This window comes from Ciconia boyciana, chromosome 1 (assembly GCF_034638445.1).
Source record: "Ciconia boyciana chromosome 1, ASM3463844v1, whole genome shotgun sequence".
Lineage (NCBI taxonomy): Eukaryota > Metazoa > Chordata > Aves > Ciconiiformes > Ciconiidae > Ciconia > Ciconia boyciana.
The window spans coordinates 78,787,570-78,892,329 of record NC_132934.1 but is presented as its reverse complement, the minus strand read 5'-3'; the positions used below and the strand labels follow the sequence as shown (position 1 = coordinate 78,892,329).

Genomic DNA, 104,760 nt, shown 5'->3' with positions numbered 1-104,760 from the left:
CTAGGGGAGGGACAGGCTGTGGAAAATTTTAAGGGTTTGTTGGGGTTTTTTTGGAAATTTGATTCCTTTTTAAGATTTTGTTGGATTTTAGCACATTTGGGAAGCGTTTAGCATTAGCCTGAGAAAATCCCAGTGCGCCTGCTTGTTTCACTAGCTAGTCTTCCTGATACTGCAAGGGTCCGCCTGGCCCCCGTCGGCCACAGGCCCCCCATCACCCTGCGGCCTGCCCGGGAAGGTAGTGATGGGCACCCCGGTTTTTCTCAACGTCGCACACACACCAGATGCCATCGTCTCTGTCGTTTATGAGTTCTCCGTCAATTAGCACAACAGGTACTTAAGGAAAGCGAGAAGCCACCAGAGCATGACACAAGGCTAGTCTCTCACATCAGCATATCACATGGTGCCGAATATCTTTTTTTTTTAAATAAAAAACCCATGAGGGACTGGCTTTTTCCATCGCCCATCACTAGGCAGCACATGGTCCCTTCAACCATTTTCACAACTCCGGGAGAAACTGTGCAGTACTATACAAATCTATTTTAATACACAACACTCGGTTGAACAAGATTTTTATATTCTTTTATTGATGAACAAAGTGAACTAAGTAAAACACAATTGTTATACATTGGTTATTGTATGCCAATTATGCATTCTAACGTGGCTTGCAATGTAAATGTTTTCAGATTTAATGATTTTTTTTCCTTCTCAGACAAATAAAAAAAAGGAAAAGCGTGGAAGGTTGAATATGTGAAGAATTTCTGAAGAAGTGTCTTGGACTGTTAAAAGTAGTTATTTTGCAAAGGGGACTGTCCAGTGGATAGTGTGCATAGAAAAAAAAAGTGTTTGTCTTAAATATGCCAATGTAGTTTTACTTCTTTATGATGCATTAAACTTGATTGACAATTTAATGGCATTGTCGTCGTCGTGATATCCGCTGCTGAGGGGACGTAGCGTGGCCTGCCCAGGGCTCACTGCTGTGACCCCTTCCCCGGCCAGACTCTGGCTGAGGGCAGGAAGTGACCAGTGCTGACTTCTCCACCGCTGTCTTCAATTTTCAGATTTAAACGATGCCAGAATGACTACAATACTTTCCTTCTTCCAGGAAGATGGCCTCTTCCTTGAGGCCATCATGTCTCCCAGGCAGGGGCACCTCGTCCACTCCCTTTCTTGGCTTCCCACCTCTTGGAATAATTTCCCGTCCCAGTCTTCCCCAGATCTGTATGCAGAGATGTTGGCGGTACTTCAGATCTCTCCCTTTTCCTCTTGCATCTCTTGTGGGTTGCATTTTTAAAGTCTTCACCAGGCTTTAAACACTGCAGTGGGCTTGGCCCAAATTGAGATGAACTGAGTCAGCTTGGGAGCAAGCCTAGGGTTCCGAGATGGAAAAAAGGTTACCACAGGGTAACACGTTGCCGTGTGTCAGCCAAGCTGTTGCGTGTGCTCCTTACATCCTTCGTGCACGTTGCAGGCAGCAGGTTCCTGGAGAGAGACTTGCTGCAGCCCGAGGACGCACAGTTGGCTGCAGCAGATCTGCTGGCAGACCCATGGGCTTTGGTTTCAGACCCACACTTTCAGGTCCCCTGCCAATGTGTGGTGGGCCCATTTTATTAAGTTGTTTATAACTCGGTGTGTAAGCCTAGTAATTACAGAATGAGAGATAGGTCCCTCGCAGGAGTTGTCTGGTTTCAGGCCAGTGGAAGGGACAGAACTTCCCAATAAAATGAATCAAATGAAAGCAAGACAACGTTACAGTTGTATAAAACCTACCACAGTGACTAATGCTTATGCAGAGCAGAAGCAGGGTTGGTTTTTTTCTTTGCCGGGGTAAGGAGAAAGGGTATTTTTTTGTTGGGGGGGGGGTGTTGCCTTGTCTTCACTCCCTGGCAGGGTCACCATTTAATTTCGGGCTGCAGTTCGGGTTCAGCTCAGCACTGAGTCCTTGCTTCCCCTGCAGCAAGGCTGCCTCCTCCTCCCTCCTGGCCTCTGCTACGGGAAGGGCACCCTGATTTTTCCTAACATTGCTTCCAATTTTAGAAGACACCTCACCCCCAAACCAGCAAACCCAGAAATGGTATGCAATCATCATCCTCCTCCTTCTGCCACCACCCTAACCTACAAACTCGGTGCTGTGCTAACAGACAGGAGCCAATTACAGAGCTCTGCATGTTGCCTTAATAATTAATGCGGTTGCAAGGAAGTGTAGGCTTATGCTAGTCTTTAATCTTCGATAGTAATTTAAATTAAGGTTTTGGTGGAGATTTGTAGGAGCCACGGTAGCCTCCATGTTCCTTGCTGCAGCACCGGGCATTGTCTTTGAAAAGAATCGGGAGCCGCGGGGTTCTCAGCCTCTCCTCCCAAGCGAAAGTTATTTTTACACCTATGCCAGACTTCACAGCTTCAGAGCTCTTTATTTTAACATGACAGACTGTTTTCTGTGCATAGGACCTTTTCACATGCCATTAGTTATCTTGCAGAGGAGCTGCTCTGCAAATAGCCATTGGAACGAAATGTGTTGTCTCCAAGCCTGTCAGTTTTATATTTGCACCTCTTCAAATGTAATTTCACCTACTCGTCCTTCTCGCACTGTCTCCCCTTCCTCAGAAATGAGAGGAAAAGGAACTCTCCTGTCTGTTGGGAAGTAACATGGAGTGATGCCAGCCCTTCCCAGCAACCAGAATGAGGAACGCTGGCATGGCTTGTTTGTGTCAGGATCTCAGATGTTTTCAGGCTTCCTACTCTTAGAGGGAGAAGGCACAATGGATCCACTATGCCCTAACGGCTCAAAAATCAGGAAACAAAGCCAAGACCCCTCAATTCTTTTTATATTTAGTTCACGATCACTGGCAGCAATTTTTGCACGACGGATTTAACGGTAGCGTCAGTCCAGCTAGTGGCTTCTCTTGTGGTAGACCTCTATGTAAGGATGATGGCACAAACGCTACAACAGCTGTATGAGGAGTTTATTCTACATGCTGACATACCCATCGCATGCTGGTTTCCTAGCAGTTTGATGGCCTATTAGGAACACTTAAACTTTTAGAAGAGTGCATTATAAACGAATGCATACTTTTTGTTCTGTGTTCTGCAGGTCCTCTGTAGTTGAAAAGAGAGACATTACACTGAAATGAGTGGCAACAGCCACATCAGATAAAACTCCATTCACTTTAATCAGGTTTTGCCAACTGCAGTTTATTTTGCTTAGAAAACGAAGCCTGGCTTCTGAGATCAATCACTAGCGACTGACTGGTGCAAACAGAAAATGCCAGACTCCGCTTCTGTGAGCCACTTTTAAGTTCACCATGGTAAATATCATGAAAGCAAAAGTTTTTTTTTCCTCCCTTAAAAAAAGCAAACAAAAAATTAAATTGTCATGAAAGAAAAAATACTACAAAGCATACACAGGCATATAGAGATTCTAGCCAGGGAGAAGAAAAAAAAAAGATGCCATTGCTCTTTGAAGTTGTTGTTTGCACTTGTACTGGTGGATTGCAGATGAATTCTGTGCTGCTTAAACGCAGCAGAAATGCTACACCCCAACCTTTGATTATCAGCCTCGCTCATTAAGCAGTTACACAGAAATTTCAATTCACTTTTGCATTTCATCTTTGGGCTTGAGCTGCAGCAGTAAATAGCCTTTCCCCTCAATATTCATGCTGGAAACATAGCTGACCAGCAGTCTAGTTGCTGTTGACAAAGCAATCTTCCAGCTGCTGAGATGTAAACTTCGCCATGAGCATCTTGGTGCTTGTGCTTTGTCCGTTCTGCGTGGGAATGGCACTATTTCATTGATCGTGTGCTCCTGCCCCCCACTACGGTTGTGGCTAGACTGCAGAGCAGAAGTGCTCCGGTGATTGCGGCTCTCCATCGCCTGCCGGGGCGGTGGGCCGGCCCGGCGAGCGGGTGGTCTGGCTCACTCATTGCACTCTTGAACTCCTGCACGCTTACCTCCCTCTCAGAAAGCCAAAGGGAAATGTAAGGAGAGCCCAGGGTGCCGAGCAAGAATCATGGCTAAGGCATTGCCCTGAAAATCAGAGTGATGTTAGGTTCATTATTTTCCATGTGAGGAGGCTTGAAACAATAATTTCATGAGTGAGCCCAATATCTCTTTAAAAATTACATCTCTCCCCCCTCCTCTACACACACTCCTCATTTTCTGAAGTGGGGAGGTTTGCTGCAGCAGCACAAGGGAGAATGAGAGACACACACAGCCCCACGAAGGGACTTGGTGTCCCTGCACGGGTGAGCAAAGCTCCAAGCCTGTGAGCGACAGGCGCTGGGCAGCACCAGCGGCGAGCCCTCCTCCCTTGGTAGCCAAGCACAGGCAACCTCTAAGGTACCAGAGGAGTTAGGAGATCTTTAAAAAAACCCCAAAGCCTTCTTTCTCCATCATCCCAAGGCATCTCTTTGTCCCTTCTGCCAATGATGTGCTCTACGTTATTGAAACCCAGGGTTGTGGTTTAAGCTCTAGCTGCTGAAAAAAAATGGTTGCGCCATTGTCGGATGTGGACATGAGCATCCATAACCCTGATGGGCTTTCGTGTCCCTTCACAGCAGAACTTCCCAGTTGTCTTCATCTGCTTCTCGGGGCCACTTCTGCTTTGTTTGGCCATGGAAATGTTGTTGCTTTGTCTTAGTTAAAAACCCAAGGACAATTAAGAAGGGTGGCATTAGAAATAAGTGCATGAAGCAGCAAACAGAGAAAAATGAAATTCTGGTGTGGCTATTACGTTATTGTTTAAAGTGCACTTGCATAACTCAGAAATTTTCTAATGGTTTGAAATTGCATGGTAAAAAAAAAAAAATGCGTTGAGCCACTGACTATGTGTTACATTCTTCTTATCTTCCTCAATTACTTCATGACTGCAAAAAATAAACCAAGTTCCACCCCGTAGTTCACTTCATCTGGGGGTGCCACCTGGATCATCGCAGCATTATTCCTGGGTCCTGTTCTTGGACCGTGGAGGAGGTCAATGGTGCATCATTTCTAGCTGCAAACTTGCTGGGCCAAACTAAGTACCCAACTTCTCTGTGGCTTGGGAGGTTCCTTGCCATGGGACTGACCATGGGCGACAGCCACTGCAGCACGCCCCTGTTGCCAGCTGAAGGCTGGACTCCATGTCTGTGCTGGCGTGGCTGCAGAAGAAAGAGCTGCATTAGGGAACATCAGCACGAGTCTTAGCAGCTCAGGAGCTAATCCCTGTGCTATTGCCACAGGATGCTGTTAAGGACTTTTAAGCAATTCCAGTGAGAGCTTTTGCTTACATCTATGTGTTTGTACTTTACCTATGAAGGCTCCTCTGTTTTATACAGCTTCTCTTAAGCTCATGGCTAGACAAGGGAGCAATTAATGGCTTCCCAGCTGATGGTTTGAATACACTTTGGAAGAGCTCCGAAGAAGTTTAAGTCTCTACTTCCTTGGTTTGTTTTTTTTTTTTTTTGTGCTCCACCTCGCACATGGCTTTGAATGCTACCCAGGACCTCAGTGTAATGCTGACCTTGAGAAGTTTTTCTAAAAAGGACTATACTTGCCACAGGGGTCCTGAGGGGTTCCCCAGTTTACTGGCCCAGCCCATCCCATTCTTACAAACTGACATCCTCATCATGCTTTGAAAGAATAAAATTTATTTTCTGCCAGTGAAGCCAAAGCATCAAGCTGGGAGGGGAAGGGAGAGCCCAACACGTCCCTTCTTCCTCACAGACATTGACAGAAGCAGCAGTAGCTCCATCACCATCACCTGTGGGGATGATTTGCCCAGATATGGATGTGACCAAGCCCCGTTGGCCATATCCAGTGGCAAGGCTCATTCATCCGACCCTGCTCAGCTCTGAGAGGCTCTGGCCTGATGGAAATGGCTGATTCCAAGGACTTTTCACACAACATATTTCTACATGGTTTTTTTGGTTTTGTTTTTTTTTTCTGTACTCCCAGTGCTATTTGTCTCAGGGTCTCCAAGCATCTGGGGAAGAGCTGGGATGGCACTGGGCACTGCTGCCCCAGCAGCTCTTCCCCTCTCCCTCTGCTGAGGGGCTCCAAGGGCTTCATCCAGCCGGCACTGGGGGGAAGAGAGACACACAACTGGCCAAGTGCAGATTGCATGAATTTGCCTGGGTTGGGATTTGATTTTATGTCAGCTGTCTGGTGGCTTCATGCTGTGCAGTGTTGAAATGGGGCTAGAAAAGGCTGGGGCGGCAACACTGGTTTGATGTGATTTTTCCAAAGCAAAACCAGCCACTGTCATGGTCAAATATGACATATTTAAAGGAAAGGAGAGGCTCCTCTGGTGCACAGCCACCTCCTGCTTCTCCCCACTGCTCCTCAAGTCAGTTGGGTTGGAAGAGGGTGAGCGAGAGCAGGATTTGGCCCTTAGGCAAAAGGAAATTTGCTTTAGCAAACCCTCATGTCTAGCATTAACTCCTGTACAGCGACTCAGGGCCGTTGCTTCCAGCAAACACTTGTGGTCTCTCTCCATTTCCTCCTCTTTCCCCTGTTTATTGAAAAGCCTGCAGTTGGCCCAGGGACAAGGTATTTCTGGGTTCAAAACCAGCACGAGGAGTGTTGCTCTTTAAGTCAGTCTGGGACATAAGCCTCAGGGGTGAAGGTGCGCTTTCAAGAAATGGCAAACAGGGGAAGAAATCAGCAGGTGCCAGCGTGGTGGGGGGGTAGAGCAGGGGCAAGGCGAATCAGCAGAAAATTAAACAAAATTGTGATGGTCTGTGCATGCTAACCCTCCTGGCTCTGGGCAGGCTCCAATTTTGTAAGAGGCAGTCTCCAGGCAGTCCCTCCACTCCACGCAGTCCGTGCAAGGCAGATGCATCTCAAATGCTTTAGACTGTCAGGCCCTTAGGAATATCTGTCTGATAGCTCAGGATCCCTTCCCTACCGCTCACTTTTTTAACAGCTGAAGAACATTAAGCCAAGTCTTTTTTTTTTATTTTTGGGTTAACTAAGAATAAAAAGTGTTTAATTGGCCACAAAACAAGCACCATCTACAAACCCATAGCACGAAGGGCTCTTTGAAGGCCACCAGCGTTCAGAGTAGAGGTATTAGTAGGTCTACAAGCAGCAATGCATCAACCTGATCTCTCTGCAAAAGTGCCTGCCCTGGCCAGGCCGGGCAGTGTCCGGCACGACAAGGTGAAGCGTGTTTTGTGTCAGTGCTTTGGACAGAAGAAGGGACAGAGACAGACACACACAGAGCACCGCCCACACAGGATGGTCACCTCTGTCTTTGGGCTCTTGCCTGGGATGGGTTAAAACCTCATGGGAAGGGGGAAAAGTGCTTCAGTCTCTGTGTTCCCTGTCTGGTGTTCCCAAAGCAGCTTTTCTGCACGAACAGCTCAAAGCCACTCAAACTGGTGGGATTCCTGCTGGGTTGTGCTGGGTGGGGAATGAAAGATTGTGGTGAGAGCACTCACGGTAGGATGTGAACAACCCTTGTCAAATGCTCTGGCAGGGTACGATGGCTGCTGGCAGCTCTCCGGCTGCTCCCTGCAGATTCACTGATGCAAACTCTGCTTTCTTATTTTGCCCATGGCTGAGACGCATGGCAGCAATCCTCACGTGCCTAACTGAAGGCAAAAGGGTCCCAGCTGGGAACCATGTCGCCAGCTGTCAAGCATGGGTTGGGGCATCAAGACAAAGTAAGGATTAACAGGCTGTGAAAACAGCGTTTCCTTTGATGGGGGATCTGCCTGCACCACAGGATCTGTCTGCTCCAGGGGATCTGCCTTTGCTGGGCGATCTGCCTTTGCTCTACAGGGCTCATCCCATCCACACAGATAAGCAAGAAGCCTCCTCCGTCAACTCCGCCTGACGGGTGGTTGGCCATCCTTGTCAATCTGCCCATGCTCCACCAAGGCACATGGGGAAACGGTCAACAGACCCGCTGGGCTGAGAGCTCGGCAGCAGCAGCCTCTCTCCGCTCCCACTCGCGCGCATCCTGCCACTCCCAAGTAGGGACCAAAACTCTGGACAAAATCCTCTCTGATCCAGCTCTGAACTTGGAGGCTTTCACAGCACAAAGCCAGCAGAGAACAACACTGGGACTTCTCTCGACGCCTATTACCTCATTCATGCAGATTCACTTCCCACCTCCCCCTGCCTCATGCACATTTGCAGCGCTCAAGCTCAGCTTTCTGTAGGGAAGCAAAAGCCACGTTAAGAAAACCAAGTCCGGTCCCTGGGCATGTGCCATTAGCCATGCACAAGTTTATTGCCCTTCAAAGCTCTTCACGAAATGAATCCATCAGCACTGGAACTGCAGTCAGAGTTTTCCTTCCACACACCAAGCTAATGCTTGTCTCCCAAAGTCGGTTGTTCTCTTTGTTTTCGCTTCTGGGTACCAGAAAATTGTCCTTAGTGACACTCCACCAACTCCAATCACAAGCCACACTCCACAGAAGGTTCAAAGTCTTTCACCATCCTCAGGCAAAATGCTACTACTGCTCTGGCAAGCAGAAGCGGTGGAAAAGGAGAGCAGGGGGGAAGATGCTCTTGAAAGCAGAACCTGTGGGGATGGGGAGAAATGGCAGCATCAGATCCTACCAGATGCTACAAGAAATGGAGCCTACAGGACTCCCCTTGTTTCTAACCCACCTTAAAAACACCTCTCAGTTTTTTCTTCGGATACCTTGGTTTCTTTCCAGTTCAACACTAAGCAGCAACAGACTTGGAGGACTAATCCATTGGAAAGACGATACTCTACCTGTTGTCTCCTTCCAACGCTGAAAAGCATCGGCTGCTTTCCAGACAGCAGAAACAGTGTGAACAAACCTCTGAAGGTTGCACCCTTATACCCATCCATTACCAACCAAAACCGAGTATGACTGGCAATCATCTAGTTTCATCACCAAAAGATAAGGCGACACACAAGTGGCAGGTAGACTTGCCTTTTACTTTCAAAAAACACACCAGAGGGGAGTTTTAAAATTCTTGCTTTGACCATGACAGTGACAGAACTACCAGGTTTTTTTTAAGGTGAAATTACAAACATCAGAGAACTAGACAAACACAAGTCAAAACAAAGCAAGAATTAACAGGCTGTGCAAACGGTGTTTCCTTCGACGGGGAATCTGCCTGCGCCGGAGGATCTGCCTGCGCCGGGGAATCCGTCTGCTGCGGGTGTTCTGCCTGCGCCGGGGGATCTGCCTTTGCCAGGGGATCTGCCTTTGCTCCACAGGGCTTGTTCCATCCAAGGGCAAGAAGCCTCCTCCTCCTCCAACTCCACCTGACGGGTGGCCGTCCATCCTTGCCCATCTACGCAGCATGGCTACCCAGGCCACTCGGAGACGCAGATGCCGTGCCAGCGATGCCACAGGACACAGGGAAGGCATGGAAGCGCTCCTCCAGCTCCTGGGCTGGGGGAACCAGAGAGCCGCCTCTCTCGCCTCCTCCCACCTCCGCGGTCGCTCTAGGAGTGCGAGCAATGGCCAGCAGCTCCCGACGTCACAGCCCAGGCCCCTGTGACACACCAGCCCCGCCGATGATGCGCCAGGGAGCAAAGGCTCCTGGGAAATGCCGCAAGCAGCCAATGGGGTTCCACATGCAAGTGAGCACGGTGACACTGGCCACCGGCACGGCCTCAGGCCCGGGCCGCGGGACCCGGGGGTTGCCAGCCAGACCCTTCTCCACGGCCTCTCCTTGGAGACCCCCTGCCTCCATGGCCCCTGGACAGGCTCCCGAGAGCACACAGCTCCCGCCATAACCTCCCCAACACCTTCTGAACCCCGGCGCCAGTTCCGGCCACGCCTGGCCAGGAAGGGAAGTCCCACGGGCAATGTCTACCCAGAAGCACCACGGAAACAGAGGCGCAGCGAAGAAACTCTCTGTTCAAGGCCTCTGGTGCAGGGCGAGGGTGAAGCCTGAACTCACCTGTACGAACCACAGAATCCACCTGGAAAAACAAACACAAAGTACCCACGGGCCCAACTGGCCCAAAAGCTAGTCCTGCGCCACCAGCCAAGAGACAAGGGAAGGACCTGGCAGGTGGCATCCCTTCTCCCGTCACACACAAGCGATCCCCGCCTCGGCCTCAGCGCCACTGACTGTGGGAGCCTAACACAGGCACGCATAGAACAAACCTGATGAGAGATTTGGTAAAGCAGCATTGGCTTCCCCTTCTGTAAGACGTCACACTGAGTTTTATCACACAAGTTTCCCTACGCTGCCATCCTCCATCAAATCCCTTAGAGACCCCTATTTTAGAGACATTTCTGGCTCTTGCTAGAAGCCTTTGGGAAAGCCCCTGCAAGTGACTGGGGGATCACGACAACCGGCCTGGCTACCCAAGCATGGCAAGGGACTCTTCTGCAGGCTCCGCAGGGGAACTGCCAATGCGTTGCTCCTCGACAGCTCAACAGCCACACAGCCTGCTTCTCCCCATCCCATTCCTGAAGCAGCTACAGGCAAGGAGGCAGGAACACCAAAATCCTTACCCCCAGTTGCCTTCCCGTACTCGAGCATTATGCCAGGGTTTTGTGCTTTCACCCAAAAAGCCACTCTTATGAGGAGCGGCTGAGGGAACTGGGGTTGTTTAGCCTGGAGAAAAGGAGGCTGAGGGGAGACCTCATCACTCTCTACAACTACCTGAAAGGAGGTTGTAGAGAGGTGGGGGTCGGTCTCTTCTCCCAGGTAACAAGTGATAGGATGAGAGGAAATGGCCTCAAGTTGCACCAGGGGAGGTTTAGATGGAGTACTAGGAAAAATTTCTTCACTGAAAGGGTTGTCAAGCATTGGAACAGGCTGCCCAGGGAAGTGGTTGAGTCGCCGTCCCTGGAGGTATTTAAAAGGCATGTAGATGTGGTGCTTAGGGACATGGTTTAGTGGTGGACTTGGCAGTGTTAGGTTTACGGTTGGACTTGATGATCTTAAGGGTCTTTTCCAACCTAAATGACTCTGTTATTGTATCATCACCTCTCCGCAGGGCCCTGGGCATTTGGGGCTGCCATGGGGCTGCCTCGCACAGGGGTACCCAGTGTGCTGGGGCCAGAGGGGCACTTTTTTTGAGGCAATGCTGCCCTGGGTATGTGTCTGTGACCTGTTTCATTTAACCGTACTCAGACCAGAGCTGGGAGGTGAATCCCGGCAATGCCCGTCACCCGCCGGGCAGCCGCCAACTCATGCCCTGCCCATGTAGCACTGGAGCAGTAACTAAACACCACAGCCTAATAAGAATTGAAAGGCACATGTAAAGGCCTCAGACATGAAATAATAATGAAACAAAAAAACAGATCAAAGCTTTTAATTTCACTCTAAGTACTTTACTCTCACTCTCAGAAATTCTTATCAAAGACAGGCAGATGTCACTGCCTCCAGGGGTCTCAACTCAGTGGTTCCCGATTTGCATTTACTCCACAAATTTGCCTTCAAAACTGGAGACCTACGGTGTAAAAGTAGTGGTGGGTTTTGCTGTGGCGAAACCACATGCTGAAATTTAAAAGCACCACGGAGATGGGTAAGGCTTTCCAGTACTGATTCACTGCTGTACAATTGTAAACACAAATAAATCCCTGTACAAATGCCATCAAGCCTCCGCATACTGGTAAGATGAAGTATTATGAAGTAACATAAATGTTTATTTTCATGGTAAAATGCTAGCACAAGCCTTCCTTTTTGGGCTGTATATTAGGCAGGAGTGGGTTCGTGAGGTTTATAAATAAATTGTGCTCCCAGCCCCACCATGCCATGGGCTGGGCACCCACTCCTGTGGCGCTCAGCCTGCGTTAGTCCCCTTTTTCTCCAGATGAAAGTGGGGATTGCTGGGCTTTCAAGGGAGGTGGTTTGTCTGGTTTTCTCTTTTACCCCTCTGGTCATCGAATTGCTTTCCTCAGTCAAAAGCTCACTTAATGAGCGACACAAGTAATTAGTGTATTGGAAATGGCATTGCAAGGGCCAGCTGGGAGCAGGGCAGGGGCAGGTCACCCAGGGAGGGCACCCTGAATTTGGGACATTTCCCCTTGAAATCTGGACTCATCCTGGCTTGGCCGGACAGGCTGGCAGCCTCTGTGAAGGTGACATCAATGCAACCACGTCATCAGGGAGCACAAAACCATCATGTGCTCAGAGGAGCAGGAGGTGCTGTGGCTGTGCCGAGCCTATGTGGCTCTCAAGGGGGCGTTGATGTGTGGGTACCACTCGTTCGTGGCAGCAACTTGCTGAGGAGGTCATTAGCGTGAATATGCAGAGATCATGTTATAGAGACGCTAGCAGTGGCCTGTCTGTAACTAATAAGGGTCTCCCTGGGAACAGAAAGGACTGAGGACAGATGGATGGACGGCCCCACATGCTTCCCCAACCAGCAGGCAGAAGGGGGTCTTCCTTCATCCCTCGATGGAGCCAGGCCACCAGTTCACCCACCACCAGCTGCTCCAGCCTCCAGGAGATGCCTGAAGGGTGGTGTGACTCCCCACCATCACAGCTGCAAGAAGCCAGGGATGCGCCCTCCTGAATTTTGGAAGATGAGGTTGCATGGGGCAACGCCAGGTCACTGGGATAACTCCTCGGTTGCCTGCAGTGGTCCAGCTGAGTTGTTTCTCTGCAGCAATGCTATGAGAGGGCCACATGGTGCCAGCCCAAAGGGTATCAGGCAGGGGTGGGTTGGACAGACCTTGTTTCTGAGCTCAACTAACAGCCTACAAAAATAAACCGCACTTTAAATCCTCTTGGAGAGAAAAAAGCAACATCCCATGTGTTATCAGGGCATAATAATAATACTAGCGGTGCCACAGATGTGCATCTTCAAAGAAAATAGTGCAGAAAGTAATTGAGGGCTAACCTAAAAGCCTGGGGTGCTGCTCCCTGGCTTTGGCAGTGCTTCCCAGCAGTGGGGTCTCCCCAGGGCCCTGCTGCCTTAAGCTTGTGATGAACATCAGGATTTTTGATTCAGGCAGGTTTTAAAGCACCAAGAGTGAAGTTGACTCTTCTTGAACTATCAGGACCCGTTCACCAGCTGTTAGAACAGTTGGAGGAGCACAGGAGCTACAGTGCCAGGAGCTGGGGATGCCCAGCCATGTGTTGGAGGAGGTCACGAGAGCTTTATGCTTCTCCTTTAGTGGCTCTGGGCAAACACTTGGACCTCCAGGAAAAGCTACAAAAAGGGTGTAGACTTGCTTTTCTCTGCCCAGACAGAAACAAATCACCACCCCCAGATCATCATGATTACACCACAGCTAAAAATAAATTTACCTGCTTAAGCCTTGGTTTCCTTTGGTGTCTGCAGTGTGATGTGGTCAGCAGATACCAGGGGTCCAAGCACTCCCCAGGGTCACCCTGGGACTGGTGCTGGCAGAGACAGGATTAACCCTGAGGGATCATAGTACCAAAGCCGCCCTCTGCTAACACCAGAGATTTCAGTCTGAAAAACACCCGTGCAAGCCCAGCCAGCTAGCTAGGGACCATGGCCGTGACACACACTGATTTTTGCCAGGCAGATGCCCTTGTGTGCCCATAAAGCTCTGCTTCAGTTTGCATCCTGCCCCCTCCCAGACCCAGGGAGAAACTAAGCATTTAAGCAATGCATGTGGGTGCATGTCTTGTGTTGTAGGTGCTGGCTCGAGCTGCCAGGCTGTTGTTTTATATCATCTCAGTTGTTCCCATGAAATAAATATTAAATTCCGGGCGCCAAGTTCAGATGCTCCCAGTTGGAGGTGAGATTTGACTCCTGCCCTTCGGCTGCCGGCACCGTCCTGCTGGGCTGGTGGAGGGACCTTGTGCTGGGAGTGCTTCAGAGCTCCTGGTAAAGATGGATGTACCGGGGACCCTCCCATCACAGCTTCCCCCTCTCCCCTAAACAACCACGCAGAGAAAGTATTTCGCCATTTTGCAGCAGTCCTTCCCCAAGGCGCTGCTGCCCTGGCTCTGAGCACTGGTTCCTGGTGCACGCTAGAGCCCCGGCCCCTGGGGGGTGCGGGCACAGACCCACAGCGGGCAGGCAGTGCCACGGCCCCAGTGCCGGCAGCCGGTGAGCGGGGGCACCGCTGGGCAGAGCTACCACTGCTGCGCTCATCTGCAGCCGGTGGAGATGAGAAGCTGTCAGGCAGCCATCAGCCGCCACGCCAGAGCTTCTGTCTAAAGTAATCCTGAATGAAAAACTAATGATAGTTTTCTTTGATAGCTCATTTTTGATAGCGCAGCCGGAGAAAAACCAGCCACAAAGGGAATTCAATTTTTTTAAAATAATTAATTTGACTCTCTTTACTAGATGATTTCTGGGTATTTTCAGTCGTTTTTTAAATTCCTCTCTGTACAACATGAAGGAGGAATTCTTTGGCGAATAAAATGATTGTCAAAGTCCTGGGCAAGGGAAGATGCGGGAATGAAAAATTTCCCAGTGTGCTGATATTAGCTTATCAGCCAGCCTTGCTCTCCATGGACAAAGAATGGAGCAAATGGGGTGGGAGCAAATGGGATTAGGCCCAGACAAAGCACCTGGTTTAGAGACCAAGGCTGGCTTCATGAGGAGGAGGTTGGTTGGATACTTGCAGTGAAGGCAAGAAGCAGGATGCGCTAGTGTGCAGGGGACCAAATCTGGCACAGCCCAGGTGGAGATGCCTAGCCAGCTGTCATAAAATGGTTATGCTTCCCACTCACAGCATTTAGCGAGTATTCACCAGAAATGTGTCTGTCCAGGTGCTTTCCCTTTTCCACCTCGCCTTCTCCTCTCCTTTAGAAGTTGAAGCAGCTTGGAGCTGCGAGCAACAAGCACAGCCTATGGCCAGTTTTGGGGCTCTCACTGGCAAGAGGCAGGGCAGGGCACCACAAACCTCTTATGGGTAGATGGAGAAGTTCGCTGGCATGAAGGACAACCAGAAGTGCCTTTGAAAAATCCTCTCCCCAGCACCTGATCATTTGCTCATGATAATCAAATCAACAGTTAATTTGCACTTGGCTATACTCATGTGCGCAAAGACAGAAGGAATGCGCCCAAGAAGTGTTGGGTATATAAAAGTGTATGGTACATGTTCTGATACGCATCGTTAGCTTAATGGTGTCTTTTCTTCTGCTGCTCAACTGTGGAACCCCTAATGGAAAGACCAAAAGAGGTGTGATGCAAGATGTGTGTATAAAGAGCTTGACATACCACATCTAACGTCGATCCACTCATACTTGACACATAGTCAATTCTCGGATTTGGTGACAGTCAATTCTAGCAGAGCAGCTTTGGCTGTCTGCTGTGGCAGATGGACACTTGCACCAATCCGGATACTGTCTAATGATCGTATTTAAACAAATTAAGAACGATTTAATGTATTGCTGTTGAAATGCTTTCTGTCCAGATCATGTTTAGTCTAAAACCTCCCCAACCCAAACCGCTATGATCACAGAGCATAAGCAGTGTGTGATAGGCATCAGCTCCAGCTGATTTACCAGGCTAACTAGGAGCAGACACCCAGGGAACCCCACCAAAGCAATCCACTCCTGTGGTACCGCATTTTATTAGTGTCGATGCCTCTTAGCTTCCATCTGATGACTGCTGTGATGACTTTCAGGTGGCATTTCTCATGTACAATTTTACTGCGTTTTGTTAAATTTAGTTGGAGATACAAGGGCGTTCAAAACAATTATTAGGCCAAAATGCATTTTTCCAGCAGTTGTGATAGGGCTGAATTAAAGGGTCATTAAGAGACCGGTATCTGGCCTGCTGTAATCTGCCTTGGCCAGCATGTACCACTTTATTTTGTTTTCACTGTACCTATCAACCAAAACATTGGTTGTTTAGAAGAACCAAAAAGGTGCCAGTGCCTGTGGTTAGGTGCACAGAGCAGTGAAGACGTGCTGGGCTGTTTCAGGAGCTTGAGGGGTTTGCCACTGGTTTTATCACCCTGGTTGTGCTGTTAGCCAGGTAGCTTTGGTTTCCTTATCTGCCCCATCCTTTCCTGCTCTTCACTTCTATCATGATTCTTGCAAGGGGGAGGAACCACCTCTCCATCTCTGCACTATCCATCGTCTTCAGTGCCTCAGTGCAACGGGGTTTCCTATAGGGAAATCACTTGATTTCTGAGGCAGCCTCAAACAACTTGTCCTCCAAGATGGTGCTTCCACAGCCAGGTCCCCACTGACGGCCGTGGATGCAGGACATGCAGCGACTATAGAAAATACAGCCATCACGCTGGGAGCAGAGTCCTATTAACTTTCAAGTGGTAATTATACAGAGAAGTTGTGATACTGTGACATGCAGAGAATGGGGTGTTTATTGCCTTCCCGGCAGGAGCATGCCGAGTGTCAGGGCTTGTGAGCAAGCTCTACAAAGCCTCTCATTATTTTCATCCTCTCATTTATATTATTTTGTACAAGCTCTTTTGGTGCAGAAGACAGTGATATTATCTTACTGAATTTTAACGTTATTTTGTAATGGAATGGATTCATTTTGTCCTTGTGCTGTGGCCACTTACCCATCAGGGCTGGCAGCGTGCACTCTGGACCCTGGAAGGCTTTTGCCGCAGTATTGCTTCGGAGGTCAGCCACAAGCCAAAGATAAGAAAAAAAAAGATTTATTCAAGCTTCAGAATAGAATGTGGGGAGGGGAATAGAATGTAGGTCTGCTAATCCTTCTGCAAAGGTGGAAGTGGTTTGTGATAGTTCAACATCTTGCTTGCGTAGTTGTTTTGCAGCAGCATTAAGTATTCCATGCAGATCGGACTAACATGAAAGCATCTGGGGCTAGTGACTGCTGCTGTTTGGTAGCCCAGTGAGCATGAGGGAGCTCCTGTATGAGAGGGAAAGGGAGGAGGGAGGCAAGTCCTCTCTACAACGCCTAACATGGAACAAGGCAGACACCGACACCAGCCTGTGCCTTGCTCAGCTCTATGCATGTGTTCAGAGTGGAGAGCTACGCAGCCTGATGAGATGCTGTTTCTATTTTGGGCATGGTTATTAAATACAATATTAGCTTTACTGGACATCAGCTGTGGCTGCATTGCATGTATGCACCAGTCTAGCAGGTTTTTCAAAAGATAGAGGCTGATGAGGAAGGCTGGGAGTGGTGGGAAATATGGAAAGGGAAATATGGAAAGGAAAAGATCTTCCTAACTTCCTTCCTTCTTTTTCCCTTCATCACAACAAGTGTTTTTAGATAGAAAAGCTTAATCTAGTTATCAAAAGCATAACCATCTTTCTGCTTCAGAGATGGGGGAAACATGATTTGGGCCATTTCACTCTCTTGAACACTGTAATCTGAAACTTCCCTGCAGAACCAAACCTTTTGGGTTTCCCAGTTTATCCAGCTGCAGAACGGCTACGAGAGACTCAGATCATTCCTATCCTCGCAAAAATGCAGTGGGGGGCACATACGTGAGCACCATCCCCCAGCTTACGCAGACTGCTGACAGACTGCAGATGAAGGATGTAAATGGCAACAGGCAGAGGATGCAGCTTTAAAGGGGTGGGAAATACATAGAAAAAAAAAGACAACACTGGCAGGTGAAGCAGGAGGAGAACTTTTTCTTTGGAAGCTTTTGAAACAGAAAAACTAAGTACCTTACTACTGCCCTTACTATTTTTATAGCTTTGGGTCACGAAATTCTTGGGTGAAGTGTCAAAAATCCACCCATCTGAAGACTCTTCCATGACTGCTGCAGAAATCCAGTTTAGACACTAAAGATGATGCCATTTGGTGCATTTTACAGTTGCTTTTTATTGTCCCATTAATTAAGGGGATAATTTTCATGGCAGAAGAGTAAGAGGCCGTAAACTGCTTTTGTGGGCAATTAAAGGTTGAAGCGCAGAAATAATTTGAGAGTAGAATTCAGTATTGGGGAACACAATCTATGTAATAGAGAAAAAACCCCAAAAGATAGAAATCCTGATTTCGTATTAGGCTTGAGGAGGTTGGCATTAGTATCTGGGCTAGCAGTAGCTTAAATGAGTAAGTTTTTGAGGCTCGAAGCAAAAGAAAATGAAGCAGGTAGTAGACTGGGCTGTGTTTCGGAGAAGCATGTTTCCATGTTGCAGTCTGCAGTTTTGCCCCCCGAGCATTTGGGTCAGGCATGGGACCTAGCCGCTCCCACCTACAGGCGCAAGCTCTAACCCTCTGAGTGACAAGCTCGTGCTCTGGGGACCACAGACTGCCCGTCAGGAAAGCAGTTTCTGCATGATTATTGCACCATGGAGAAATCAGGGCTGCAGAAAAAATGTCAGTTTTAATGATCAGTCAGCTATGCGTGTTGTCTCCCTCGGCTCCAGCAGAATTCCCTCCTTAACTCTGGCAATAACTGCAACGCTGTGTGCGGAAAGGTGATGCCATCTCAAAAGAGGCCATGAATGGGAAGCAGCGATGCTCGTTTCCCCCGCCCCGGAGCACTGCAGTGGCTGGCAGAGCCGGAGCCAGGCCCTGGGCGAGCCTGGGGGTCCATGGCTCAGAGGCACGCAGGCAGCTTTCTGGAAGAACGTAATGATTTCTGAAAGAACAGCACCAAACCCGAGCCTTTTAAGGAAATTATTTTATTTTTTGTTGAGTGAGCATGTTCCAGCAGAAATATTTTTCCAATCAGTTAATTATTTTTAAGGCTAAACTTCTACCAGCTATTCTAGAGAGGAAAGGCAGGATAGTAGGGCTATGGTCCTTCTGTGTACGATTACCATGGCTTTCCTAACACTACAGGCAACAGACCTCAGTTAGTAAGAAACAGGAGAACTCACATACCATCGTGTGTTTGTGTATCTCCAGCTCAGAGAGGCAAACCAAGACTCTCTTCCCTTGGAGTGACAGTTCTGGGTAACACTTTTTAGGTGCTGACAAGGCCTGCTGTGGAAAAGGGCTTTTTTCCTGGTTGTATTTGAAAGTTTCCTTCTTAGCCTCCAGGCCAGTTCACCGTCCAAACCCCCAACCTAACCCCAAAGAAATCTCATCGGTTAAGGCACTCCTTTCTCAAGCTTTCTAGTTGGCAAGAAAGAAGACAGCGCTTGCAGCACCCCACTACAATCCTCCACTGCTCTCAGATGATGCTGGAGGACACTGGAATCCTTTGCTACGTTAGGTGCAATACACTGAAATGGCTTTCCAGGATGTGCACAGATAAAGACAAAAATCAAACTCTTCAGAGGGTGAAAACGAGTATTACTCCACCGGGAAAGGCAGAACACCTTTCACACGCCAGCCACGTACAAATTTAACACACCATTTACATACTTCTCACAGTCATATCTTTGGCTTCAATGGAGATGTGCCTACTTAAAGCAGGGTATGTTTGCTTCTGACTTCTCTTTGTAGGTAAAAACATGTTAGAAATGAATGGAGTATGGGCAGAGCGTGACCGGCCAGTAGAGCTTCAACTGAACATGAGCTTCTCACTTCACAAATTACAGGTGCTGGCAGTAACTTGCCCTGACTTTCTTCCCCCATGCCCCAACACCCCCATGGCCACTTGAAAAGTTGGAGTGTTGGCAAAGTGACATTTTCCAGGGTTGTGAAGACAAACTGTTCAGGAAATGAAGCGGCGGGTGGTGACTGTACCATCAATCCCATTAAAAGTGCAACTTGCTACCTAACTACACTTTTACCATGTGAATAAAATATCTGGGGCTTTTCTATTATTAGTCTCCTCATGAGTGGATGAATATGTTAAAGTTTGTAAGACTCAGAGATTCTGCGATGGATGCTGCTCGAGGAGTGCAGCACACACAGACAGATCAACTGCACACATGTAAGTGATAGTCAGTTATGGAAGTTTTTTGTAAGAACTGTAAAGACCCCCCTCAGTTAATGACATTGTTCAATCTTCTTACATTTCTTCATAGATACAGGGTAGAAAAGCATTCCCTTCCCCCTTCGGTGCTTGTTGCTAGAGGCATCCTGATAATCAGACTAATCTTGGGACCAATTTTCAACTCCTAGCAGCTCAGTAAACTAAAATGCTTAGGCAATTTATTCTCTGTATATTGTCAGCTAGGTAACACTTGATTTCTCATTCCATGACTGCATTTTATTGTTTTAAACTGAAATCCAGCATGTGTGTTTCCAACAGATTATCTCCATAATCACTTTCTTTTTGCTATGGAAATGATCTGAAAATTGTTCTTTGATATGAGAGAAGAGTTCACAAGGCCACACTGTACAAAAGCTCGAATCGTGCAATTATCATTTGTAAAGAGAAACTGTTATCAAAGTAACTGCAGGGGACACCTCCAGGACTCCTCTTAGAGTCAGGAAATTTGAAACATCTATTTCTCTAACATGAATTTCACTCCAAACCCTTCTGAATAATTCATGAGAGCTGATTGAATGTCATAGTTAAGTCTGGCACTCAGGACGGAGATCGGGGGCTTCTGCGGCAGATGGAGGATTTCGCCAGTTCCTTTGGGGTAGGGGGGACAGAGCTGGGGTCTCAGCACCAGGAGGGCTTTGCTACCCAGGTGCCTTTGATTTGGGAAAGTCCCTTCCCCAGGACGAGCAGGCTTGCGGGGAAAGGCTGGGGTGGAGGTGTACCTTCCTTGCTTCTGTCTCGGGCTGCCTGCTGGGGAGGCAGGAAGGTAAAGGGGAGCGGGAGCCCCCGTCCCCTGCCTCACTCTGCCCCCACCAGTGCTAATGGCAATCAGAGCCAGAGCCTCTACTTCTCTTAAGCAGCATCAAATTACCCCCACTGGCAGAGAACAGATGTTATCTGTTCTTTAAAGGGAGAAGGCACCTTGAGATGGGAAAACGCCATTTTGTTCTTCATTCACTAAATGAGAGGAGCTATAAATTGCTGGAAAATGGTAGTTTACAAAGCACTAAAAGGAAGACCTGCAGCTTGGCGTGTGACCAATACCGAAAGAGTGCGTCTGGTTTTAACTACCATCGTGTGTGTCTACAGCCAGGCAAATCAGCTGAAGGGATGGTCGTTGCTTGTACTTTTTCCTTGTATAAGTGAAGGGGTCAGAGACAGCTGTGCCGTGAGGGCTCACTTCACCAGCAGGACTGCTGCAGCCAAATTCCCACTCTCTCCCAACCTAGGATGAGTTAGAGAACTAAATCTGTGAGGGAGCCCCCTCCCCAGGCTCTGGGGACTTTTTGAGCAAAGCTGACTTCTGTGAAGTCAAGATGTCACCCCCCACAGGGCTCTGGTACGTTACTGTGCTAAAACTATGCAGGACTCACATTCCCATTACGCAGTATAACCTGAAGACTAAATGCCATTTGATGTTGCCAGATTTTTGGAAGAGAACATGGGGAAATGGAAAACCACCATTTTATAGGACTTACCAGCATTTAATCCCAAAGCACTTTTCTAATGCCAGGTGCTGCCTCTTTTTACAGACAGCGAAACTAAGGCATATGTATTTTGACCAAGGTCAGAGACTGGCAAAATACTCAGATTTTGTTAATTTCCAGAGGCCAAATTCCTCCCCTATAAGAACAGGGTGCTGATGCACAGAGCCATGCTGCCAAGCTGCTGAGCGGTGCTGGGCATAATTGTGTTTATTTTTCATAATACAACAAGCTATGACGCTGTCACTGATAACTCAGATGTAAAACTGATGAGTTGCAATACAAAGCTATGACAGTTTTATCCTTGGCCATCTCATTTTGCTGAAATGCAATAGTCATGTATACTTGTTAATTATTCTCTTTGTATTATGCAAGATTTTCTACTTAAATAGGAGTCATGTGTGGTTATTACTTACAGATATTCAAAAGCCAAAAAGTTGTCTTTAATACAACTGAGGAACTGGGGAACACACACAACTGTGAAGTGAGAAGTTGGTCCTAACACATCTTGGTCTAAAGCCTCTGTATTTTTCAAATGTTAATCATTGCCTAATGCTATAGATGACACCTACTGGGCAAATGAAGGCCTGGCACATCCAGCATTTCACAGCCTTCTGAATACTTGGTTATTTCCCAAAATTGCTGACAAGAATGAATCCCTTTTACCCACTGCAATAAGATTTTGTTGTACCCTTTACACGGGTAGGCAATTCGTAACTGCTAAGAGGAAGGCCAGAAGTACAGGCCCTCAACTTGCTAGAACCTACAGGATAAAAAGTGGTTCTGTGCAGAGGACGGGATGCCTAAATTGTCCTCCTGAGACTATTACTTTTATTGAAGTCTAAATAGTCCCTCTGTTTTGTAAGCTTTATACAGAAGCAGGAAGACCAGAGCATTAGGGAAAATACTGCTTACCTTTTTTTTACCACTGGTTAATTTTCTTTTGCTTTGCAGGCAACTATAATGATAACTTCGTTACACCACCCCATTACCAATCAGTGTTAAACAATGAAATAGCAGTGTGTTAGAGTTCATCAAATACAAGCGATATTAATAGCATAGTTAGAAAGAAAGCACTGAAAACTCTCCCTTTATGTTGGCTAATTATTCACATTGGGACTAATAATAGACCTTCAATGATATTAGGTATATTATCCAAGTTGTTGCTCTTACTGCTTTCTAGAGAAACTGATTTGAAGAGGAAATTTCTATCAACTCAAACTGCAAAAGCATGCAACCCAAACATCAGGGGTACTCTTCTCAAAGTTAGTCTATATTCTGTATTATGCACTCACTGATATAACTCCACTGATGAAAATTCCAAGTATTTAGAGAAAAAAAATAGTAAGATTATTGCTCCCCATTTGAACTTAATAGTAAGAAAAAAACCCTTCCACACACTTTGCATGTGCAGCTACAGTGATTAACTGCATATATTAGATATTTGCAAGCATAATTAGTTCGCTGTCTGCACAACTCAAATTACCCAGGAAATACTTTATTCTCCATGGTAATTGCAAACCTGATGTGCCACAACTGCCCACACCTTTTTGTGTAAAACAAGACACTTAAATATATGGAAAAACAGTTTAGAAATTTTAGTATCTTAAAAATTGATTCCATCTTTTATTAACTTAATAGGGACATTTCTAACAAACTTGTATTCAAATAAAAAAATAAAAAAAAGAAGAAACCTGTACATTCAGGAGTGGTCCAGAACTTAGCTCTGCATGGTCCCAGAAAATAATGCCAGGTAGTAAGGTCTCCAGATTCCCAAATAAATGACAGACTGGCACGTAGTGTCATGATTGTTTTTAACATACCAGCTTTTGTCAGCTGCTCAAATTTAATAAGGGGATTCACTTTGACCTATTGGGCTTTGAATGTTCACGTACATATTCTCCCCCATGTGATGAGAATATATGGGGCAGTGTGCTTCTCCCAACATCTTTGGTATTTGGAAAGCTATAGAAACTTTACTCTGTATTGAAAGTTTTCTTCGCAGGAGAGAGCCCTGAATATAAAGCTCCCACCAGCTGAGGCAGAGACCTTTCCCTCAGGCAGCCATACTCCATTTTCCTTTCTGGGAGCATTAAGGTAAGATCTCACCAGGCACTGTTCGGGAGTTGAATATATTTGTGTAGAAATCTATCAGTAGTTCAGTGAAGAGATTCAGAGGTACTAGAGCACTCAGGGAGGCTGTTCCTTTTGACGGCCAGACCAAATTCAAGCCAAAGACACAGGCCAGGCTGGATGCTGTCATTCTGTTATATATGCTCTCCTGTGAAACCTGGAAAAACATAAACATGAATATGAATAGGTATATGCAGACATGTCCCCCAGAGAGTGAGAGACAAGAGGCCATCCTGTATTGAGGATGAACCAAGGATGGGAATAGATGCCAGCCACAGGTGCATCACTGGCTTCTTAACAGCCTCAGGGCTGACTATGCAGCCTAGAGCTATGGGGCCACTGGAGTCTGTGTCCCTCAAGTACAAGATAAGATGTCAGTAAGTCAAGCAAAAAGGCTGAATTGTTTCCTTATGCTAGGAAAATTAATTGTTTTCAATCCTGCTATATGGAATCTATTGTTATCTCTGCTGGGGGACAGGGAAGGACAGAATAAACAAACAACTATCCCATCTGCTTCGATACTAAGTCCTCTATAGAATAAACCTTGAGGGCTTCAAGTTGTTTGCGAGGGTTTAGAAGGATTTTTTTTTTCTCCCACTGATGCATGACTTCACTTCCAAGAACCTCCACATGCACCCAATTCCTCTGAAGCAATGGAGGTGAAAATGGGCTGTAGGTAAAACACACAGCACTGAAATCTGTTCTGCACCTGGATGATGTGTCCTACTTCTATCTGTGGACGTGAGCCCAGAACTGTGTAGCCGGAGTATTTTTTTTTCCTCTGTGTGAGCTTGGCAGGGAATTTGTGTGTGTTTTGCTCTCCTGCATTGCATGGCTGGTATCTAAAGCCCAATGTGGTCTGGGTGTCCTATCTGACAAGTTCTCTGTTACTGTAAAGAGCCAGCAAGCTGAAGGCGCTCTGGATTCCTCCTGACCTAGGTAATTCAGCCAGTTCTTCTCAGGCTGATGGCTGCAGTTGTTGATCAGTAATCTGTCATGGGGGTGACTGGGGGGACCTCTGCATCTGACCATGCAGTCACAAACTGCAATGTACAGGTTACTCTGAAGCTGTTATCTCAGAACAGAACAAGAAATTATTGGGCAAAATCTCCTGTGTATTCTTCCTGCTACAATTTCAAGTGGAATAGGAAAGCAAAAATTCTACTTCTCAGTGTCTCTCCATTTCTACCTTGCCATAAAGCCTCCTGAAAAGGCAGCTCTATAGTACTATGAAAAGCCTGAGGACACTAAAGGAAAATCTAAGAAACATTATGCTCCTGTGAACACTTCTTAGCATATGCATAAACTCTAGTTTGCCCTCTGCCCAGTAACACAGGTTTCATTCCCCTCTATCTCCTACCGCACAGTCCCACTCTCCTTGGTGTTTTACCTAGCAAGGAGCCTATTTGCTCTGCCATGAGGGGATATAATGCCCTTTAGACATGTGCGCAGGATGGAAGTCTTTTCCTTGGGGGACATGAAGAGGCACTTATGTGCCCAAAAGCATAACATTTTCTTCCTAACCATATTAATTTTTCCAATAATAGGTACTATTTTTCTAGTAGCTACTGTGACGCTACTTCTGCTACAAATATTAAAGGCTTCAATTGTTTTTAAGGTCATGAAGCAGGGCTGGATAAAGGAAGGAGATATTAATAAGGAGATACTGGTGCCATAACCACCTTTTCAAAGGATTGACTTCACAACTTGAGAATAAAGAGTCATCACATTAAACAGCAATGCCTGCTTCATGACCTTATGCAAAACCCACATCATTCTCGCTAGAGTACGAACCACGTATAGCATGCTGACCTTCACATACTGCTCTCAATGCACTATTTAACTACACAGAAAAACCAACAAGCCCATCTCGTTCATTTTATCTGCTTCAGATGAGATCAGCTCAAATAAGAGTTCATTATATTACAGCAATGTAGCAAAAGCTAAACTACTACCAAAATAACTGATGAGGGAAAACAATTGGGACAACGTTAACAGGAGTACCCTGTTAACAAGGAGACATAGACCTAGGTATTACCCTGAAGGTAGCTGGACAATGAAGCTGGCATTTGGATACTGCTAAACATAACAAGGTTAGGGACTGCGTTCTGGCCCTTGGGTCAAGTGGCTCATACTGGCTGCATCCACACTGTGTAATGTTGTACTGTGAAACCCCTGTGGATCGAGGACAAATTATTTTTTGGTGTTTCTTTCAGCTGAAAGTCTCTAAAATAACCTGAGAGCTACAGCCCATCATGCTGTGTTTTCTATAGCACAAAACCAAAGATATGTGCTGTATATCCTAAGGCAGGTACCTTAAGTGTATACAGGGCAGGTACCCTGTGATGGCACAGAAGCATGTGGTATAGTAGTGGAGGACAGTGGAAGGTGGAAGGAGCCAAACCTGTTGCAGTTGTCTTCCCCCGGTTTTTGGGAGTGCTCCCTGACACACTCCATCCCGCAAGTCCTGTACAGGTGCTGTCTTCAAGCACTAGTTGAAACGCACCCACCTTAACCTAGCCGCTGCCTTTGAAGGCCAACGTTTCAGCAACACCACTGCAAGTTGCTGGTAGAGCTAGATTTTTCTCTTTAGGCCAACTATTTCAAAGAATGTTTCTAACTCCAAGATGAAACCATCTCTTCCCACCCGCCACCACTCTGAACATTTCAAGGAGACAGTCAATGTTGAAATGATCAACAAAAATACCCATGACACAGCCTCTCCCCTGAGAGAGAAAATCCTTAAGATAAAATGAACCAGTGATTATATCATCTGAGGCAGAGCTACACTAAGCCTTATCTGTGAGTCATCAATCACGCTGACAGTTAGGAATTCAAGGGAGACACGGCACATTGCTTCACTCCAAAATGCACAGCAATCCCTTCCTCAGCAGATCCAAGAAGTAGCGTGCAACTGAATCCAACTCTCTCTCCACAAGAATCTTTGCCAGCTCATCAAGAGCTGCAAGCAAGGAAGCCTTGTCACACCAGTGGCAATGGCTTTATCCCTCCCCGAGGGGATCAGGCTTCACGCTATCTCAACCCTGCCACTACTCCAATGCCAGATTTCTTTCTTGAACAACATGAACACATCCACTTCATCTACAACACTATCATGAGCAGCTGTTTTCTTCCAACACTAGACCACATAAGGGCAGCATGCAGTCAGCCAACCTCTTCATGGGCTACCCCTCTAAATAACTGCACCCAAACCTACGTTCTAAGAAATACAAATTACATCTTTAGCGTTTGGACTAACCCCCTTGACTCCTTCTTTGATTCCCTCACGAAGTTAGTAACTGTCATCTCTGTTTCAAGTGAAAATACACTTGCTCTGTCAATTTGACAAGCTAATAAAAGACAACTCTCAAGGGATCTAGATCGTATCTTTGAAGGAATCATCTGAACATCACAGAAAACTATTACGACAAAGAACTACGCAGCTCCAGTTTGCTGGGTTTTTTCCCCCCTTTCATTGGAACATATATAGAAAAAATCATTAAGTAATGACAGCTTATATTGAAAGAAAGTCCTCTAGAAAGATAAAACTTGTACATTGCAAAACTCATCATTGGGAACAAACACTGAAGATCTAGTGCCACATCAACAAATGCAAAATATACATCTTCACTATCCCCAAATAAACACCCAGCTCCCCCTAGCAAAATTGTGACAATTTTTTTGGGATTCCACACACTTGCATCCCAGCACCCTCATTGATACCGCAGGATTGAAACCAGACAGCCACTACACTACCTAATGCACTTAAACAGTGAAATACAGAGGGTAGAAACAGCCAATTACCATCACGTTTTAAAAATACAAGGACATCACCATCTCTTTTGCTTCTCAGTCGCAATGCTGAAAGGAACTCCACAAAACATTTTCAAAAGAAAATTACTAGATATTAAAATGCCTGCACAAACTCACTGGAAATATAAGTTTCTATCCCCCACTCTCAGCTACCTTGCAGACATGCCAACTGCTTGTATCTGCTCCATGAGGCTTAGTCATCTAATCCTTCCCAACGGGCCCTCTCATCTCCAGCCACCCCCAAGCTTTGCTGGTGCTAATTACACTTTTCAATTGGACAAGCGATTGAGACAAAAGATTAATTCAGAGCATTTTTTTTTCCAGCTTGTACCTGGCTTTAACTTTGCTGCTTCAGTTACAGATCTGAAGCATAGCTCATGGGCCCCAAAACCTTGTCCACTTTTTCTAGTTGGTCCAAGTTTGATGTTCTGAATTTGGCAGGTTTTTACAATGGTTCTTTCAGCCAGTCAGCCACCCTTCCTCTGCATCAGGTGCGACTGCAGGGACAGAAATAAGCAGCAGAGAGGGAAAGTGTGCAAGCGTAGGGAGGGGGCTGTTATCAGCTGGTACCAAAGCGAAAGACATGGTTGTAAAAACACAATCTAGACGATATTATTGCCTCTACAAACTTTCCTGATTGTTTAGCCTTGGACTGTCATGGAAAACTACGATTATAGTTTTCTACTAAATGGTTTCTGGCTTCAGAACTGGGTAACTGTAGCCCTCAGCATGCTTTGCCAAGTAATTTGCAGGAAGACTTCTTTGAGCCCTTTAAGTTTGCATGTGCGTTCATAAATCCACTTCACTGCATGTGCAACACAAGGCTTGTGGAACACAAACACTTGTTTGTGCACACTCATCTCTTGTGAGATCAGCTGAGCAAGCACAAACACTTTTTTACAGACATAATTCAGGGACTGACTTGTGAAAACCGGTCTTTGTTTTCGCTCTTGCTCCTGGTTGCCCAGTGCTGCCTAGGCACCTCAGTCCACTGCAACTCCAAGGGGACCCTGCAAATCCCTCTCTAGTGGCCAGATGCACTGCAAAGTGGAAATGGACAGCTTATTCCTTTCACAGCATGCTGGGCTCATTACCGGCAAAATCATTGCTAATCTAAGGTTAAAGAATTTGGACCTATTTTTGAAATTCAAGTCTTTTACTTCTATAGGAGTTGCACTGTCTTGCACCCTTGGACTAGAAGGAGCTGTTTCATTAAGTAAGGGGGTTGAGACTGCAGAGAAAATATGGATTATTTTTTTTTTTTTCTTCTTCCACAAGCCTGTATCAAACCTGGAGTGTTCAAAACCTGTATCTAGTGATTACATCCCACTTCATGAAATTACCACAAGTACCTCTTGCACTACTCAAGGCTGAGCTCATGGAAGAATTAAATTGCCTCTTATATGTAAGGAGGTTGATGCTTGCAGGTAAAAACTAGGATTATTGGTAAAGTGCTCTGTTAAAGTTTGAATTGTGGCAGCTTGTGCAGCACACCGATCTGCAATGAATAGAAATCTCTAGCTCCTAGATTGTTTTACGTTCCCTTGACCTTTCCAAATGCAAATATTCCCTGAGACATTAAGGATGAGAAGTCATGGATCAGCAAAAATTGCAGATCTGAGCACTAGTATCAACTTGACGCTGTGCTTTACATAACAAGGCATACTCAAAAATAATGCTATGTTCTGTTGCCCAATTACAGAAAACACTATATAGTACTTTTGCACACCTCATTAACACCTCAAGTGCTCAGCTCTTAAGTGTGTTGAGATGGTGCATCTATTATTGGAACAAAGTCACTTACACGATTCATAACACTGAGGAGAGATATCAGTTGCTAAAATAATAGCAAACGACATGAGGATTTCCTTAATAGCATTAGAGTTCAGCTAAGCAACAGTAAACGAACGAGTGGGTATTACAGGAACCCTGCAAGTACTGTCTGAGTGAGGGTCATATCAATGTGTTTCCTTTAATCTTGCTTTTCTGTAGTGTTTTGATAGAAAAAAGGATTGTTTCTGAAATATGCTACTGGCTAGAATATGGCAAACATGATTGTAGCCCAAGAACAGTTACTGAGAGCTAATTCCTCCACTGGTGAAAATCAGCATCATTCCACATACATGATTGCTTTGGTGGGCTCTGAGGACTTCTGAAGGCTAGATCACTTTAATTAGGTGTCAATACACCCTGATCCTCAATTTTAGGCACCTGGGTTTGAAAAATGCAATCTGGAAAAGGCAGTGCATTGGATAAGGCAGAAGGAAGGGAAATTTACACTCCTATTACTGTCTTTTCCCACACATAAACTGGCAACCAAAGGATGTCACTAGGCTAACTGTAGTTTGTAATGGATGTTCCCCAAACCCTCAACACTTGTGGGGTTTCCAAAAATGCATTTAAAAAATATCAGCAAATTAAAAAGTAGGACAAGAGACACATGATTTCATTTATTCTGAAGCATACCAAGAATCCTTGCAAAATGGCATGGTCGAAGTTTTTCATTTAACACTGTAGTAAATTACAGGATGAAAGGCTATTTTAAACAGGAAAATGTTATTTGTAAGATTTAAGATAAAATATTTTGGTGATTGTTGTTCTAAAGCTCATTAATATTTGTATCATTTTCTAAACTGACACTAATTTATTTGGTGTTTTAGTTGCTCAAGATTTATACTTTGGAGGAAAAAAAAAAAGGTAATTTCAACTATTTTTTCTCTGGCACTGAAAATTACACGACCACTATTTTCAGGCTTTTTTCCGCTCCAAAATAGGAAAAACCCAAAACCTAAATCAATAAACATACATTTGTGAATGTGGAGTCGGGGGGACAGGACTTTTAAATGTTCCAGTACAAGCACAGTTCCATTTAAATTTACACAGTAGTTTTCATTACACCTGAAGAATTTCATGGTGAAGGGATGGCCAGACCATTGCTTAGCAGTGATTCTTATTAGAACCGGAGGGTTCTGCATCCTGAGTTCACTCTGTTGGCAAGTACTGCACCACCACCTCACCATATTTTAAAAATTCTTCAGTTTTATTGTCTGTGGAGATTTTAAATGTTGAATTATCAAGAACAGATTTAGAAAAAAAAGACTGGCACTACTTTGTAAGTGTTGCCTATACTTACCATATGGAGAAAGCATATCAGATATTTCAGAACAATGTAATTGTGTTCAGGAAGTCCTTGAATGATTTGCTTACATCTGGTGACTCGTAAACTGCTCTCCACACCTGCAATGTCAAAGTCAGTCTTAAGTCCAAAACATCAGCTATTACCAGGAAATAATACCTTATTTATATCTGCTGGAATTACTTTAGATATCTGTCTGTAAAACTGACCACAACATTCAGCTCTACTAACCTCCACGACCACAGTAACAGGCTTATCCCTTTGAATGACCCTATCATATTTTGTATTATCATATATCTGGTTAAGACTAACCTCCAGCGTATTTTCTCAATTCAGTGAAATTGCCAAAATAATTTGTTTGCTAGAGAGGACTTTCCAAGGTCTTGATTTGTATCCTGTTATCTCTCCACGCACTGAATCCAGATGTCTACTTTTTATGCTTTGATTTTATTCTTGCTGAGACATAGTCCTGCCCAAAATGCTCTTTTGGCACTCTACTAACTTTAAAAACACTTTTGTGATTCTGCAGGAAACTATTCTCTCTTGCCAAAAATTTATCAGATGGCCACTTGGGTGGGTAAGAATTTTCTCGAGATGAAGCTAAGCAGGTTTATTAACTCATTTCTACAGATGGGCAAAACCAGAACTGGACCCCAAACTCCTTGCATCATCTAGACAGTCTGGGTGAGAATTATGCTAACACTGGATAATATTTCAGATGCTGTTCTAACTGACTTTTTTTTTTTCCTGGAATATTGTAATTATTTTAGTACTGGAAGTTTAACACCAATTTGGAGAAAGGTTTGATGATTATGATCATGCCTGACCTAACCAGGTCATCTGTGATGGTATTTTTTTTGCATTTGTTGCATTTCTCTCTCCCTCTCCCTGACACAGCTAGAGGTGCGTGTAAGTATGCGTGCATGCACAAAATTCCAGCATGTTAAATGTTCCCTTAAGCTCTGGATTAAATACATGACACAGTGTATTAAATACACAGTGTATACTGTGGTGAGCTGTGTTGACATTTTTCCTACTGTAAAGCTACCAGTTCCCATAAGACACAATAATCTGAATCCCAAGAATTTTTTTGTCAGCCTTCTGCAGAGAAAATAATGCAGGAAGTGTAGCAATACTGGGTAAAGGAACTCTTGTTAGCAGTTTTCATGACCTGCCAAAGAAGAAGTTATTTGACAATTACAAACAAGGTTTTATTAATCTTTTTAGTCAGTCACTTGGCTAATTTATTTCACAGCTCTCATCAATAACTCTTTAAAAAATGTTTCAGATGAGACACTGAAGAGAAAAGTGTCACTATTTTTTCAAAGTACTGCAAAGCAGAGATACTGTATTTCTGGGTTTGCAGGTTAAGAGATGTAATAGATACATCACACACTGCTCTGGCGTCTTCCAGAAGACAGAATGAGAATTTTCAAACCATCCCAAGACAGCTGTCTGCGATCACACCTCTTCAAAGCTCCCTTCTGCACTGTATTCACAGAGAATATGCCTTTGCTGCAGTCCAGCTTGGCTCTCAAGCTTAAGACCTTTTAAAATCAGGATATCACCACAGCATAAGGAAAAGATAGTGGACATCACACTGCATAACAAGAAAGCCCAAGAAGAAATTATCTTAAACTCCACTTTTCAACATACTTTGTCAACATTTAAAACGCCAGTAAACAAAAATAACATAGAATGAACGTTTCACAGGCGCTTTGCCAAGCAAAACTTCCCAGTGTTCCTAGGACAATGCATTGCTCTCAGATTCTTTTCAGACTTGTTCTCATTTTTCACTTAGCTCTATCACAAAGTAATATCATGTCCAGAAAGTCAGCACAAGATTAATTCGGTAAAAATTAGCATTTATACATCCTTTTTCCAAATTTCCCCTATTCTTTCCAGTTCTGAGTGACTATCCTTAGTCCTTCCATTTCTACCACCTTCCTATGAATAGACCTGTTTTTCTCAATGCCCTGAGATATTTATTGTGTGAACAGATGAATCCTTGATTTGGAAGGTGGTGACCTACAGACTTGCAAAGAGCAAAACACTACAGAACTTCAGAGGATTCTGAACATGACCTGATTAAGTTTTTTAATGGAAATACATGAATAAAGTTGACAGGAAACAGTATGCGCAGATGCTAGTGACGGGCACAGTATAAGAATTTTAGCTAGAATACAGTATAGCTAGGTACAGTAATTGCTGTACTTCTACACTTTACAAACATGTAGCACTTGAGATTTATCCCCAGTCTGAATTATTTTAGTGCCCTACCCCAACAGCACCAGTCATTATAGCGATGATAACCTACGCTTTACAACAGCACCAGCCCATGGTTACCAGAGGTACACTAACAGACTGTTGGAAGCCGTACTCCATTTAGATATAATTTCCTCAAAAAGCAGGTTTTGGAAAAATGTGTGCTTGTGACTGGAAGCCCTATGGGTTCCCTGCTAGCTTGAGTATAGCCTGGATGGCAAAATGCCAGCCTCTACACGTACTAGGTACTAACTCCCAGATATTCTGGGATCTCAGATATTCAAGCCTCATGTATTAGGGGGTTGCCTTGCCAGCATTATAAACTCCTAGGCCCTGACAAAGGCCACATAATTAAAGTTTTATAATTCATAGTTTCATGTGGTACCAGATCTTTAGATAATCAATGTCTTCTCACAGCTTTAGATCCTTTTTTCCCCAATATGTTATCCCATGGGAATAGCTGCAATAAAAACAATCCCCTTCCCACAAAAAGGAAAGAAGCATACAAATGACCAACTAAATCTTGTTTCCACAATTCTGCCAATGCTGCTGCTAAAACTAAAGCTGCTTTGACATAACTTGTGTCACTGAGACTGACTCAGTGCTGTGCCGTGAAATGAAAATGGAGCCCTGACAGTGAGAAGTCTGGTCCAATTCTTAATAATACAGTATGATATACAGATAAACCAGTAAACCTTGTAAAAAGCAGAGAGGGTCTTGGTAACCCTGACCACCTTGCTCTGGTACAGATTATGAGGTTGTCCATCCATGGCTGCAGTGAAGCACTAATAATATTATATACCTGCAACTGCGTCATGGTTAGCAAACAGCAGTGATTATGAATTAACCAGGTCCAGTTCAACTTGCTATATAAATTTTTCTAAAACTTATTTATACTCACTGGTGATTCCAAGGATATGATCATAACACTCAAATGTTAGTAATGGCTGAGGGAGTTCCCTAAGGAAAGTCTTTAGGATAACAGCAGGAATATGGATATCATTATAATCATCAAAATTCACAGACTTGCCTAAAAGGAGAAAGAAAGGAAAAAAGGTGTTCAATAATATGTTGTACTTTTTCTTTAAACTACTGCTTAAAAACTGTTTCACACTACATTTTGAACAGAAAACCTCTTGGCTTTCTGCTGCTGGTAACTCCTGGTATTTTATTTTTGTATTTTTCATAGTTTTATTAATCTTGCTGTAAGAGATTCTCCCCATAAAGGCATTTCATAAAGTGACTTCACAGGGAAGTCAGTGACTTTCAAAATTACTTCACTACATTTCATATATTAGGTAAAATTATAGTTCTTTGCCATAGCCATGGAAAAACACCAGAGGCAAAATGACCCAGAGACATTGTACTTCATAACTACAGTAATTCATTAGCTGCTACAGATTTTGTAAGCTCTGACCTGACATCAACTGATGACTTGCTATTCAGTAAACGTTAAGTACCTGTTGCTGTCTTTCAGGTTTCTGTACTAGTGCTCTTATTATTTTATGTTACAAATGGTTTTATGATTAACTAATTATAAGAAAGCTAGCATTTCTGCTTTACCAACAAAACCAAGATCAACAAAGCCCTCGCACTATTACTGGCAATGGTATGATGACGACTTACCCTGATTGTAGAGTTTCTGAACATCTTTGATAGTCTGGATGCTGGCTGACCTTCTGAAGAGGCCCTCTACTTGTAGTCCTGTAAAAACAATTAATGCAGGTCTCATCTGTCAAAGCTGTCACTCTCTTGTTGTTCTCTATAGGTTCAGTTGAAAACAGAACAGAGGGAGAAGGTTTGGGCGCAAAGCCACTTGATACACTCATTTTTTGGAAATAAAGTCATTGAGAATAGAATGTAGGATCAAATCGTGTTTCTGCATTGCCTACGGCACTTTCTTTAACATGTCTCATAGAAATACTACCACCTTTTCTTAAGTGTTTTAGAGTGTCTTGCCAACTACAATTTTTCTTTAAAAGTAGCTTTCAATTGCACCTAATGACATAGAAGCAGGAGATTTAGATTTACCAGGCTGCTTATGTACCCACTCTCACTGAGCATATTTGCAAACTGAGCCCCAAACCATGCCTGTAAATCTATTGAAGTAAATTTTCATAGACACGTTTCAGAGACTTTTGCACAGAACCCCAAGCTCTACTTGAAAGTGCTCCACTGACTAGATTTAGAGTCTTAGCTGGAGTTTAGCTGAATACAGCTCCTAGTTACTTTCTAAGCATTTATGCCCTTGCCTGTTAAATTCCAGGTTGAATATTAAAACTTCAGTCCATGCACTCAGTTCGAGAAGGAGTATGACATCTCAAACTACAATACCTAAGAAAGACATGTGTGGTTACTAAAGGAACCAAATGGACAAAAACGATTATCTATTTGACCACTTGCTTTATTCCCGACCAGGTCATGTTTCAGTTGAATAAAGTTATGGCAAATGGCATCACTGTAGTAAAACTGTTCCATTAGATTTATAGCGCAACCTGTCTGAAGGCATGGTTTTTGAAGTGGCAGCTGTGAACAGCTAGCTCGTCAAGGCATTGCCCTCAGCAAACAAGAAGTGCAATAATTTCCCGAGAATTTGTCAAATATTATGCTGGCTGTCAGTGGACTAGAGGTTTTCTGTAGAAACAAGTCTTTCAGAAAATGGACATCATAAACGCTTGCAATTCGGTTTGCAGGAATTGGTTTAATGGTTAATGCTTTAATCTAATGTGAATCTCACTGTATAAACTACAATGTAATAAATATCAATTTTTAACATGTTTATGCCTTTATTGGCTAAGCTTTCAAGAGTCTAATTAAAGACATTAATCTGTAGTGTAGACAGCAGCTGTACTTGTCTGGCCCTGCATCCCATCAATGTTACTGTAATGGCACATAACGCTAAGCTCGTGCTGGATATGTTTTTTGGAGGTCTGAGGGGGAAAAAGCAACTTTTATCCTCATCTGCAGAAATCTGGAATACAGGCAATATCCGTGCTTCTTCCAGAATTCATTTTCCAGGTCAGCTGAAATGGAATAAACATACAGCAATTTGTTTGATCACAGGTGGCAACAAGCCAACTACCAAAGCAGATATCTCCAATCCTTCTTACATTTGTAGGCAACCTATCCAAATGACGTGACACTAATTAAATGCAGGTTAGTGCAATTGCTAGGAAAAAAGAAAAAGCTATATTCTCCTTCTAAAGCAAAAGAACCTCAACAGCAAAAGAGCCACATCTTTTTTGCATAAAAGATGCTCGGACCAGAAAATAATATATTATAGCAATTTTTAAATAAAGCATGGGGTCATAACTTCAGCCTACTGGTAAACAGAAATATGAGTCAACAGCAATTATGCTATTCAAGGGGGAAAACAGTGAGCCTGGGTACAGAGACAGCCCTTTTGCAATATATTTTTCTGACTTCTGTGATGCATTCAAACTGAGCAGGATACTTTTTTTAGAAGTCTGTAAGTCTATTAATTGCTCTCAGTGCTTTCTGTGCTTAGGCAGGGCAAGGGAAAGCTACCTGAAAAAATGACTTGAATGATGGTGTTTCCCATGTCACATAACCTGAGCAGCATTAGCATATGCCCCCAACTGGGGTCTCATAATAAGGCATGGGAAGGAGGAAAGGCACTTGAAGCCTCTCGTTTATTCCACTGTTTTGGATAAATACACAACCTTACACAGAGTCAGGAAATACTTTCTCCAAACCTGCCTCCTCTTTTTCAGACACTACAAGAAAAAAGCTCCAGTTCTTGGAACTATGATAATTAAGCTAACACAAGGTGCCTGCACTAAAATAAAATTAATCACTTTGTCTTCTTTTTGCAGACAAAATACATGCCAGAGCCACCAGAGTTATGGGATGAGGAAACAAAATTGGCTGAAGACAATCCTGGTCATTGCAGCTCAAAGCATTTATTTTTGTCCTTTTAAAAAAATAATTTTGAAATAGCCTATTTAATTTTTGTTAGTAGTGTTCTTCAATCAAATCCCGTTTACAGCATGACTCATGTCAGCTGTCCCTTTAAAGAGAAATGGGTTTTTTTGTGTACAAGTTGAACTATTTTGCCATTAATAGCATGGGTAACACAGTCCATAGAGAAGACCAACCCTGCAGCAGCAGTGCTTGCCAGAACACGGCTAGGGGTTGATGGACATGAGCAGCTAGCCTGGGCTTCTCAGTTCTGATAAACACGCAGCTGCACGTCACTCACATATTCTATCAATGCTACAGAGCCTCTGTTGAGATAACTCAGCACAAACTGCTCCCTGCCCCTCACCAAAAAAAATACAGATAGATAGATATAGAGATCAGTGGACTTTTGCTACCCTGCACTAAACTCTCCAGAACAAAAAGAGCGAAATTTTGTTTTAAATATTAAGTGCTATACAGAAAAACGTAGTATGTGACTAGTGAAGAAGCCATCTGTATTCAAGAAAAAGTGATTCTGCAATTGAGAACTTAACGGAGTAATTATTTAAATGTCAGTAATCATAAATGAAAACAGGCAGGCACTTCATTCCACATTGAAATAAGATGGCTTTTACCACAGTAGACAAAATTTCACAGTGCAATGACACAACTGTGTCACACTCCGAATTAATAAACTGTTGCTAAAAATACTTAACCCCCTTCTACCCCCCCGATCAGTTGTCCCACAGGAAAGACACAGAAAATCAAAACTGATAAAGATAAATTAAAGCAACACATGCTGTCACATTGCTGCAAACTTGTCAAAGAAAGAGAGATGAGAAAATTACATTCTTTTTCTTTCAATCATCCTTGATTTGAGGGTTGCTGGCATCAAAAACCTCTGTTAATTTTGCTATTTCTCTTCTGAAAGTAGACAAGAGTGAGCATCTGAATTCCTTCTGTCCCAAATTGAGTTTGGAAATGTTTCTTTTCACTGGGGTCCTGCCAAGTCTCAGGAAGTGTCCATCCTGATTTGGAAGCAGTTTTCATTCTCATTAATACAACTGAGTTAGACATCTTCTTGCAGATTACCTAATTCTAGTAAGATTCCTTTTTAAAAATTAGAACTAATTTATTTCTAATATGAGAACTGATGAGTTTATAGCATATTTTAATTGTCCATCTTCAATGTAACATCTTAAATGCCCAAAGTGGTGGCAATTGTGAATTTTTATGCTTAAGACAAATTCGAGATTTTTTTTTTTTAAAGCTAGAATACAGTGCAAGTTTGAGGAAGAGATTGCACAGCCTTCCTTTCCCTTGTATTCTGTGCAATGAATAAAGAACAAAATGAGCATGATGTCTGCAGTTTGTAAAGATGATTTGCACTGCAAGAAGGTGCACAGCAGATCAAGGGCAGAGGGGAAGAGAAGGGACAGTTCCAGCCCTACTGAAAAGCTGAGCAGCAGCAGCAAGGATGTAGAACTGTGCATCCTCCACAGAAGCCAAAGTGTATTTGTGTCCTTGCAGTTTTGAACGGCATAGTCTCTAGCCTTTGGATTTATGAATGAATATTCTCAGTTTACACTTGGCACCTCTGAACATAATTTATTTACAATGCCTGAGCACCAAAATCACAGACTGTGCTTATTACAAGGTTCATTTTTATTTGATGGCACACGAACCAGTCTTGGGATTTATCTCATCTCCATGAACCCTAGGTAAAAACACTCACATGAAAACAAAGGAGCCAAGAACTCAGAAATGCTTATATGGCCAATGTCAAGCTTTCTCGGTGTTGCATTTTTAAAAGATATTTGATTGATCACAAGAAGTGGAGGCCAGGAGGCAAACTCGCTAAGCTGCAGCAATCCAAACGTATTCAGAATGCATAACCATCCATCTCTACCCATTCTGACTATCACCATCAGGATGTATTCATTCACATTAAAAAATGGAACCCAAACTTTCTCCATCAGCAAGATTTGTTGTGCTTCATGGAGGGGATGAGGAGGAAAGATTAATCACTGTTTACCACTGCTTCTGCTATTGAACAGATAAAGGACAGCTTTAGTTGTCACCATAATCGTACCATAGGACATTTACTACTTTATCATTAAACTTCTATAGCATGGTTATTACCATTTCATTTACAAGTCTTAGTCATCGCCCAGGACTCTCCTGTGGTACCAGGAGACAACATCAAACAAAAACTTTGTGGTGCAAAGCCCTTCCAGTCAACAAAAGAGATGAGGTAAGAGAGACTCGGCAAGGGGGGCTACTGCAAGATAATTTTCCTACAGGGCACAGTTATCTTGTCTGCTTTATAATTCTGTAGTGTGATTCCTTCACCATGAGTTTATTGTCCCATCACTTCTGAGCCACTGCTGATCTCACATGGTCTCTTTAGTAATCAGTTCTCTATGCAATTTTTTTGTAGCTGTTTCCTTATATGGCCATTCTGTAGAATGCAAATGTTACCAAATTTTGGAAATTTTTACTAATAATCCCAGCAGGTTAGCTTGGTTTTAAATTGTTTAAAACACGGACAAGCATGCCATTTATACCTTTGGGGATACTCTCTAAAACATAACATACATTAACAATAATAATCCTACCTATGTATTTCAAACTGGTATTTTGCATAAGACCAATACAAATGACAGTGTATTAATATTTGAGATAGGCTTGAACAACATTCCTGCCCTTTGTAACCTATTTGACATCTTCATGCAGGTCTGAACAGTGCAGTTTATACCCACCATAATGAATCAAATAAAAATTCCCTTAAAAGCTGTTGCCTGACCTCCAGATGTTGGGGGGGTTTGCAAACAAAATACGGATTTTGCCATGCAGTTCTATTTTTAGTGTGTATCAGTTAGTAGACTCAAACCGCAGGTCAGAGTTTAAAAACTGAGAGAGCATGGTGAATTGTACTAATACTGACCTAAACAAACACCAAAACCACCAGCCACACACCAGTTAGCTTTTAATTTATCACGATACCTTATATCCAGCCTGTAACCTGCTTTTCTAGAAGAAAAGACATGTAAGTAAAAGACACGAAAGGGAACTTCTGCTGTGACATCTTATTAGAGTGTAAAAGCAGAAGTGCATTTCTGAATCCTAAAGCCTACAACAGATAAAACCGCCTCGGAGGCTGGGCAGCTCTGAAGCAAAGCGGGCCCCTCTGCCCTGCCGGATTGGTGTGGGCAGCACCAGCAGCTTCAGCCACCTGCACAACCCCGTCCCTGAGCGTTACAGAAGCCATACACACAAAGATGCATCCTGCATAGCATGGCATTACTTATATTCCCGGTTACCAAAATCATCGGTTAGAAGTGACAGCCCCCATTTACAGTCTCACTTCAGCACAGAATAGGTTGCTGAGGACATGTGGGGTCATACCAACCAGAGAAAGAAAATTACTACCCGGTGGCTCCATAAGCTGGGCTTTTTGGAGAAAGGGCCTGTGAGCAAAGCATCAAGATCATTACCGCCAAAGGAATGACACCAGGTTAAAAACACTTACGAATTGTTCTGACAAGAGAGTGAATATTTAATTAAGGAAGGTAATTTCTCACGGCATGGTAGAGATAAGGTAGTAAAAAAAAAAAGAAATCTTATTTAGTGCAACTGCAAGTCAACCCTTGCATTTATAAACTAGACAGATGAACAGGTTGTGGTTTTGAGGCTGAGCATTGAAAAAAAGTGTCCTCTGGTTTGCTGGTTACTATGAAGATCTAGTCACAAATGTGCTATGTTAAACCTACCCTTCCTCTTTGGCCTGACTAAAACATAGCTGGGTTCAGGGTGATACTGACACCTTACTTCTGAAATTAAGAGCACTTCTGTGGTTTGGTCCAGAAGATGAGCTCTGAGGCTTAGTCTTAATGAGGTGATGATTTTCTCAGATACTCAGAACTCATTTTAGGAAACCAATTCTTCCCCTGTGAAGGTTAGCAGGAACTGAAATTAAGCATTTTTAAAATTCGGTATTAAAAACTTTAAAACATTTTTTGCTCTAAAGTGGAGCTAGAATGAAAGTGGTGAAATGGCTACTTTCTCTTCATTTGTTGAAAAAATAACATGAAAATTATTATAGACATTAAGAAACTTAGTTTATTGTGTTTATTGTAATAGTGTCTGAGGCATCAGCCATAATAGATCTCATTTATATAATGCAAACAGATGTAGAGGAATCTCTGCTTATGGTAGATTCTTTAGTCTCTGTTAAGGTACTGGGTGACTTAAGAACTGGATCCAGTGAGAGTCATCTTGCTTAGAAACAGCTATCTAAATATGCAGTCGGATAAATATACGAGGAAGAAACCCGCGCTCACTGTCATAACTCTAGTTTGGCAGTTAGGGATGAGGACATGCTTGCTGCTGTCAGAGCCCACTCAATAACTCAGTACAAGAAGGGAAGTTTTGGCTCATTTGTACAGATGAGGATGCCTCCGCACTGGGAAGAACACCTCTGCCAACAGTGTTGTCTGAAACTGAGGCAGAAAATTTAAACATCAAGGAGGAAAAATGTGACATGAAGCAATCTGTCAAAGGGATTGGAGTCATTAAGATGGAAAAGGCCGGGTGAACTTTAGAGACTCAAAGTTTCCTTAGCCTGGTAGCATACTATTGCAGGCTGGTGCCTAGTTTGAATACCAGCACAGCTCCTGCATCAGATCTGTTCAAGAAATAAGAGCCTAAGCAGTACAGAATGGACTTAACAGCTGTCAGAGGGTCTCTGATATTTCCAGAAATCTTAACCCTGTGGATGATTTTGCAGAAGCTTTGGTGATCTACGCCAGAGTTTCAGGAACTGATTTCAGGTACATAGATGTGAAAATGTAGCAATGGAAAGAAAGAGTGGATATACTGCACCTAGGGTGAAAAACAAAACCCACTCCCTGCTAATTCTGCAAGGCTGGAAACTATGCCAAAATCAAATGGAATAGGGTAATGACAGTGAATTTTTGTCATTTCCGGAAGATGAACTGAAGCTCTCACTGTGCTCACGGCCACGTCTGGAGTGCAAACAACGCTGCCAGTCAGCCTCCTGGGCCTGCCAGCATGGGAACCGACACTCGCTGAAGCTGATGGCAGAATTGAGATATTCCAGATTTAGAGAAAGAATTAAAACCATAGCAGACAGCAGGTACAACAGATACCTGCACACTTATAATCAAGTGCAAAAAAATGCATGTCTATCACCTACTGCTTAACAGCCTTGGCATGGCAGGTACTTGGCTTTCAAGCATCAGCTGGCTGAGAATGTCAGAAAACACTCTACCTGACAAGCCATCTCTCCTTAGAAATCTGGTTTGTGGAGATCTCCTTATGATTGGGAATATGACAGCTCTGAGCAAACCTGGGCTTGGTTGGAAAATATCAATGTTGACAGAGCCCATGCCCTTCCTTCCTGGGGGCACAGGACAGGGAGCTGGGGAAAAAAAATGAGACAGTCCGGCTCACAAGTGCATGGCTGGACTACATATCAGTGGCCAGCATTAACATACCACTAACTTGCAGAGATGCCTAAAGTAGGACAAGGGCTTTGTTCAGAAGTATCATCACATTTCCTCAGAGACTATTCTTTACAAACTGTGCTGATGCTGCACCGAACAGATAAGTTTTTAGCCAAAAAAAGATGAAGTTTGGAGAAAACCCAAGGATGATTACTGCTTTCAGAATAACAGACATTTCATCTAGGAGAAATTCTGTGATGACAAGGTTGAGCCAACCCTTTCTTTTATCACAACCATGAGAGCTAAAACTTGCTTTTTTCCCCCCCTGTACTGCACAGTTGGCATTGCTGCTTCAGAAAACTGTGGGTATCTGAGCTAGACTCAGCAGTTGCTGAGAGGGAAGAGTATGGGACTGGTGCAATAGTGATGAGACCAAACACCCAGAAGGAACAAAAGCAAGACATGGAGGAGTTTTTGTGTCAGATTGGTGCAAGAATTACTAGTTATTGGTCAGCAGCACAATATAATGATGGCCATAAACCTCCTATTTCTTTAAAATCTTTAAATATGTCCAAGGAAGTGCCAGATATGCAAAGCCTTCCTCCCAAGCACAGCCAAAAGTTTAAATCAATTAACATTTCAGTGACTAAATTTTCACTCAATTTCTAAATAATAACAGCTGTGAGAAGTAATGATGTCAGTGCACATTCATCCTCATTTTAGCTCTCTTGGCTCCTGTGATTAGTGAGGAAGAGGTATTTGCCTATTAAGATAAGCTAAATATATGTAAGGATGATTGTTTTGTAACAATTTAAAACATGAAAAAGTCTGGCTTTCATCTGCAGATGGGGCATGCACTGATACACTACAAGCTCTAATTATCCACTTACAATTATAATTACAGGGATTGTCTCAAGCTGCCAGTCACTCGCCTTCAACATTCTTAGTAGTGAACTATTTACATTCCCTGTATCCAACCATAATATTTGATACAAGCTACACCTGCAAAGTTTTCATTAGCACCAGTCTGGAAACAGCACATCCAAACAGCTTTATGGGCTTGAGTGGAAATCCTGAATTTGGACCAAGAGGCCTGCAATAAAGTCTATTAGGAACTCTTCATTTACTGCAGATCAGTAGGTACCTTTAATAGCAGAACTGGCCCCACTCCAGTACTTGGCCTTGGCTGCTGCAGGTATTTTGAAGATAAATCAGCAATTTTAAGAGGCAAGGAGCTAGCTGTTCTGTACACAAGCATCCCTATAGATGCTGTGCTCCACTGCTTGCAAACTGTAAACAGGTATCCACTGCAGTGGATATCTCTCTCATTTTCCTACACGTATCATTAATCAACTTCACTCAAGGTATGAAACCCAAACAAAAATAAAATGGGCAGTTATTTAATGTTCTTATTTACCATGGGGTAAGCTAAAATACGAAGGAGCATAGCCTACCAATGAGGGCAAGATACTAAGTGTCTAGTCTGTCCTCATTTAAATCAGTATGATCTTGCACTGATTTAAATGAAGCCAGGATTTCTCTTGAGAATCAGCAATAAAGCTGAGAAGCAACATTTTTCTTGCCCCCCCCCAGTTTTCTCTTCACAACTGTGAAGTCTATTCAGTACAAGTTTTTAAAAAGTTTGAAATTTCTCACTTAGGGTTCAAATAAACTCAAACTCAGACCAATCCCTAGTGGCAATAGTTAAAATGAACAGAGATCAATGATGCATACTATTTGAATACTGAAAGCAAAGTGTACCTTGTTCAGAATGACAGCTCAAGGATACAAATTAAGAATTGGGAATATTGTGGGATATAGGTTTTGGGTGAGCCTGTCTACAGAATACTATAATTTACTCAATTTATGTTTTATATTATTTGTGTTCTGTCAATACAAATAGCTCTTTAAATGAAGAAAATCTCAGATAAAACTCATTTAACAGCAATATAGAGATCTGAGTCTGGTTTTTGTCTTAACAAAAATCATGCTGATCCTCAAAATTTGTTCAAACATTAACCAAATTTTATGGCATATTAAACACCAGTGATGTTTCCTTTTTTTTTTTTAAATAACTGAACCAAACACATTTTTATTTTCTTCATTTGACACACCTATTAAAAATTCACACCCTTCTTTCAGGGATCTTAGGAATCATTCCCAGTTCTGCCACCGTGTAATGTTGTGCCAGTCACATAACTGTGTTATGCTCTGTTTCTGTTCTGTCACCTGTAATATAAATGTACCTAGGCTATAGATTTGATACTGTAAGATTTAGCAAACATTTGTGAAACTCTGAGGCCTTGGAGCACAAAGGGCTATGAAAACATTGCTGTGATTGCCTTAAAAATTAGGAATCAAAACGTAAAAATCACATTACATTGGGAAAAGGAATTTCAAGACTGCAGCCTTATCTCTGACTTTCTCCCTGCATGCACCTTTGTCCCTATGTAGGGAATACAGTGCACTTACCCTACAGATACCACCTGATATTTGGTCCTTTATGTTGGTCAGGTATGCACTGGGGAGCTCAGTGGTATAGCCAGCAGTTCGAAGTCTACCCTCTCTTTGCCCTGTACATGAAGGTGATATAGAGAACTCAGATTTGGACACTCCCATTTTAAATATGGGTCTTTGTAATCTGTATCTCTGTATAATGTAACTATAGATAGGAACTGCAGTCAAAGGGTCTGTAAATGCCAGTAAAAATATTTTGTGAAGGGAGGACTTCAGACTTACTCTTGCAAAACACGTTTTTTCAGTGAGTTTTTACGGCCATCGGTTCTATTAAAAAAATTGTTTTTTACTGGGAGCTCTAATTAAAACCAACAATATGATACGGGTTGACAATGTGTATTTCAAGACATCTCCTCTCATTTGCTATTCCCTAATTAATCCTAAATGCGAAAAGTTTTTGAGGGTTTTTTCACAGTGGGACAATAATCTGATAATAAGTATTCCCTATCCATCAAAGCTCTCAAGGCAGTACCCAATTGCCACTCAGGCTTTCAGGATATAAACATATCCTGTGTAGCTGTAAGCTTTGCTGAATCAGGCGCTGGGCATTATACGGTTTCATACTATTGTCCTTGTTCTGAAAGACATATCCTCTTTTGACACAAAACTCACCTTTTCTTTTTAGGTAGGATACAGTTTCCTTCATTACTGGGGGGATTAGTTCGCCTTTATTTTTGTCCTTGATACTGTTAGGGAAAAAAAAAAACAATGAAAAAGTAACAGCCTTTAAATGCATTGATAGACAAAGAGTCAAAACCAAGACAGAACAGTCTCAGCAAAAACCTGAGTGATATCTGAGAGCATATGTTAAATTCCACAAACTAAGGAGCCTGCAGCAAACACAAGAGTCCTCCACAACTCTAACAGGCTCTGAACAAGCCATTGAAACAAGTGACTTGGACTTCTATTCAAAGAGCCATTCCTAAAGACTTTCTTCTTGCTAGAAAAGCTGTATAACTGCAACAGCGCCGAGTAATAAATAAGTGCTATTTATTGTACTGAAGGGGAGTCAAGGACAGAGCAGCAGAATAATGTTCCAGGCTAACTTTGCCCCTACTTGAGATTGGTTTTGCTCTAGTTTTGTTCCCCTCGCTTGGCGTGCTCCAGCAGGGCTGCATTTAACCATGATGCAGTGATGGCAGTGGTGGTGGCTCCGATTGGATTTGGATGGACGCCGTTGGTGGAATGGCGATTCAAGGCAGCTTAGAGGCAGGCGAGGAAGGAGTATGCAGCGAATGCTTCACAGTAAGTCTTGATCAAGGGGTGCTGCAAGTTTAGGAGCCTTTTATCATGCAGATTTTTCTTTGTCATTTGTCTCTTTTTAAGCCACAGTGTATGTATAATTAAAAGGATATTGTACTATTTATTTTGAAGGCAAAGTGGTGCAGCGAGATTATTAACGCTTTGAATGATTCCCATGAAATGAGATTTCTTTCTCTTTCATGAGTGAACAGTTGAGGCAAAAAAAAAAATCGAACATACCATTTTCTTGATCTAGACAGCGCAGAAAATTCTGCAATTATCTTCCTTATTTAAAAAAAAGTCTTTGGCAATTTAAAAAGTATAACAAAAGAGATGGTCAGTATCTGCTGAGTATTCTGCTACATTTTTATAGTAATCAACCACAAAATAAAGGGCCAATCTCAGATTTTAAAGTAGACGTAATGTATATTTATGTGTACGATTTCATATTTGATATTTAAAAGGTGACCAGCTTTACTGACAAACTCTAAAGCACCAGCACAAAACAGCACAGAGATCTTTGACTGTATCATGAGAGGCTGCAAATGCTGCAGCTCATCCACAGAAAATGCAAGATGTTTATACAACATGTAACATAGCCTTAACCTAGTGTTGCTAGCTGAGGTTGCATCTGCAGAGGAGAATGATTCTTAGAGTCTTTCTTTTCCAAGTACTGTGATTTCTTCTCTTTCTGTCTAGGCTTGCTTATTACTTTATTAACATAAAACAACTGATAATAACTGGAGTGTATTTGATACAACTTCTGTAACATTGTTGCATGGAATGAGCAATCCAGGATTATATTTTGTGTTTAAACTACACATAAAAACTAGTTTAAAATCATGGAGGAGTAGGGAAATTGTCAAATCCTCCCCTCTCCCTCACATTTTCTCTACGCCTATGAAGGGAGTTAGAAGAGGATATGCAGACTGGTTACTTTTGGACCTCCAAGCTTAGGGAGGTTATTCACCCCAGCTTCACATATGGGGGCGGTGGGGTCGTTCCTCCAACGGGAGGACTCAGAGCAGGATCCTGACTTCGGTACTGAATCACCCTGTGGTTTTGCCTTACTCATAAACTGACAGGGGAATATACTTCATGCTGTTCAGTCATTCAGCCATCAAACATTTTGATCTCATTCATCACTCCAGGAACACAATGCTGAGCCACCAGTGCCACTTCTTCCAGTTGCAGTTTTGTTGCCCACCCAGTCCTACTCTTCCTCTTCCCTTTTTTTCCTCTTTCATGTCTTGCATGTTATTTCCCCAGGTGCTATGTAAAACAATACAACTTGTTATATGATTGCAAAAAACTTGTTAATCCAGCTCCCAGAGCTCCTTCTACTATTTCAAATACCTAGACCACCCTGCTGTTTGAAAGGAAATAAATTGTTCCTTCAGCTGCAGAATTAATGAAGTTGATCTGCTATGGATTCGTATCCTACGTCCTACCTGTTTCCTCATCATAGTAGTCCGAGATAATTTCCTTATGTCTTCTATAGCCTCACTTCCCTTACCTAGTATTTTAATTTCCTCTCCTCTTTACCTTGTATTTCCTCATAAGGTAAAGAGTAGCTCATAATTAATCATCATCTAAACACTAACTGGTGCACCAGCAGACCAAAGACAACAGAAAACTGAATTCCTGCTACAGTTTCTATCCTTCCAGCCAATGATTTTTAAAAGCTTATAGTATTTGTGAGAGTTCCACTCCTCTGTCAAATTTGGTTGACATAAGCCCATAGCTCTTCCGTGAACCTAACTAAAAATCAATCAATTGAACAATTTTTTCCTGCTCTTTTTCAACAAAGTATCCATACCAGAATCTAAAGTGTACAAAATTCAATACTGCTCTATGTGTGGGTTAATACTACTTCACGGACACTGCTGTATCTCTATCTAACAGGAACTGTTTAGGAAAGGGGAATTTTCCTTGATGTAAACATACATAAGAGTTTTGATAGAAAATATAGCCAAGTTTCACAGAACCATGTTCTTAACATGGTAATTTTAGCCATTTGACCAAATAAATTCTACAATGTATGCAATGCACTTCCAGAAAGAAAGACTACCAGCAAGGAACGAGTTTAATTCAAATAATCCTAAAGTATCATCTTTTATATGTTAGTAATTCTCATAATTTGCTGCTGCTTGCAAGTACGATCTTCAGATGAAATGATACAACTTCTTGACCTTACACACTGGCAAGGCACCATTAATTCAATATGAAACAGTACTGGACTTGCTGGAGTAATCATTCTCTGCAGTATACCACCACCACGATAATGGCCAGAAGATTTATGACCTGACTTGTAAGACCAAGTCCAACCTCAATCTTCCCCATTACCACAGACATCTTACAACAGCTAAACCAGAGGCCATAAGTGCTTCATGAAAAAAAACCTCACTGACTAGAGAAGGCCATGGCTTGAAATGCTACCAGGACCAATTTTATGACCTAGTCCTCAGAGCAGCATCCTCTTCTTACCCACAGGGACAATCAGGTACCTCTGTAAAATATCTCTCCTAGCAGCAAAATTCTCTCAGCCCCTTTTAGGATATGTATCCCGTCACTCCTAGTCTCTCCTGCTCTTTCCAGCTTCAACAATCTTACAACAGTTTCATGCATGATGGTGACACTGTAGAGCAGAAGGTCAGTGTTAGTGTTACAACCATGCAGGAGTTGTGCAGTGCTCTCAGACCAGCTCCGAGACCCAGATTGTTCTCCCCTCCCCCCTGCCTTCTACCTAGACCCTGGAGAGGAAAAATTAATAACTAACTTTGCTTCAGTACCATCAGCTCTCATACCAGCCCCTGCAAAAGTTGGCCACAGCAAAGGGAACAGAGCCACACAAACACAGAACACGTGAACCCCCCTACCCTGCTCTGAAAGGCAGCTTCTGTATGTGAATTATTTTCTCTCGCAGCAGATCAGTGTTGTATAACAACCCTGCTGCAACAACATAGAACAAAACAGGCAGTGAGACTGTGCAGCCCCATAAATAAATTAGCCTTGCTAATAAACCACACAAGGAAGGAAGTTGTAGGGGTTCTTTGCACAGCATGCAAAGTTGAAATCCCCAGTGAAATGATATCCCCTGGTAAGGGACTAAACAAGAAAAGGGGCTTGGAGATGAGGTCAGTACCAAGGTCAGTGTTCAGGATACCAGCGAGGAAAACCCTGCAGCTTTCAAGGTAAGGGAAAAACACCCCCACATTTCTTTTAGCCTTTCTAATAGGGGAGTTATAACACACTCCTTGTGTGTCAAATAATTTTGTTTCGTGTATTCAGATCAGTACCCTAAACATTTAGGGCAACTTTTATTAAAATTAGTTGAAAGCCTAATTCACTTAAATGGGAACATCATCAAGACTTTAATTTGCTTGGAAGCTGTTACATCTTTATTATTGACAATTTAAGCTCATGGAACCCATTCTCAGCCTCTCCAAAGTTGCACTGATTGTTTTTGCTTTCTTACAGCTGCTCACTCCAGAGGCACCAAATAGCAACCCAGCAGCTTTTATAAATGTTTTCTAATTATTATTGTTACCCATAAATGTGTTTCCCATTTCAGTGTATAAATAGCAAACTGATTATTTACAGCACTTGCTCCTGCTGAGCACTAGTTTATCTGTCAGAGAGGTGAGACAAATAACAGGCTATAATTTGTAATAATAAAACCTACACATCATTTTTCTTTTTCTAGGAAGAAAGATACAGTTTCTGCACTTCTACAATTTTCTACAGGATTCCTGTTTCCCTTGAAAGAAAGGTTCCATTCCCAGTACAATGAAAGAGGTCCTCAAGATAAACGGTATTTTAAAACAGAGTAGGATATTCATTGAAAGTCACATGTAAAGGATTGTTCTGTTTTTGCAACACTGAGGAAAGCTGGGATGCATATATTCATAGCATTTCACAATGTGGGACACAGCGTTCAGTTTACTGGACCTAAGGTGACAGAAAATAATAGGGACATTACTTCAGCTAATGTAAATCAGACTGGCTCAGAGGTCAATGAAATTACCCCGCTATCCTCTCTTTGTGGATCCTGTCAAGTAATCTGCATTTTTCTTGCCTTGTTCAGGATGGTGTAATGAACAGCTGTGCTTTATGATGGACAATGCAAACCGACATTGGAGATCAGGCACTACTATGGGCAATTTGAAATGAGAGATCTCTTACTCTTTCTGCTTAAGAGACGAGCATAACAGAGCATTTCAGTGCACAATACGGTTTTCTGTAACTGATTCACAGATCTGAATCGTATTGCAGCAACACGTCAGATTCCAGAGGGATCTATTCTGGTAAACACAGTAGCCAGGGAGAATGAGTACTCCTCACTATAGGATATATGATTAGTTGCTGCAACACATTATATACCCAATGACTCATTTCTAGACAGTGGACAGTTATCACGAAAGGCCTTTACACATTGTTCTGAAGTGTCATTAAGTATTCTTGGCTGATAATCTTTCTCTCTCTCTGCTTTTCCTCTCCTTTTCATTTTTTCCCTGCTGAGACCTGCTGAGATTTGGTTTAGAATGCATTCTTCCTCCCTGGTCACACATGCACAGCATGCACAAGCAGAAAGATTATGACCAAAAGGAAAGCACCCTGAAATGTTTATGATAACAATTCAACAAGCAAAAGCTGTACAGTTGTGGCAATTTTGTGCATTTTCTCCGCCCCCTCGCCCCAACCATAGCAACAGATAGAAAAACAAAACATTTCCTCTCTTCCCACAAAAGATATTTAATTTTAGATTTTAAAACCAATCAGAGAAAACAGAACAATGTCAATAGATAGTCAAGGTCAACTCTGTGCTCTGTGCTGGAGCTCAGCTGTAGCCTTCCTTGATTACAGAGGCAATTGGGTGCAGCAACAGGGGTTTATAGGAGCTTGCTGAACATACAGCAGAGGACAATGATGCTGCTTGGCCCGTATAGTCTATTACTAATTCCTTCAAAGTGTTGCAAATTTAGGAAGCTTCATTCATGCATTTTAACTGTATTTATCTGATCAACATAAGCAGAGGGTCCCCCAAATTTTTCTTTGCCTTTTTAAACATAAAATCTTTACTAATGGCTTTTAGAATAAAAATCCTACTTTTCACCCTGACACGCAGTGCAAACTAGTGAGGATATATACTGAATAGCTATTTCCTGCTGCTCTACATTTTATGCGTGAAGGTAGCATTGCTGAAAGAACAGAAAAATTGTCTTGCTATATCCACACAATACATGAACATTCTTAGAAATGTCTGGATCTATAAAAGTGATAGCTACTGGTGAGTAACAGAAAGTCATTTCCATAGTATTGTAGTACTCTCCTCTGTCAGTCTCTGATCACTACAAGCTGGGACATTATACCCGAGGAACTACCACTGTACGCTTGCCCTGTTCTAACACCGCTCCCTGCTAACATCTGATATTGCCCTCTATTGGAGACATGATGTGAGGCTTGATAAACCTTTAAACTAGCTCATTACGGTTGTTATTATCCTCACTCTATCTGCACATAAGAAGCCTGAATTAGCAAGTTAGAGAAGGACATAATAAACACTAAACATGCAAACTATCCCACCCATTCTGTGCTACACATTCTTGAGTACCTGTTAAATCCGAGCACGTATTCCCATTAAATTATAACTGAAAAATTAAGTGTGGACAAAATCTCCTCAGGAGGACTGTTCTGTCTGATATCCCCATGAAGGTGAACATTAGTTTCAGTTGTGTTATTTTATATTTTCAAGAAAATCACATAGTTTTTAACATGAGTTCAAACCTCTAAAGGTGCAATTTGGCAACCAGGCAATCCAGGCTGGGGATCAGAAATGCTATGGCAGGACTGCCATTCAGTAAACTGGGCAAATCTGCTCTGTACCCGTAGGCATAAAGAATTAAACAGGGAGACAGCCAATCTTTTTTGGTCCCCCACACTTTATTCTAAAGACATCCTATAAGCCAGCTTTGGATGATTTAACTGCCTTTACTAAGCTCATTTATTATTGTTTGAACTAGCGCAGTTTCAGTGGAAACTTCAGGACAACTTAGTACTAGATTCAAGTTCTAGCTGCAAAGACCAAATTATTGAGTCCTCACAGGAGATCACAATGAGGAAGGTTTTCCACTTCACATCTGTGCCTACCATAAAGTACACGCTTAAATCCCAGACAAGTAAATGTAAATAAAGCTGGATGGACACTTAAGATGAAGTCAGCTTGGTGTGTGTTTGTTTTTTCCTCCCCACAAAGAGTTCAGGGTGACACTGAGGGGTTAAAGAGATCAAATGCAGCCATTTTAAAATCAGATTTTGGATCCTGAGTGGATAGGGGTAACATAAGAAAGAAAAGTTTTGAACTAACCTGATAATAAGCCCTTCAGCTTGCTCATAAATTAAACCCAATTCAGTATAGATAACATTTCAAAGAATTATATTCCCAGCTCTCATAGACCTTCTATGATTTTTAAATGCCCAGTTGCCTTACGTCATTTTGAAAATCTGACTCTACAAGGTTAAAAATGTCTTTGTGAGTTAACGGATTCCTCCAAGATGAGGCACTGGTCCCAGACAGTCATTTATCAGTGTGTAGGTGGAAACTTCCTTCAGCTTCATTTTGCTGTTCTAACAAAACAGGAGTTTTTCCCCCCTGCCTGTTGGACAAAAGTGAGAACCAACACTTAGTTACTTTTTGCTCTTCTAGTTTTTAATTATAGCTCTGGAAAGCAAATGTATTAACCAATATAAACTGAGAAAAAAGTTAAATGAGGAAGTGTTACCAGAGGCAGCATTACCCACTGCTTTTAGGGAAGCACATTCAAAAGGGTATGGTTTTACCACCTTCCACAGCCAGAAGTCATTGGGATACCATTATCAAACATCTTATCAAATTAGACCACCTATGAAGGCTTTGGACAGATCTCATTCACCAACCTTTTACTGACCGAATAAAAATCATCGTCCCAGAAGTACTGAATCTGATGAAACCCCAGGCCTATGGGCCTTATTGTTTCTTTTCTTAAACTAAAGAAAAAGACTCCATGAGAAACAGTCCTTTAACGACAGTAGCTTTCTCTCAGCAGCATCTGACAGTACAATTTTTACTAACTGTAATGGAATACACAGCACACATATTCCCATAAGTCTATACAAAATAAAATCAGGGTCTCCCTGTAGCGCTCTCCTAAAAATGGAAGAGCCTCACCCAGGAGAAGACTTCAAACCTGCCTCTTTGTTAGACAGGTGGGAGGTCACTGCCATTTTGCCATTACAGTCTACAGACATCATAAAAGGAGAGGGAATTAGCAACAGCAATTCATTCATCAAGATGGAAGTTAATACTTTTTTTTGGTTCAGATTTTAGAAGCTCTCCACACATATCATTCCCTCTCCTCCATTAACTTTACCTTTCTTCACATACACAGTCTAAATTAAGTCCTTTATTTCTCATTTAGAGGTCATAGGAGATTTGTTTAGTTGTGATTTTTACGTGGTGATGCAGCACTGTCTCTTCTGCAAGAGGGAATTTGGACAAGCGTGGGCAAACAGAAGGAATATCCCCGTGTACGTCCATTTCGGACACCCGAGCGCTGTGAACTGCACCCACACAGGGAGGGTGTCCGTCCGTCAGCACCTCCATCACCAGTGCTGGAACTCTCTGGGTCAAAAGTGATAGTAATGCCTCGCTCAGTGTTTCTCCACCCACAGATCTTGCACAGAAAAGCTCTTTGTACATAGCCACCCTTTTTACACTTGGGAAAGGACATGGTTTGCTGACGGTAACGCAGCTGGAAAGCAGTGGAGCCAGGAAGGGTGGCCACCACACCCTCACCACATGCAGCCCAGCAAAAGACACTGTTTACTGTTCAGGCAGAGTCAGAGAAATAAAATATGACTAGCAGATGGTAAGAGTGGCACACAACATGCTGTCTGATCACATAAGCCTGCGAGAAGTTCGATAGAGCTGCTTGAGCAGCCAGGCTGGGCTGGAGGCAAGTGACAGTGTGCCCGGATGCCTGCAAACAGTCCTGGTTTTACTACTGCAGCAGCGGCATAAAGCATTGTCCTTCTTAATGACCCAGTGGAGCCCACCTAAAAGATATTCTCTGAATTAGGGAAGTGAGTTAGCCATGTTTCAAGTGTTAGGGTGAACTCTAAAGAGGTATCATAAAAGTTAATGTCATAGTAGCTCTTACACAATAGATATTGATTGTTCTAATTTCAGGCCTTCCAGAGAGGACTAATGCTTAACATTTAAACAGGAGAAAATTATATTTTATATCTCATTTACAGCTGAATCATTAGAACCAGAAAAATAGACTGGGGGTGGGAGGAGATTCGACAAATGTCCATGTATCAGACAGCCTAAATTGCCTTTGCTGAATGTGAACAATATTCTTCGGCTGTTTTTGAGAAGGATGCCATAGAAAGATGGTTTTCCATAGCTCTCAGAAATGACAGAAATGACTGTAGGTAGGGAGCTAGAAGGTTTTGCAGGTGTTTTTTTTGTTTTGTGGTTTGTTTTTGGTTTTCTTTTTTTTTTTTTTTTTAACCAAAATTGAATCTCGCAAATACTATTGCCATCCCATTCCTTCTGTAAAGTAAATAATTTTTTATACCACATACAGTGCTGTAATCTATGTAAACAGCTGTCAGGGCATTTCTGGAAGAGAGTGATTTTATTCACTTCATAAAACTCTGATCAGAACAATATGTGAGCAGCAAAACAACAATATATAAAGGCTCAAGCATCCATTTTAGCTTTATGCAGCCATTTTGGAGCCTGAAGCTTTGTTTTGGCTTTGCTATCCACCATCTAAATATCTCCAAAACACTTTCATACTGCCAGCATCCACCAGCAATAGATTAGCTTGGGGCTCTATCATATATGGGCAAATTTCTGTCCACTGCGAGAAAAACTGTGCAGCCGTGCTAGCACTAACTACCACAAACATACTGTAAACATGAAGACCAGGCAGATCACTGGGAGTGAGAGACTTGTCCTGAATTCATAAAACCTATGTCTAGCCTCACAGTTCCGTGGCTTTCAAAGAGAATGAGAAACTAAACATATAATAAACAAAATATTTGCAGACGTTCTGTCCAGTGAATCTGCACATTACAGAAGGCTGCAGGGTATAGAAATCTCATATTTTAGAAATCTCGTGGCTTACTATTGCAGGCTGACTCCAAATTGCTGGGTAGGTAGAGGTGGCCGTGGTGGAGGAACCTTAACTACAGGTGGCAGTTTTCCCTTCTGTTTCCTCCGAAGATTTTCATCATGTCTGCAAAAATCAAGAAATCATTGATTTTCTGTACACCATGGCTGACAAACTGTATATATGAACAGCTACCAGTCTTGCTCATGATGCTGATCTCCTGACAATAGTCTATATGCTGCAGGTCTTACAGAACTTGCATTTAATTTAAGCATTAGGGAAATGTGTAAGTAGTATTTGTGGTAGAATACTTAAGCAAGATATAGAAGAGCTCTTTTGCTTCAGCCAATGGAGTATAGTAATAAATGTGTCCAAAAAATAGGAACACACTATAATTTAACAGCAAAATTCAAATATATTTCCTACTCAAAATACACCTCCCCTTTCTTTGGCAACCATGCAATCCAATTTATAACCTTAGAGCTGTAAGGTATTTTTTGTTATTCCATATTTACACAAAAGGTGTGTAAAAACCCACCAGGCATCAGTAACAGCCATAATCAAAGCTTCCAGTTACTTTCATTCAGCAGTGACATAAAATCACTTCCTGTCAGTACATCAAAGCATTTCCATGTACAGCGCTCTGTCGAAAAGACTGTTATTGATACTAATACTGGCACCTGACAGTTGCAGCCCTATGCATTTCTTTCTTTTCCTCTCCTGCCCCCTCTCCAATAATCCTCCCTAACACACATACACGCATGATACAAAAGTAATGAATCCGCTAACAATAGATGTATCCATAAAGTTTAAAATCAATCAACACTTTGCTGACTGGGAATGCTCTTAGCAAAAGGAAGTTACTTAATCTGTTACAATACGCAAGCAAAGAGGTCAGGATTATATTTTTGCCCATGAACATTACGTGATACTCATAAGCAGTAATGACATGGATTGGTTTTGCTAACACTCACACAGAAGCTGCAATTATACTAAGAAAATGTTCCACAGCTGAGATGGAGATGTTCCAAATCTGTAGAAAACTATATAGCGTTCTCTTCTCTAAACACCTGACGCACTTCAGCACGTCTTTGATGGCAATGCAGCTTTCAGAATTAAATCCAGCCAAGCACAAATAAGTAAATTAGACTTCAAATCATTGAAGAAATAGGATTAGATTCTGCTTGGAATACAGTGAACAGGATGCAACTCTACCTGAGAAAAGTTGAGACAACATATTTTAAACTTGCCACGTACCGGATGACTTCTTGAGGGATATTTAGCTGGTCATATTTGAGATGCTCTCTCAGGTCACTTAAATAGTTCAAGTAGGTGATTTTTTTCCCAAACTTATGGCTAAAAAAAAAAAAAAAAATTAATAAAAAAATCACAAAGTAGTATAAAAATCAGCATGGGAGGAACATTTATGAAGGGTTTAGTTTCTATTACAAAAATGTAAGTGCTGATGCAACTCAAAATTAGACTGTAATTGAAGCAGCAGGAGACATAAGATGTATTTCATTTCATATGATCAAACATATACAGTGCATGCCTGAGAGTCTGATTTGAATAAAAATAACTGACTTCCATCTGAATGTTTTGTGATTTGCATAGATATGAAAAACACTGCTTTAAAAGCCACTGAAAAACAGCTTTCACACAGCATTAGAAAGCTTACTAAAAGAACTGTTAACTTTGGAGAAAATGTTACATGGCCAACAGAACAACATGTTTGTGTTATTTAGGTATTCCTCCCTGCCAAAAGACAAAATAAGGGGGCTGTAGACACAAACAATAAAGTAGTAAGTGACAGGCGAGATTTTCAAAACGTGGATAATGTATACCCTTGAAGTGTTGGGCCGTCAGCTTTATCTATTTTGAAAAGGGTTGGATAGCTTCTAGGAAACATCTTGAATAATAAGGTTTTTCTATGAGTTGCACAAAACAGATTTCCAAATTTGAAGCACCAAGTATCACTAGTTAGGTCTTGAGTTTCAGCCAGAATATACTACTTAGAGGCTGAGGTGTTCAAACAAGGTTCAGCGACACATTTACACACATGGTCTGAAACAATTTCATATTTTTCCACAACACAAAATATCTGTCCTGTAATGAGGTGTCAAGCAAAATAATAGGTGTTTATCATAAGAAGTGTACTTTGCTGCAACTTACTTTGATAGTAAAACCGGAGAAAAATTCTCTTGCATTAATGACTTTATCCCTGTACTGTCAAATACACATACACACACTCCCTCTAGTGGGAGATGGTACAAATATAAGTCACTTCAGCATTTTCGAACCTTTAATTGAAATAAGCTAAAGTTTGCTAACAGGCAAGCGATTTTGGGACACTGATGGGTATCAGTCTGTGTGTGTACAACTCCAGAGCTCTTCAGTGTGTCTTCTGTCCAAAACAGCCTGCGATTTCAACATCTTACCTAAGCCACGGGCTAGCACAGAATTCTCTGTAACTAATCACCTCGGTAATACATGACATGTTACAGAACACATAATTTGTAACTAAGTTGTGGACAATTAGGAATTATTGCTGTTCCTTAAAAATGCCACATCACCACCACCACCTAAATGTATATTATTTTGATAACAGATGGGTGGCTTCTGTTAGCTCACACATAGAAATGTGCTGCTCTTACAGGTTTTTTGCAGTTTGGAAAAATATGTGACTTAACCCATTACCTTCTTGCTCATCTCTTTTGGGACTGGAAAGGAGATCAATCAACTTCTGAGGCTTGAAAAAATTTCAAGTATTTACATTTTCTTAAATACTTTCAAATACAAGTATGCTAAAATACTTATTACTTTTGTTCTTCACTCTAATACTTCTGTCATTTGTCCAGTTCTTAGCAAACACATTGTTCATGTAAAAGTACTTAGGCCATGTGCTAACAGGTACCAAATGTACTAACAGACCTCTGAAAAATAAATACATGTTTCTTGATAATGAAATTTATTTTACATCTATTGGAAACACTAAAAATGAGTCTGGGCTATAATTCAGCAAAGCTAGGAAACAGAAAGTCCAGAGGATTTTTCTCCTTTCTTTTTGAGAACTTTGATTTAATATTGACACTTAAATAAAAGCATGATTTGCTAAAATAAGATTATTCTAAACTGGGAGGAAAAGGTACTGTGAACAAGTTTTAAATTGTACAATTCTAGTAAATTAACAATGTTAATAAGTTTTAGCATTCAATGAGAGTACAATTTAGGCAAATTGTACATGGGCACTTTCATACTTCAGTTTTAAAATTATATTCTTACTTTTTCCTTTACTTGACAAACCCAAACTTGAGTCAACCCAAACCACAAATGCATGTGAGCACTCAGTAATTAAACCATTTTAAGCAGTAAAGAGGGTTTTTTTCCTAGCTTCAGCTAATTCCTGCATTCTGGCTTATGGACCTTTTCAGAGTTTACTTATACTTTCAATTATTTTGTCTGTGCCAGTGTACAAGTATCTTTGCTTCTATTGGTCACATATTTTAACAACAGAGAGTAGAGTGTTGCTAAGTTAGAATCAAATCAAGTATCCAGGTACACACTGGCAAAAGTTGAGCACAAACAAGAACAGTCAATCCTGATGAAAGCAGGGTGTTCAGAAGGTCAAGATGATGATGCATCTACGATGACAAGCCCTGGTTTGAATTTTCTGTGCTAGATATGAATGCTTAAGCTTATCAGGATCACCCATTTTCACATCCAAAGTAAACAAGGATTTAATTGCCAGTGTATCATACTGTTCCAAGAAAAAAAGTATTCATCCTATTTACATAGACATAGTAAGATCCAAGGAAAATGAGTATTTGGAACAGGTACCTGTAAACTTTTCTTTTGTAAGAATTAGCAGCCAGTTATTACTTTAAGTCAAATAGCACAGCATGGCTCTACTGAGTGTGTTAATATGCACAGACCAAAAACCACTGGTGTCCCAAAACCACTTGGCTGGAGCTATTCCCAAGGAGCTCTCAGCTGCCTCTGAGAAAGAAGTTGGTTTCACCTCAGTCTTGTAATGTACATCAAGAGTTCTTCTGATTTTATTGGGTTTTTTTTCTAGAAAGCTCTCCATACCCATCCTACAGCAAATCAGGAAAATAAAAATCCATCCCCATTCCTGAGGTACTATCAGCTACTGGACCTCCTGCTTCTGTCACACTTTTCTCGCCATTGGTCTACATTCTGGATCTCTGGCATTTATTTTACTGCCAGTTGAAATAAAGATCTGTAGTCAGTCATCTTGTTTCAAAAACAGCATATTCTGGAAGGATTTTTAGCTGTAATTACATTTTCACATGCTTCTCAAGTTCTGATATGTCTAGAAGTTACTTCCCCTTTCTAATAAATTAGCTTTCTACCAGTCAGAATTGAATCAATTGCAAGTTACTGTAATGGACATTTTTAGTTGGTTCATTATGGCTTCTCAAGATAAGCTGTTTTAGTCCTTCAGCCCTGAGGATATTCATAATATAATCTGCAAAATGTTAGAATTACTTTGAAAGTTTCAGAAGTTCAGGAGCAGAAACTAAGAAAGCCCAACCATCCTGGCACTTGGCAAAATCTGCCCATTGTTGCCAGTTCCTTGTGGAGAGCATCAATTTTTACTGTCGTTGCCGGTTCCTTGTAGATGGCATCAATTTTTACCATGCAAACAAAAAGAATGCACCATTAAAATACATCTACCTTCACCATTATACCCTCCACCTCAAATTCGTATGGGCACTTCAGGGCTTATCCATTAACTTTGAATACACAAGTAGTATCATTCCTATTCATCTCAGCACTTGAGATCAGACCGAAGGTTAACCATTTATTATCTGCTTTTACTGTACCACCTAGTAACTCCAGTCACGGACCCAGTTCTATTGTGCTAAGTGTTGTCAAAGAGGACAAAAAAGTCATTCATGGTCCACAGAATAACTATGTTTTAAAGTGATATTTACTTTAACATACTAGTAAAACTACTATGAATTGAGACCCGCTCTTCTTAGAAAGAAAAGAACTCTACCCTATTATTCATACCCAAGCTTAAGCTCACCTTACTCATTAGTTCAAGACAGTTTAAATGGCTATTGTGCTGTTACCTGACACATTTTACCTCAAGCCCTTTTAAAAGTGACTTATTAGAGAAGAAACCATCCTTAAACTAAACGGGAAAATGCGTTGAATAAACTGCCAAGTACCTTATAAGAGGTTTAAAGATATTCCACAGAATTTTTATGAAGTTGGTTGGATGTACAACATAGAGTGCTTTAAGGTTTTTCTTATACCTAGGAAAAGAAAATGAAATTGTTAGAAGACTTTTGATTATCATAGACGGTAGAACTGAATAGCTACAACTGAATGGGAGGTATTATTACAGGAACATTATACATCATTCTTTTCAAATACATTAAAAAGACCTAATTCAGAAGAAACTGAATGTAAAACAAAAAAACCAAAACCCAATTTAAAAAAAATGGTCAGTTTTTATGATACAATAGTAGGCCAAGATAACACTATTACGTTCCTAACCAATGTCTGCTGTCTCACAGATTTAGTACCAGGGGGACAGAAGGGAAATTAGGCAACTTGAAAAAAATTGAGAAGAGAACAAAGAGTCTACAAAAAATTCTGGGATATAAAAAATTACTTTCCTTCATCTCCCTTTATTTTCTGCTTACAGGAATTTCAAGTTGGAGAAAATTTCTAAATTTTCATATGTAAAATTTACACCTGATCTTTTATCTTTACCACTACTTTTGTCTTGCTTTGCTAGTAATTACTGAAGGCGAAGCCAACTGCAAGCTGTTTTATCCTGGATGGTCGCCTTTGTACAAAACAAAAACCTGTCTCCATTATAGCATTGCTTGATTCTACAATGTCATATCATGATACATAAACAATAGATTCCAGTAGGCTGAAACTGAAATGGAAATCAGACTGCACAAAGAGACTACTCTTATTGAACGTTATTGCAAAATGAAACTGAGAAACACATAATGAAATATCCTGCTTTTATATATAAATTGTTGCTTATTACTTTGCCAAGTTTGCTTCCCTGTAGGGAGCATCCCTCCCAAGTGTTCACCATTCATTGTTAGAAAAACAATGATCATGGAAAAAAATGATCATAAACTCCTAAGAAACACCCTCTTGTAACAGGTTATGGTAAGAGGGGAAAAAGGGACCCACTCAGCAATTACAACAATTTTTCCTTTTGGGTTTTAATTGGGCCCAAACATCTTTGAATTAAAAAGCCATTGTTTTCACCAAGCCACTGTCATGCACAAGCAAACAACTATCCCTGTGCAATTGGCACCACTGTGGATAAGAACCCAAATGAACAGTAAAAACTAACAAGCAAAACACCTGAGTTGCTTTACTGAAGTTTCCATTTTAAGTTTGTTTTGTACCCTGAAGCAATGGGCATAAGCCATTACTTCTGTGGAAGTTTATGTACTTCATAGTTTCCTAGATTACAATTAAATGCCCACAAGACTTCATTGAGCCTTTGCTGTAAACCTTCAAAGCAAGATCTATTCTTTTGAAACTATTCCTGTTGAACATTTGCTTTCATGATGCCAGCTAATTACTATCATCCCTTGTACTCTCCTTTGTTCTTTCTTTCCTTTGACCCCCAAAACATACACAAGGAAGAAGTCTGAAAGGTGCTATTTTTTTTTTCCCTCTGCCTAGTACAGAAGAACATTTGTGTTGGGCTGTGAATATTGCTTTGAGCTTCTCAATGACAGTATGCTAAGAAGTTCCAACTGTGAATAAAATGATGCCTAGTTTTGCCCAGCTACCTGGGCTTCTCTGTTCCTCTTTGGTTCTCCTGCTTTCTGGGTCAGGGTGGGGGAAGAGAGAAAACAGATTTCTGGCATAAATGAGAGTGACTTTGTGCATTTGAGACATATGCATGTCAGAAGGCAACAAAACTGAAGAAGCTATTACTCTCATACTGCCTCTCCCCATACGGCAACTGTGAATTTGGCTTGGGATTCTCCTATAAAGAAAACAGTACGGTAGGGTAGGCTTCCAACTCCATACAGTGCTTTATTTTCAGGAATTGTTAGTGCACAGCAAAACACAGTATTGTAGTCCAAATCTCTCACCAAAGACAAAAGATTCTTTACCTTTCTTCTCCTTTACCCCATCCCAGAAAAAAACAGATACGTTGTACCAACCATATACAGAAACCTACTAGCAAAACCAAAAAGCTTTCTCAGTCTGTTGCTGAGTGGAGAGCAGTATCTCATGAAAGCAGTTAGAGGCTTCCCACTGCAGCTCCAAGGGCTGCTATGCACAACCTCATCTTCTTGCTTAGTGGGTTTTAGAGTTTCAGGAGGTTATTGGGTGGTATTCAAGAGTCTGAGCTCTGGCACTAGGCCACCAAAAGGTGGTGTGCAAATCTCAACTTCAATTTTCAAAGCAGGGTATGCAGTCCTGTGAAATGCTCAGGCATTTATATCCCAGTCTAGTCTAGAAACACCCAATAATTTTTTTCACGGGATCATTTATGAGATTTGCCTCTTGTTCCAGCTCCAAAATGGAAAAAATCAGACATGTATGATCCATCCCCCCAAAGTGCACAGGCACATACACTCTCACTATCAGGAAAGAACTATTTGTGTATGTTTTTTGCTTTCAGTCATGTTGCCCTCTTGAGGCCAACTTACAAACAAGTAGATCAAGTAACAACTTGCAAATAAGTCTGACTTCAACAGGAACTTTCAGCTCCACTGGTAAGCATGCATTTTCAGAGAATAAACATCAGAACTTTAGATTCCACTATTAAAATGCTATTTATCTAGGAGCTTTGGCCTTGACTGCACCCTAACCAACTAAAACATGAAGTCATGAGCTATAGCCATTGTTACTCCAAAGGTCAGGCATATATGAGCACAGCAGTCCCTTGGGGCTTTACGTATAACAACCAACGAATGCCACAAGGATTGTGAGGTACGGACTGTTAAAAACTAATCTTTCCTTTTTTGTATACAACCTAGCCTTGGGATGATCAAAGGTTCAAACACAACTGTGAGGTAATTGAGAATGATGACTAATAAGGTGTCACAGGTATCTTGTTAAATAGTGCACAGAAAAGGCAATGGCTCTTGGTTTTGTACCCAAGGCTTTTTATAACTTTGGGTAACCACTGCAGCACTCAGGCCATTCCTTAGTACTGCAGAGAAGACACTTACAAGAGAACCAACAGCACCAATAGCATTACAAAAATTTGCAATGGCAAAATGAACTCAGTCAGCTGCAGGCAGATCAGGAAAGATCCTCTTCCTTCACAGAAGTTACACAATGCAGTGCAGTGCAGACACTACACAATCGAAAGAGTAAACCAAGTATTTGAGGCATACTTCCTGTCAAATTCTTTGTAGGCTGTTTGTAACCATTTCAGAGATGGTTTATTCAGACTCTTCAGGCCATAGTGAAAGTAGACAACTGTATAATCACTCTCTACGTACTGGTCCAGAGTATACTTTAAGTACCTGAGGAGAAAGATAACATTTTAGTTTTAAGACAGTTTATTGGATGATATTTTTAAAGCAGTAATGGGGAAAGAAAATGTGCTATTTTTGCACCGAACACTAGTGACTGCAAATTCACGTTTGCTTCAAGGTATTTATCTAACAAGTTCATCTTGCTCTATTGACAGTGTTGCCAGTAATTCCACATCACTGCAAAGCCTGAAATTTGAAAGAACATATTTAGTTACAAAAACCATGGTGCTCGTGAATCATTAAAAGATGAAGACAAATATGGGACTGTGTTTTCCAAGAAACTTTTAAATAGATGCATTTTAACTGACTGTTATTTTTCTTTCTTCTGGTCTTTGTAAATTCCCCCCATTTAGGCAAGCAAGCAATGTCATTTTGACTTTTCAAAATAATACAGAATAAATCTTGGGTTTTCCTCTCAATTTAAAACTTTTTAAATTCTTGAAAAATCCATTAGCCCTAATTACTGCCAATTACAACTTGTTACTGTAAACTGTTTTCTTGAATATATTTGCCTTTCCCTTGTTTGTATTGTGGGGACTGTGTTCATAGATCATTTCCCTCAAAACTAAAGAACTATACTACTTATCCCATCTTGAAATAATACTGCATGTTTTATAAGCAAATTTCTGTGTGTTCATTCTTTTATCATATAGTTTAAGATGCTTTTCTCTTCCCTTTCTCCTACAATTGAGAACACTGCATGGCCTATTACACAGCTCAATGATTCAAATAAAGCAATGATGGAGGAGTACAATCTGGCCTCATCTCTTGCTGTGTCAGATTTCAACTTTCTCATGTCATTCTCAATGCTATCTTATTATTCTGTGACAGAGCCCCAGCTATTGCTCTTAATTGTATGTAAGCGATTTTCATTCAGTAAAATAGATAGTCCCATGTGCCATTTGTTAGGCTGTGGCTATCTGCAAGTATCAAGGCCACTTTGACTATCCACCTTTGCATGAAAAAGCACAAAACTTCACTGTTACACTGTATGCCCACAGTCTCATTTATCTGCTTATTCCCTGAGCATACTGTAAATCTCAGACTGCAAATAGCCTGGGACAAGGACTGCCACTGCAATTAATATAATGCTGTTTTGATCCCTGACTTAAGTATTAAAGGTATTTTAGTGGAAGAAGTAGCAGTAACAGTCATTCAAGACTTTTTTAAAAAGAGTTCGAAATTAAAATATATCTAAACAGATATTCTTACATACAGAGTGCCTTGTGTTTTATTTTATAGCGTGCAAATTCCTTGGCACATTGCATCTAGAAAGCCTGTACTTCTAAAAATAATTGAGAGAGTTTTGTGGGCATAAAATAACCAGTATTTTTGTACAGTCAATTACCTGTTCCAAGGCTGTAACAGAACTGCAGGGACATTACAAAAGCTTTACCAAATCAATTCTTTAAGTGATTTCATCACAAAACACCTACCAATCTGAGCCTATTCTGCAGTTTTTCCTCAAAACTCAACATCTGGGTCTAATTACTCCAAAGCAGATCACTCGACAGTTATATTGCTAGCTTCACATTCAGACACCTGCCTTCAGTTCTCTCTTAGCACAGACTTTCCAAGTGAATTTGATGTGGGCTCAGATACAGGAAAACATGTAAGCATTCAAGTCCAGAAGAGTCTGAGGGCTGGAAATCCTAGTTTCATCAAGGTGCCTCCTCGCAGAACTGAGGAAGAGTTCTTAGGTCTGGTAGCAACGTGGTTTGTCACACTCCTTTCTTTAGCATTTCCTATTAATTGGTGCAGATGAGGAGCTGACTGGTGAGGCTCTTCCTCCTAGGTGCTAACACTCCCTCTATGCTACACAGGAAGCTATGGGTTAAAGCTGTGGAAATACCCTAGCTGTGAAGAGCATACAAATGAAGCAACATGGTTTCAAAAACACCTCTTAAATAACCTGCCTTCTAATCCCTCTGTTTCTGAAAAGTTGAGATAACAGCACTTAGGTCCTTTCAAAGGTGGTGGGTACCGACGGTTGAAAGGTGCTCAAACATTTTGGCAATGGAGGCTGTACAAGAGCTCCAAATAGGTTTAAAATGCTTAATAAGGACAGGACTCTCACAGCAGAACAGATCTCCTCGTAGTGACAAACTACAAGGAGTGACAAACTACAACCATGTCCTGGTACCTTGCTGCAGCAAGTTTATAAGGAAGAATGTTGTGATTTTACATATTTACAACCTCTTTTAACACAAAAAACCAAACATTACAAAATGAGATACATCTAAAAATGTTAAGCATAGTATACTGTACATAATGCAGATCTTTTTATAAAAGAGGAAAACCACTAAGATGTAAATAACTAAACAATGCTCTTGCTGAGTGATTTAGGAGACAAAGTATAGCACATTAAGACAAACACTGCTATTCATGAGAACATATGTACGGACCACTAAAATACCAGAATTACTCTTTCATCGGTCCTCATCATAAATTCAAATTTTTAAATACTATCAGAATTAATTAATAAAATCAAGGCAACAAGTTAATTTCAGTACACGGTAAATTGCTTCTTCTAGTCAAGATTCCAGGTGAAGTAACTCTGGCAGTTTCATCCACATCTCATTCACTTAATATTAACACCAGTAGGTCTTACATCCTTTTTCATTTCAATCCCTGCCTCCTGCTTCTCCTCCCTGAAAGCTCATTCACCTGGAAACAAGCTAATAGAAGTTCACATATAAAATGTAAAGTAGTCCATGCAGGAGATTGAGAGAAACTTACTCCAGCAGTCTGGTGTGATTGAGCTGATGGGAGGGGGGCATACGGCAGCAACTGAAGGTAATCACCTTCCTTCCAGAATTGTCATCACCTAGTGAACAAAACAGTTAGTAGAGACAACGCTCATTTACTTATGCAGTGGGACGTCAGCAATCTGAAGGAAGGGCTTGTACTTTCTGATATTTGGGGCTACCTCTGTATTTCCCATCGTTACTCAAAACATACTGCAAAACTTCACTGTCAAATCACGTTGCCTACAGAAAGCAATTTGACCACCGCTGCAGTGAAATGAAGCAGCTGCTGGGCAAGTGAGGAAGCTCAGCTGAGAAAGTCATATTCAAAGGTGGTTGGTAGTGCTCAGCTCCTGATAGGGAACGTTTAAGTCCTGCAGCAGTCAGTCATGGAAGAAAACAGGCCTGCTTTCCCTAGTAGTCTTGGAAATGGCATGTTTTCAAACTCTTCATGCCTTATTTCTGGAATTTATAAGACTACCGCTATGCCCACAAGCACTTTGGGCATCTGCTTTGTCACACACTTGAGTCAGAATTTTTAACCATCTTAAGCTTTCTCAGATACTCTTTTCCAAAAGCACTGCTACATTTGGATGCCATTTAAAACACAACAAGCAGGGCATACACCTATGCCTTTCACAACCTGGAGATCTCTAAGTGTCCATCCCTTAGTCCGTCTGGAAAAGCATCTATTGTTGCACTCAAGTTCATTTAATCTTTGACTCTGATGGCTTCACCCACACTGCCTGTATAGACAAGGTTTGCGGTCATGCCATGCCCACCCCACACCCAAGTTCCACTATCTGGAAAGCCAGGCGCAGAGGTTAAGTCATGCTCGTACTGAAGGTAACTCGGCACTGAAGACTGCGAGGTGTTAAGATTTTAACATGTATCTACATGAAAGATACCATTCATTTTAAAGCAATAAAGAAACATCCCAGAAAATGTTTAGACTGAATTCATATTTCAGACATTCTTGGTCTAATTTCAATGTTCAAACTAAACGATATTTAATACTTGCTTCTATTGCCACTAAAACTGAATCAAAGTTTGGCTTTGATATCAGTAGCACAATAAAAGTTAAGACTTGGGGGGGTTTTAGATATTCTTTATAATTCTGTTGTTCCCCTTTCACCCCTAATCAAGTAAGTAGCTGTAATGAACAAACAAATTAAAAAAAATAAGTAAAATGGGGGAAGTTAAATCTGTAATGGAGTCACCTAATGAATAAATAAAATCATATGAGCATTTCTGTGAAAACTGGGTAGAAGAGCTTCAGACTACTTCTTAAGCTGTTCTAATTTCTGTTACTGTTGTTCGTTCAAATTACTTGATCTGAACAAACAGAACACTTCCCAGCTTTGCAACCACACATTTTCCATGAAAACCCACCACTGATAGTAATATGCTTTCCTTCTTTCAATTCAGGAAGAGGTGGCTATCCTCACCTGACAGATTCCACACTAAGAAAAAAAAAATCCTGTATTTGCTTTGTCCAGTTCCTACCTAGTTGCGCTCAACAGTACTTAGAGGTCATGATGGGACAGCATCTGTTTAAACCCATTCCATTTTAGGTGCAGAAGGAGAAAAGGGAGGGAAGAGGCGAGATTAACGCTTAATGACTTTTCACCTATGAACATGGACTGGGAGACATCTTCTGCATTATCAGTTCCAAGCCTGTGTTATCACAAGGTACTGTACCACATAATCCTTCCATTGATTTGTTGGGCTCCATCTTAAAAACCAGTTAGGTTTTTCTGTTTCTTACTCCTCCTGCTCACTGCTTTGACAACTAGCAACCTGCTTTCTCAGTTCCAGTCTAAAAGTCATAGCAAATTTGTACAAATTTGCTTGTGTGACAATGACAGCACTCAGTTGAAGCAGTGCTGCTCCTTCAGTACTATTTACCTTCAGTACTTCAGTACTATTTACCATCCCAAAGGACTCTATAGACAATAACCATATCCTCTCTCAGCCTGTATTTTACTGCTTGTAAACAAGTTAGATCTTCTATCTCTTCCCCAACCAACCTAACTATTCTTTACCCTGCCCCAGTGTGAATGCATCTTTCCTAAAGGCGGGTGACAAGAGTTAGATAATAAATTGCAGATGAATATCACATGCAGGACTTAAAAAGATTTCCTAATAATATCAACATCACTGTCTTTACTGAAAAACAAGATGAAGTATTAATTTAGTTTGACAGCTATAGCTGGATTATGTCTGATGGTCACCCCACTCTTATTTCACAGAAGATTGCTTCTCTCTTTTTTTATTTATACAACCAAAGAACCTTTCGCTATTTGCTTTAATATCCTTTAAAGATCTAACTCAGCTTGAATTTTGGTAATTATCACTTTAGTCCTGTAGTTTTGACTTCCAAAACATAGCTTTCTCTGCTGGCTGGTTCTTTCTTCCTGTTCTTTTTTGGCTGACTGCTTATTTTTATTATCTTTCTCAAAGGTGTTTTTCCATCCCACAAGTTCTAGTGTCCCTTCCCACATTAAAAATAAATTCTGGCTCCTGGGATAAATAAGGTGCTTGAGCACCACTAAAGGAAGAATATGCGCAACAACACAATTATATGTACTCAGGTATATCTGTGTATTGTTCTTAAAAATAACTTCAGGAAATAAATTACGGTCTGTTTAAGTGTCTTATTTGATATTCTCAGAGTACTTATAAAGGCATTATAATGTGACATGCATTAATATGAATGATGTACTAAAATTAAATTAAAACATTAATAAAATATTGTTCTCTAAATCATGACTTGTTTGTGAAAAAATTGCTGCGTTACAATGCACTGTAGAATATTTTATTTATTAGTGACAATCATTTTTATGAGCAAAATAAATCTAAGAAAGGCTTCCAGCTAAATTTCTAAATGAGTCACTAATTGTTACTGCTGGTCACATTCGACTGCTTGAATTAAAAGCCAGAAAAAAATAACCAGCTTTATAAAAGACTGTAAACAGATACACTTAGAACACAAATAAACATAATTGTCCAGTTTCAATAATGGGAAAACTGAGGCAAAGAAACTTTCTCAAAATTACCAGCAGAGCAGAGCACCTCGTTCTCCCACCCCGCGCTGCCACACAGGCAACAAGAGCAAACCAGAAAAGGTGACTGAGAACCTCCGCTCCATTAAAAACTAAATAAAGCAGTGCCAGCTTCCCATTAGTGATGACAGTTAATGAAAGGAATGAGGTTGTTCTTTCTTCATAGGCATCAACAATGTTCTGAACAACATCAAATTTTAACATGACACATGAAGTGCTGATGAAAGCAGAGGCAGGCTTCCCCTGCCCTCCACCAGAAGGACTGTGACTGAGCACCCTGGAAAATTCCCATCACATTTGCTGGAACATTTGCTTCCCAGTCTGACATAGTTTGAATCCCATGACCTTGAGGATAAAATTTTTACCCAAACATGTGAAAATGCAGTTTGATGGTGATGGGTAAAGCGGGGAGTGGCAGTTACCTGCATGTTCAAAGGAGACTGTAACTGGAAGTATGCTGATTTTAAATCAGCACAGAGTATATTTTTATCCCACAAAACCCATATTTTCCTACTACTTGGACTTTAAACTAGAACTGAAAGATGCCTCATTTTCTACAGGGGACAAAGCAAAAAAAAAATTCAATTTCAGCTTTGCTCCTTGATGTTTCACTTTCAGGTCAAAAAAGTAGTTTCGTATTAACCTACTTTATTCCACAGTTTAATGTCACCAAACGCTTCCAGATGAAAGCTGGTAACTTCTTCTACCCTCCCTGGAAAATGTGCTTCTCCCCATATCTTTCTGCACTGGTTTTGAGCTCCTAATATTCAGGAGGCATTCCCAAAGACTGAGTTCCTTAACTGCTTGGGCACTCACACTCCTCTAGCCACCTACTTACACCTTTTTAAAAGTCCCTGGCTCAGATTCTGCTCTCATGCACAGAAAGGTCTGATAGACTCCTCTCGCCCATGGGTAGGAGGCTCCTGCCTTTGGATCAGGCACTTGCTATCATGCATTCCCGAGCAGCATCGGGATTATCAGCTGTGCTGGCTGCGGAGCCACTCCTGGGAGCACAGCCCAGTGACGCCAGCCTCCTCCCCTGCACTCAGTGAGTAGAGAGGGGTGTGTAGAGCACGCTGTCCAGAATGAGATTTATGCACATTAAAATACAAGCTATCTGCTGGGGTTTTATTTGTCTCAATTTCACTGAAACAGACATGAATCATACATCACTTTTGGTATCAAACTTTGCAGTAGAAAAAAAAAGTTACAGTAAGACACAGGGTAGGGCAAGAGGGAAAGGGTATTGTTCTACTTTTTAATTAAGAATTTGGATGGCACAGCACTTCCTAACTGCTTCTTGCAAATGAAAAGTTTTTTTCTAATGACACAGCTCATTCCAATTTGCAAATGAGATCTTTTGAATGCTGTAATTTTAGCAGGACTTTTAAAGAGCTTTTGTTCTGATGATAATAAACTACTATTTTATAAGTGAAAAGTGAAAAATCATTTTACTTCACTAAAGCTTGTCATTATCACATTACAGCAAAGCGAGATCCTAAAGTTAACAGAAGTTTTGCCGTTGGTTTCAACTGGAGTAGAAGCAGGGTCAAAATCCAGGGGACTTGCCACAATAGTGAAAACACTTGCTCACATATTTGTTTCTTTCATAGGATTTAAGCTAGAGAAAATGAGCCTAAACCTCAATTACACCATGTTAAATGGTGAGACAAACTGTGCTTCCAAGCCTCCTTCTACTCTGACTCAGGGAAATACAGGGTTGCAAAAAGCCATCATGAAACTTCTGTGTTTTGCCTAGGCTGAGTAATGGACAGTAAATACACCCACAACTAATCCACTATGGGTCTCTGCCCATCCATAACGGCAAACATCTTAGTCAGTTAAGAAATACACACCCAAGATAACACAGCTGAGTCTCAACATTAGCAGGAGAAGCTTATACCTTTAGCTGCAGAGACTTGAGTCCTCTTTCTCCTGGCATTGATCACCTCAGCTGATGATATGAAAATACATTACAATGGATATCGGACAGCTTAAAGATGAAGTATTAAAATATCCATTGTAATGTTTATGCTTTTGGACAGAGACCAGATCCACCAAGGAAACATGGAGAATGACACCAACTCTAAATTCCAAGAGTCAACTCGTTTTGATTTCACAAAGTTCCCTTTTTGCATTCATTCCTCTGGATTCCACTCATGTCCACCTGTTTATTTAGAAACCAACTTTCTGTGAGAGGACTGCACCTGTACTGCACCTGGCTAATTCTGGAAAGTGCTAAAATTGCAAATAAAATCAAGTACACACTCAGGTACCTTTCTAAATAGGAATTACTATAAGTGAATGTTCAGATTTCCTACATCAGGAACCTTGTTCATTCCCCTCAGAAAGCAAATATTCCTCCATGAGCAATTTTTCTTCTAAATTTTGTCTAAGAAAAATACTTTGCTATAGAACATTTTTTTTTCAGATCAGCTGAAAGCAAAGGGACAGCTTGCTTTTTGATGTAATTAATTATTTCCATTTCATCTGTGCTCCTCTTAAAGTATGTAACATAAGTTGAAATAAGGGCGAGTTAAAGCCATTCCAGAAGCCAACCCCTCTAATGTCAGTACAGTTCTATCTGGCTGACTATCTGGACTAGAACAATACTCTAGTCTTAAAAGGGGCACTGAAAATCAAAACTGCTTTCAGTCATGCAAAACTAAGTATTTTGATAATTCACAGAAAGCATAAAAGAAAATTTAAGAAAAGCAAAGAAAGAGCAGAATAGTCAAACAGAAAGGGAATATAATTTACATCTACTTGGTAAAGGGGAAATAGTGCTCGGCTTTTCTTTTTAATGAGGTATATTCAGGTGTAGAATGACTTGTGGTATATTGTCAGGATACCCAAACTAAAATTGAGTTCACATTCACATTTGAATTTGGCACTTTGAGCCATCATTTATTTTAGCAAGCCTATTACTCTACTAAATGATGTTTAAAGCAGACCCATTATATTTTCTTAGATTCAACAAGAAGGCACATCCATACATTTTGATATAATTAACTCAGGTTTGTCTTTAAAAAAGACACTATAACTTACAGTCTGATGTTCAAAGCGAGGAATGCGGTAAATAAGAATTTATTTCCTTTCACATTCTGAGCAGAAAATAGTTGGAGAAAGAAGCAAGAGGAAAACTGGTGCAGAATTTGGAAAATGCAAGTTCAATTCCTGCCTAAAGGATTTGAACCCATGTTTCTATCACTCCTCACTAGAGCAGGAAACACTTTCCATTGATATCAACCTTTATTTTGGAGCTCCTCTCATAGCAATTGAGAGAAAAACACAACACCCCCCAAATGGTTAGGACATGCTTTGTAAAGTACAAAGCCCACATTAAAATCTGTTCTTGTGCTGCAAATCGGTTACAAACCAGAGCCTTCAGCTTGCTTCTTGAAAAGTGCCCAAGTCCTAGGTCTCTCCAGTTGATTGTTGTTTTCCCCAAAAGGGTACTCATGAAATAATGTCAGATACACTGATTTCAGGAATATCTTTTGGAAATAAAAAAAAATGAACAAAGTAAACCTTTTAAGAAAAAAAGTAATCTTTAAACCCCGTTCTTTCCTATGGCACTGCAATTTACAGACCACAGATCTGGTCCTGAAGATATTGCAAGAAGTAGCAAAGCTGTCACTGAGATGGACTGAAAATTATTAAGACTTGTGTCTTAGGCTTATTGGGTAATTCACTGCAGTTTCTCCTTACATGTTACAAAAACTAAATTACAACTTTACCTTTCACAGTCTGATCTACATAATACTATTCTAATCAGTTTCTAATGTACTGGTTCAAAATCAGAAAGGGACATGAAATTAACTGGATCTTGAACAAAGATATGGACAGTCTCTACAAAGACCCAGGCTGGATACCTGAAATCTTTAAGTATAACTAGAAAAGCATTAAAAGGTTAAGAGGGAAATATAGATTTAAAACAATGATGGACTTTGATTCCATTAAAAAGTTTTGTCTAACACATAAAAGGATGTCACTGGCAGTTAATGAAAACACAAGTATAAGAGTCCTACTAAATAAGCACATATTAAAAAAAAAAAAGGTACTGCAAAAAGTTGTCAGCAATCATATTATAGAAGCAAACTATAGAAAATAAGGAAGCTTGATGCATCATATATACTTATATGTTCCTTCCTTTTTGCCACAAAGAAAAATAATCTTGAGTTTCTTTTTAGAAATCTTTTTAGGCAACAGATTGAAATTTCTCCTTCAAATAGAAATAAAAAGAACCGGTACTGCAGCACTGTTCCATTTACAAATGCTTAGAGTAGTCAGCTGCACATTGGTATTTGTGACATAAATCAGTCTGTAATTAATAAACAATTATGAAAGCTTACATCTTTTTAAAATGTCCTCTATTCTTATTTAATTAATTGTATTTTAAAGCTGTATGAATACAACTCAAAAAATCTCCTTTGCATATAGTCAAAGCTATTGTTATGGAAAGCAGGTATAAGTAATTTTAATTTGTGAGAAGCAAGAAGGAATTTTAGATTTTTTTAAAATTAACTGTTAGAAACTAGATGACTCTAAGAGGTGGATAAATTACTGCAAATATTTTCACCTAAATTCTTTCTTTTTCTTCAATCATTTCAAACAATACATCTCATTGCCTTTCAATTACAGAAGTAAAACCTGGCGGAACAGCTTTCAGAATTGCTTTGAAACAGCCATTCTGAAATTATACTTTGTCTTATGCAAAGAGATTAAAACCATTACAAACTAGGTACAAATAATTTTAAAATTATTTGTTTCAAAAGGGACTGGCCTTTTCCAAGATGGGAAGGAGATCTGTAGAGCTCATCCTTTCCTCACTTGAATCTAAATCCAGAAAACATTCAAGCCTGACTCCATGCCAGTTAACACTGGGGATAGGGAGGTCTCGTTTTGTGGAGGTGAAGCATGTCTTCAGATCATTTCACCTTCCCCATGTTCTGCATTCATATGCACACCTCTGCGTTCTCCTCTTACATCCCACCATCAGAGCTGCTTTAAAGGGTGCAGACTGCTGTCTGAAGCACGGCTCCTGGCTTGTGCTTCGCATTTAAATCGTCCAGTAGACTTGCAAAACCCCGTCATATATTTCTGACTGAAATGGCAGCTAAAGTCACTCTTTTCTGAGCTTAAACAACGGGTAGGGGACTTTTTTCCCTACAAAAGACTGCAGCAGTAAGGACAAAACCATCAGACAGAACCCAACATTTCAGCCAAGGTTCACCTTAAATTCATCTTGTGAATACCTCCATTTGCTCCGGAGAATTTAAACCAGGAGTATACCTAATGTTTGGACTTTATTCCAAGCAAACACTGATACAGAGCAAGTTCCAAGATGAAACTATGGAAGCTACAGGTAGGTCTTTAAAAAACACTGTGGCTTTCACTCCACTATACTGAAGCACATTCCCATTCTGTAACACAGGAATAAGGCATATGCATAAGGTGAAGCCAGGCAGGACAGCTTAGGAAGGGGCAGGCTGGTTATCATTTTGCCCCCAACACATGTTCCCTGTTTTACCATCAGTAAAAGCATGAAATTTTAAGAGGAGCTGTTCCAGTATCTTTCATCTCATTCCAAAATTTTCCACTTTTTTGAGTTCCCCCACCATTTTAACTCTTCTGAGTCAAATGACAGAGTCCTTCTGACACTATGAAAGTTACAGTTTTTGTTTGCCTTGGTAGTAAGTAAACTTTTATTTTTATTTTTTTTTAAATCAGCAGGGAATGTCTTGGTAAGTTCTCCTTGACTGACCAATAAGATTGCCAACTTGTCCTCTTTTCGCCCAGTATGGAGGGATGGAGAAGAGGAGCTTAGTCTAAGCACAGGCTCAGGGGTTTCAGCTCATCACCCAGCAGCTCTGCCCATAGCTGCAAAAAAGACAATCGTTCCTCCAAGGAAAATAAACACACAAGGATCCCTTAGAATTAACACCAGCTAAAACAGACAAATATCAAGCACTTAAGACTTCCAGGGCAGCTTTGAGTGAATGAAGAACGAGGAGCAAGAACAAACTTTTACTAAATAGTTGCGCATGATTAAAGTTGAAGCAGTAAATACATGGCCCATCACAATTTGATGTTGAGTATACCAGCAGGAGAAAAAAAGTCTTGAAGATCTCTTTTAAAGCATTATCATGTAGCACTGCCTAATACAGCAGATGGGAGAGATTCTTAGGTGGACCGTTACAGCGACTCTGGTGTATCCAGTGTGTCTGTTAACAAGTCTATTTCACACTTTGTCAGTTTAACTTCAATAGTTTCATTAATAACTTTTCTACCTTGGTATTTCCCCCATCCCAAAACTGGTGCTTGAGTGAGAAACATCCTAGTGGGTTAGCAGGTAGTAGCTTTTGAATCGCAAGAACGTGAATGTTATTCCCTTGTTTATGGATTTGAGTCTTACGTTGGGGGGTTAGTTTTGAAGACGGTAAAAGGTAATTATTATCCTGTGTATACCTAGCTTCGAGAAGAGAAGTTACTTTGGGTAAATTTCTCCTCCCACTATAGTCAGAAGTCAAATTACCCCAGATTTCACTGCCCTAGTCAACCATACCTCGCTAGAGGACTGGTTTTGCTAAAGTTCATATCCACCTGGCTGACACCCTGTTTATGGCTCAAATTCAGGGAGGTACATGTGTACAACCCGAGTTCATAATTTTCCTGAAAAAATAATCTAGGCTTACTGAAGTATGGGGTACAAAAAGTGTGCACAACATAACACAATCTTAGACTTCATTAGGATGAGCAGTGTTAAATACCGCTACTTGTTTCTTATTGTATACATTTCTTTAGTTCAGGATGGTGATTATTAATGCTATGTTAACAAGCACATTGATGCCAAAAATAAGCCAAAAGGAAAAAAATATGCAATGCATACTTTAAAGAGGTGCTTTTGTATCACAAATATGCCTGCCTGTCTTATACATTGCCAGAATGTTTTAAAAAATAAATAACTAAACATTAAATGATCCAATATTTAAATATGCTACGTACCCATAGCTTTTCTCCATGTCACAACAGAAAGCCAGGTGATAAATGCAGTTAACATTTACGTCAACAGTTTCCTTTCTGCCTTTTATTAGTTTTTATACAGTAACCCATATCTCTTCACAGTTGCACGCCCTTTCCAGGGCAGACTAGAAAAATGATTACATGTGGCTACACAACACTTCAGGTTATTCAGAAAACAAAACAGCTTATCACAAAGTACAGATCTGTTACAGCCACAGTTAGGCCTTAGATTATAATATATTGCTATGGTTATATTTTAAAGCAAGATTAAGCTCAAATATTTGGCTCATAATTCATCTGTAGAAAAGCACTGAGTTCATATATTACTATTCCGCTGCTTTTCAGGATGAAGGCTGAAAGCATCAACATGATTCCTGTGCATCACCTTGAGGAGTACAGTAAGAAAAATGTGGTAAGGGGTCTAGTAAGCATGAAGCCCTAGTATTTTTCCAAACATACCTGCTAACTGGATAATGCCGTGTCTCGCAACATCATAGTAAGGGTGATTGATATTTAACTCAGGATCCTCAAGTGGTGGAGACATAAATGTTTCTTCCCGTTCTGACTGTGTATCTTCCGCTTCATCTTTCTGCAGTTCTAAAGGAGCAAGCAAGAATGCTTAAGTGCCAATGAACAAAGAAAAACTTTTGCCTCCAATACCTTATTAAAGGGTTGAATTTTGGCTCAGTTTGACAAAAACACAGGCCTTTATCATCATTTGTTGCAGTTTCAGATCAGTTTCTTGTTCTTTACCCTTTGTCACATGTGGGAAAAGCAACCCTTTAATACCTCAAAGCTACCTTCACATCCTCCTTAAGATTATTATCTGCTGTGATGCTCACAAAAATCTCTACAACCACTGGACAGCTGGCAAGCTGTGACCTTGCTATTCACAACTGCTGGTGTTGTCTCATCATTTCCTACACTCCCACAATCTGCTTGTTGTATCCATCTAAGCTTCTTGTCTTTTCCTTCAAGGTTGTCCAAATGGGGAAGTCAAAGTTTCAGTACACTAACATGTCCATTGACAGCTATTCCACACTAACATCCCACATGAACACTTTCTGAGAACAGACTCATTACTTTGCATAAAGGTAGCAAAGTGCAAACAAATCTTCATCTCGCCTCCCTCAAAAAATCCACTGTTTCCTCGAAATCCTTTAACCTTCTGAACTTGCAATAGGCAAGGCAGCCAAATGTCCATCCAACATATACTCCAGCTAGAGGCCAAGCAAAGGTGTAAAAGTCTGCTCAAAAGCCCAGTAAAATCAACAGGCATCCTTCCCCCAACTTCACTATATTCTGGACTAGATCCTAGAATTCAAATCTACTCTGCACTGAAATGAGCAACACAAGGTATTGTGTCATGATTGACCTTGTGTCAATCGACCTTGTGTCGATCTTGTTCCAGGGTTTTTTTGGTTTTGTTTTGGAGTTTTCTTTCCCAAGTTTTTTCCAAACTGTTGTAAGGTTCAAAAAGAGCTGATCCTAAGTACATACCCAAATGAACAGAGATTCTGGGACAATTACTGTCACTAATGTTTCTACACTATTCAAATGAATGTTTTCTAGAAACTGATGGGAATAACATTAAATTGACACACTAACACACAAGTGTCTTTGTGGCTTAAGAGAAGAAAAGGCACACATAAAGAGAAAAATTAATGTTCTGATAAGCTGCACCACCCCCTGTACATCATCCATCTCTTTTTATCATGCAAGTTTTAATAAGGTAGAATTAACAGTTTTAGCTATAACATTATTAGTGCCACTTTAAAAAGTACTTCAAGAATATTTTGCCTTCTAATCATCTGCATATTTCATATGCCTTGACCACCCTGCAAGACACACTAGGGCAGAGAGAGTATATTAAGTATTGATTTCAGCCAGATTTATGTGCCAGTAGCTAATAAGTGTTAGAGAAAAACTCTTACTAAATATTTCTGAATGCTTTCCACTCACAGTTTCTCAGTATCTTTCTATCCTATAAACAGCCACATGAAAGCTTTATTGTCTCATTTTTGGTTTTAACGTGATTTGTACCAAAAATGCATTTCACGAGGATGAAAAATGCCACTAGTGGCTGAGCTTCTCAAAGACAAAGAGGAGTCAGGAACACGTGTACTACTTTTACATTTCTTTATGTCTGGATTCACATTAAAGCCTCCTCAGTCCTATAGAAAAAAAACCATGCTTTTAGAAATACACCATTAGAGTCCTCTTCATACACATAAAGAAGTTTAAATTCTTATTATCATCTCCAAAATGTGTATTTTTCTACCCTTTAAAAGTGTATCATATATAAAAAGCTACACTAACCTTAAAGTGAAAGAATACTTTTCCAGTTAAAGAATGTTTTTGTCCCAAGAGGTGGGAAGAATAATACAAACATAATGCAGTATATGAATTTCACAGTTTATTCCCATTTTAAATATTTAAGTCACGTTAAAACTCCGAACAAGGAAAACACTATTTTGTTTATTAGGGGATTTTTTCATGTCTGAGCACTGTAACCACCTAAAGTAACAAAAAGTTGCAAAGGGGAGAGAGAAAAAGAAATAGAAAATGGTAGTCTGTGGGGATGTGAAGCAGTAGCTGTGAACCATTTACCATAATCCATTGAAACTTAACAGGCTTTGTTAAAAGTGAAAAGTATATTCAAGTTAAACACAACAGAAACAACCAATATGTTAACTACAGCCTTTGGTACAGAGAGGCAGAGGCTAACTCCTTCTGTAAAAAATTATTTTGTACTATGCATAAAAACAGACAGGTTTCCAAAAAGCAGGGGTAGGGATTTGTAACAAAGTATAGATATCAAGCTATCTGGCTTTGAGATGTGCCAAAGAACTAGAGAAGCAAAGTAAATACACATGCCCATTTGTACGGCACTTATTCACGGCGACTGAAGACCCAACAGTAATCATATCTACTGAAAAGCTAGTAAACCCTAACCTAGTAAGATAATTCTTTGTGAGCAAGAGATGTTTCATAATAAACACAAATGAAAAAGAAGATTCATTGTTCCAAACTGAGGAGACCTCAGCTCCATTTTTTTCCTGCAAATGATAGAGGAGTTTATTGCCCTGCTCCATCAGCTATAGCAGAGGACCACCTGTTATCAGTGTTCAACCCAAGCTGGGTTACAACGAAGGGACTGATCCAGAGCTTACCACGGCTGAGGGGAAAATTGCTTTCAGTGGATTTTGAATCAGGCCTTAGGAGTAAAAAGGCCAGCCTGCTGCTGCTGAAAGTCATGACATGGAGAAATCAGAGCTAAGGTGAGGGACAGGTAAAGGGAGACTGAGGGGACAGGGTGGGGGCAAGCTCTGGAATACTCTTGCTCTGGGGTTCAGCCTGGCATCCTCAAAAACTTAAGGAAGAAAAATGTAACGCTGATCTTTCAAAACGATGAGGCCCCTAATGCCATGGTCATATTGCTCAGCTCAACTAACATCTTGGCAGATAACATGCAATACAGTAATCTCTATGCTCATTCAATACTTGTCTGTTTGGAGTAATGACTCCCATTTGTGCCACAATATGTGATGATGGTGATATTCCAATAGCCTAGAATTGCACTAGGAACATCTACCAATAATTCATAAAAGCTGCATGTATTAAACTAACCTTCAACCCTAATGGCTTTAATAGGGTACACATCAGTACAGTGGCTGTAACTCATATTGGATTGCTCCAAGAAATATTACAAAATGTTGGTGAAGCCTCTCACTTACTGAAGATGCTCTATTAAATCACCTGTAACTCTACACAGATGCCATTTGAAGTACAATAAAAAATATTTACCTATTTCAGCTAACTTCTCATAGTCAATCTCAGACATGTTTCCCCTTAGGAACAAGTCTATGCAGATCTCGCTAACTGATTCTTGCAGAACGAAATGGTCCTTGGGTCAACCCTACAAAAATAAACAAAAAGTAGCTGTCATCACAACGTGGCATATTTTACACACTATACAGATATAAAAAGAAAATAACCCCCACCCCCAAAATCCTACTGCCCAATTATTGTTGAGGAACCAGCTCATCTGCATTTGAGCACCATTTTCTTACAACATAGAGTACTATAGAAATATTTTAAAACAGCGGTCCAAAAAATAAAAGCTACATACAATAAAAAGACTTTCAACAAACTAATCTGGTTTTATTGGGGAGGGCAGTTCTTTTTAAAAATACTTACATATTACACATTTTTAATGATAAACATCAGAATTGCAGATTAATTCACTTCTGGAAACAACATACACCTTCTTAGTTTGTTCTTCATTTTATTTCTCTGATGAAGAAGATATATACTCCATACCCTCACACCAAAGTAATTTATTCCATAGCAGTTTTAAGTTTTATTACAGGAAACGTTTTATACCACACATTTCATATGAAGGAGCTTCATGAAAATTTCAAGTGAGCATTAACATATAAAAAACTGGAAAAACAGCACTTCCTGTGTGTAATCACTGTTTTTTGTCAAACACTCTGAGGAGTGCTTTGTAAACAGAATACTAAGTAACACACCCAAAGTGAGCATCAGGAGCGAAGAATACGATTTAGAAGATTTGTTTCCCCAAGCAGCTGCTCCAAGCAGCAATAAGAGTACTTCCCTTAAATTAAAAACCCAGATTCGGGTGTGGAGGTGAGAAAGAAATTGAGCTTTTCATATTCTCCTTTTAATTTAATACCCCTGTTTTACACCAGTTTGGTTTCATCTAAGCATGTTAAATAAAAAGAAAACAGGCACATTTATGGCTTGGTTGTTGAGAAAAGGCATATACAAGCACATTGTTCTCCTCTGCCAAGAGGTTAGATATTGTATTGCTACTTCAAAGCACTGAAACTGGGAAATTATTTTGGACCAAGACCAAACAAGACCAGAGAGTCTGCCTGCTTGCTGCTGCCCACCCTGCACATCCCAAAGCTTAAGTAGGTCAAGTAGGTTTATTCCAGACCCACAAGTCTGAAAGCTAGATACCAATCTTTTTTTTTTTTTAACCAGAGAAAGGCTATATAAGTAATTTGCTAGAAATAAAATGCACACCAACAAAGCAAGCGAACATCTGCTTAATTATAAGCATACGTTTACCTATTTTGCTGAGGAGGGATAAGTCATTAGAGTGACCACAGTTACTACATGTGTGAACTAGAGCCAGGCTCTAGCTAATGCAAAGTCTATCCTTTGGGTTTCAGTTTATACAGGCAAAACAAATTTGCATCCTAGTATATGGCTACAGCTCCCAGGTACTAACTACACTAAAACAAGTACCTACTAACCATCATACTATTTAAAAGAGCTTCTGATGGCTAATTAAGGTTTTCCATAAATTTTCAAAGCATTTCAGAGATCTGATATTAATGTAATAGTAATTATCAAAGGCAACCATGCATTTCCATAACTTGCTGCACTGCAGATAAAATATGAACATGGTTCTACCACTTTGAAGATTTTCAAACACTTACCAACTATTTCATAACAATCTTATTTGTTTCTTGTTGAAAATAATTATCTCAATTTACAGGAAACTCTCAATTTAAAAGCACATACACAGGGAAAAGTCCCCTTAAGTTCAAGAGAGAAAATTATGCAATTTCTCACTGAGCAACAATTTTCTTAAAAAAATGAAAGCAATTCTGGGCCAGATATATTTCAATTCACGTTAATTTTACCACATGGTATTCAAAATTATAATTCCACTGTTGTTTTTAAATTATGATGCAAAAAAAAAAACCCCTTAGTAATTGATATTCCAACCAGTAATTAATTTGTTTATTATTATTCTGAGTGGTATTTAGACATTTCTAAAATTAACAATTAGCAACTAGTGTGATAATGCATGTTTTTTTAGCAACTAATTTGTGGCAGGTATTGTAGATGATTTACTAATTGACGTAGTTTACTCATAAATACTTGGTATATTATCTGATCATGTGTACCTGTAATGGTCAGGAGTAAATGGTACATAAGTATCTACTTCAAATAAACAAAATTTAAAAATGTTTTTTAAAGTAAAGTGTAGTTGCACAAAAAGGAAAGCTGACTTTTTCTATCTTATCTGAACAATCTCCTCCCAACTTTTTTTCCTAAAAAAAATGTTTACATTTTGTAGGAACATAATGATACTGAGAAGTTTTCAAGGGGCTCCAAATTCAACCTACAGCTCACACTTGTATTCACACCTCTTAGCCTCCAACTCCACCGAGTATTTCAAGCACACCTTTCTGCTCTTTGCTGAAGCTGGGACTTGACCACAACAAGCTCTTTGTGACTTATTTTTCCACTACGTTTTTCAATTTAGTTTTCATCGACTACCACCTGCATTCAGCCAAACTTTCAGAACAAAGAAAGCCAACATTCAACATATCTGATCTTCACAGACTTCACCCCAGCCAAATATTTCCGAAAGCTCTTATAAGGAAATGGGGCACTACTTTCCTTCTAAAGTACCTATTTACACCAGGCCTTTCCATCCTATTTAATTTTAACCGTAAACCATAAATAAAATCATAAGCCATAAAAACTAGACTATATCTTTAACACTAGAATGCTTTTAGATGACATGAGTAATGAAAGTCTCAATGAACTGATGGAACAGGAAAAAAAACCCCATCTCCTTGAGCCCCCACTTGAAGAAAAAAAAAAAAGATACAATCCTTGTGCTGCATAACATTGAATAAAAACCAATTTCTCCTTCATCCTAATTGCTAACACAATAGTTAGAAGTAGTGGCTCAATCTAAAGAGGACAGATTTAAATCTCTCTCAAAACCTGCTGAAAAACATCTGGCTTTTGAACACCAAAGTTACTGTACAAGTGAGAGCAACTATGATAGCATTAAAACATTTGCAAACGTTTAACGCACAAAGTTACTGGGAAGCTAGAAATAATTTAGACGGAATCAAAGAAGAAGGGAAATGAGGAAGAAACCATCTGCCTGGTTTTCAGCTTACTGTTCCCTTGGGGCAGCAATTAGAAAGTTTCCAGTTACAAGACAAATTTACTGTAGCACCCTCGGAAATTGATTTCCTGTTGACCGCAGCATTCTCTGTTCCTAGGAGATAACATAATCTCCTTAATAGCGTTCCATGCCACGTATCACCGTTTCTAGTAAACTGTCAGATTTAGTGCCTTCCCCCACCTCACCCTGCCAAAAAGGCAGTAAAAAAAGCCCCAAAAAGAGCCGAACTACAAGCTTTTCATTAATAATAGAAATTTGGAAGTACTTTACAAAATACCACATCCTATATCCCTCTACAGGCAAGGTTATTACTTACTGACATCCCTAAAAGAGCATTACTTTATCGAAAATGAAGGCAGTCACGCACGCAGAACTGCTTGATAATGAACTCGCATCTACGGATAGTCCAAACAAAGGCAAGAGATTCCTCCCAACATTTGTCAAGGCGCAGACGTCTTTGATGCCTATTCTTTTTGTTCACTCAGCTGTCAGATATGATGTTCTTCAAATTTAAATAGTGTGGTTTCTCTTCTTTTTTTTTCCTGATGTTCTTGCCTTCCACTGATATTCTTTGTTACTTTTAAAAGGTGTGACACAGCTCACCACGTAACATCAGTCTGCAATTACATTTTGATAGGATGAGAATTCTGTGTACACCCAGTATTTGCTAAGGGGTATTGTCTACAAAACCAGGTAAAGTGGTTTCAGAAGATTATTTATAATACTGCAGTAACTTTGCTATAGAATTTATAAACACAGCAACATATGAGCTGAGTGCATAATGTACTCATGAAAAGTGTATTCAAAGCATCCTGCTTTTCTTCCCATAGGTTGTCTGCACTAAATAGTATTTTTTCCTCATTGTATTTCCTACACAATATCTACCAAAACCAAAGTCCATGTTCTTCATTAGTAGTTTGTTTCAGGTATTTGACATAATTTATTCATTTATTTTCATATTTCATACTGCAGCTTTTCAATACTTAAAGGGGTCTTACAAGAAAGATGGCAACAGACTTTTTAGTAGGGCCTGTAGCGACAGGACAAGAGGTAATGTTTTTAAACTAAAAGATGGTAGATGCAGACTAGATATAAGGAAGACATTTTTTATGATGAGGGTGGCGAGGCACTGGAACAGGTTGCCCAGAGAGGTGGTAGATGCCCCATCCCTGGAAACATTCAAGGTCAGGTTGGACGGGGCTCTGAGCAACCTGATCTAGTTGCAGATGTCCCTGCTCATTGCAGGGAGGCTGGACTAGATGACCTTTAAATGTCTCTTCCAATCCAAAATATTCTGTGATTCTATGATATTCTTTATTGACCTACCATTCTTTGTTGGCAATACGTTGGTGAAAAATCAGTTAGACCATGCATAGGAAGTAGACACCAAGATAGTATATGTCTACTATACTATCTTGGAGAGCATACAGGGCTGTGGTCCTTTGGGCCTCCTTTATTTTAAGGACTGATTTGGGTCTAGTTCAGCTAATGTCAAAAGTCTGCCTTGCTACTCAGAGGGTCTGTCACAACCTAGACCGATTTTTGCGACAGAATAACTAAAATCAAGAGGAGTACTGTATTTCCACATATACAACGCATGGATTAGCTTTTAAAAAGGAACCTCTGGTTCAACAGCAGAGCAGTTGTACACCCAAGCAAGTAATACAAGCAGTACAGTTGATGACAGCATTCCTTCACTACTCACCACTTCTTCACAGATCAGCCTTTTCCTCCAACGAGCTCCCTGTCCCTGAACTCCTGGCTGCCTCTGCTGCAGCAGCACCAACGCCCAGCCAACTCTTCTTGTTCTCCCAGCTTCTGCTCCCCATTTTGTGCAAAATGCTGTGGGGGTGGGCAACCTGAGGGTATGGAGTACATACTCACTCATTTTAAAATACCAGTACTTGTTGGAGTTACTGGAGATCTGCATCGCAGGTGAAATTATCGAAAATCCATTCTTCTTTGGAGTTTCTACAAATTATCAGACCATAGAAACTCTAAGTTTCACTTGGCAGCTGATAGGGGTTTGGGGCTTGTTTTGGTTTTGGGTTTTTTTTTGTTGTTTTGGGTTTTTTTAAATCTATAGCTGCCATACTAACATTTCCCAGCTACCCTCTTTCCTCTCTCTCCCTCTACTCTCTCTTGCTTCTCTTCTTTCTTTGTGTCAGGCAGCTGTTTCTACTGTATACCTAACCAAACAAATAGCAGAGGTTTACATATAGCACCTAGATTCCCCCAAACTTTTGGAGGCATTTGGTACAGTATTTCACGGGGGGGGGGGGGGGGGGAGTGGCGCAAACAAACAAAACCCCACCACTTTTCATGTGAGAGCTGGTGCCTCATTTGCCTTCCTAGCATCACGATAGTGGGCAACGCACTGCCACCACTGCACACTGAGAGGCTGCAGGTGGGGAAGAGATGTGGTATAGCCCTGCTTGCTGCTGTACCTTCACCCAACACCAAGGGATGAAGGAAGAGGGAGCCTATAACCTACAGCCACACTCTCAGTTATATCTGACAGCAGCTTGCATCTTTTGGAGAATATATAGGGCCCTAAAGTCAGGCCTATACTCTGTGATAGAGATGTGTAGATGTGCAATGTAAACACCCAACTGCACCTACCATGCTGACCAGAGGAGAAATGGGAAGTATGTAAGAAAAAAAAAAAGGGGGGGGGGGGGGGAGAGATGGATGAAACCTTTCTTAAAATAAAGGGGGTCTCGTGTTCGCTGCAATGATTTCTCCTTCCACACTGAGAGCCAGTACAGATTCACCCTACAGCCTGGACTCCCATCCTCTGCAAGGATGCCAGCTGCATAAAGAGGCTTTGCACACAGCAAGCAAAGCTGCATGGCTGCATCTCTAGTTTTGCACAGAACTGAAATACCCTTTTCAAAACGAAAATACTGTGAAGCCTGGAAAAGTAAATATTCTAGTGTTACCTCCACACATCAATATTGATGAGAAGTGTTATTGAACCCTGAAATTCAGGAAAATTTAAACAGCTTTAATTTTATTAAACTTTCCATTTGGGCTCTAATCCCAAATTAATTTTACTACTGTAATAAATTCCATTGGTTTTGGTGCAGTAAAGATAAACATACACGAATTCCTAGAACTGGCCATATTTCTCTGCAATGTCAAAACATTTTTAACCAAACTTTCCATGAACAATTAGTTTTCAAAAGAAAAAATAATTCATCAAATTGAAAAAAAAAAAAAAGAATTTGAAGGATGATGATACACAGGTTGGTAAATTAATATTTACAATTAGAAAATTGTTATTTTGAAAAGTTCAATGCAAGTTTACAAAAGGTTATCCAACTATGTATGGATATTTCAATCAACTTTAAACACATAATCACTATTCTTAATTGCATCTATATAAATTGATTTCCATATCACTTAACACACAAAAATATCATGCTACAATCTAAAGCAAAATATTAGAAATATTCCTACAACTGTTCAGCATTAAACTTGTACATAAATTTTAACATGCTTTGGGTTCTTACATGTTAATTTGACACCTCTGTTCTTTCAGAATTAACAAAAACAGTAAAGAATTTACAATGGTTAAAACTACCCATCTCCATACAAAATAACACTGTGCTGTAGTATCACTTCTCTGTCCCAGAAATAATGTAAAAACTTATCTATTTTTAGGGCTAAGATGAAAAATAATATGTTAAAATGGAAGAGTAAAAATAAAAATTAAATGCATATGGCCTTAAAAAGAATCCAAACGAAGACTTTATCCTTTCTGTATCACATTAGTTTGGGGGATTTTGAACTTCTTTTCATACGATGATCAGAGAAGGAGCACACACAAAGGTTAATTCCTGTGATAGATTGAGACACAGCCTTGAAAATCAGAAAGAAAGGAAGACAGTCTCCCCGTCACGAGCCTCTGTGCTCTGACAGAGCATCATACCAAGTTACACACTGATCAAACAGCACTGATTTCTCTGAAAACAATTTTCTACTACGCTCATCCATTCAGTGCTTGGAAACAGAACGGCGTTTACTTGCTGATGGTATATATTGCCCTAAACTTGGAAAGAAGCCCAAGTTCATACAGCAGTTTTTTCAGTATTTACTCCTGGATAAATACTAAAGCAATATTCTTCAGTTACCGAACCCCCCCAAACACCTGAATTGCTTTGTTTCGTTGGAGTTTTGAAGCCACACAGAAATGTGGTTTTGCTCCTCCAACACCTGGGCCACTCAGAGCACATCTGCATTGTAAATCTGGGCCATGAAAAAATAAGTCTACATGGCAGCGCCCCCCAGCATAGCTTAGCGCCATGCAGAAATCCTGGCTGGTGTCTCAACTTGGCAGAGCAATTCCTGTGGACAGAGTGCTACAGGTAGCTGGCACTTCTATGGTCCTCATGCCCACAGTGCATGATTTCCCTACAGAGCCTGCACCCCAAACCCTACTTCCTTACACCCAGGCATTACTGCTGTTAGGTCTAGGGACTGTGGTTTTGATGCCAATTTTTGCTGGCAACTTGCCCCTGGCTTTTTTGTGCTTACACTCTTTTAACACTCCCACTTCGAGATGAGGTGGGATAATCCCGTCTTCTGTTCAGCCAAATGCCAACTCTCTGGTAATCCTGGTGCCTGCCGGCAATGTGAAGGAGGGGGAGTCAATGACCTGCTACTTGCTGTTCCCTCCTTGACTGTGTTTTCAGTCATACTTCTCTGTGCCCATTCAAGTGGCTCTTTATTCCTCCCTTGATTTAACTCCCCTCACTTTGTTTTCCAGCCTTCCCATCCACCAAATTCTTCCTTTCTCCTTTCTGTCTGGCATTCCCCTTTGCTCACCTCTTTGTTTTCCCTTCCACCATGACTCCTATGTTTTCCACCTTCTCCCTAGTTCCTTCACCATGGCTTAGTTCCTCTGTGCATAGTTTTTCACCTGCAACCACCACTAAACCTGCTGGTTAACACAACCCTCTGCTTTGCTGATGTCCAAGTTCTCCTGCCTGAAGTTCTCTCTGTTCTCATCTCTCCCACTCCTGGCACAATCAGATTTCAAGCTCTCAGGCTGCATATGAATAAATGAACCTCCAAGGTTGCATACTCTCCAGGAACAAAGGGGATGGAAAGCCCATAACTGCAGTAAAGGGGTTTCTTTAGTCCACTACATTTCTTAGGGCTACTCTGATATTTGTTAGAACAGAATTCTGTCTGAAATTTGCAGACAGATCTTCTCTTATTTATACAACTTCCTACGTTATTAAGGCTTAAGAATTCATCCCACTATATTTTTTCTGCTTAAACTGTTAATGATGAAACCTGACTGAACAAGTAAATGTATTTGTTCATATTTCCTTAGTACTTACAATTATACTGGCAACCAGAACTGTAATTTTCTAAGCAATGGTTTTCATTTATGATATAGTGTTTGCTGAAGCTTGATGGCTCAATAACCTGGTACACAAACAATTTTCATCACAGAGTTACCAGCATGAATTCAGTGTGAATACAAAGCAAACTCTATGTTCACTATGTATAGCAGCAAAGATAGGAGAGACCAGTAACAACAGAAAGGGTAAGCATTTTTATCAGAGATGATAAATGTAATTTTGAAGCATCCTCTTAACCCCCGTTGGTTCAAACCTTGTTTAGAACAAAATTTTATTAATGTCGAAGGGAAGGAAGGAGGTGCCTACATGCTACTTGTTCTGATGATAAATCAGACTTCAGGTTCTGATGCCATCAACTGGGTAATTTTTAACCAGCACTGCATTCATTTAAAGCAAACATCCACTGTATATAAAACAGATAAAGCAACATTTGCTACACTGGGCAAGAAAGTGAATTCTCAGCAGGGAGGATGGTAAACACTGTGTAGCACACTCCTGAAATGAGAAGTTCAATTTTTGTTGGACAGAATTATTTTTCCTCTCAGAGAGAGCCTTGGGGGAGAACAATGTATTCATTAGGGTGGTGGTGGTTTTTTTTTTTTGTTTTTTTTTGTTTGTTTGTTTTTTTTTTTTTTTTACACATACACCCATGTTTGTATATAAGAAAATTTAGAACATAATTACCTAAAATAGTACAGATGCTGGAGTGGGACAGAGATATGAAAGTACAGGGTTACTGCATAGTGCAGCACAAGCACACCCTTCCTGCGGCAGGGGCTGTGTTGTGGTTTGGGACATCCTTTACAGGCTGTCCTGGGCCATGAACAACCCCCACGGGATGCATAAACCCAACTCTGTCCACTCCTGTCTTTCCTCTGAGAGCTGGCTCTGGACTGCAGGCTGCCATGCAGACCTCACTCACCTAATAAAACATGTTCCCACAGTTACATACTATGTCCAGTCTCAAAGTATACTGCAACTTGCCTGCCTCTATAATGCTTGTGATCACCTCTGTTGCAGGACTGGAGCAGGTAGGTAAACAGAGCAGGTTATACTCTGAACTTACAGACTGCCCATCACTTGTTTTCCTCCTCTACTGGGAAACCAGAGACACATTGTCATGTCACTGACCATGAAATATGTAAGCACGGTCTCTTCCCCCCGCCCTGCCACACCTTCTCTGCTGGAAGGAGTCGAAAAATCTATTTATGGGAAGAATTAAGTATGTCAGAGTGAAATAAAAATTGTTTCCCTACTGCGTATAAATACCTGCACGTATCAGCCATTCCCAGTTCTGAAAGCGCTAAAGTAAAGGGATTATTTCTACCCATTACTAGCAAAGAGGTTTTGGAAATACTCTTTTGTTGTCTGAAACAGTACAGCTATTTTCTTATCACATCCACTCGTTCATCTGGCACAGTGCAAGCACATGGAAAAAAGTGCCTAATGTATAACCAATTAACAGAAAGCCATGTAAGCTTGCTGTATCGTTAGGACAAAATTATCTGAACATGGATAAGTGGCTGCAACGTGACACGCTACACCACCATTTTTTGATTCAGCGTAAATGTTTATTGACAAAACAAAGATTACTATAATGTAATCATAATAAACATTAATGATCAGTCATCTATGGAACTTGCTCTGTAAATTAATATATTGTAATACACACTAATGTGCCAGAATTATGTTGGGCTGAACTCATGTTTAACTAGCGCTTCCATCTCAAGGGATTACACACTTTCAATTGCAGACAAGTATATTTTTAAGACTCTGTTTTTTAATTAAATTAATCTGACAAGTTACTGGACAAAGGGTTGGTGTATTATGATAAAAAGGGTTTTTTTAATTGCATAATTATTCACTGGGGATTCCTTTGGCTGGAATAAATTAGGGCTTTTAAAATAAATTAATATTCTTCTTATATTTATGTAACACAGGCCAATGTTTCCAGTTCTTGTCAAGATGTAGCGATACCCCGGCTTACCATCACCCCTCCCACATCCAAGCTGCACAAAAATGAAATAGTACTGTAAAGCAGAGGAGGCAAGTTCCAAAAGCTATTTTATATGGTGAACATATAGCCCACGTTTAGTTATAAATCTCAATTCAAAATCAAGTAAAATGACGATAGTAGCACCTATTGTTCCACTGCTTCTCCATTTGCACTGGATTGTTTCTTAATCAGTGCACTGAAGACCCAGTTAGCTGTTGGTTTGCCCGAAACAATTATTTCCCCATTAATTCACAAGTATTAAGATTAAATGTTTTCCACCCAGCCAATTGTAACTTTAGTACTGTATTTAGTACTAAATTTAGTGCTGTAAAGCCTGGTAGCGTTTTACAACGAGTTCAATGCATGATGTCAAGGAAGCTGCCAAAGCAGTCCATGAAGCATTTCAGATGAGAACTCAGTCATTGATCTGCTTGTGCCAAGGGGCTTAGTAGGGCCCAAAAACAGTTCACACGTTCGATACTATCAATATAATCAAGCAGCAACAACAGCCACTTCAAATCTAACCTTGAACACAACTTCCATATTCAGTCCACCTCAAATTTCCCCTCTATTCACATCAGCACATCCCACCCTCAGAATCTTGACTATTAAAATCACATCCCACACTAAATTTCTATAGATACTTTGGAGTTACAACTGAACAAAAATTGAAAAACAATTTTACATTTCGAGAGCTTCAACTATTTTCTTGATGTTAGAATTGTAAAGACAATGTTAAAATGTTTCTTGCTTATCTTGCCACCAAAACTAAAACTCACTAGCAACTCAGACGGACCTTATTTTGCTGGCTTTTGTGAGCAAAATTTTGTGACAGGTAATGTTGGTGGAAGAGCACAAAGAATTCCTGTACGTGCAAAACTGCAGAATAAAATAATAAATTTGTCAGCTAAGACTATGGAGTAATGGGAACTAGAGGAAGAAAAAGAAATAGAAGAGGAAAAGGGATGAAAAGGCAGATCCTTCCATACTAAATCGTAAAGGCTGGAAAAAGCCCCACCTAACCCTAAAGTTAGACTTAAAGTTTGAAATATGGCTAAAAGGCTTCCTGTCCATTTTCCTTCATGTTCACTATGCCCATGTCTTTTAGAGGTGTAATTCTCTTACCTGGTACGGCATACAGAAGACTAGCTCCAAAAAGACTAGCTAAAATCTGCGTAAGAAGTGTCTCGTGTCATGGTTCAATGACATATTAAGTGTGACTTTCAAGTTCCCTGTACTGGATCAGAAAAGCTGAGGTCACATGAAAGAAAGAAATGACACAGCATAAGGGAACTCTACAAATTCAAGTTTGTTCAAACAATTTTGGCAGGTTAACTTTTTTACCAGAAAGATTTATGTGGCATCAAGTATCTCCTCTCCTCCTGAAGCTGACATAAACAAGGATTTATGCTTTTTGCTGCCTCAATGTACTTTGACTAAATTGACAGAAATGGGATTGTGCATCACTGCATGATCCGGATCAAATTTTTATTGCTGGCTGATCTGCTTGCATGTATATTTTGTAATAATGTTTGTGGAACCATTGCCCCATTATAACGACTTCGACCCTGAAGACATCATCACCTTATCCAAAGGTATTTGTCTATATTCATGCATGTTACAGAGCAGTTCTCAGGTAAGATTCTGTAGAAAAAGAAATGAAGTGGTAGCAGTAGCATGGTGGCTGAAATGATTACTTACCGTTATTAACTGGATTCTGCTATCAGACCTTTTCCATACTTTAACAAAAGTCAACTTCAAAAGAAATCTTGCCAATTCCCTACTGTCATGTAAAACTACTTGCTGTCATTGCATCTGGTTTATTACCTTTCCCTCTTTAACTGCACCCTCAAACAGGCACAAATTATCATCCTAGGAAAGAATCAAAATTTCTAACATCTGGAAAATAATAAATCCTATTTCCCACATAAGAAATCTAACACTGGTAACATATTGCAGGAATGATGCGTATTAGCCCATTAATCTCCACGAAAAACACAACCAGAAGGCTCTTCAGAGGTACTTAACAACACTGGTATCCAGATCTTTTTGAACTTTTAAACATACGTATACTAATTGCTACACAAGTCTAAAGATACAAGTGGATCAGTTGTATACACACTTACTTAAACCTATGCTAACATCTAACAAGACCATATTGTTTATTCATTATTCTTCTCTGTCAGCACATCACAAAAATGGAAAACACAGAAATTCTATATTACTTACATGTTGAAGTAGTCTTAGCGTTGCTACAGTCTATAGTGTTGTTACAGGCTGAAGCATACTACAACAGAAGCAACACAAAGGTCTGAGTTTAAGCAAGGCATAGAGGGAAACACTATGGTTTTTACTAAGTCAAAGAATGCAGCAGGGTTAAAAAACAACTGGTAGGTTTTCAGGCACTCAAGCCCTTCAGGTGACCTCAAAGAGAAGCCTGTGCAGCCAGCAACTTATCATATTATGCACCTTCCAACAATATTCCCTTTGATATGTTTAATAAATATTTAATAAGCAGTATATAAACATAAGAGTGCAGAGTTTGAGAAAAAAGCAAGGGGACAAGGCTACTGTAAGTCAGCTGTGGAAAACAGCAAGGCCATATAGCGGAGGAAGAAGAGCATACAAACTGCTCATTAATGCAATGATCAGAAGTAAATAAGGTTGTCAGGTGAGGCTCTTCTCCTCTAACTGCCATAATTTGAAATTTAACCTTTTAAATAAATCCCTAGTTTTTCTTGAACAACATTTATACCCTTTCCAAGGACGTGGACACACAGCTTACTTCGCCAGAAATGCTGGGTTACACACTTGCTTTACCAATGTGGTTGGCAAGAAAAACATTTCTTTAGACTGATTAATATATGTGCTGTCTTTGTCTTAGCTGTTGGCCATAATCAATAAATGCCATATGAAACAGTTGAAATGAGTATAACTAAGCCAGCTTTACTTTTTTTTTTTAGAAGCAGCTTAAATGCCAAACCCTGGAAAGAATTCAGGGCTAGGATGAAGAAGCTTTCTATTCTCTCAGAGGGTCAATTAAAATTATACAGCACCCACGCACAAAAAAACCAAACAACAAAACCCAAAACAAAACAAAAAAACAACCTTGCACACTGCTTACCAGATTAGTTTTCAGGAACAGTGACACATTCAAGCATAAACCTTAAGAATCCCATCAATGCAACAAAGCGCTTGACAGCATATTCTGCCTCTTTCCAAACACGGATTTTTATCCTTTTCTTCACTTTTATTTATATATTAAGAACAAACACCTCTAAGTCACTTGCCATGCCTCAGTGTAAAATGGATATACAGACCTATTAGGCCCAGATTGAGGAAAGCATTCAGGACAGCCATAAAGCACCAGCTCACATATACGCTCAACAGAAGTCCAGCTAAAATGAATTATGTGTTCAAGGTTTTCATGAATCAATGCCTCAAACCAGCGTTAGCTGCTTGATTAATCAGGAAGCAATTCTGCCACTCTTCAACTAATCAGATCTTGCCCCTCTTAGCTCATGTTGAGATACATTTTGCTTGAAAGTAACCTTGAAAGTAACCTAAAACCTTCTACTTGTACCCCATTCTGCACCCACCCGGTAGATACTCGGTGAAAATAAATGAGACTCCGGGAGAAGTGTACTATTCAGTGTCAGTAATGGTATAGCAGCAGAGCTCTTTATGAGCTTCTGTTGAAAAGTGTCATTCGGGAGTAAAGTACTATTGCTTTTTCATCCAGTCTTTGGTATACGACTTCTAATAATTCCCCTCTTTCTTTTTTCATAGATTTAGTCAGCCTTCTGTAGGCTTTCATGAGGCTTCTTAAACACTAGTGTAAATTTTTCTCACCATCTGACTTTAAAATCCTCAGTAAGTTATCCCAAGGGCAGAGATAAGGATCATTTGGCTCCAGAGCCAATTCATTCACACTTCCTGTCTGCTGGGAAAGAAAGAGAGAGGAAATAAAAAAGAAACTGAAAGGTGAATTTATAACAATCCCATTTATAATAATTGGACCCTACTAGGTTTGTGGCTGGAACAAGAAACTATTTCAACCATTCAAAAGCATCTTATACTTAAAATGACATTTCTATCAAAAAACTTTTACCTACTGTTGGTACCATTAAGAGCAAAGATAACTAGAAGAAATTAAGGATAAGGTTTTTCCCCGGTTTACAAAGAAAGAAATCTTTTAGTTGGTAATTTTAATGGTTCCTAGTTGGTACCATTCTATACTTGAATATCTTACAGACTTTTCAGTAAACAACCAGTTTCTTTGCATGGGTCTTTTGCAGAAGGGAGAGAAACCAGAGAAACTTTTCTAAGTGATAAAAAAAATAAGAGAAGAGAAAAGTTACCAGGTTGTCAGAGGAAATGAGAAATGCAATATGTGAAGCTAATTACAATTAATTACTTAAAAATTACTACCTTTCAGGTTCATATCAGTGTTGTTCTTTCTATTTTAACTGCAGCAAACCATTACATATTTATACATGGGATGTCACCAGGTTACAGTAAACAATCAATGAGGCCACCACAACCAGAACAAAACCTTAGACTTACAAGAGACATATAATATGCCTTGCATTTGTATAACACCAGTATACAGCACTACAAGCTCTACTTGCAAAGGCAGCTATTGAATCAAGCACAAAAATGTCTTTTTTTTTCCTTTTCATTTTTCCTGCAGTATTTTCCTTTGCAAGTCGTAATAACATATCTTTTATTCTGACTTGTAGGCTTCTGACTGCAAAGATAAGGTTACAACTGTGAGTTTGTCAAGTCTGCTTAATCCTTCTGGCAAGCAAAACAGCACATATAAGTCCAGATGCAGAGACAAACAAAGCTGCAAACATAACCACAACTTACTCTGCTACCCGAATACTGTCACAAAAGAATTTTCCTACCATTAGGCAAGATCAAAAAACCATTGCCAAATAAGCAAGACCCAGTGGACATACCAGAGCAGGGAAGATGATACTAAGCCTTCAGGCACTGAGTATTTCTGGCTTCCAAGTTTAACATGAAAACTCGCCTACAGGTTTAATGGCATTCTTGCATAAACAGGGTGAGATTCTGTGCCCAAGGAAATCACCACCATAACTCACACAGACCTCGACTGAGTTGGGATGGGATCTCACTCCTATGTTGTCAGGTATTTTCCTCCCAAGCATAGGATCATTGCTTATACTAAAAACTGTCTTCTGAGGAATTCAAGAATTATCCACCTGTGGTAAGTCACCCCCACAGCACCCAGCTTCAGCAGGGGACTCCCTAGCATCCCACCGTGAACACAATCTCGGCTAACATTCAACAAGTAGGTTGAAGCTGCCAGTTCTCAACTTTTAAAACACAGGGTGCAAACCCCGTAAACCTAAACCAATAGAGTATTTTTCAGAAATGTGACCTTTTCATTCCTATTTCAACCAATAGGTGGCAATAAGCGCTATACCCATGCAAAAGAGCGCAGTTATATCAAACTGAGATTTAAAGCTAAAGCTATCATGGTTTCCATGCTACCACTTATTGCAGCTAGATATAAGTGAGCTGCTAGGAGTGTCAGTATTCTCTGAAGCTACAGAGATCAGCCCTTAGTGTATAGGCTTTTTTCAAAGCCAGATTTGTAGGAAATATGCCAAACTTCCAAGTTTCAGCCTCAAACTCAAGCTTCAAGCAAGTGGCTTCTCAAGCTTGGGACAGCTCCCAAAAGTGGAAGCTCCCATGACACTACAGGGTTTCGTTAGTAATGTTTACTAGAAGAGAAGGGAGAGTGCAATTTAGAGAAAAAAAAAGCCCATAAAACTCTTGACTTTTTAAATTGTTTCCATTTATTTACATATTTCGTATGTGCAAACACATGAAAGGTTACGTATATAGCAAACAAAATAACTGTCACGCTTTTTTCTGCCTCACGTGGTAGATTAAAATACTGAATGATAATAGTAAAGATGGATGTGGAAAGTCTGTGAACAGAAACACCTTAGTCTTTCCAATTTCTTGTATAGCAGGTTATGCATTCTTCCCTAATAATTCAATGCCTTCTTAAAAATAAAAATGGACTCACTAGCTTTATGTTCTGGATCTTCTCTAGTTCTTCTCAGCTATGTGATAAAAGATACCACAAAGTATTTCAGGATGTAGCATCCAATACACTGGTTTCTCAGTGTGCACGTTATCGTGCATTTATAGACCTTATATTCAGTGGTCTACCAAATGACATGGAATAGGTTTTCTTTAATGCTCACACAGAGGTGGCTCTACAGCTTTTTAGCTGGTAGGCATCTCAGTGGAAAATTTTCCATAGACACGCATGTGCGTGTGCATAAAGCAAGACGTTTGAGAGCACAACATCAGACAAAACAGGAATAGTGTAGGTTATATGATATCAGGAGAATATTAAGAAGATGTGGATATTTACAGAGATTCTTCACTGGAGACTGGGGGGGTGGGGGGGGGGGAGGAGACCTATTTCCTTGTGAACAACCTTGTAACTTTTTCCTGTGCATCCCTTTTCGCACCTGGCCCAAGTTCCCCATGCTCATCAGTATGAGCCTGCAATGGGCAGCAAAATCCCCACTGCGGGATACTATGAGGGCACGCAAATGCCCGAGAACTCTGTAAGCAGTTTAAGGTTTAGTTTAAATTGTTTTGTTTTGAAGTATCTATCTGCAGAAACTTGGTATATGTTGTAACTTGTTACATGTTACCTTCATTGTGCTATGCTGTCACGGTATGTCGCCATGTCAGAGAACACCACTGTATGTCACAGAACAACCAATGCCTGGTGAATGTTCTTCTTGAAGCTCTGATGTTCAGCTTTACCATGACCCTGCAGCATCATGACAAAGATAGAGTATTCCCTGATGGTTGTGGGAGCCATATAGAATAGGAAGCCCAAAGTCTCCAGCAGGCTTAATTTCAAAGTTAGAAAAACCTAGTGAAATACAAGCACTACACAACACGCAATATCAGCTATAGTCCTTGCTAAGAATTTAGTTAAAATAAATATTCCCAGAATATATTAATGTAAAAAAGCATTAAAGATATCTTCAGAATGAACAAATCAAAGAAAAAGCCCTTAAGGCAGACATCACTGAAAGGCAATGAAGTTACACTGCTGGGGATCTTTACTATGGACAGGATTGGTATCATAGCCTAGATGGTATAACCTGAAACTTCCAAGTCTGAGACCTTATTTTCAGTTCTTTACAACTTTATTTGTGGGCTGAAATTTTCCAACCTCGAAAGAAGCATGTGAATAAGATGGGAGTTCAGGAAGGGTTACTGAGAAGGCTAAGTGAAAGAAATGGGATTTGAACAAGATAAGAGAGAAGAGATGAGATACGAGAGAAGTTGAATGAGTCCCAACTGGGGATAATAAGCAGAAAACCTGTGCCCACTAATGTAGCTTGAAATGAAACCCAAGATTGTTCTGTCTCACTATTTTTTTTCCTATCAGCACATCAGCTGTTACATCCTCTTACATTGCTTGGCCTCAGAAATAGCAACCTACAATTGCTATCAGTTATTCCATCACATCAAGACACAGAAGTCCGTACAGCTAATCTTGAGATTCAGCCTTGATGATGACCTACACTGGTGTCAATATGATATTCTACAATAGAACTACCATGTTTTTTTTAAATTAAAAGTTTATTTATGGATACAAAGCCACAGAGTTTGTTAGAAGAATATCAATGTGCTTCCTAAGCCTAGCACACAAACCTTCAGGAATGCCAGAGATGAGATTGCCTCAACAATGGGATTTTTAGGTCCCTGTGCATGTGCGCAAAGACATATTTTTAATTCCAGACTCAGAACAGTATTTTTTCTTTCCATGTAATTCCTACTTCAGCTTCTGCACAGGAGAGCATGATCTGAAGAAGAACTGTTAATTTCTACTGAGAAGATGATTGTCTTTCCCTCTTGTTAAGTAACGTAGCAGATGTAGTCACAGAGGCAAGGCTTGCACACAGGGAAGAGGAGAAGGGATCATCTCGGAGATAACATGGATGATCTGGAATCCATTTTTGCCTCTGCCAAGAATTTCCAATGAGATACTTTGTAAGTCATTAAACAAAACTTTTCTCTTACATGATTTGAAGACTACCTGCGAGTTTGCCAAGAGACAACATGCAAGTAATACGAACAGAGCAGTTCCCTCAGGAGAGCTGATCCCAGCTTGCTCCTCTTGACTGACATCTGCCATGCTCCCTGAACAGTGAAAAGAGAAATATAATCCTTACTTTTGGAATAGTTTAAAAGCATGGAAAAAAAAAATCTTAAAGGAATACCTATACATATTTGGTTTTCCCCAAAACCATTGAGAGAGAGAGAGAGAGATGCTTTGCTCTTCAAAGAATTAAGACTATGCAGACTAGCCTGACATAAAGAATTGGGTTTAAAAGAAAGTTGAGTATAGCCACCAGTCTACAGAAAAACCCAAATAACAGCTGGAATTCAGTGCTGAGTGCCTGGCATTGGACACGTAGTCCCTAATTCTCAGAGGCACCTACAGCCCCAGGTGTAGTAAATGGCAACACTCACAGGATTCAAAATTTCTTACAAATGCATGGTTTGACCTATCACATCCCATTATTTGCATGATTAGAAGATTGTTATTTCTTACATGTTCGTCAGCTCATGCTACTTATTCCCCACCTGCAGTCACTGTCTGCATATGCCGTGAAAATTATTGTCATCATAGATCAAAGATTATGCCTCCAAAAGACAGACTGAGCAGGAGGAGGAGAAAAACGCTCAAAGAATATGGATTGCATCAATATCATATAAAGTGAATTCAGTAATAAAGAATGAAAGATTTGGTAAGTATGAATAAAGTAAAACTTCCAGTAGAAGCACAGAAGAAATAATAATTTCTTATTCAATTTTTCTTCCTTCAAATGTTCTTGTTGCTTAAACCAGATATTATAAGTCAATGATTATATTTAGTTCTCTTTTTAAAATGCCTTATATTTTATAACAAAAGAGCTTATTTTAGTTAGGGTCAGGGAAAATTTGATGGTTCAACTAAGCCACTCTTTAGTATACTGGTAATACTAACTGCCAGTCTCTCATTTGATGCAAAGAAAGCTTTTTCAATAATTGTCTCCCTGAAAAGACACCAACTGAGTTGTCAGCTTTTAAGCTGTCAGGCTTGAGCAGTGTATACCTACAACAGAATTTGTGCCTTATTATAGTAATATCCAGCAGTGTTGCTAAATTAAAGGTATTTGGCAATATTTTTACAATTACTCTGAGCTTTCATTCCTTTTCAGTCCTAGACATTGCTGATTCAAACCTTCCCATCATCAGTACTTTTACCCACATATTCTAAAGGTTCATTTTGTTTGGTTTTTGGTTGGTTGGTTGTTTTTTTTTTTTTTTTTTTTTGGGGGGGTGTCAATTAAAACCAGTAAGATTTTACACTTTCCAAATATCCAAATTTTTTTCCCTGTATTTATTCTGTCATTAAAATTTTGATACTGTCCACATAGCCTGTTTTTTCATGAAAAATTATGTATGGGTTGGGTTTTTTTAATGTAATATAAATCCTAACCAGACCTCTTCATTCCTGTATACAAAATAGCTGCTTCCTTTCTGCAGTTCTGCTGGGCCAATGAAGTGGGGGATGTGCAGGAAAGCTGCCAAATACAAATGTCATTTCTTTTTTCTTCAGAAGCAAAGGAGGTCAACCTGTGTGACTCCAGCCTCGCCTAACTCACAAGCAGGTCATACATGGTTCCCACAGTCAGTCTGTATCATTTGCCTGGCAGTGGGTTGTGATGGTGTGCAGGCTGGCAAGAAATCTGAATCTCCAGCTGTGGACGTGGTGAGCAGCAAGAGCTACTCATACTCATGCTGGGTGGGGAGTCACTCCCAGGTGGCCTTGGCTGCCCAACCAACTCCTGAGCAGCAGCCTGCCTAGATTTCCTAATTTCCACCTCTCAGAGCTGCATCCTACATCCCTAACCACAGTAACATCTTGGACTGTGGTATATATGGTCTGCAGGGTGACAATCCTTACCCTAGAGTTATAACATTCTGCTAAGTCTCATTAAAAAAAAATTGAAACATTCATATTTTAAAAATGGGAATTATAGTTTCAATAACACGACGCCTATTAAACAATGACTGTACTGTTGCATCTGAATTTCATAATTAAAGCAATCCAGTCAGCACAGCATAAACATAGCTATACTATGCACAAACCCCTTACACCAAAGACTGTTTTGACTCTGAACAACTTATCTGAAAAAAACCTCTTAAATTTAAAACCAATAAAAACCTACACCCACATAAGCATGTAGAATACTCACTCAGCTCAGTCACACAATGACTTCATGGCTCTATCCATATTCTTAAAAAAAAGCTTAAGAGTTCATAGGGGAGTACAAAAAATACTGCTTACAGATTTCCCCAGCAGTACTATTATTAAACATTTATTCAGTCCAGAATAACTTGAAAAATACAGGTTACATCTCCCCATGTTTATTTACTTTTTGAACTCCTGCTCTAACAATGAAGAAAACCACACAGGGAAGTTGGTTTCACTTCACTTATTAAAGTTAGTTCCACTTAGCATTACTGCGTATTTTTGTCTGAAGACGCTAGAATAAGTGACTTGTGTAAAAGCAACTTCAAAAAAGAATTTCTTTGGTTACAGAAACATCACTGCCCGACTTAGATCTATGCAGAGACCTCTCAGCAAACTGCTAGATTTGAGGCTAAATTGGTATGCTCTTTTAGGCAGCATACTGAAGGTCTGTAACATGTCAGTGGCAAAAATCACACTTAGATGCCAAAACACCTCCCAAAAGCAGAGGTCACTCCTCCTTGGAAGAGGCTTTGGTGTTGGAAGCAAGGCTTCTGCCTTCAATGGTCCTGACTAATGCTCCATGAGGAGCTTTACTCCTGCATCCAGCCACCTAGGTTGGACTTGAGGACATGAAAGACAGTTTAGGGATCATTTGGCTCAGGGACTGCATAACAGGCCAAGAGCACATCTGTGTTGAAGTGAAAAAAAGCCAAAACCCCAGCAAGGTCATCAGTACAACATAGGGTATCAAGGACAGGAAACTCCTGGCTGTGCACTCAGTTATGCTTGTAGGAAGTGAAAAGGCATCTAACCAGAAATGGGCCTTTCCCTTAGATTTCAGACGAGTTGCTTACCTGCTGTGCAAGGGTGGGAAGAGAGGCTTAGCCCCTTTTGTCTGCCCTAAAGGGTTTCAGCCTTTTGGTGGACTTCTACCAGGGTGCATTTGGAAGGGAGGCTGGATGGGAGGAATTGCAGGAATGCTAATAGCAGCGAACGAGAAGAACCGGTTCCAGCCTGTACTCCAAGCCTACCACAGCCCCCTCCAGGAATTAAATCGGCCTTAACTAAACCTTGTGCCACCTTCTGCCTGGAAAACTTACTACAAAATAACAAGGTCATCACTCAGACGCCTGGAAAGGTCAGAATTAAAGTTTCATACACAACATGAATTCAGCCCCTTGTGCACATGCACACCGATGCTGATTTTAACTACATGCCAAAAATATGACGCAACACACAGAGTGCCAAAAAGTGAACTAGTAGTATATATATATGTGTATATATATATATCTATTATAATGGGGGTGATGAGGAATTCATTTTCAAAGGACTGGTAACAAAGATGACAAAAGAAAACCCTGAAAGCACAACATATCAATACATAGCTGGAGATGTTCTTTAAGAGATATTTTATGGTTTATAGTTGTAGTGTTGGATCTCAATCACATGTTTACTGTAATCTTTACCCCATTTTCTGTTTTTCTTGGGAGGTTTTTATATTGATGCAAGTTCCAATTCTGCAACAGGACTCACATGCAGAAACTCTTTGTCCTATGAAGTTCTCCTGTGACATTGATGGGGATGGCCACAAGAGCACAAATCCACCTACCTACCATCAAACCCGGCAAACTCTTTCACGTATTCTTAAGGTACAGAATCCTATTCAGTTGAGTCATATCCTCGTGCAAATAACCACAAGATTCAGTTCACAGACTGAGGTGTAAGCACCGGTGTAAAATAACAGCCTCATGTAATACCTGTTACAGTATAAACCTGTTTCTCGTTACGACCTTTGAATCATATTATTGCGGGAAACAGTAAAAATGAAAGCGTCCCGCAGAAAAGACACACCGAAAGCCTGCCTGACCCCGGCCTGCCCCTGCCCGCCCGGGCACCCTCCGCGGGGTGAGCCTGGTACAGCCGCTACCCGGTGGAGCAAAATGGGGGGGAAATCCCAGACTTCGCCTGTAGATAGGGCCCCTTTCATCCAAAGGGCAGCACAACAGGTTGTTACAACGAGACGCACAAAGAGTCCTTGGCTCCACCGATACGTATCTATACACATCTCCGAGGCGCTCTCTGCAAGAGCCCCCGGGGGTCCCGCCTGGCGCCCCGCGAGGAGCCCCGGGCCCGGGCTGCGCTTCCCCGCCGCCCCTGAAGCCCCTCCCGGCAGCGAGTCTCTCACCCACCTCTCCCCCCGAGAAGCCCCAGCCGCTTTTACCTTCCCTCAGCGGGAGGACACCGCTGCCGCCCCGGGGGAAACCGCCGCGGGCCCTGAGGACAAGGATCCGGGGCGGACCGGGCCCCCGGGGACAGACGAGCCTGGGCCCCTCCACACTCCCGCGGGCGGGCAGCCGAGCCGAGCCGGGCAGCCGAGCCGGGCAGCCGAGCCGAGCCGGGCCGGGCCGGGCTCACGTACCTGGCGGCGGCGGGGGCTCGCAGGCACCACAGGTGCTTCTCCCGGCCGAAACGAGGCGGGCGGGCCGCGGCAGCACCGCCCTGGGGCCGGCCTCACCTGCAGGGGCCGGCCGGAGGAGGGGGCGAGGCCGCGGGTCAGGGCACGGCAGGCGCCTTCGGCCCCCGGGAGGTAGCGGAGCGCGGGGGTGGCTGTGGGCCGCGCTGCGGCCGCCCTCCCCTCAGGCCCGGGGCGGGCCGGTACCGGACCGCGCTGACCGAAATGGAGGCGGCGCGGGGCGCCGCGGAGCGGAAGGGGCTCTTAGGGGAGACGAAGCAGGGCTCTCGCCGCCGGCCCCGGGCTAGGCTGAGCGGGGCGGTGCGCTGGGGGCTCGGGCCGCCCCGCCGCCCTCCTCTCACACAGGTGCAGGGGGCGGGGGTGCAGCCTGTAGAGCAAATGCCGCCGGATGTCGGAGGCACCGCACGGCCCTGGGCCGGCCCCGGCCTTTCGGTTTCGTTTCCCGCGGGTGGTTTGCGGCAGGAGAAGGAGAGAGCCGGCCGGGGGTGTGGGGCTGGGGCGGCGGTGCCCGGGCGTGGGGCCCCGCGCCCACCCCGCAGGCCTGCTGGGTGACTGAAGTGGGGAAACAAAACCAGATGCAAAAGCAAGACGTGGAAATTAATCTCTTTTTACTACCTCTTTATTGTTTAGAGGGGAAAAATAAATTGGTTATCAAGTTGTCGAGCATCGCCATCTGACCACAGCGGGGAGCAATGAACATACTGACAAAGAGCTCCGGGGGGGAGCCACCCCTTGTAATTCATTCAAGTGATGCAGAGGAGTCAGATGTGGCCCTTCGCTGTAAGGCACACACGTGCTGGTGGGGTCTACGCGGCAAACATTTGGTGGCATTGCTCCATCCGTCCAGGGAGTGAACAGGCAATATCTGCCCGGTGTCATTTTCCAGTCTGTATGACTGACGTTTATCGTTTTCACGTACCTTTTTTACAAGTGTGTGACGCCAGTAGCTCCTCTAGGTCTACCCGTGTCCCCATGCAGTTTGGAGAGGTCCAAAGTACCATGAGCATCCTGACAAAAGACTCCCGGTTGATCTTTTGTCCCACAATTTCACCGGGATCCTGACATTTTGTTTATACTCTTTCACACTCATGCTAGGAGTTGTCATTGCCACTAAAAGGGTGGGAAATAAGCTGCGATAAATCAATGGTAGGAAAAAAAAGAAGAACAAAAACACAATTAGAGGCACAAGGACACCGCCTCACCGGGTCACAAATTGCCGGATGCTTCCACTGCTCCAGGAAAATCCTGCCAGACTCACCTTCCTTGGCTTCTGCTGGTGGCCACTGTCAGAACGGGCAGCTATGGGACGTGGGGTCTGACCTGGTACGACTGCCCTTGTCTGACCTGGTGTGACTGCCCTTACAGCTTTGGCTGCATGATGAGCCCCTCACGCTGCCTTTTCCAAACAGAAATCGGCTCACTGTGGACTCACTCCT

The 104,760-nt window shown here is 41.1% G+C and overlaps 1 protein-coding gene across 1 annotated transcript; it reads right to left on the bottom strand.

Moving 5' to 3' along the window:
• Positions 1 to 22,901: 22,901 nt before the first annotated feature.
• ARHGAP8 (Rho GTPase activating protein 8) lies at positions 22,902 to 92,778 on the bottom strand. The gene is made up of 13 exons (XM_072876189.1): positions 92,760 to 92,778; positions 79,997 to 80,108; positions 76,649 to 76,786; positions 66,091 to 66,178; positions 63,208 to 63,339; positions 60,037 to 60,123; positions 56,096 to 56,194; positions 54,854 to 54,964; positions 45,048 to 45,121; positions 34,156 to 34,233; positions 33,431 to 33,559; positions 30,262 to 30,365; positions 22,902 to 23,472 (listed from the first exon to the last, which is right to left on the bottom strand). The coding sequence occupies exons 2-13, from the start codon at positions 80,031 to 80,033 to the stop codon at positions 23,275 to 23,277; spliced, it is 1,275 nt and encodes a 424-aa protein (XP_072732290.1). The 5' UTR covers positions 80,034 to 80,108; positions 92,760 to 92,778; the 3' UTR covers positions 22,902 to 23,274.
• Between the last annotated feature and the right edge of the window lie 11,982 nt (positions 92,779 to 104,760).

Bases quoted from the DNA above. Each gene is read 5' to 3' on its own strand.
- ARHGAP8 (XM_072876189.1), bottom strand. From the start codon at position 80,033: ATGTCTGAGATTGACTATGAGAAGTTAGCTGAAATAG. The intron at 30,366-33,430 runs GTGAGTATAAAT...TTGACATTGCAG, and splicing joins TCATATCCTTGGAATCACCA to GTGTGGAGAGCAGTTTACGA. The intron at 23,473-30,261 runs GTAAGTATAGGC...ATGTTTTTCCAG, and splicing joins TGATATGCTTTCTCCATATG to GTTTCACAGGAGAGCATATA.